This window comes from Staurois parvus, unplaced genomic scaffold, assembly GCF_062004578.1.
Source record: "Staurois parvus isolate SC_StPar_1 unplaced genomic scaffold, SC_StPar_1.0 ptg000371l, whole genome shotgun sequence".
Taxonomy (NCBI): Eukaryota; Metazoa; Chordata; class Amphibia; order Anura; family Ranidae; genus Staurois; species Staurois parvus.
Genome location: NW_028318167.1, coordinates 6886652 through 7030830, shown reverse-complemented (window position 1 = coordinate 7030830; position 144179 = coordinate 6886652). Strand labels below are relative to the sequence as shown.

The 144179-nt window shown below is 41.1% G+C and overlaps 1 protein-coding gene across 3 annotated transcripts; it reads right to left on the bottom strand.

Annotated features, from left to right (window-relative positions):
• Positions 1-25098: 25098 nt before the first annotated feature.
• Positions 25099-93713, bottom strand: LOC149456200 (NXPE family member 1-like). Of its 3 annotated transcripts, XM_089685343.1 has the most exons (7): positions 93655-93713; positions 74980-75074; positions 44663-45038; positions 40834-40898; positions 40692-40740; positions 35604-35819; positions 25099-27499 (listed from the first exon to the last, which is right to left on the bottom strand). In XM_089685343.1, the coding sequence occupies exons 1-7, from the start codon at positions 93665-93667 to the stop codon at positions 26964-26966; spliced, it is 1350 nt and encodes a 449-aa protein (XP_089541469.1). In that variant the 5' UTR covers positions 93668-93713; the 3' UTR covers positions 25099-26963. The 3 variants fall into 3 exon arrangements, with proteins under 3 accessions (XP_089541469.1, XP_089541466.1, XP_089541467.1); XM_089685340.1 differs by lacking the exon at positions 40692-40740 and having other exon boundaries at positions 44347-45038; XM_089685341.1 differs by lacking the exons at positions 40692-40740; positions 93655-93713 and adding an exon at positions 75162-75267 and having other exon boundaries at positions 44347-45038.
• Between the last annotated feature and the right edge of the window lie 50466 nt (positions 93714-144179).

Below are 144179 nucleotides of genomic sequence, written 5' to 3'. Positions count from 1 at the left end.
AGGTCGACAGAACATACTGTGTCTTGCTCCATGCCATGAGGCTAGCTGCAATGCATCTCTGGGAAGGAGGGAGGGCTATCTATACAACATTAGCTAAACTAAAGGAAAGGGAGGAGCAGAGACAAAACACTGAAAACATTTAAAGGCATATGACAGTCAATATGACAGTGATGTGAAATATGAAATATGACAGTTCTCTTTTATATTTGAAGGCTATGTATGTATTATTGTTACCAATCTGAAGTCTGTAAATAATTTAGGTTCAGTAGTTAGGTAAAAAAATGTAAAGAATTATGACAGTAAAATTCCTGGTATTATTCATCATTTATCCTTCTTCAAAGGTGACTCTTTAAATGATCAAATATCTGAGGCGTTGTCCTCAGTATCTTACACATCTTTTAATAAAGCACTGTTTAAAATTAGACTCCTAGAAAGGAACATTCTCTTAGCTAAAGTGGATATTATGTCTACATTTTGGTTACTCATGATTGACCTGCAGTCTTAGCACTTTGGATTTCTGTTTTGATGATATCTTTTTATTTGACAAATGTCTCCCTATGAGTTGCTCTTTGTCACGCTCATATTTTGAGGCATTCTCTACCTTTATTGAATGGGTAGTGTCTATAAAGTTACAGTAGGTTCCATTTCCTGATTCATTATTTGAATAGAAAATTAAAGAGTAGAATAGAAAAAAATAGAATAGAATGAAAATAGCCATCTTCCGAAATTTGAAAATAGAATAAAACAGAATAGAATTGAAAAGAATAGAGTAGAATAGAATAGAAAATAAAAGCATAGAATAGAAAATAGAAGATTAGAATAGAAAAAAATAAAGTAGAATAGAAAGCTCGGTACTTCAACGGCCCCCTGTAGGAGAACCACCTGTGAGGCAGGGAAGGAGCAGCCCAGCTAAAAGGCCTAGTAGCAGCCACCAACCCACCAGCAACACAGGAGAAGATTAGCAACCACCCGGGACTGTCTTACCTTTTAAAGTGAGAGGCACTGGATCCCCTGCTCAGGGATTCCTCCAGGCAGCTGGATAGAGAAATATCTAGGATCTGGGGTGGTACAATAGGAGATGCTGGCTAGCTCTCCACAAAGAGAATTTTTGTGTAAAGACTTGTACATAGTTCAGGAAGTTGTCCTTGGTTTCTCAGTTCCCTTGGGCATCCCATACTCTCCCTACCCCATCCAAGTTCTAAATCCCCTAATAAAACTTCAAACCAAGCTTAGGGACTGGTCAATGATTCCTGAATGCAAGAGGATGTGAAAATGCATGTTGCCTGGCTGTGCAGAACTATAGGGGGACCCAAAACTTCATCAGGTAGTGTTGTTAAAATTGTTTTTGATATTAGTTTGGGTTGATATATGGAGTAACAATTTTAAGGCTCCATGCACACTAGTGTTTTTTAAGCTCCTAGATGCTATTATGAGCATTTTTTCTGCTCCTAGCAGCTAATAACGTTATCCAATGTGTTCATGCACACCGTTTTATACTAAAAGTATTTGTTAAGCTTCAGCTGGCACAAAAATGCTGGTTTTAGCCTTTTTTCATCCAGCATTTTATCTAGCATTGTTTGAGCTTGTAAAAAACGCTAGTATGCATGGAGCCTAAACTTTTTAAAAAGATTTTATTTAGGACTGATAAAGTTTTTTTATTTGCAATTAATTGCTTAATTGTCACCAATTGTGTAGAGCTCACCCCTGTAGGAGCTGCTGAGTATTGAGTCCCCTTTTCCCGCAGCCAGGCAACATGTACTTGTTTTTGTTGTTCATTAGGGTATAAACAACTTGGATAGGGTTAGGGGTATATGGGATGCCAACTTGAGTTGTAGAAATCACTCTGAGGAAAAACTTCCTGATTATGTACAAAAGGGTAGATCCTGATCTTTCTACTCCAGCCAGAGTGGCATAGTCTCTTAATAAACCCATAATGATCTCTTTCTAGTTGAATTCTCTTCAGACCCCAGCTAGGAAACACCTATCCACTTGGCTGTCTTTTGAAGAGTACGCTGGAGCAAGAGATTCCAAGACAGGCATGCGGCACTATTCATGGAGAATCGGTTAAGTATTGCACCCAGCAGCCCTCTCTCCTATTGGTTCCAGGGGTATAGAGGTACTCACACTGTCCTTGGATCCTGTAGCTCTGGGTAAACTGCATTCAGGCCTCTCACTGAGCCAGTTTCTGTTGATTTAGTGAGGACTAAGTGTCCGGTGATTATCTGTTCCTGTCCTAATTAATCATGCTCTCTGTAGTGCGCGCACTTAAAGAAAACCCACACTGACACACACGAGTTCAGTTTGTGAATACTTCTAATTTATTATAATGAGAAAGTGAGCTTATATATGCAAGATGTTGCAAACATCACGTGAGAGCAGCATAAGCATTATATTAATCTTTGAATGGTCATTTTACACAGAAACAATCTCCTTTCAGAATATAGGCGTGATCCTCTTCTACATCTTATCTCTGAAAAGAAATATTCCTTTGTTCTCAAGTTCACTCGAAGGGAGGGGTTGCTGAGCAAACATTTCTTGAACAAGGATTTCTTAAAGTACCACAAAGCCCAGCAGGCAGAAAATATACACACAACACATGCAGTATATATATTTATACAAAACATTTAGAAAAATAAAAAAGTAAAAAAGTAGACACATACGAGTTCAGTTTGTGAATACTTCTAATTTATTAAATGAGAAAGTGAGCTTATATATGCAAGATGATGCAAACATCACGTGAGAGCAGCATAAGCATTATATTAGTCTTTGAATGGTCATTTTACACAGAAACAATCTCCTTTCAGAATATAGGCGTGATCCTCTTCTACGTCTTATCTCTGAAAATAAATATTCATTTGTTCTCAAGTTCACTCGAAGGGAGGGGTTGCTGAGCAAACATTTCTTGAGCAAGGATTTCTTAAAGTACCACAAAGCCCAGCAGGCAGAAAATATACACACAACACATACAGTATATATATTTATACAAAACATTTAGAAAAATAAAAAAGTATAAAAGTAGATATGTATAAAATGTATAGAAATATGTATATATTCAACAGGAAACCAAATAGGCATTTTACCATATCCATCACACTGTCCCCACTTGCAGGCTCTCCTTTGCTGATGGACTGTAAGGTAGTGGAGCTCCCTCTGTCCTGCAGCCTCCAGGCTGAAGGCAGACCCCCTCTTGGGTCCCCTTTCAGGTTACATAGGGGCAACAGCAGTAATCCATCTTCCACTTGACTCCAGACCCCAGCTGAGATAGCTTCTTTTATCCACACTACCAGGGCCTGCAACTTGGGATTTGTCAGACTCCCATGAATATGCAGATCCAGGTCTCCACCCATCCACCCACTGGCTTCTGGAAGGTTCCATGGACCTCCAGAATCTGGTGGAGGTGATAGAGGCCCAACCTGCTGAGATATCCAGCCTAATCTGGTCTGATCTCCACTGAGTAGTATGTCCATAGTGCCTGATTTTAATAATTTTGTAAAGTCTATTAACTATTTGCCACCAAATCATGTATATTTATGTGGTTGACATTAAGCAGTTATACCCGGGTTACGGCTGCAGCTGTCAGCCACAACCCTGGTATTGTTTTTTTTCTGTCGGCGAAGTGCGAAGTGTGCAGAACTAAAACATCACCAAAAATGAAAAGAATGCTTGGGGACCCAAGGGGGTCTAGGGAGGAAAAGGCCTAGGAAGTGCTTAAGTGTGTAAATGTGAACTCCAGGGGCGCAGCTGTCAGACGTCCGGGAGCCAGCACCGCGAGCGGAGTGGGTTATTTTTTTTATTTTGGGTAGCGGCAGCGAGCATCGTAATTGATGTTGGATCTACTTTGGGGGACATTTTTTTAACTTTTATTTTCAATAAAGTACTTGTCAAAGACTGTCTCCTGTTTTTTTTTCTCAAATACAATTTTATTTTTGGGAATGGGAAGCGATAGTGGGGGGCCAGGATCTCCCCACCTGCAAACCCCCACAACCGCAGACCAGGGTTGTGGGGAAGAAGCCCTTGTCCCCATCAACATGTGGACAAGGTTCTTTGTAGGGGAGCCCCTCCACCCCGAAGCACCCCCCCATGTTGAAGGCATATGGCCTGGTTTGGTTTGAGGGGAGGGGCACTCACTACTCCCCTCCCTTTCCTGACCTGCTTGGATAAGGGTCTGGTATGGATTTTTTGGGGGACCCCACGCCATTTTTATTTAAATTTTGTCTTAGAGGTTCCCCTCAAAATCCATACCAGATCCAAAGGCCTTGGTATGGATGGGAGGAGGGAACCCACGTTGCTTTTTTTTCAAATTTTAATTGTCGGGCAATGCCGACAATTCTTTTTACATTCAGCTGTCAGCAGGGGACCCGTTCCCTGGAGAAATGGTTAAAGTCCATTAAAAAAAGTTACATTATTGTCAGCTGATGGACTCCTGGAGGATTAAACATCCAGGAGAAAGAGACTATACGTTTTATTCACCAGTGCATATGATGTATTTAAGATTGGATTATATCATGATAGAACATAGACTATTGGAGTCATTCAATAACGTTGACATTGATGTGATAATATAATATAATATCAGATCATGCTCCTGTCACAATGAAGCTGCGTCTACAAGGGGAACGGAATAGGATAAATATGTGGAAGCTGAACAAAACATTCTTACAGGATCAAGAGATGGAAATTAGGTTAAAAAAAGAAATTGAGCAATATTTTCAGTCAAATAAAACTGAGGAGGTCTCGGTTGCTACTACCGTGGGGCTGAAAAGAAGAAAAGGAGAGAACAAGAACATTAATAGAAGAATTAAATGAATTAGAACAATTACATAAAAAAGAAGTTGGATGCTGACTTACATCAGAAGATAATTCTAAAAAGAGAAGAATTAAAGGATTTATTGGAGCAAGAAACGAAGAAGGTGTTTAACACTGTGGCAAAAGAAATATATCATTGGAGGAATAGACCAGGAAAATATTTAATGAGAAGATTAAGGAAACAGAAATCAGCAAACTATGTAGAGAGAATTAGAGATGAGACAGGTGAAATGGTATATTCAACCACCGCAATGGCCAATGTAGTTCAAAAATATTACAGCAGGTTATATGATGTAAAACCCAAGAATCGAAAAAAATAAAAAACAGAAAGAACAAGGAAAAGAAAGTTATTTTTAAAAGAAGCCAGATTACATAAATTTGAAGAAAGTTTTCTAGTTTTAAAAAAACTAATGTCACAGGAAGAAATTCAAACAGCCTTAAGAAACACAATGGCAGGGAAGAGCCCAGGATCGGATGGGTATACAATAAGATACTATAGGAAATTTAAGGAACAATTAATTCCGAAAATGTGCAAATATATGAACGCAATCGGAGAAGGGGTAGAGATGAGAAAGGAGTCATTAATGGCATACATTACAATTATCCAGAAAAAAGAAGGAAAACATGTATCTCAGTGCGCCAGTTATAGACTAATTTTGTTATTGAATACAGATACGAAATTAAATGCAAAAATATTAGTGACTAGGATGCAGGATTTAATGGTGGAGTGGATACACTTAGACCAGATGGGAAGAGAAGGAAGGGATAATGGCCTAAGATCATTGCTCCTGTTGCAGAAGAGTAAAAAAGAGCTATTCCTGGCGATAGAAGCTGAGAAATCCTCCTAGAGGGTAGACTGGGTACTTATGATGGATACATTAGAAGTAATAGGAATAGGACCTAGAATGATGCAGTGGATAAAAAATTGGTAAAGTTTCCCATCAGCAGTTGTAAACATTAGTGGCTCACTGTCATCAGTGTTTGAAATGTATAACGGAACTAGACAGGGATGCCCACTCTCACCCCTGCTATTTGTATTATCTTTAGAGCAGTTACTAGTGACAGTCCAAAACAGCACAGATATTAAAGGAATTCGGATTAGGGACGTGGAACACAAAGTCACAGCGTACGCAGACGATATGCTATTCTACGTGGTAAAGCATAGGTTAACATTACCAAATTTAATGAGAATACTGAAATATTATGGAGAGTTATCAAACTTAAAAGTGAATCTTTCAGATATATTAGATATTAGCATCTCAAAGTTAGAGAAAACAGTATTAGAAAATGAATTTCCTTTCACATGGAGAGAAAAAGAATTAAAATATTGAGGAATTAATTTCACCTCATCTCTTAAAAACATATATCAGGTAAATTACATCCCATTAATAAACGAGATAAAGAACAAGTTGAGGGGAAGTTCAAGAGGATCATTCTCCAGGGTAGGAAAAATAAACTTGGTGAAAATGGTGATAATACCAAAAATTTTGTATATATTTAGTACGCTCCCGTATGTATACTGATGACATACTTTGGGATCTTAAAACAAATAATATTAGGTGTATATGGGCAGATAAAAAAACAAGGTAAAATATGAAGTCCTGTGCAAAGATAAAATAGATGGAGGTTTAAATATGCCAGATTTTAAGAGATATTATTATTCGGTAATATTATCATGGGTAGTAGATTTGGTATATAATGCACAAGGGAAAAGATGGGTAAAAGTACAAAGTACAGTAAGTGAGGCACCGTTAGATAAAATTATTTGGATTCCACAAACGTTCCTGGTGTGTTCTGATAACACTAGCACATTAACACAGAATGTATTTAGAGTTTGGGATGTAATTCATGGACAAATGGGATGGGAGTATAATTCACCGTTAATTCCACTTGTAGGAACACATTTTTTTGCACTGGAGAAAGAGGATATATCATGAAAATGGATAAAAGATAGAAATGCACAGTTAAAGGATATTATGAAGAAGGGGGAAATATGTTCTTTTCAAGAACTGAAACACATAAGGGTTTGTTTTATGTATTAGATGAGTGGCAATATTTTCAATTAAGACACTTTGTAATGGCACTCCCACAACCAGTAAGAGTAGTAAAGGACCTGTATCCATTTTAACAGATGTTAATTTCGGGTATTACACAGAAACACAGTACTTCTCGTATATATAAAATATTTACTAAAATGGCCAGACATATCTCTCCACCATTTCTGGAGAAATGGGAGATGGAACTTAAAAATCAACTAAACAAACAGCAAAAAAGAAAAATATTTAATTTAGCACATGGGGCAGTGGATATGAAAACAGTAAAAAATAATTATAAATGCTTGGCAAGATGGTACATTACACCAAGTGTGGCACATAAACAACCAGAGAACTCATCATTTTGTTGAAGAGAATGTGGGATAAAGGGAACTATGGCACACATATGGTGGGAATGCCCTAGGATACAGGAGTTTTGGCAGGATATAGTACAACAAATACAAGAGATCTCAGGAGTTAAAATCTCAAAAAAGCCATGGCCTTGTTTATTTCATAATACCGAGGTAACGGTGAAACAGTACAAGTATACGATGACTTCTCATTTATTAAATATGGCAAAGGGATTGATACCAAAGTTTTGCTGGGCCCAAGAAATACCAAGAGTGAAGGATTGGATTTTTAGGGTAGAATATATCTATAGGATGGAGGAACTATACCATAGTGAAGAGGATAAAATGGAAAATTTTTCAAGAACTTGGAGGGGATGGTGTGCATTTAAAACCTCAAAAGGATATGCAGAACTGAAGGGAGTGTAAAATAGGTGGAAAGATCCAAATGAACCTGTGAGACGAGGTAGCGGAGGGAATAAGAACAGACGAACAAGAAGAGAGGAGAGAATATATGTAGCATAGAAAAACTGAAGAAGAGGAAGATAAGAGAGGGCAACGTGGGAGGGAAGGGGTTTGGAGGGAGAAGGGATTGTGGGGATAATGTATTGAAAAATTGTTGAATGGTATGATATTGTATAAGGTTTTTTTAAATATCTGTTTGTAAATGCAATTAATAAAAATATGATAAAAAAAAAAAGAATCATGACTAACAGGGGTTTGAGACGAACCAAGCCCATTGGCATTTTGTGGACCCAGTGAACATAGCAACTAATTACCAATAATGCACTGCCTGGCTTTGAAATTAGGTCAGATGTAGGGTTGCCACCTCATCCCTTTAAAGCCGAGCCCATATTAATTACACAGGTTCTGTGGCTGATTAAGGTGGTATTTAAACTCATTTAGTGCCTTATCTGCATTAAATTAGCCTCAGAACCTGTGTAATTAATATGAGTTCGGATTTAAAGGGATGAGGTGGCAACCCTAGTCAGATGGCTTAGAAGAGTCAATAAGGGGGCATTTAGATAAATTAATTCCATTACTGTAAAAGACGGGGCTCCAAACAGTCAAAAGGCAATGTGCTTAGCATAGGGAGAGCATAGGAAGTGCTTCTGATAAAGATAAAAGGAACCCTTACTGATTGTCCTGTAGGCTGCAAAATGCTGCTTTTCTCGGAAATTTTGCAATACAGTGATAATGGGCTGGGAGTGTTTTTTCACAGAGTATATTTCCTAATTGTTGCTGGCTGTGATTTTTTTTTTAAATGCCTTTATATGAAATTTTAGTAGCTGCGTTTACAAAATATGCTTGCAGGTTTTTTTTTTATTGCAGTGCTGGGGTTCATTTTTATATATACCCTACAGAGATTCATACCTAAAATCCTTTGTACCTATCTGCAACAACTGATTGATAGCTAGCTCTTCAATTGTCAACATATTTTATGTTTTTTATTGCACCATTTGAACAAGCAAAACCATATTTTGAACTTTGAAAAAAAAAAAAAAAGTAAGGGAAAAAAACAGCGTGTACCTAAAACACCTAACATTATATCATTCCCATTCACTGCTCCTCCCACCCGCATAGCCATAGATGAAATAAATTTTAGGCATGCAGTGGTTATCCCTATTATTCCTGATTTAAAAGATAAGTTCACATTAAAAAAAAAAAAGAATAATAAATGCACATATTTTTGAAGGTTAAAAATGTGCATTTTTTGATCTAAGTGTAGCTATTCCTGTTCATTAACACATTAAAACAGGAGTAGCTGGGTAGCTGAGCAACTTGAAGTTGCCTGTGATGGGATGCTGGATGGCACTGACTACTCGACTAGCTGTGCTCGCTGCTACAGAACTCAGGGGCCAGGGAGGTGAGTTTGAGGCTGAGGGAACAAGTGGTGATAGGACCTGGCAGTGGGTCAAATGGGCACAGTGGCTGGGGAGAAAATCACTGTTGTAGATAGCACATCACTGGAAGAGCACAAGCAGGATAATTTGAACAAGACAACAATTGTTATACAGGACCAAATACATGTTAGAGACACATTGTTGAAATTGCATATTTTATGTGGGCTGCATGTTACTAAAGCAGGCCATAGACGATGCCATTTTTTTCCCTTCTACCACAGGTGAAAGAAGGGAAAATTGCTTGATTCCCCCCATCAACACAGTCAGGCTACACCCTGCTTGCTTTGTATTCCTTATAAATCTGCTTAGCAGGTATCTGAAGCCAGATGTCAACAGTCAACAGCCTGATGTACTAAACCCTGAATTAGAAAACCCTGCAAAATTCCTGGATCAAGACAATTTGTTCCTGGGGTTCATAACAAGAAAGTTCCTGATAATGCCAGATTTGAAATCCAGGGATGTGGATGTCTTCTTTAAAAATGTTACAAACTTCTATGTAACAGTTTCCTACTATTTTTTTAAGTAGTTGCCATTACATTATCTAGTTCTCAGTCTTGAGGCTCCTAAACTTGATGGTCTAAATTGTTTTCAGTTGTGTAACAATAATCTTACTGCCTTTCTAAAAGCCTTCCCTATGGTTATTTCCTCAGAAGAAAATGATACATTAATATTTATAGTTTTTTTTCTACTGTTATCATTGTATGAGGGGCATTCAAGTCAAACTGGCAATGCTGGTCTTTTTCAGTAATGCTGATTCTTGTGGTAGGTTTTCAATTTCTTGGTATTATTCAAGGTGTTTATATCTCCTTTTAAATGCAAATGCTAATAAATATTTATTTAGTGATCTGATTATACTTTACTGCTTTTTCTACTGTTATCATTCAGTATATGCATATTCTCCTTACTAGGGGAGGTCTGTGGTGGCATATACAACAGTACTGTGTATTTTTGTACTGATATTTAATATTGATTTTTATTTTACTGTAGACTCCAATCTGTGATTTCCAGTGCGGCTATGCAGGGTGACTAGTTTTGGTTTTGTTTCGAACTCAATGCGACTTTACTCACAGAAGTTGCATCAACATTGGATAAAAAGCATTCTTGAGAGACTCTGATAAGACCAGTTATTTTTTTAACCCTCACCTCTCCTCCTAGGCCATCCTTGCAGCCTAAAAACTCCCTCTCTCAATTCCATTTACACCTGAGCATCGCGGAAAAGCTCTTTCCTGCTTGTTGTTTTTTTGTGTATTTTTCACGTGAAAACACATGTCCAGCATAGGGCAGCCCATTTATTGAATAGGCTTCCCTACGCACTACAAACGCCCCAAAGATGAAGAATCTTTTCAGTCATGGAGTGTTGCACGTTTGTTCAGTGTGCATTTTGGCACAATTGTAGAGCAGCAAAACACACGACTGCTAACCAGGATTGGGGTGACAATTAGACTAAATTCACATCTGCACGTTGTGGAAATGTGCTGCCAAACATACAAATCCTCTTGTATTGACAATATGGTTACGCAAACACAATCCGCGTTTCCGGAACCCATGGCAAAGCATGTGTTTTATGTGTGGGTTTCCATGCATTTAAAAACCAGCAGATGTGAATGCAGCCAAATTTTTAATGACATTCCAAAGCTGAAAATATTGTTTAATAACAAAAACAAAAAAAAACTACTATAAGGTAAAATATACAGTAAGCGCTCATCAATAGTGGCAGCAGCTGAACATAAAGGAAAATGCATATAAAGTCCCACAATTCATATATATAAAATGCAGCGCTTGAAAAAAAGTGATGATAAAACACAGTCCAGTGAAAAAAGTGCTCCGTATTTCCTAGTGCAAGTGGTAAAGATTAACACTAACCAGATAGCGTAAAAATATACGCATGTGTATATGTATCCTGTAGAGTCCCCTTCTCCACTCAGATCTGGTCAAATAAATAGCCGGAAAATGTACACATCCTACGCCCTCTTGTGGTAAAAGAGTGGTCCAGCAGATCAGAACGATACCAATCAGAGTAAGCCTCCCCCCTTCACAGGAGTTGACAAGGAGATCCCTTGGGGCTGTAAAAGTTGAGGAAGCTCCTTTCTTCCCAGAGATCTTCCCTTAGACCTTTTTTTTTTTTTTTTCTCCACTGATGTTGCTGTTAAAAACGCTGGATCTCGGCTCTTCCCCCAGGGAGGTGTGCGCTCCCGGCTTCCCCCAGGGGAGGAGGACGATGCCGGGTGGGCTCCTTGTCTTCCCTCCTCCGGCGCCTGTTGCACATTGAATCCTTCCGGCAGGCAGGTGGCGCTGCTGAGCGAGCGGAGGCTGTAGAGTGGACGGGCTGTGTAGTCGTCCATGCAGAGCGGAGCAGAGGCTGCAGACATAACAGTCACCCGGAGGGATTCAATGTGCAACAGGCGCCGGAGGAGGGAAGACAAGAAGCCCACCCGGCATCGTCCTCCTCCCCTGGGGGAAGCCGGGAGCGCACACCTCCCTGGGGGAAGAGCCGAGATCCAGCGTTTTTAACAGCAACATCAGTGGAGAAAAAAAAAAAAGGTCTAAGGGAAGATCTCTGGGAAGAAAGGAGCTTCCTCAACTTTTACAGCCCCAAGGGAACTCCTTGTCAACTCCTGTGAAGGGGGAAGGCTTACTCTGATTGGTATCGTTCTGATCTGCTGGACCACTCTTTTACCACAAGAGGGCGTAGGATGTCTACCTTTTCCGGCTATTTATTTGACCAGATCTGAGTGGAGAAGGGGACTCTACAGGATAAATATACACATGCGTATATTTTTACGCTATCTGGTTAGTGTTAATCTTTACCACTTGCACTAGGAAATACGGAGCACTTTTTTCACTGGACTGTGTTTTATCATCACTTTTTTTCAAGCGCTGCATTTTATATATATAAAAAAAAAACTACTATCTACACGTGCAGCAATGGCAGAAGGGGGTAAATATGTAGTGCTTTGTCGCACACTACAATATTGCTAAAAAACATAAACTTTGATTTGGCGAGGGGCAAGCAGCTTATATCCATAGGATTATACATTTAATTTTGCCACTGCCTGCCTTTCCTGCTATCCACAGGATTTCCCCCTCCATTTGCTCCTATCTGCTCTTTCCCATGTGTCATGTAAGAGCTTTTCATGACACATGGAAAGTTTTCCAATATTTCCATTCAACAGAAGTCAATCTATTGACTTTTGTCAAACAGGAATAGCTACACGTGGATCAAAAGTCAGCTAGTCCGTGCTAACCTGGCCAAATTTTGATCCATCTATTAGAAATGTGTTTCATTTCGGATTCATTCATTATGTTAGAATGATTAATTCTTTCACTGACCCACCACCAAAACAGTCATGCTGAATGATGTTACAGGCAGCATAACTTTGTCCACAGCTTCTCTAGACCATTTCACGTCTGTCACTTGTGCTCAGGGTGAACCTGCTCTCATCTGTGAAAAGCACAGGGCACAAGAGGAAGACCTGCCAATTCTGGTGTTTAATGGCAAATGCCAATCGAGCTCAATGGTCTCTTGAGGATGTCGGACTCTCAGGCCACCCTCTTTGCACTATGTGAGGCCTCCCCCCTAGCAGTAGTGTATTTAGGTTTTGTGCTGCCCTAGGCAAAACAAAAAGTGGCGCCCCCCGCAGAAAGAGCCTGACATTGACCAAGAGCACCTCAGCCCTCCACCAAACCTTCCACTACCACTGCCCCCCATACACCAGCCACCATCCCCCATGGCGAAAGAGAGAAAGACACTCACCTTCACAGCTCCAGACATCCCCAGGAACAAGAGTCAGTCTGTGTATACACCGTCATGAAACCCACAGCATCTCTCGGAACCCAAAAGGTCCCCATGCCGCGTATGTCCCTTCTCCCGTTCCTTCTTCCAAGGGGCAGTGCTGCCCCCCCCCTGAAAAATGCCACCCTAGGCATTGTGGTAAATACACCCCTTGTTTGCCTTGTGGTAAATACACCCCTGCCCCCCAGTATATTTGTTAATTGATAACCTCCCTTTTCCCCCTCTCTTTTTAATAGGATGCTCCATTTAGTTTTTTTAATAGGGATTTTTATATCACCCTCCTAGTCAAGGTTAATCTGTACTGTTCGGAAAATTTAGTTGGCTCACTGTATCCAGTGGAGCTGAGTTTGCTTATTTTTCTCTGGACTGTGTTCCAGAGGTTGCATGATTGTTTGCTTCTCCTTGTTCACCTGGAGGAGCTCTGGGTAATAGAGGCAGGAGCATATCAATCAGCAGCTTAATATTTATGTAGCCCCAGCCAATACCTGGGAGGCCTGGCCCAGAGGATTCTGGGAAAATATATACATATTCTGGAGTTGAGAGCAGATTTAACTTCTTCCAGGGGTATAGATCATCACTCAGGCGGTTTGTTTTGCCTTCCTTGGACACCACTGCTATGTGCTTGTCAAGTGTAGGCCCAGGCTGGGAGGCTGGAGGGCCTGGAGCTACTGTATGTTGCTGAAGGCTGGCTGAGAGACCATCGTCCAAGGATCTAGTCTGCTACCACTGGGAGAAGCTACCTGTAGAATACTGGTAGGAAGCCACCATTTTTCCAGAGGAATTCTGTGAGTACATGTGAGGAAATATTCTAGAGCAGGGGTGGACTAACAACTCATGGGGCCCCTGGGCAATAGGAGATCATGAGGCCCCTGTGTCCTCGCCCACACCCAAAAAAGCCTATGACAAAGCCAATGAAAAGTACCAAGGGCATCTCATGGGGGTCCCTACTGACCCCGGGTCAGTGCCCGTGTGCTCGAATGGTCAGTCCACCCCTTTTCTAGAGACTAAGTGCCACCCTTCTTGTGTGCTAAAAAGTCATTCCTGTGTTTGCTATGAAGTTTTTCTGTTGGAGCATAGTCATTCCATGCCTTGTGAAGTGGCTGTTGCTTGAACTGTTCACTGAGGAAAGCTCAACCTCCTCAATCCTGCTACACAGGGACAGTGTTTGGAGTTTCAAGAGTTCCAAGTCTGAAGAAAAAAGGTTAGTTTGTCTAGCAAGTCACTGGAGTATCCTACTTTCCCCAATCCCCATCCAAGTTCATCCCTTAATAAAACAACAAAATCAACAACCTTAGACTGTTTCTTGAGGCAAATGAGTGAAAGTGCATGTGTGCCTGGCTGTGGGGCAATAGCTGGAAAAGACCTTGGGACCTACAATCCGCTGGCCCCTACAGTGGTCCCACTACATTTGGGGGCTTGGTCCAGGATTTTCCTCTGAAATATCACAGTTGTTATCGGCAACATCTGGAGGAAACAATGTAAGACTGTTAGTGACATGAGTTACCAGGAAGATTGTAGGTAGGCAATCGGTATGGAGAGGTATGATGCTACAGTGGGAATGCCTGTGCTACAGCGAGAAGTTCTACGAGTGCAGGGACATTTTCAAGTGGTGGCAGAGAAGGAATTAACACAGGGCACGGGAGAGAGAACCTCAAAAGGGTCCACCCAGGGGGTGGAGAAACTGCCAACACACCAGCCTATCTAGAGAAGCAGGTGGGACTGCTGCCTGGCTTTGGCCAACCCAGAACTGTGGAAGGAACTGACACATTAATTCTGTGTGGCACCAGACAGAATGCAAAAGGGGTGCCCAGTCGGGGCGATTCCCAGGCATGTGAGAACTGATGGCACAAAGGTGAAGGAGCCATATGAGGTACCTGGTGAGGCAGGAGGCATGCAACTAAATCAAGTTCAGCAGGTGTCAGGACTGGCACTGACACTCCAGAGCAGTGCCAGTAGTGGCTGAGAAATGGCTGAGGTTGTCTCTTGTGACACTGAGATAAAGCTGGAAACTGAACACAAGCAGCAAGATGCTTTAACAAGACCCACTATTTGAGTTAACACTAATGCTCCTGGATGGGCCACATTGGAGACTACTGTTTTAATCGCTGAGTCAGCAGGGAGCTACAGTGGTGAAGAGGCAGTTGCTGCTGGGGGGTTAGCTGATCTGCTCTAGAGGTGTGGGCGGTTTATTGCTCAATGGAGATCTGAGAGCGAGAGGGCAGTTTGGAATTTTATTGCTGAAGACTTTAGAGCCCATGCTTTTGCGTGCAAGGTGGCTCAGGAGGAACTTATAAAAAGGGCATCAAATTCCTGTGTCCCACCAAGGACTGGTAACTCACAGGAATTGCCTGGGCTTTCACGGTTACAGTGTATTTTGCAGAAGAGAGTAGCCATTGAATATAGGTGTGAGTACCCTTATGTGCCCTACCATGTGATGGAAGAAGTTGAAATGCTGAGACAACAGTGGTGTGATGGATATATGTGGGAGCTTTTGCATGTGCCCAAGCCCTGTTGAAATCCTTAGTATCCTTCATTTTGGAAGAAGTTTCAGGAAATGAAGACCACCTGGAGTGAGGGGAGCTCTGTCTACTTGTATCATGTGGTGCTACTCTGTCTACTTGTATCATGTGGTGCTAAAAGAGAGAGGCCACGAGGATCAGTAGTGGTCATTTTGTGTGGAAGGATGATCCAAATCCTAAATCCAGAACTTTACAGCTGAATGTCCAGGCCTCAGCTGAAGCTTCTCAAGTCAAGTTTCAGAGTGCTGTTACTGTAACAAGTGGGTGACTGTTTACCAACTAAATCTGTGTTCAGAAGTGACTCTCTGCAAAAGTCTCCTCAGAGTTATTTTACAAGCTTCAAGTTTATTACTTTGAGCTGAGTGGTCATCCCATCAAAAGAAGAAGTTTACCAAAGGGAGCGGGAACCCTTATGAATTCTACCTAATGGTGTTTGTAAACTGAACTGTTTACATAAAGAGGGCAACCACCTAGATCTAAACCCTTTCCCTGCTTGCAACTTAGGGGGAGGGTGCTTTGGCCTACTGTTTAGGCATTGAGCTGAAGCTAAGTTTGGGTAGGTCATCATTTTAGCAGTGGGTGATTACCTGCCAATCAAGAAATGTGCTAAAAGAAGGCCTTTGTGAAGTTTGTTCTGCAGTTGCAGTGAGAACTGAACTATTTCCCGACATAGGGGAAATCTATTTTTTTTCTGTTTCCAGGAGGTTTGTTGCTGAGTTGTCACCCTTCCAAAGTTGAGGGGGGTGGCTCATCTTAAGAATTCCCAGCAAGTTTAAGTCCTACTCTGCATGGAGGGCAGAGTCCCTTTGTAACTCAGCTTTATGGATGTCATGCAAGTCCTTGTACATTTTGATCTGTAAAGCTTTACTTAACTGTTGCTTAGCTTAGGTGGCAACCTCTTCAAGTCACTTACATATGGGGCACTGAATGCTTTAGTGTTTATAAATAGTCTGCCTTTAGAAAAGCTTTCTTGCCCACTAGGGGCTTATTGGCAAATGTAGTTAGGTCGTAAGGTGGCATGGTATTAGGTTGTTAAGGTAGCCTATGCATATTATGCATATTAGTCAGGTGTTAGGATAAGTAAGTTTAGTTTAGGCCCATTGTAGTTAATGGGGTTAATCTGTTCTGTTAGGCAAATCTAGTTGGCTCACTGTATCCAGTGGAGATGGATATGAATATTTTGTTCTGGTCTGTGTCCCAGAGGCTGCATGATTGTTTGCCTCTCCCTGTTCACCTGGAGGAGCTCTGGGTAATAGAGGCAGGAGCATATCAATCAGCAGCTTAATATTTATGTAGCCCCAGTCAGTGGGAGGTTTGACCCAGAGGATTATCAGAGAATATATTTATATCCTGGAGTTGAGAGTAGATTTATCGTCTTCCAGGGGGATAGATCATCGATCAGGGGGCTAGTTTTGTCCTCCCTGGGCATCCCTGGGCATCACTGCCATGTGCTTGTTGAGTGGAGGTCCAGGCTGGGAGGCTAGCGGGCTTAGAGCCTCTGTATGTTGCTGAAGGCTGGCTGTATATTGCTGAAGGCTGGCTGAGGGGCCATGGTTCGAGGATCGAGTCTGGTACCCTAGGGAGAAGCAGCCTGCAGGATACAGGTAGGAGGCAACCACTTATTCAGAGGCATTCTGTGAGTACAGGTAAGGAATGATCCTAGAGAGTGCTGCCACCCCTCTTGTATGCTAGAAAGCCTGCCGTGTGTTTGCTAAGAAGAAGTTTGTCCAGAAGAGCATAGTCATTCCATTCCTTGTGAAAGGGCCGTTGCTTGGGCTGTTCACTGAGGAAGGTTTATCCTCCTCAATCCTGTACTGAAGAATCTGCCCACTATCTGCTACACAGAGACAATGTTTGAGTTTCAAGAGTTCAGAGTCTGAAGAAGCAGCTTTAGTGTCCTCAATTGCATAAGATCTATTGACACTTGTTTACTCAATATCAATTTTTTTAATAGAGTCTTGACCTCATAAATATTCGGGATTGCATACGTGCATAACATTTGAGATAGAGCTGCACATTTTTCAAATTGTTTGTCTACTTGAGTGTGTGAAATGCTTCCGAAATGATGGCTGGCTCTTTGCATGGGATTGAAGGTGTGGTTGCGCACTTGAGTTAATTATATCTGGATGTTTGTAAGTAAGTTTTCAATGCAATAAAGTGCCATTGGTTTTAGCAATTTACACTATGGAGTTTCTCCTTTTCCCTTGTATTGTTTATGAGTGATTATGTCTGCTGAGATACTTCTAAATCTGTGGAGATCTAATGCACAGATTGCCTGGTACCATCCATTGTCTGACCCAGTGCCATGCAAACCCTTATGACCACATAATGTTAGGGAGGTATGTACTGAAACTAGTGCATTCAAAACCTGGTGCAGTTGTACATGGTATCCAATCAGCATCTAACTTCAGCTTGTTAAATTAAACTTTGACAATAAAACCTGGAAGCTGATTGGTTTCTATGCAGAACTACACCAGACTGCACTCTCCAGTTGTAATAAATAACCCTTAACGTTTATAGCCCTTTGGTAGGAGGCTTTTTTGAATTATGGTGTGGATATTTGAACTATATTGAACACGAATGAAGATTTGGATCACTGTTTTGATTTGGGACTTTATATTTTCATCCATTATTGATTTTATCACAGTTTCATCATATTGTTTGTTTATATTGATTTTTTATTTAAAGAGAAGTGTCCAAATATATTAACTATGCAGGTTTAAATAACTAGTATTAGTGAACAGAGAATGGATTAGCCTTTTCTAAACTAAATTCAAATTCCATTTTGAGAATATATATATATACACACATATATATACACACACACACAGTACACACAAGGTTGTGCTCAAAAGTTTGCATACCCTGGCAGAAATCGTGAAATTTTGGTATTGTTATTGAAAATATGACTGACCATGCCAAAAAATGTCTTTTATTTAAGGATAGTGATCGTATGGAGCCATTTTTAATCACATACTTGGTTGGCTCCTTTTTAAATCATAATGATAACAGAAATCAGCCAAATGGCCCTTATCAAAAGTTTACATACACTGGAATGTTTGGCCTTGGTTCAGACACACAAGGTGACACACACAGGGTAAAATTACAATTAAAGGTTAATTTCCCACATCTGTGGCTTTTAAAATTGTAATTAGTGTCTGTGTATAAATAGTCAATGAGTTTGTTAGTTTTTACATGGATGCACTGAGCAGGCTAGATACTGAGCCATGGGGAGCAGAAAAGAACTGTCAAAAGACCTGCGTAACAAGGCAATGGAACTTTATAAAGATGGAAAAGGATATACAAAGATATCCAAAGCCTTGAATATGCCAGTCAGTACTGCTCAGTTACCTATTAAGAAATGGAAAATTGAGGGATCTCTTAATACCAAGCCAAGGACAGGTAGAGCAAGAAATATTGCAGCCACAACTGTCAGAAGAATTGTTCAGTATACAAAGGAAAACCAACAGGTAACCTCAGGAGAAATACAGGCTGCTCTGGAAAAAGGTGCTGTGGTTGTTTTGAAGGATCACAATACGATGATACTTGGACAAAAATGAACTGCATAGTCAGGTTGCCAGAAAAAAATCTTTACTGTGATGCCACAAAAAAGCCCAGTGGGGAGTGTCAAAGTGTTGTCGGGCATATTGTTTTAACAGTCTTTTTCTCATGACAACTGAGTTTCATTTAAGGTGGGACATAGAAATGCATGCTCCTGATGATGTTATCTTTGACAAAACTAGTAGGGCAGGGATGGAACACATACCACCACGCATACCTGATCCTGCTATGGCCATCTTGGATTCTGGAACATTATTATTATTATTATACAGGATTTATATAGCGCCAACAGTTTGCTCAGCGCTTTACAATTACAATTGGGTACAATTACAATACATTTCAGTACAGAAGAAATAGGAGGGCCCTGCTCGTGGAGCTTACAATCTAAAGGAACATGAGTTATTTATATGATATGAAGTGCCTGGTAGTCACCTTTTTATTGTAAGTGCCTTTACCACATTAAATTGGTGTTTTAATTGGGATTACACTATAGAGAGCGTGTCTTTTTTCTTTTTCATGGTACTATATCCAACTGAATATATTTGCACAACAATCTGATATAATGCACCAGTACCATCATTTGACATGTGGTTTGAGGAAAGCTGGATATATTAGATTGATACACAAGCGCTGGTTGACCACTCTTAATTGAGGGTCATGATTCTGGTAAGCCTCCCTCTGTTGTACACCGAGGTGCTGTGTGGTTTATCATTAAGAAGTTTGGTGGCATTTGGTATCCACATCTGTCATTTCCCTCATAATCGAGGAACCACTGAATTTACAGTTTGTGGCTTGCACTATTGTATTGCACATACATTTATTTATTAATTTATTTATTAATACATTATTTTATTATACACTATTATTTTATACATGAATTTATCTTAGCGCTGCACAATTGTTTTGTGATGTTTATTATACTATATATTATGGTATTGTGCTAACATCCAACAGAGCCCTAGCACTTTTTTTTTGTTGTTGTTCTTAACTATGTGATTATATTCTTAACTATGTGATAATAAATGGCTTCATATGATCACTATCCTTAAACAAATTTTCAATATCAATGCCAAAATGTCATGATTTCTGCTAGGGTATGAAAACTTTTGAGCACAACTGTATATAGACCATATTGCCAAAAATATTGGGACACCTGCCTTTACACGCACATGAACTTTAACCACTTGCCTACAGGGCACTTATATCCCCTTCCTGCCCAGGCCAGTTTTCAGCTTTCAGCGCTGTCACACTTTGAATGACAATTGCGCGGTCATGCAACACTTTACCCATGTGAAATTTTTATAATTTTTTTTTAGACAGATAGAGCTTTCTTTTGGTGGTATTTAATCACCTCTGGGTTTTTTATTTTTTGCTAAACAAACCAAAAACCACTGAAAATTTTGAAAAAAGAAAAGCATTTTTTTCTTAGTTTCTGTTATAAAATTTGGTAAATAAGTGATTTTTATCCTTCACTGATGTGTGCTAATGAGGCTGCAGTGATGGGCACTGATAGGCTGCACTGATGGGCACTGATGAGGAGGCAGTGATGGGCATTGACAGGCATCACTGATGGGCACTGAAAGACAGCACTCATATATGGCACTGATAGGCAGCACTGATAGGCAGCACTGACTGGCATTGATAGGTGGCACTGACAGGCACTGATAGGTGGCACTGAAAGGCAGCTCATACAGGCACTGGCAAGTGGCATTGATGAGCACTGACAGGTGACACTGCCAGGTGGCTCTGCTGAGGCTACACTGATCATCAGTGCCCTGATGATCAGTGTAGATGTCCCTTCTGAGGAATGCTGATTACCGGCTCTCCTCTCATCATGAGCTGTCAGTATGACAGCTCGTGATGAGAGAAATGCCGATAACTGGTATATACTTATTTACATGCTATCAGCAGTGATTGGACACAGCTGATCACATGACAGAGCCCACGTCTTCGGCTATTTCCGTTTATCAGTGATCCGCTGTGTCCAAGGCACATGCGGTTAGAGTGGAAGGACGTCATATGACGCCATCCCAGAACGAGAGAACTGCCTCGCGCCCGTCATTTCCTTATATGGTGGGTGGGAGGCGGTTAATGGCATCCCAGTCTTCGTCCGTAGGGGTTCAATATGGAGTTGGCCCACCCTTTGCAGCTACAACAGCTTCAACTCTTCTGAGAAGGCTGTCCGCAAGGTTTAGGAGTGTGTCTATGGGAATGTTTGACCATTCTTCCAGAAGCGCACTTGTGAGTTCAGGCACTGATGTTGGACAAGAAGGCCTCTTTCACAGTCTCTGCTCTAATTCATCCCAAAGGTGTTCTATCGGGTTGAAGTCAGGACTCTGTGCAGGCCAGTCAAGATCCTCCACCCCAAACGCACTCATCCATGTCTTTATGGACCTTGCTTTGTGCATTGGTGTGCAGTCATGTTGGAACAGGAAAGGGATATCCCCAAACTGTTCCTACAAAGTTGGGAGCATTACATTTTCCAAAATATCTTGGTATGCTCATGCCTTAAGAGTTTCCTTCACTGGAACTAAGAGGCCAAGCCCAACCCCTGAAAAGCAATCCTACACCATAATCCACCCTCCACCAAACGTTACGCTTGGCACAATGCAGTCAGGCAAGTATGGTTCTCCTGGCAACCACCAAACGCAGACATGTCCATTGGATTGTCAGACAGAGAAGTGTGATTCATCACACCAGAGAACACATCTCCACTGCTCTAGAGTCCAGTGGCAGCATGCTTTACACCACTGCATCCAACACTTTGCATTACACATGGTGATGTAAGGCTTGGATGCAGCTGCACGGCCATGGAAACCCATTCCATGAAGCTCTCTATGCACTGTTGTACTAATCTGAAGGCAATATGAAGTTTGGAGGTCTTTAGCTATTGACTCTGCAGACAGTTGGTGATGTTTGCACACTGTGTGCTTCAGCATGCGCTGACCCCTATCTGTCATTTTATATGGCCTACCGCTTCATGGCTGAGCTGCTGTTCCCAGTTGCTCCCACTTTGTTATAACACCACTAAACAGTTGATCGTGGAATAATTAGTAGCATGGAAATTTCATGAATGGACTTATTGCACAGGTGGAAACCTATTCCGATACCACGCTTGAATTCACTGAGTTCCTGAGAGCGAGCCATTCTTTCACAAATGTTTGTAGAAGCAGCCTGCATGCCTAGGTGCTTGATTTTATACATCTGTGGCCATGGAGGTGATTGGAACACCTGAATCCAATGATTTGGCAATATAGTGTATATACACTCACCAGCCACTTTATTAGGTACACCTGTTCAATTGTTTGATAACACAAATTGCTATTCAGCCAATCATATGGCAGCAACTCAATGCATTTAGGCATCTAGACATGGTGAAGACGACTTGCTGAAGTTCAAACAGAGCATCAGAATGGGGAAGAAAGGGGATTTAAGTGACTATGAACATGGCATGGTTTTTGGGGCCAGTCGGGCTCATCTGAGTATTTAAAAAACTGCTGATCTACTGGGATTTTCACGCACAATCATCTCTAGGCTTTACAGAGAATGGTCCGAAAAAGAGAAAATAATCCAGTGAGCAGCAGCCATGTGGACATAAATGCCTTGTTGATGTCAGAGGTCAGAGGAGAACGTTACAACCAAGGTATGCAGAATACCATCTCTATAAGCACAACACATTGAACCTTGAAGCAGATGGGCTACAACAGCAGAAGACCACATCCGGAGTCACTCCTGTCAGCTAACAACAGAAAACGGAGGCTACAATTTGCGCAGGCTAACCAAAATTGGACAATAAAAGACGGGAAAAACATTGCTTCGTCTGATGAGTCTCGATTTGAGCTGCGACATTCAGATGTCAGTCCAGAACTGTGGCGTAAACAGCATGAAAGCATGGATCAATCCTGTCTTGTATCAACGATTCATGGATGCGCAGCTGAAAAATCTGCAGCAACTGCATGAAGCTATTATGTCAATATGGACCAAAATCTCTGTGGAAAGTTTCCAACACCTTGTGAATCTATGCCATGAAGATTAAGGCAGTCTTGAAGGCAAAAGGGGATCCAACCAAGTACTAGCAAGGTGTACCTAATAAAGTGACCGGTGCGTGTGTGTGTATATATATACAGTTGCAAGAAAAAGTATGTGAACCCCTTGGGATTACGTGGAGTTTTGCATGAATTGGGCATAAAATGTGCTCTGAACGTCATCTAAGTCACAACAATAGAAGAACACAGTCTGCTGAACATAATACTACACAAACATTAGATGTTGCCATTGTTTAATTGCACATAACATGTAAACATTCACAGTGCAGGGAGGAAAAAGTATGTGAACCTTTGGACTTTATAACTGGTTGACCCTCCTTTGGCAGCAATAACCTCAACCAAATGTTTCCTGTAGTTGCAGATCAGACCTGCACAACGATCTGGAGTCATTTTGGACCACTCCTCTTCACAAAACTGTTTCAGTGTAGCAATATTCTTGGGATGTCTAGTGTGAATCGCTCTCTTAAGGTCATGCCACAGCATTTCAATCGGGTTGAGGTCAGGACTCTGACTGGGCCACTCCAGAAGGCGTATTCTGTGCTGTTGCAGCCATTGTTTTGTTGAATTACTTGTATGCTTTGGGTCATTGTCCTGTTGCATCACCCATCCTCTGCGGAGCTTCAGTTGGCGGACAGATGGTCGTACGTTTTCCTGCAAAATGTCTTGATAAACTCTGGAATTAATTTTCCCATCAATGACAACAATCCGTCCAGGCCCTGAGGCAGCAAAGCAGCCCCAAACCATGATGCTTCCTCCGCCATGTTTTACAGTTGGGATGAGGTTTTGATGTTGGTGTGCTGTGCCTTTTTTTCTCCACACATAGTGTTGTGTGTTGTTCCCAAACAACTCAATCTTGGTTTCATCTGTCCACAGTATATTTTGCCAGTAGTGCTGTGGAACATCCAGGTGCTCTTTTGCAAACTTCAAACGTGCTGCAATATTCTTTTTGGACAGCAATGGCTTCCTCCGTGGTGTCCTCCCATGTACTCCATTCTTGTTTAATGTTCTCCTTATTGTAGATGTGTCAACAAAAATGTTAGCATGTGCCAGAGATTTCTGTAGGTCTTTAGCTGACACTCTGGGATTCTTCTTTACCTCATGCAGCATTCTGCGCTGTGCTCTTGCAGTCATTTTTACAGGACGACCACGCCTAGGGAGAGTAGCAACAGTGCTAAACTTTCTCCATTTGTAGACAGTATGTCTTACCGTGGACACATGGACATCAAGGCTTTTGGAGATACTTTTGTAACCCTTTCCAGCTTCATGAAAGTCAACAATTCTTGATCGTAGGTCTTCTGAGAGCTCTTTTCTGCGAGGCATGGTTCACATCAGACAGTGCTTCTTGAAACCAGTAAACCCAAAACAGGTGTGTGTTTTTTAAGGGCAGGACAGCTGTCAACAACACATCCAATATCATCACACTGATTGGAGTCAAGGTTGGCTCACTCCTGGCTCCAAGTAGCTCTGGGAGAAGTCATTAAGCTAGGGCCTCACATACTTTTTCCTCCCTGCACTGTGAATGTTTACATGTTATGTGCAATTAAACCATGGCAACATCTAATGTTTGTGTAGTATTATGTTCAGCAGACTGTGTTCTTCTATTGTTGTGACTTAGATGACGTTCAGAGCACATGTTATGCCCAATTCATGCAAAATTCCACGTAATCCAAAGGGGTTCACATACTTTTTCTTACAACTGTATATATATATATATACACACACACACACACACACACATACATTGAAGCTTACTAGTGTTTGAATGTGTTGGCTACATGGTGATTAATTATTTTTTTTCTGTTATCTTCAAGTTGGGTGTTGGCCAGTAAAACACTTCTAGTCCTAGGATTACAACACTCACTCTCTCATCTTTATCAGGGCAAGAGAAATAAGATAGAGCTATTTCCATAACAGAGGGTTTGGTTTTGAAGTACAAAGAGAACAATGTAATTGAAAAAAGGTCAGTGCAGACAGAGAGCACAGGAGGAAATCCCTTCACAAGATATATGCCAAGAGAAACAGGTATTTTTTGAATGTGTTAAACAGATATAAAAAATGCTTTCAATGGTATATTGAACAGACCAAAAGATTCCAAAATAAGAAAGGTTTATTGTTAAGGTCTACATACATTTTAAATACAATAAAAAACAAAAGTTCAGCCTCCTGGCTAACCGCCACCTTCTTTGGGGTTGATTTAGAAATAATTTGCATAGTAACAGTGCATATTCCACAGTTGGCCACTAGATGGGCTAAGTGTCATAGGAATCTCCTATACCACTTAGCGCCATCCAGTGGACAAATGCTGCATTTTCTGTTTACAAAAAATTATTTTCTATTTAAAAAAATACAGAATACAGCCTGTTTACATTTGTTTTTGACCATTCATACAAAATTAATGCACATGCACTTTCACTGGATGAGTGTCTGTGCAAACTCTTTATAAATCAGCCCTTCTGGGTTTGTTACACTCTCAGCCTGTTCCATTATAGACTGAAACTCCTTCAGTTTCTCACTGCTACTCTTTATAAAGTATGATAGGGCTTATTAAGTTATTAATCCCCTGTCTACTCCAAAGCAGCCAGTTTGCAGGAAGTCAATCAGTCTACCTGATACAATTCTGGACAATAAATACACTTCATCCTGGACATATCAGCCAATAAATGTTCCACCCGGCTCATTTGACTTGTATATTCACATTTACGAAGCCATGTGGTGAGTGCAGGGCCATTCATGCCCCAAAATTCAGTGGATTCAGCAGGAATTAAACAGAACTTGAGTTGCACATTGGCAGCCTTATTCTGGCCATATCTCATTTCATTCTAATGCCTGGCACACGCTATCAGTTTTTTAATTCAATAAAAAAAAACTGTACTAACTATCCGAACTTAGTACAGCGATCCCCCTGCTGAACTATTGTGTTCTGACAGGGGGACAGCACTGACCGGATGCCGATCAAATGCTGGTTTTCCAGCATGCTCATTTGACAGAAGCCAGCCTTTTCTGTTGAACCGGCCACTACCAGTCATTATTGGGCCATTGTGTACGGGGCTTAAAGTGCATTTGGCTGCACAATAAGCCTTAAAAGCCCCAGCTTTATTATTGGAACTGCTGGAAGTTATTGCACAGCACTAACCACAGGATCTGAAGGGACCATAGTAGCACAGAAGAATACAGTACTTTGGTATTTTGTTTAAAGGTGAAGTTCAATGACATTAATGTCACTTCAGCAAACATAGCTAGATGGGGCAGAGCTGGATCCAATCGTGACTGCTGTGCCAGCCAATTACAGCAATCAAGTGATGCTGAAGCTGCCTCCACCTCCTGGTGCTAAAACCACTATAAAGGGCTGCTGGAAGGTGATGGGAAGGACAGCATCCTTATAGATCATTAAGTGTACAAAAACAAAGCTATTTTATGGCCCTAAGAACATATTATAGGCCTTATATAAGGCCCTTTGTGTATTTTAAGCTGACCACCATTGATATACAGTAGATACTACTTTTTCAGATATAACAACTGAAGTTCAAACACATTACTGTCTCTAATCTTGTTTTTCAAAATTTCATGAGGCTGATTTACTGAAGTTAAGAAGATTTGGGTAATAGATTGTATGAATATTAACATCAGTTATCCAATCATGTGAAAATAAAGTGCCTGTTTACTTATTATATCTCATTGTTAGGATAATTGAAATAAAAATTCACACTTTTTATTGGCAATCAGCCCAACTATGTGTTTCTTAAGGAAATTCTGTTCTCAATGGAAAGCAAAACTATAATTTCATGGCTGCAAGCTACAGGACAAGACTGCAGTGCACCCGCTGTATTACATTTTTAACTGTAATTTTTCATTTTAAAATACTTTGGTGGTGAAAATGCACATGACTGATTATCACATATAGAAGAAAAAACTAGAACTTTTTTAAATTAATCATAATGTCTTTTGTATAGTAACCTAACAAATGTAGGTCATCAACATTTGAACTTCATTCCCAATTACTGTATCTGAAGGGTGAATTGCATTGGAGTCAAATGCATTGGTCATATCCCATCCATTGACAAAACCCACATTTAGGTTAGTGAAAACTATTTCCATTATTGAATAATGAACAGAAGCATGAAAATCGCTCATGGTTTCAAAGTTTTTGTTCATCTCACCTGTATTCTCAGTCTTAATGATAACTTTAGTTTGTGGACTTCTTAGAAAGAGACGTTCAATAGCACGTCGTATATTAAGGAGCCGTTTAATGAAATAATAAGTGGGATATGCTCTAAAATGTACCCCTATATTTAGTATAATCACAGTACGCTGATCACCTCTAATTAAGTCAATTTCTCGAGTAATAGTGCGCTCCTCCTTCCAGGACTGATATGAGCTAGTGATGAATGGATAGGTGTGCCTTTTCCAGGATATCTTCATATTCCTTTTCAGGTCCAAATTTAAAAGCTGATGTGACCAATTGTCATCATAAAGGTAGAATTGTGCCAATGCTGAGGGAAAAAAAAAATAATTTGAATTGAGAACATGCATAGAATTAAGTTACCTTTGTATATCTTATTTAATTTCTTGGTTACCATAAAAAGAGTATTTATTTCTATTATACAGTTTATTACATATTAATATAGTTACATATTAACCCCTATAAAACAAACATACAAAACCAAGTCCACCCCCCCCCCCTTCCTAGACTGCTCTCTTAGCGATCCAGATTTCTATCTGCTTTCCCTACATTCTTACCCTCTAGTTCAGGGGTGCTCAACCTGTAGCCCTCTGAGCCCTCTGGTGTGGCCCTCAACCTCAAACCAGGGATGTACACTTCTAGTGTATCTTGCAGGTTTGGTACACGTTCTAAAAGCACACCAAAACTCCTGAATGCAGGAGTTTTGGTGTGCTTTCAGAAAGTGCACCATACTTGCAAGATATAATAAAATAAAAGTATGGCAAAGCACTCAAAGCATGGCTGGATCTAGGGGGGTGCTGGGGTGGGCTGTGCAACCCAGATTTCAGTTGTGCACCCCCCAGGCTGGGTATTAAAGTGATCAGTCCAGAGAGGAGAGAGCGGGGATGTAAGGGAATTCCCGTGAGACGGCTGGTGAATAGACGTGCGCCTGTGCACAAAAATGCACGATCACACGCACGCACGGTGAAGATTGGCGCCAGACGGACTAATTAAAAGGTGCCTCTGCCTGTGCTGAGTGCTGACTGGTCTTCAGCTGTTCCCCATTTCCTGCTCATTCCTGTGTGATTTCCTTGTTGCTGACCCAGCTTGTTCCTGACCTGACTCTGATTACTCTCCTGCTTGATACTTGTTCCTGACTTCGGCTTGCTTCTGATTTGGTACCTCGCTGTCTGCCCGTTGATGACCCCGGCTATTCCTATGACATTGCTCCTGTCTCCCATCCCTGCTTCCTGCCTTGCTCTGGTGCACACCTGGCCATCTACCATACCAGCTCTGCATATTACTACTGTGCCTGAATCGGAGGTTTATCAATCTTCCAAAGTCTCCAACTGCAAGAGCTGCAAACAACATCTACTGGCACTCTTGTCCCCCTGGTCCCTAGACACCCTCTGTTCAACTTCCAGTGGGGTCAGGGCTAGTGATACAAGTGAGGCCGACCTCATCATTTCAGTCTCCAATCAGGTACGTGACGGGAGGAGATGCGGGCTCTTTGTGATCTCCCCTCCTATCATAACAGCAGGTTACATAGGATCACTATTACATCCCAAGGTACACGGCTTCATTACACCCCCCCCCATCCACATATCCAAGAGTTGAGCAGTCTTTGGAGGAATTGAGGGGGGTAATGAAGCCGCGTACCATCAGATGTAATAGCGATCCTAAGTAACCTGCTATATATAACCTTTTTATATATATATGTTTTACTGAGGATTTTTACATGCGTTTATCCTGGATGTTCAGCTGCTGTTTCTTTGAGAGCGCTCACTGTGTGTCCTTTACCTATACAGCTAAGTAACCTGCTGTATGGAGGATCGCTGTTATGACAGGAGGGGAGATAACAGAGAGCCTGCATTTCCTCACTACTCCACTACTCCTGTTGTTTCCGCATGTAAGATTTGGGGAGGGGGAGCTCGTAGAGAATGGGTGGGGGGGGGTATTTGTGCTGGGAAGGGTAATTGGGGGTGGAAGATGTGTTAGGAGACAGGATTTGGTAAGATTTGTGCTAGGAGGGGGGAATTTGGGGGGGGGATTGTGCTAGGTGGGGGATTTGGGGGGGGTGGATTTGTGCTAGGTGGGGGATTTGGGGGGGGTGGATTTGTGCTAGGAGGGGGGAATTGGGGGGGATTAATGTTAGGTGGGGGGAATTGAGGGTGATATGTGCTACTAGAGTGATTTGGGTATGGGGGATTTGTGCTGGGAATAGGTAATATTTAAGCGGTTATGCTAGGATGAGGAATTTGGGTGGGGTTGTACTAGAAGGGGGGACGGACCAACCAAGAGTCCAGGATGCGGCTCACCTCATACTCCTCATGACCGTCAACCCAGATAGGATGAGAACGAGGACAAGGCCGAGGCGGAGAGGCAGTAAAGCGATTACAGACCAGAGGCTTCAACAGGGATACGTGGAAGACATTGTAGATACGCATCCCAGGAGGAAGAGCAAGGGCATAGGCAACCGGATTCACCCTGCGGAGGATGCGGAAAGGACAAACAAAACGGGGAGCCAGTTTCGGTGCGGGCACCCAAAGATTTAGGTTACGAGTGGACAACCACACCCAATCTCCAACCTGGTATGAAGGAGCGGGCAGCCATCTACGATCAGCCTGGAGCTTCTGGCACTGAGCTGAGTCCTTCAAGGACCTCTGGATCTGCCGCCACGAGGAACGCAGGGCAGCAAGATGGTTATCCACAGCCGGAATGTCCTGTGGCGAGAACAACTCAGGCAATACAGCGGGTTGGAACCCATAGTTGGCCATGAAGGGAGACATCCCGGACAGCCGAGTTCCTCGCAAACTCTGTCCATGGCAGGAGATCGACCCAATTGTCTTGATGGTCTGAGATAAAGGAATTGTTCCAGGGCCTGGTTGGAACGCTCCACAGCCCCATTGGACTGCGGGTGGTAGGCCGAAGAGAAGGAGAGCTTGATATCCAACTGAGAGCAGAAGGCTCGCCAGAACCTGGACACAAACTGGCTCCCACAGTCCGAGACAATCACCTTAGGTAACTCATGCAAGTGAAAGATCTCCCTGGTGAAAACCGTAGCCAGTTCTTGCGCAGTCGGCAATTTCTTCAACGGAACACAATGGCACATCTTGGAGAAACGATCAATGACCATAAGAATGACCGTATGGCCTCGAGACGCAGGGAGGTCTACAATAAAATCCATGCCCAGGTGTGACCAGGGACGCTCCCCATTGGGAATGGGTTGCAGAAGGTCCAATGGAAGATGCCGAGGAGATTTATTCTGGGCACAGACAGAACATGCCGCTACATATGAGGTGATGTTGGAACAGAGAGATGGCCACCAGAATAAACGAGAAACGACCCAGGACAACTGGTCCCTCCCTGGATGACCGGCAGTCTTAGAATTATGGTAGGTACGCAGTAAGCGGGTGAGCAATCCCTCAGGTACAAAACATCTACCAGCCGGTCTCTCAGAGGGAGCATCAGTTTGAGCTGACAAAATCTGCTCCCCAAGGGGAGAAGCCAGGCTTGTGCGAATGGCAGCCAGGATCTGATCCAGAGGTATGGCCTCGGATGACCACTCGTGAGGATTACTGCCCTTCTTGGTCAGATGTGAGAGAGGCTTGGCCAGCGTGGAGAAGTTCCTAATAAACTTCCGATAATAGTTGGCGAATCCCAAAAAGCGCTGAATGGACCGAAGACCACTGGGACGAGGCCACTGCAGAACCGCCAAAACCTTCTGAGGGTCCATGGAAAATCCCACAGCGGAAATGATGTAGCCCAAAAAGGCAACCTGGGATCGGTGAAATTCACACTTCTCGAGCCTACAGAAAAGCTCATTCTCACGTAACCGTTGCAGCACCCGCTTAACATCCTGGATATGAGACTCCATAGACGCAGAGTAAACCAGGATGTCGTCCAAGTAAACCACCACGCACTGCTGCAACAAATCATGAAAGACATCATTAATGAACTCCTGAAAGACCGCGGGCACGTTACACAACCTGAAGGGCATAACCAGGGATTCATAGTGGCCGGTTCTGGTGTTGAACGCGGTCTTCCACTCGTCGCCCTCCTTGATTCGTACGAGGTTGTACGCAGCCCTAAGGTCGAGTTTAGTAAAGACCGTTGCTCCCTTGAGGCGGTCAAACAACTCGGTAATTAACGGAATTGGGTAAGCATTCTTAATCGTGATTCGATTGAGACCCCTAAAATCAATGCAAGGCCTCAATTCACCACCCTTCTTTTCCACAAAGAAAAAGCCAGCTCCTGCTGGAGAAGCAGACTTGCGAATGTGCCCCCGGGAAAGCGCATCCGCAACGTACTCCTCCATGGTCTGATTCTCCGCAACCAAAAGAGGATACACCCTGCCACGTGGAGGAGTGGCACCGGGTTGTAAGGTTATGGTACAATCGTATGGACGATGAGGAGGCAGAGCACCAGCGTGCACCTTGTCAAACACGTCCAGGTACTCCCCATAGTCAGTAGGCAACACAGAGTCCGAGGAGGCACACAACACCTTAACAGGTCCATGGATGCAACCAGCCCCACAATGTGGAGACCACGAGAGAATCTCGGACGACCGCCAATCAAAGTCGGATTGTGCTTCTGAAGCCAGGGATATCCCAAAACCACGGAGCAGTGCGGGTAAGAAATTACCTGGAAACAGGCCAACTCCCGGTGAACAGCCCCAATAGCTACTTCAACCAGCAGGGTCTCGTCGGTAACCTGCGGCGGTTGCAGGGGCCTGCCATCTATCGCCTCGAGGACCAATGGAGTAACTCGAGCTTGCAGAGGAATGGAATACTGGGCAGCAAGCGAACTGTCCATAAACATTCCGCCAGCAGCAGAGTCTACCAACACCTGGGCCGTCACCGAGCCTTCCGCCAAAGAGAGGACAACGGTAATTAGCGGTTTATCTTTGCGGGGAAACCGGGGATGAGGAAACTCCACCCAAGATCTGCCCCCGACAGGATCTCAGGTGCGAGCGTTTCCCGGAAGGACCGGACAGGACTGGCGAAATTGCCCACCGAGACCACAGTACAGGCAGCGACCCTCCCGACGCCGAGAGGCCCACTCCCCCTCGGAAAGGTGAGCAAACCCCAGCTGCATGGACTCACTGCAAGACAAGCTATCCCCAGGAGGCGTGAGAGGAGAGGGAGGAATGGGTGGGACAGAAAACATAGGCGCCAATCGGTTAGGAGGCCTCCGCAGACGCTCCTTAAGTGAAGGCCTCTCCCTGTGCCTGGTGTCAATCAGGATTAGGAAGGAAATGAGTGCTTCGAGCTCCGCAGGCAGTTCTTTGGCTGCAATTTCGTCCTTCAACACATCTGAGAGACTATGAGAGAAAGCAGCCACCAGAGCCTCATTGTTCCAACCCACCTCTGCCGCCAGGGTATGAAATTCTATGGCGTACTCGGCAACGGTTCGTGAACCCTGATGCATGGACATGAGCAGCTTAGCAGCAGAGGCGGAGTGAGCAGGCACATCAAATACCATACGGAAGGAGGCAACAAAACCGGCAAACTCGTGAATCACAGGGTTATCGTTCCCCCATAAGGGATTTGCCCAGGCCAAGGCCTTGTCCGAGAGCAGCGAGATTAGGAAGCCCACCTTTGACCTCTCAGTAGGAAAAGCGAGGGGTATCAATTCAAAACATATGCCCAGTTGCTTAAGGAAACCCCGACACTGACTCGGCTCACAAACAAATAGCTGTGGAAGGGGGGCTGAACCAGTCATACCTCTGGGCACCAACAATAAAAGAGGGCGCAGCGCTAAGAGCAACAAAATACCTTAAACATACACAGATAAACATATGAATAACAAGCAATATATGAAGTAAAAATGGTGACTATGGTGTGTCACCCGCAGAGCCACCAGGGAAGGCAGCTGAGAGGTTTCATAGCCTATAAGCTCATGATCCATAGGGGAGCCAGAATGGACAGATGTGCCCAGATGGTGACCCTGAGATGCCATACCTATCCTTAAGATGACCTCATGAGAGCTGCATCTTAGCACTGGAGCACTTTGATTTTGATTTTAGCACCATGAGCATTTTATTACTTTGCTGCTGGACTTATCATATACTGTGGACTTATTTATTATTATTTATTTAAACATTCATTCTCAGATTGAACTATATTTATTATTTATTTGCATTAATAAATATAATTTTGAATCAGATTATATGTTTTGGACATTATCAGTTTTGCTTTTTCACATGGTGTTTCGGATTTATGTATTATGAAATATGTATGAATTGATTGTGCACATTATATTTTGATTACTTAAAAGAGACAAGCACACTCATTTTCTTAAATAAAATAGTAATTGGTCATACATATCCTCACCTATCATCAAGTTATAGTTGCAGAATTAACATTCCACCTAAACACTAACCACTGATGGGCCATACTCTAAAAGTGAACCTGAACTCAAAAAGTGGACTGGGCACTTTCACCCCCTTACAGCCCAGGCCAAGATTCAGCTTTCAACAGTCATGCAACACTGTACCCAAATTAATTTCTTTTATCATTTTTTAGAAAGATAGAGCTTTCTTTTGGTGCTTTTAATCACCGCTGTGTTTTTATTTTTTTTGCTACATAAATGAAAACAGATGTTTTTGAAAAACATTTTTTTTTTTAGTTTATGTTATAACATTTTGCAAACAAATAATCTTTCTTCATAAATTTAGGCCAAAATGTGTTCTGCTCCATCTATGGTAGAAAAACCCAAATCAGTGTATATTATTTAGTCTGGGTGACAGTTAAAGAGTCTACAAACTATGGTACAAACTATGGTATGGTTCTTGAGGCCCTAAAATGCCAGAGAGAGAGAGTACAAATACCCCCCGAATGACTCATTTTTGGAAAGTAGTCAGTCCAAAGTAATTAGTAAGAGGCATGGTGAGCTTTTTTTGTAATTTGTTGTATTTTTTGTCACAATTTTCTGGAAAATAAAATAAATAAAATTTGGTTTTTTTTCCACAAAAATTTCCATATTAACAAGTTATTTCTCACTCACAGCATAAGCATACCTAAAATTACACACCAAAATGCATTCTGCTATGCCTTCTGAGTGTGGGGACTCTACATATGTGAGACTTTTTCATAGTCTTAATGCATAGAGTGTCCCAAATCCCAGGTGCATCTTTGAGCTTCCAAGGAGCATAAATAATGCATCTAATTTCTGCCTACCTATCACATTTTGGAGGCCCTGGAGCACCAGGACAGTGGAAACACCCACAAAATGACCCCATTTTGGAAAGCAAACACACCTAGGTATATTTGAAAGGTATAATACGTTTTTTTAAAGTCATTTTTCGCCACAAGTTTTTGGAACATGCAGGAAAGAAAATAATTTTTTTTTTTTTACACAAAGTTATCAATTAATAAGATATTTCTAAAAAAACAGCATAGGCATACTTAAATTTATATCCCAAAACACACTCTGCTACTCCTCCTATGGCAATAGGAGGAGTATGGCAATACCACATATGGACGATTTTTTCACAGACTAGCCACACAGAGGAGCCCAAAATCAAAAGAGCACCTTCACGCTTTCTAGGAGCATGAATTATTCATCTAATTTGCTGACTAGCTATCACATTTTTGGAGGTCCTGGAACACCAGGACAGACACACCTACAAAATTACCATATTTTGAAGAAGAAACACTCCAATGTATTTTTGAGAGTAATCAGTCCATTTTCATGCATTTTTCTTCTATGTGTTTTTTTTTTAACTAAAAAAACTGATCAAAAACTGGTCAATGTGAAAGGGCCCTTATTGTGTTTGGATTGGATGAAGGTGGGCCATTTTCCAAGATCTGAATCGATTATAAAATAACGAATATACAAAATAAATCTGAATATACGATACAAATCTGAATATACAAAGCAAATTCCAAAAACGAATCATTCTAACATGACAAATATGACAAAACAAATGTATTAACTTATGGAATTAAATGTTTCCATTGTGCACATCTCTTCTCCTGCACAATCTTTGTGTTCATATATATATATATATATATATATATATATGGAGAGGGGGGAATTATTAGGATTAACAAAATCTGTTAGTTGTGAGACTAATTTACTTAATATTATGTAGAGCATGCTAGAAAACTGGTTTAAATAGAACTAAGGGCAAAACTTTTTTTCTATTTTGGATAAACACACACACACACATATTGAACTGGATTGACCAGTGTCAACCTTACCAACTATGTATTTATGGACAGAGTAAAGGAGGGTTATAGCACGTACAGTTTTTTTTATTGCCACCTGTGTCCCTGTTGGAGGATTTCCCTCTATTACTGTTATGGGCACAACCCAAAATTTGGTATTTTCTTTCACTTTTGGCAATAATAGTAAACAGGACAAATAGTGACAGGTGTCCTAATCTCCGCCGCAAGAAATTACTGCATTCTGTATTGTTTCAAACTTACCACTGATGTGATTCTTAAAATACATAATCCACTGTCTTAGAGTTGAATCGCCAAACAGGTAGATGAACTTCCATTGCAAGCATGTGCCCAGTTCTTCCAAACTGTCATATTTCATCATACTGCATGCCTTTGGATACCATACATTCTTCATGACATATCCACTGGGATATTCTAACTTCATACCAAGTGTGCATTTTTCTTTTACTTCAGTAACATCTATTAAAAATAAAATTACAAATAGTATTTGTTTCAAAATATGCTTTTGATATGCAAATATATTGATACATATGGTACTCAGGCACACAAAATTGAAATAAAAATCACTGCAGGTTACCAAAAGTAGTATAAAGTGCACCAATCTCTCTCTCATAAGACACTTAAAGGATAAGTTCAACTTTTGGACAAAAATAATAAATGCACATTTTTTTGCAGATAAAAGAATAGCATTTAATATTTTTGTCCAAAGGAGCCTGGAAAGCATTGCACCAGCGATCAGTAGATTTACAGTCAAGCAGATATTCTGACAGGAAGCTTGAATGAACTACAACGGTTCTCCACAGCGCAGTGGTAGTTCATTGAAAACTACAAGCCCACAGCCGCTAAGGCTGCCAGGACGTGAAGGCACTCGTTCACAGAACTTTGTGAATGAGTGAGGTGGCCATGTGGGCGGAGCCCTGCAAAGCAGCCGGCTGTTTTCAAATATGACAGATAGTACGGGGAAACTTCTCCCCGTACTATCTGTCAGAGGGGAGGGGGGGGCAGCGGGCACTGCTGCGGATATGGGAACATGTTACATGTTCCACCCTAAAAATGGGTGGAACATGTAACATGTTCCAAAGTTAAACTTATCCGTTAAAGCATATATAAATCCTAACAACATACTTCTGTCATTTTGTCCCTTTTAGTTTGTTATATACCAGAAGACCACCTTTACAACGAAACACGTAGGACAGAACCTCTTGCTGACGTCATTGCGTAGCAGAAGTGACCCAGAAAGTTACCACTGTGTGCTGACTATGGTGATCTATTAATGCACATTTACTGTTTTTATACATGTGAGCGCAATATCTTGAATAAAGGTGCCACACGATATTTAACACCATGGGAATCATTTTTATGTTTTCTTTCTTTTACTACATGCTGCTGATGACTAGAGGTGATGGGGCTTGTCAGTGGTTCTAATGCACAGAGGAATGGATGCCATTGGTGCCTGATTTCATGTATTGAGCTATTTATGACCACTCTTTAATTAGGGGGTCATCAATATTTGGTAATGTCAGGACTTGTGTCATCACCTGGGTCACTTGTTGGTGGCACTATGGTTCCCAGAGTCAAAAGGCGCAGTTCCGGTGGTCACCAGAAGGTGTTTCCCAGCAGCTGGGCTGTCCGAGTAATTAGGCTGCTGGGAGGTATATAAGTCCTCCCATAACTGAGGTTCAGTGCTTCAGTATTAATCCTGCAAGCCATGTCCCTGCCTGAGCCTGAGCCTGATCCTGAGCCGGAGCCTGAGCCTTGTTCCTGTTCCTGCACCTGAGACCTGTTTCTGTGACCTGCTCCCTGTACCTTGCATCCAGCTCTCCCTGTACCTTGCTCCCTGCTCCTCTTGTTTACTGTCTTAGTCCTGACCTTGCCCTGCTTGTGTGTGCTCTCTCCATTTGTATATAGTTAGCCAGGTTTTCATTTGGTTTGCTGCATTTACACATTTATTTTGTCACTTTAAATTGTTATGGTTGATTGGTGTTGGTGTTGTATAAGTAATATTTATGTTAATAAACTTCATTTAACCTTTCTCAGCCTGGTTCCTGATTTCCTAAGGTGCAGCCCATTGATCTGGTCATCCTTGCTGGACGCCTGTGGTATCCCTAACAGGTAAGCTTACATCTTACCACTATCCTGGTGACGGTTGGAGCTACCTGGCACTTTATTTTTGAAGAAAAGGAATATTCTTTCACATGTTCAAAAAAACCCTTTTTCTATAATTGGGTTTCTGGGAATTTTTGAGTCATTCCAACTTTTGCATGTATATTAGAATATCTGTATAAATTATTTAAGACACCGTTTTTATATTTATTTAATCACATTCTCATGTAATTTTTCAAATATGTATGAGTTTAATGTTCTTTTTATGGAATTATTGAGTAATTTATGAGTGGTGATATTTTCACAGCATTTGACATCACTTGGTCATCATTTAGCAGGGCAACACTTTATGTTTTTAAATATACCATTGAAAGTGCAAAAATACCTTGTCACACAGCCAAAAATCTAGTGATATCCTGTGTCTTCTGCACCCATCAGTGTTTTCTCAAATAATGTTATCAGGAAGTGTGTTAGTACTATTGAACCCCTCCTTTGTTATAGAGAGTGGAGAGAGGGGAAATGTTTGGTAGTTCTAAATACAGTGGTCTCTAAACTGTGGCCCTGGCCAGATGCAGCTCTTTGTTTGCCTTTATCTGGCCTTTGGGACACTTTTTCTCCCACTGAAGCAAGACTATTTTGCCAACTGAAAACAATAGGACCTCATTTCTCCCACTGGTACCAACAATGGGGCACTATTCCTCCCATGATACGAAATGTGGCAATGTTTACTCTCACAGGAGATATTCCAATCCCGCTGGCCCCCCCAAAGTCTGAAGGACAATAAACTGGCCCTTTGTTTAGAAAGTTGGGAGACCCCATTCTAGAACAATTTCAGTCCTAGTGAAATTACAGCTCTGATATTCCACTGATACAATACAATCACCATAAGACTGAAAGTATTTATGCTGGGAACACCAGGTATAAATTTGGGAAAATAAGCCTGAAAAAAGAAAACTAATGCAGCCACAACATCTAAGGACTTGTAAACTGCAATATAGTAAGTATTTGTTATTGGACTGAAATACACTATGTGTGGGGGCTTCACTCATGTATAGTGCTTCCATCAAATTCAGACCAGCCAGGGATGTACAATTAAGTGCTTTTGGCCCACTTTTATTTAAAAAGTAAGTAAAGTTCAATTTTAACACAGATAAAAGGGTTCCCCTCTAGGGGTGTTCAGCATGCCTCTTCAAACGCTACAGAACACAAATGCTTCATTCAGCCTCTTGGCTTACTTTTGTAATGCTGTTGCTCTGATCTTACATTTGTGGCCCTATATGATCCTCCAGACCGTCTCACAAAATTCAGACTTTGCATCTCAGCCTATCTTGCAGGTCCCTGCTGTATTGGCCAGCACTCTGACTTCTGGGCAGGGGACCTCCTGTCTACCAGATGGAGCCCTAAATTACTGCCAGTTCCTTGATTAAAATAGCTGTGCAGACTTGCATAAGCAAGCTGCTGGTCTCCAATAAGACATGGACACAGAGTTAGAGATTTCACCCCCTAGGACTCTTCAAGCCTCCAGGACTCATTACAATCCCATGCATTTACCAATGCTGGAGAAAGCCAGTTTTCTCCACCCTGGAGCCCCTCAATCTTTGTCAATGAAAGCCCCATGTAAAATTGAAGCCATCTAACACAGTAACAAGACACAGCACTGTTTCACAGAGCATAGGTTTGTGGTTTTCATATCAGCATGGTTTGTCAACTTTTCACTGTTTTCTCTTCATTCATCTAACCCAGTGGTGGGCAACATTTTTTTTCAACTGAGCCAAATCTCGCCAAAACCACGATTGAAATTTATTTTGAGAGCCACATTTTTAAAACTGAAAATACATCCCCCATATAGTAATTCATCCCCCATAGTAATTCATCCCCCATATAGTAATTCATCCCCCATAGTAATTCATCCCCCCTATAGTAATTCATCCCCCATATAGTAATTCATCCCCCATATAGTAATTCATCCCCCATAGTAATTCATCCCCCATAGTAATTCATCCCCCATATAGTAATTCATCCCCCATATAGTAATTCATCCCCCATAGTAATTCATCCCCCATATAGTAATTCATCCTCCATAGTAATTCATCCCCCATATAGTAATTCATCCCCCATATAGTAATTCATCCCCCATAGTAATTCATCCCCCATATAGTAATTCATCCCCCATATAGTATTTCATCCCCCATATAGTAATTAATCCCCCATAGTAATTAATCCCCCATATAGTAATTCATCCCCCATAGTAATTCATCCCCCATAGTAATTAATCCCCCATATAGTAATTCATCCCCAATAGTAATTCATCCCCCCTATAGTAATTCATCCCCCATAGTAATTCATCCCCCATATAGTAATTCATCCCCCCTATAGTAATTCATCCCCCCTATAGTAATTCATTCCCCATATTGTGTCAATTCACTTACCTTTGCTCCGCGCGTTCCTCTCGCCGTGTTCCCGCGCCGTTCCGGTCTTCAGGGCGGACTGTGAGAGGAGAGGAGTTCGTCACGCTGCCCCGCCTACATCTTGACAGCCAATGTTTGCCATGCTCCGCGGGCTGGATTAAAAGGTCCGCCGGGCCGTATGCGGGCCGTAGTTTGCCCATTGCTGGGCTAGCTGCAGAGTCCTGACTTTTGGGGCGGCCGCCTGAGAGGAGGGAGGGGAGCGGGCGCCCGGCACACAGAAGAGCCGCATTAATGTGTGTAAAGAGCCGCATGTGGCTCGCGAGCCGCGGCTTGCTGACCCCTGATCTAACCTGTAGCAGAGGGATGACTATATATCAATCCATTCAACACGTGACATGTATCTTATGTGTATTACCAAATCATTCTATCAAGGCAGAATTACATAGACGTGATGATGAAAGTGTATGGAAACCAGCTGGTTAGTGCCACTTTTATCCTACCACAATAATTCACTAGAAATATAAATACATAGAAATTTATAAAAATCATACATTTTTAATAGCAGCGCCCACTGATTACTACTATATTAAATTGTATTGTAATTGTACTGTCTGCCCTTATGTTGTAAAGCACAGAGTAAACTGTTGGTGCTATATAAATCCTATATTATAATAATAATAAAAGTTACAGATGTTCTCTTCATAGTCAGATCCAGAAATGTTGCAGACAGATTTGTGCAGTGATGGATACATTGTCAACTATAATAAAACAGTATCCAGTATTTATGCGCATAATACAGACAGTCCTAGAAATCTCTCACCTTCGCCATGTTTTCCTGGAGGCACTTTATGTAATACAGCCAGGTCGTACTTTTTCAGAAAAAGGAAAATTAGACATCAGATAAAGTGTTACTAGGGTATATAGAGTTGTATGTTCAATCGCCATAATTTTACAGTACTTACTGTTGCTGCAGGATAACACATTGATAGCTTGAAAGTCGTTTGGAATTTCAACTCTGATGTTAGACCTTAAAATCAACACCAAAAATAATTGGTAGATAAATTAACCATAAAACATTTAATTTGCATTAAATTTGGGTTCCATACTTTTAAAATGAGTTTAACTTAAACATGATCTCTAGGCTTCTGGTGCTTCTGAAGCAACGAACATCATAAGAAGATCAAATATATTGAAAATAATAATATTGTAGTGCTCTGCTTTTATTGTCTAGCCATCATACCTCAACTCCACAAAATATGTAAAAAAATATAAAAAATATTAATGCATAACTCTAATTCTTATTACATTTTTTATGTTTCTTTTTTATTTTAATTTTGTGTATTTGAGATATTAAGGGTAGACATTGAAAGGGCACTACTACACTATTATTATTTTGAATATTTTGGTTGATGTGGGAACACATTAAAGGTGTTAGCAGCAACCCACAACACTTATTGCACACTTTATTTCATTGATGAAATTTAAATTTTGTCAAGCTTTTCATGCTGAAGCTTCAATATATGACCAACATAAAAAAAAGTTTATCTCCAACCAACATTTTTTTTATATATTTTAGACAGTCTAATGAAAGTCTATGACCTCTGTCAGGTTGTTATTGTTTTCTGAGGCCTCCTTGGAAAAAGTTATCTACACCATCTGTTCAGGTGACATCACCAGAATGTAATTAAGGGTAAATATGCAACAGGGACACAGACAGCAATGCAAACCTACCAGGGTTCTCAGCTTTTCCCTACTGCAATGAACAAAAAGTGTTTTTATTGCCATATGTCTCCCTGTTAGAGATATTCCCTCACTTCCTGTCATTTTTACAACAATTCTTACAAGGATAAGTGAAGGGGAATCTCCCCAATGGAGTCAGTAACAGAAGTAAAAACCTGACAGAAGTTCTTACCCTTCCCCACTCTACAACTAAAAAAGAGAAAAAAACATAGCTTGAGATACACTTTAAAGTGGTTGTAAACCTCAGACATGAAACATGAACAAAGCATACCCCTCTATTGTGTACACTTGTCTCATTTATGAGCACTAAGTGTCATTTCTGTCTGCTGCTTCATTTCTCTGCTATCAGTATGAATCACTTCTGACAAGGTTTCCTGACACCTAGAGAAAAATGGTGATGGGGAGGGACTTCCAGCAGATTGACAGCCTCACCTCTGTTCCTGTGAGCTATGTGGAGGGGTGTGTGTCTCTTCCCTCCAATCAGCTTTCATAACGCATCTCACTGAGCTCTGCAGTGTTATTTCACCACTCCACCCCCTTTTTTCATAAACTCTCAGACCAGCTTTAAAAATTAATCACTGTGAATGGATGTAGAGAAGAGAAGACTGCAGCTAGACAGGTACAACTTATGTAGGAGGATTTGTTTCATCTCTGTGTATCACCTGAGGCCATTCACTTTACTGAGTATATGTAAGGGTTTACAACCACATTAACCTCCCTAGTGGTATTCCCGAGTGTAGCTCGGGGTAAAGTTTCTGTACCAAAAGCGGTAACCCCGAGCTACACTTGGGCTTACCATGCGGCGCTGCATAGGGAGTCCCTTCAGAGCTTACCTTGTCCTTCGCTCCTGCGATGTGTCCCCTGCAGCATCCCCGGCCATCTCCTCCAGCTGATGCCAGCATCCGGCTTCTGTGTTCCGATCCCTGTGATGCCGGGATGTACGGGCGCCGCTGGCGGCGGGAAATTTGAAAATTTTTTAAAAATGTCATTTTTTTCAAAACAAATTTTACATAGTAAAACCTTGCTGTTTCAAACCATTTCACATACATTTTGTCCCTAGTGTTTTGTCCTGTCCCCTGTTTGCATTTTGACTGTTCTTTCTGCCTGAAAACTTAGAAAAGTCCATGGCGTCCAAAAAGCACCCCTTTAGGTCAAAAGCGGGTTTAGATCAGCTAGAGAACAGCGACAGTAAATCAGAACCACTTGCAGAATTGAGTGATAATGATTCGTGGAGAAATTCGTCATCAGACACTGAAAACAATTTTGCGACTTTGCTCAGTGATGTGCGAACTTGGTGCAATATTTCAAATTTCAGTGTTTTTGATTTGATTATATTATTGAATTAAATGTATTATTATTGTATTATTATTTTTTATGATTATTTATTAAATTATAATTTATGATTTTGTGTTTCAAATTTTATCATACCCGGGATGTTTAATAGACTCTTGTTTCAGTGAGTTATTCCTAAATATTACAGCCGACAATATAAAAACTACATATTTCCATGCAAAATAATGGTACCGCTTTCAGCACCAAAAATCTGAAATAATCATACTGCCAGGGAGGTTAAGATAACAACAGAAATATTTACATATGTATTTACGAGTGGCGTCAAACCGGGTCAAAAAGAAAACATTTCAAGGAGTGGAAACTGCATTTATTTTTCAACATAATCCCCTGCTACAGCTTGCTTCACTTTGTCATTATTGTGTTCACCATTTCCACAGAAAGATTTGTTTCTTGTGCAGTTTCACGACAGACTATTATCAAGGATAAGGCAATCCACGCGAATGTTCACGGGAATGACTGCTGTGGGCTGGGAACCACCACGGCCGGGATGGTCACTGATGGACGTATGGCCATGTTTGAGTTGTTTATGGCCTGGGACATGTGCGCTGCCTATCAGTAATAGGACACACTTGCCTCTTACTACTGCGTGTAGTACCGCCATGATAGAATTCCTGTTTATACCTGAAAAAAGTCCCGGTTTTGACTTGAACGCCCCTTATAGATACAGTAAAATAACTTAAAGCAGAGGTCCAGTGAGTATTAAAAAAAATTTAAGTCAGCAGCTACAAAAACTCTAGCTGCTGTCATTTAAAAAAAGGACACTCACCTGTCCCTCGATCCTCAGACCGACCAGACCACAGTTTGTGGCTTCACAGCCAGGTGTCCACTGCACATACGCGAGTAGCGCTGCGCTTTGTGAATGGTCTCATAGTCTTCTGGGACCTGTCACGTGTCCCCGAAGACAACGGGGAGGGAGAGGGGACAACTTCAATTTCTGATCACCTAGGCGAGGGTGAGACCTTAAAGCGGAACTTCCCCTTTTGGGTGGAGCTCCACTTTAATTACAGTATGTGTGTTTCTCAAGTCCTTGCTGACCAAGATCACTCTTACTTAATTATACTACTTTTCTATGAAATTCATTCATCTCTTGCAGTTTCTACATAAATAAACTTTCTTCTTGTGACACTTTAGCCCGCAATAAGATGGTTTTCCAGATAAACCCCAAAATGTTTTGGGTGGATGTTACAGAAATAAAGGATAATATTTAGACGGATATCCAGGGCTTGGCATACCCTTTCATTCATCCTTTGCAAGCTATAAAAACTTGACAGGGATTCTAATATTATAAACTTTCCTACTCTAATCATGAATTGCAAAAAAAAAACGAATCATTTTGGCTAAACACAATTAAATGAACCAGTATAAGTTTATCATTCACTTACATGTCAAATAAACTAGACTCAAACTCAGTACATAGAGTCTTGTCATGTCTCCACCAGCTCTTCATATCAGTAAGAGAGTCACAGTCAAAATTGTTTGGTTTGACACAATAAAAATATTCTTCATCTCTCTGGTCTCCATATTCACAAAGCTCTTGTGTTTTGTTTAGCTCAAATCCACATACTACCTCTTGTACTTCTTGTTGTCTTGTAAACTTTCCCAAATGGTCTACATATCCATGCCATTGATTTCGAAAGCGCCAAAGAGCTGATGATGCTTCACTTGGGTGCATGATAAATATAGAAATAGTAACATTACCTTCCCAGAACAATATGAAATGGACATGATATGTCCCATTCTGAAAATCCTCAATTCTGCCAGAAGCTGCTGCTCCAAGCTCTGATGTAAACATTCTTGCCCTTAAATAGTCTCCTCCATATGTCTTCTTGCTTCCATTGTAGTCAAACATTTGAACTTGTACTGTTAAATGGTCTCCAACACAATAGCTGCTCTTTGGATTTCTTAGGAAGACTTTACTGTTTTTAGCACTGGTTGATTTTTCTTTAATTTTAACAGTAGTTTTAGGGAATTTTTGATTTATTTGATTTAAAATGCTGTTTATTTCCAGTTCAAGTTTTGAAGCTGGTGCCACTGTTGGTTCTGGTAATATGTCAGAGACATCTTGCTTCAACCACTTCAAACAAAATAGAAGAAACATATTAAAACCAGAATTCAACATTACCAATGTGTTATATTTATACAGTAGCTTGTACTTTAATTGGTATTAAGAATCATTAATCAGGAAGCTAACCTTTAAATAGGAGCAGCACCAAGTTTGCTAACAGCAAGCAATTGCCATGGAAGAGAACCAAGCCTCATTTATTTTAGTTCAGCCATACAAAAAATACGCTAGTAACAAAAAGAGTGAGGAGGAAGGCAGTTAATCTTCCTTTCCACAGGTTTAACAGTTAAGCGTATAGGCAGGAAAAGGAGCCATTTTATGGTCCTTCAGAATTTACAGGGGCTGGACTACAGTCAGTGGGAATAGAAAATGTCCTGACATCCAATGGGAGTAAACACTGCTCTATCTTTCACATCAGTGGGAAGACTAATGCCCCATCATTGGTGTCAGTGGGAGGAATAGTGCCCCATGGTTGGTGTCAACAGAAGGAATTCTGCCCCATCATTGAGGCAAGAGGGAGGAATGCTGCCCCATCCTTGATGTCAATGGAAGGAATTCTGCTCCATTGTTGGTGTCAGTGGGAGGAATAGTGCCCGAGCTTTGGTGCTCATGGGAGGAATTGTGCCCTTTCGTTGTTTTCAGTAGGAGGAATAGCGCCCCCTACGTTGGTGTCAGTGGAAGGAATAGTGCCCTACTGTTAGTGTCAGTGACTGAAATTATGCCCCATTGTTGGTGTTAGATGAAATAGTTCCCCAAGGGCCAGACAAAAGGTTAGCAAAGTGTCACATCCGGCCCCTGGGCCACAGTTTGGAGAACACTGGTTTAGATCCAGCAAGCCAGGTCCATTCTGGTGGGGCTCTGCAATAGGTTTCTATATTTAAACTGCTGCAAACTCTTTGTTAATTAGGCACAGGGCCATGCTAGTATTTATTTCACCCTAAAACTGGTGCCAGTGGTGCAGATAGATCTAAAACAGACACACACACACCATGCAATTGCTTCTTGTGCCATTGTAATGGTGCAGGAAACTTTGTTAAATACCCATTGAGTCTACATTTTTGGCAGATCTTGTAACAATGTATCTGACAATTGCATTTAACATATTGACTGCCAAGGACATATTATAAACATTATGGTTGCACCCCTTCTAGCTTAGTCAATGACATATCGAATATGGTATGGCAATCAAAGCAGTTGCAACAAACTTTCCACTGCAGTAACAATGATGGGTCTATTTTAGATATTACATTGGCCTGTCCACTGCATGTACAAATGATTCAGGAAGCTACTAGGCTAGCTAGCATTCTCTATACACAACTGTTTGGCCATGGGTTCAGCTCCTGTGCATTTGAAAGGATTGCTCCATTTTCATTTCACATATTTTGATGAACATGAACCTCACTTAGAGTGGTTGTCAGGCTCAGTTCACACTATTGTGGGCCGTGCAGCCTGTGTTTGAGTTTCCTTTACAAAAAAGGTGCATGCACCTTTTTAAAAATGAAACTGCAGGAAAACCTCATGGTCTTTTTGACCATGCAGTTTCCTTGTGGTTCCCGCACTCGCAAATGTGCTGCGGGCTGACATGTGTGAGGTTGGCATTCAGAATGAATGGCATCCACGTGCATCTCATAACAGTAGTGCGATTCGGCTGTGGTTGGTTGTAGGTGTGGGAATAGATGTGATTCCCACAATCAGCTCGCATAGTGTGAACACAAAAAGCTGAAGGTTTTTTTACCCTAATGCATTCTCTGCATTAAGGTAAAAAACCTTCTTCTTCCAGTTCCCCAGCCCTCCACCCCTTTTACTTACCTCAGCGTGATCTCCATCCAGGGTTAAGCATGAGAACAGCATCTCTCTTGGCTCTCTCCCTCCCCATAGGCTCAAAAAGAGCAGCGGAAACCATTCACTTGCTTTGGACATTATTACTGAAATTTTATAGATAGAGAACTCCTATCCTCATACTGATTAGTGGTTCCAAATGATTAAAAACTACTGCAGTAGGGAACAGACACAAAAAGATACTCTCAGCATCTTTCCAAATAACTGTTCTGTTTATTCAGTGCATTTGAAGTTTTTTCTATGATTACATAGGTATCACATTAATATTACAATTGTACTTTTATGGTAACAAGGTGCGTTACATAGGCAGGCTAATTTCTAATCAGGACTTATTCGTGCCGTGTGCACAATGAGTGCAGTGTACAATACATAGGCAAAGCACACAAAACAGAATACAAGTTTATACATAATTTACAAATTTCCTTTACAATCTCCCCTCTTTTGATCAATATTTTACATTTTGATCACAGACCACACCTCGGATCACCTTTAACCTGGAATCATCTTACATTTAGGTGGAACTAGTCCTGGCCTAGGAGGAAAACTCCACTGGGGAGAATCTAATAGAGAAGCTAATAGCTATATCAATATAAAATTACCTTTTATTGTAACTAAAGCATACATAAAAAACATGATTGATAAAAAAAATATTTACAGAATAATTGGCTGTACACTCAGCTCCTGTGGCCGGAGTGGCCTTGTATCTGAATTGTGGACATGCTGACTTACCAGCATAGTTAAAAACAGAGAATTCTACATAAAATGGAAGACATATAAAAGACAATATGACTTCAACATGGACGAACTACTTTTCAAATCACATTAAATATACATATATCCTTTATTAATATATTTATTTAAATATTTGAATAAATAGTACCCCAAACTCTGATTCCAAATTTAAACACAGAAATACTTTCATTTAGTAATTTTTGTAGTGTCTGGTGTGGATCCAGGCGACTTTTCCTGCAAGTTGTGTAAATTGGACATGAAATAGAAGCTGTATTGTGTCTCCAACCATTTCATATATACAGTGTGTGTGTGTGTGTATGTATGTGTATATATATATTTAGTTAGTTTGTCAAAAACCTTAAGAGATCAGCAATTTTCTCTGGGGTCCAAGTAGAGGACTTCAGCTGCTGAGAAAAATAGAAGCAAGTGACACTTCCAAACAAAATCTCATTGGGAGAGAGTCCACATATCTCCTTAGAGTATTATAAAATATGAAGACATTCAGGCCATAGTTTTCTAGTTTCTGACGTCCACTTAGTTACTCTACTTTCTCCATTACATAGTAGATGGTAGGGGCTGTAAAATAAAACCTCAAAGTTCTTGTAAGACCTCTCCTATAAAATGAGTTTCTCTGTTATTCTCTCTAGCTTCTGGGGCTCTTTACTTACAAACTACTTCTGACAAAACTCTTTACTTTGTCCTATCTAGTAGCATATGCCACTGGCCAAACTTCTGGCCATTCAGAAAACATGTCCATACAGACCAGTGCATACTTTTAAGATCCTGACTTGGACATCTGGATATATCCTTTTGTAATCTCTGGAAGGGATGTTCACTCTTTGATAAAACCTTTGGGAACAGGTAAAACAAGAAGCGGTATATTAAAAACCAACAGTGGTGAACCCTGGCGCTTTTAAATGCTCACTTACTAAGGCAGCCATAACTGCTTCTGACTGATGGCAAAGTCCAGGGCCCTGATTTACTAATGTATATAGACGGCGCCTAGGCACATTTCTGTGGGCTAACGTCTACTTTTTTCATTAGAATCCATCTACTTTTAGACAGCAAAGACATTTACTAAAGAAAGCGTCTAACAAATAGATGCAAAAGCAAATTTACTAACTTGGCACAATACAGGAATCCGTCTAAAAAAACAGACGTCCTAGAAGCACGTCTAACAAAACCACGTACCCCATACTCATTCACATGGGGGGGGCGGAATCTGGGGGCCCCTTGTTAAAGGGGGCTTCCAGATTCCGATAAGCCCCCCCACCCACAGACCCCCACAACCACCGGCCAGGGTTTGGTATGGATGGGAGGGGGGACCCCACGCCGTTTTTTTTCTTTTCTATAATTGCAGACCTTTATATTTAGATTCAGTTGTCAAAATATATATTATCTAGATCTTCGAAATATGTAAAACCATTACAGAAATCATTATAAAGATAAGAAACAAAAATAGGATCAATAGAACTAAGGAAATCAAATTAGAATTCATAAAGCTATGCCTAGCTACAAAGTGTACTTTTCGTCAAACACAGTAGATGGGCTCGAATGCCGTCTTGCAGAGGACTTCACACAGAGATTTACTATTAAACAGCGTCTAAGAAGAAAGCGCCGACAGCAGACGGCTAAATTGTGTCCTGAACAGGCGCATTTATATCCGTGCATAGACGTTGGAAAAGCATCTAGTTGTTGATTGTCATGAATTCCCTTAAACTATTTTTTACCCATCGAAAAATTTTTGTAAATGTAATATATTATTTAAAGTGAAATCCAGATATTTGGGAAAGCAAATTTCAATGTGAACATGTTTATACAGTGATTTTTCGTTTTGTTAAATGTGCTTCTAGCACATCTGTTTTTTAGACTGATTCCTGTATTGTGCCTATTAGTAAATTTGCTTTAGAATCTACTAGTTAGACTCTTTCTTTAGTAAATGTCTTTGCCATCTAAAAGTAGATGAATTTCAGTGAAAAGTAGACTTTAGCACACGGAAATGTGCCTAGACTCTGTCTAGGCACACTAGTAAATCAGGGCCTTTAGGTTAATTTAGAATTAAACTGCACATTTACACATGGCCATGTGTAATCACTGCAGCTTGCAATAGCGAAGAACACCATGCTGCAATTTTCATACTGACTTGCATTAACAAGGTAAAAATCATACCACCTGGAAAAAATGTTTACCTACGCTATCTGTAATTTTTTGTAGGCTTCCTTTTTCTTTGAATCATTGATTATGGCAAGAGCAAAAAAGCCAGCAATAGATGAATCAAATCAATCAATCAATCAATCTATGGGCAGGCTGGTTGTACTGAAGTCGATCCATCGATCAACTTCAATACAACCAGCCTGTTGGCAGGCAAGAGCAAAAAAGCCAGCAATAGATGAATCCATTTGATCCATCTATGGGCAGGCTGGTTATACTGAAGTTGATCCATTGGTCAATTTCAATACAACCAGCCTGTTACAATAGTGACTGACTGTGTTGATGGAGGAATCAAGCGATTTTCTTTCCTGCAACCCATGGTTGTTAGAAAGAAAATCACATCATCTATGGCTTGTTAGGGATCTCTACAATTGCTGCATATGCAGAACAATTTTAGTCTCAGCAATCACCCCTCCTATTCTTAACGCTGACACGGACTGTTCACTCAGATTCCTATACTCACAAAATAACCACCATCTTTGCAAATAATAGTAATTAGAGATGCACCAATACTGATACCAGTATCTGTGCCAATACTAAGTATTTTCATGAGTACTTGCATGGCATGGAAGCTATCAGCCTGTGGCACTGCTGAGGTGTTATGGAAGAGCAGGATGCTTTAATAGCAGCCTTCAGCTCTTCTGCATTGTTCGGTCTCATGTCTCTCATCTTTCTCTTGGCAATGCCCCATAGATTCTCTATGGGGTTCAGGTCAGGCAAATTTGCTGGCCAATCAAGCAAAGTAATCCCACGGTCATTGAACCAGGTTTTGGTGCTTTTGGCAGTGTGGGCAGGTGCCAAGTCCTGCTGGAAAATGAAGTCAGCATCCCCATAAAGCTCGTCTGCGGAAGGAAGCATGAAGCACTCCAAAATCTCCTGGTAGATGGCTGCATTGATCCTGGACTTAATGAACTACAGTGGACCAACACCAGCAGATGACATGGCTCCCCAAATCAACACAGACTGTGGAAACTTCACACTGGACTTCAAGCATCTTGCAGTGTGTGCCTCTCCATTCTTCCTGCATACTCTGGGTCGTTTGGTTTCCAAATGAGATGTAAAAGGTGCTCTCATCAGAAAAGAGGACTTTGAACCACTGAGAAACAGACCAGGTCTGTTTTTCTTTAGCCCAGGTAACACGCTTCTGACATTGTTTGTTGTTCAGGAGCTGCTTGACAAGAGGAATACGACATTTGAAGCCCATGTCCAGGATCCGTTTGTATGTGGTGGCTCTTGATGCACTGACTCCAGCCTCAGTCGACTCCTTGTGAAAGTCCCCAACACTTTTGAATGGCCTTTTCCTGACAATCCTCTCCAGGCTGCGGTCATCCCTGCTGCTTTTTCTTCCACACTTTTCCCTTCCACATAATTTTCTATTAATGTGCTTTGATACAGCACTTTGGGAACATCCAACTTCTTTTGCAATTACCTTTTGAGGCTTTCCCTCCTTATGGAGGGTGTCAATAATGGTTTTCTGTACAACTGTCAGGTCAGCAGTCTTTCCCATGATTGTGATTCCTACTGAACCAGACTGAGAGACCATTTAAAGGCTCAGGAACCCTTTGCAGGTGTTATGGCTTAATTAGCTGATTAGAGTGGGACACTTTGAGCCTAGAATATTGCACCTTTTCACAATATTCTAATTTTCTGAGATTGTGGATTTGGGGTTTTCACGAGCTATAAGCCATAATCATCACAATTATGACAAATCACGGCTTGAACTATCTTGCTTTGCATGTAATGAGTCTATCTCATATATTAGTTTCACCTTTTAAGTTGCATTACTGAAATAAATTAACTTTTGCACGATATTCTAATTTTTTGAGTTTCACCTGTATGTATGTATGTATGTATATATATATATATATATATATATATATATATATATATATATATATAGTGACTCTTCTCAGATTTATTATTCATTGCTCACATTGATTCTTTAGGATTTTTTCCACTTGCTACCCCAATATTCAATATCGATGATAGTAGAAGTCCTCCTGCGCTTGGATGAACCTGTGGCTAAAGCTGCTAGCACCTAACCATATACCAAAAAATAGTCAATCTAAAGTGTAAAATGTGGGGGGAGCATGCGCGGCCGGCTCCTGGATGGACGCGTGATAAGCACCGCTCCGTCCACCTGCCAGAGCTGACACGCCACACACCCGCACTGAGGGTCACCGCTACCACAGGGAGAGAGATAAGAGATGTACACACCTCAGCAACCATGCCTCGCCACCGCAAAACCCCTGGACCACCAGGGAAACTCACTCACTTTTTCCTTCCTGTCACGGCTGGAATCCAAGATGGCGCCGGCTACAGCACAGACGATCACAGCAGCCATGAGAGGGATCACACAGCTCAGCCCACAGATGCCAGGCTGTGATACCCACTATACCCTGGAGACCCTGGTGAGTCTTCTCCTCCTCTGTCCCCCACTACACGCAGCCCAGCCAAATCCAAGCCACGTTTGGACATAGACCCCGCAGCTGACTACCAGGCCCTCAGCCAGCCACCTCCTCACTTCAACACTGACATGCCAGTGATAGAATCATTCCCTGCATCAGACCAGCCTCTCACAGAAATATGCATGAAAAACATGCTACTATCGCTCAGACAGACCCTACATAGCGACCTAACGTCATCACTAGATCAGATTACGTCCGTGGTCCAAAAGCAAGAACATAGATTACACCATATTGAATCCAGAATGGAAGAAATAATTATAGCGCATAATGACCTGATTGAAGCACATACTGATCACACATCGGACATCGAACAAATAAATCTGAAACTAGCGGATCTAGAAGATAGATCACAACGCAACAACATCAAGTTCAGAGGTATCCCTGAAAATGTCCCTAATGAGGCGCTACTATCTTATATACAGCAGTATATAAAATATCTCATCCCATCTCTCTCAGATTTGGAATTAGCAATAGACAGAGCTCACCGACTACCTAAACCATCATTTCTGTCAGCAACAATCCCGAGAGATGTTCTGGCACGTATACATTTTTATCACATTAAAGAAAAAATTATGTCGGCAGCCAGAAATCCGCTTTCCCTCTCGCCATCGCACGCAAATATCCGGCTATTTGCTGACCTATCAAAGGCCACGGTCCTTAACCGTAAAAAGATGATTACTATCACCAAAGCTTTACGAAACCACAGTATAAGCTATCAATGGGGGTTCCCAACTAAACCTACCGTTAAGCAACACGGTAGAATTTTCACAATCAAAAACCTTGAAGCGGGCTTGGATTTACTAAAGGCATGGAACATACTGCCTGCAGATCCTCCACATTCCACCACTAACAATATCCAACAAATGAAGGTAGAATGACTGACTCAGCACTCCTTCTATATATTTCCAATGTTCCACCTCGGGTGCTATACCCCACTCTACTACTCTCTGGCAATCGGCCCTGTTTAGAAAATGTTTTTGTTACCAGAAAATGTTTGGCATGACCTTTTTTACGGTCAAAGCCTCTTCAAACCCCCCAATTTTGAAGTAGCTCATCTTGCTACTTGTGTCACTTGCGTCTTCCGCAAGTTTTTTTTATCTTCTTTTTCCTTCCTCCCCCCCCTCTTCCACTGACTTCTTCATCTGAAATCTACAAAACATCGTAGAATACTCATCCTGACTCATCGATTGAGCCAAGACCGCACCTCCAAGACATCAGAATTTGCCTCTTCACAGCTTCAACCATCCAACCACGCTTTTCTCAACCAACATCTCAACCTTTCTACTAACCAAACCTCAGATCTACATTATGATTAATATTACATCACTCAAAGTTCGTGGCTTAAATTCGCCCTTCAAGAGATCGATGCTTCAAAAGGAAAAGCGAACATTTCAAGCCGACATTCTCTTCTTACAAGAAACACATTTCGTAACAACCAAGACCCCCAAACTACAATTACACCTATTCTTACACATCTTTATGGCTACCAATTAAAGAAAAAAAACGGTGTCATCACAGCTATAAAGGACTCTGCTCAGTTCTGTTATATATCTGAAATAGCTGACCCACAAGGTCGATACCATATTTTAATTTGCCACATAAACGACATTCCCTACACTCTAGTGAATGTTTATGGCCCCAACAATAATCAGATGTAATTCTATCACAAGCTTTATGCCACCATTTCTGGTCAAAAACAAGGCAGACTTCTCATTGGTGGAGACTTCAACGTGATTGGCAACCCTCTTCTAGACTCGTCTTCCAACTAACGATCCCCCAAACAAATTTTCAATCGATTCCTAAACGACCATGACCTCTATGATATCTGGAGATGCCAACACAGCGACGGGAAAGATTACACCTACTTCTCCCCTTCTCACCTGTCCTACTCCAGGATTGACTTTTTTTATCACAGATAAATGGACACTACAACTTGTAATGTCATCCAAAATCGGAACCATAACCTGGTCAGACCACGCTCCAATCAACATAACCTTAAATGACAATTAACACTCTGCAATTCCTCCCATCTGGAGACTGAACTCTACAATTCTAAAGAACCCAGAAAACCAAAAATACCTACTAGAAGCCCACAACCTCTTCTTCGATTGTAATGATACACTGGACATATCTATAACCACTCTATGGCCCGCTTACAAAGCTTACATGAGAGGTATCCTCATACAACTAAATTCCCGAATCAATAAACAACGATCCCAACAAATTGACCAACTTCTAAACTCCATAAAAATAAATGAAGAAATTAACAAAAAAAACCCAAATGCCTTCACTTCTAAATGCCTAACAGCAGATAGAAATAAACTCTGACTACTATTACTCCACAAATATCACCTCAACCTTCAAAAGACAAAATCACAATTCTATTCCCTGGGTAATAAAGCAAATTCACTTCTCACAAAAATAATTAAACAAAGACGGCTCAAATCCAAGATCACTCTAATTCAACACCCTACCACTCAAACTTCAATTACAAATTATTATCAAACCCTATATAATTTTAAAGATGATCCGGACACAACCCAACCGACAACCACATCCATACTTAAGTTCCTAGCAACCGTTAATCTTCCCCAACTCACTCCTACACAACTCACATCTATATCTGCACCGATATCTCCTGCAGAAATAGAGAAAACCATAAAAACATTACCTCTTAATAAATCTCCGGGAAATGATGGTTTCATGGACGAGTACTATAAAATATTCGCTCCCAATCTTGCACCACGTTTATCCGTTCTTTTCAACCAAGCCCCCTCCACAGGGCAATTCCCCAATGAAATGCTACAATCTATAACAACTATCCCCAAACCCGGTAAAAACCCCCAAGTGGTCCAGAATTACAGACCAATTTCACTACTGAACACAGACATCAAACTCTACGCCAAAATAATTGCCCAGAGATTGCTTACCCACCTCCCTACATTAATCCATCCAGACCAAGTGGGATTTATCCCTGGTAGACAAGCACCAGATGCATCCAGAAGACATATCACTTCTACATAAACTTGAAACCACTAGACAACCCTCCTTACTCCTATCTCTAGATGCTGAAAAAGCATTCGACCGAATACATTGGCAATTCATGAAACTCACACTTCAAAAATTTGGTATCACAGACTGGATGCTATCGGAAATTCTATCCCTTTACTCCAACCCTTCAGCCAGAGTACTAACTAACGGCACACTCTCCCAAACCTTCCATATATCCAATGGCACTAGACAAGGCTGCCCCCTATCTCCCATCATCTTTACTTTACTCATCGAACCCCTAGCATCCAAACTCAGAGATGACCCAACATTTACAGGCATTACACACCTCAAAAAAGAACACAAAATTAGCCTTTTTGCGGACATCATTCTGATGAGTACCAATCCCTACAAATCACTCCAAACGATTCGTACACATCTACACAACTACTCAGAAGTCTCATATTATAAACTCAACGAGCCCAAATCCTCTATACTAAATCTCTACACATCAGAGAAGACCCAAAAACTACTAACCAAACATTTCCCTTTCTCCTGGGAACACCATAGCATCCTTTACTTGGGGATCAAACTCACCACTACAACTGACCAACTATACGCCTCTAACCATAAAATACTACTTGAATCCATCCCACAGGAACTCAAAATTCTTCGCTCATCAACTCTATCGACATTGGGGAGAGTGGAAACTTTAAAAATGTGCATATTACCCAAGATCCTCTACATATTCTGCACTCTTCCCATCCCAGTCCTCAATATCTTCTTCTCCAAATTACAAGAATTCTTGCCAAATTCATGTGGAACTCAAAAAAACCCAAATGCACTACAAACCTATTAATACGCCCAACCTATAAAGGAGGAGCAGGCCTCCCTAATTTAAAATCATACTATAATGCCTCGCTTTTAGATCAGATTTATTTCTGGTGGCACCCAACTACTGAAAAAACATGGACTACCATGGAAACTCTCCCACATCTTCCGCCTACACCCGATAAAATTCTGTTCCTTCCACAAGCCTCTCAACACCAACTCATACCCAACCATCCATGTATACAAGCCTCCCTCCAAGCCTGGTATGATCTTTTAATCTTTTAACATTCAACCAGATACCAAACTAATTCCTACCCCAATTACACTTCATTATTCCCTCCTTAAACCTACTACAATGGGAAAAACAAGGCATCTCACACATTCGAGACATCTATACAAACAATAAATTGGACTCCTTCTCAACCCTCCAAGAAAAATTTTATCTCCCTAGCATGGAATCCTTCACTTACATGCGAATAGCGCACTCCCTACAAAAAATGAACATTTTGCATACATTGGCAATACCTACTATTACACTCAACTTCCTACAAAAACCATATTACCCAAAGAAAGGAATTCAACCTTTTATTTACTCATAGCCAATGCTCAGTTCACTCTAAAAACTACTTCTCTATCCAACTGGGAAATAACTCTCACACTACCGATACAACCACACACATGGGAAAGAACCTTCACTATCACCCACAAAGCCTCCAGATGCAGTTCCCACTGGGAATCATATATGAAAATTTTACACCAATGGTACCTAACACCTCCTAAACTCTGTTTATACTACTCTTAACATTCTCCCAACTGTTGGAGACAATGCAGAGAAATAGGATCAACTTTCCACATAATGTGGACATGTAAATCTCTCAAATCTTACTGGAACAAAGTTTTCCAATTGCTTTCTTCAATCACTGGAACCCCAGTGACCCCAAACCCAGCTCTCGCACTCCTACACATAGGAATTGACAAATTCCCTGCAGACTACCGCACCATCATCATCCATACATTAGCAGCTGCCAAAACCAACATCGCTAAATTGTGGAAATCATCCAAAACTCCTTCTCTCTCAGCTCTCCTTACTGACCTTAACTTCCAATGCGAGATGGAAAAAGGTCAGCCTTTCACAATTCCTCCTATCAAAAATTCAAATACCAATGGTCTCGATGGTTACAGAACCCCAACTGTACTATAAATTCATATCCATATAACCATATCATTCTAAAACCTATGCAATTGACGGTGTCTAGTTTCCCCCCCCTCCCCCTTCCCTTCTCCTGTCCCTTACCCACTTTATATACAATATTTTACCTAACCCTGGTTCACATCACACCAAGCATACCTCTCAGGTAAACAAAACCTACGTTTATGCTGTCCCTAGCCAATTGGTGGGGAATCTACTATGTATATACCTTGTTGTACTTAATGTGAACCACACTAACGTACCATATCTTGTTCTGTTGAAAATTTTTCAATAAAAATATTTAAATATAAAGTGTAAAATGTGGTGCTGCACTAATATGTGCAACATCCGGCGTCTTGGCGCAACTTCTGGTGTGGACGCCATCTGGGAACTCCTATCCAGATCAATGTAAAGTACACCCACAGCATGTGGGTATGTACAAAAGGCTTGTTATTTTAGAAAAAATGTGAGTGGGATTTGTAAATCTTCTATCTATTGAGTCATTAAAACGTTAATACACCATGGGAGCATTTTGTATTCTCTTTTTGGTCGAATGAGGAGCTATCACTTCTAGGACCACTGTGAGGAGGTTACATGCGGGACCTTGACCACCACTGAGGGAACTGACACAGCGGTGGACCTGACATCCGTTTGGAGAGATTCCGGGTTCCAGACCGGAGGTGTTTGATTATTATAAGGTATTTTGACCCTGCGGGGTCACCGCATGGAGGTGAGGGGCCATTGCACCTAGAGTGGGATTTATAGTATCCTGTTGCACATTTATGGTGATTACAGGACTATAGAACACCTCCACCGTTTGGATGGTTCTGGATATTTTCTATGAATTGGATATTTATTTCACCTTTGTGACTATTTAGGACACAATATTAATTTTGTGTTTCTGATTTTTTGTTCATGTTGGTTGGTTGATTAGCCACGGTTTATTTATATTTGTGGATATATGGAGTGTGAGGCACTGTTTGGCGTCACTTATTTCCATGCTTCTTTAGAACCCCCATTTGGGGTTATTGATCACCTCATTATTTATAGGCACTACAGCCTATTTTTTTTTTTTTTTTTGTTCACTTATCCCCGGTAAGGGGGTCACAATTTTGTGTATTTAGTGATTGTTAGTGATTTACAGGTGGGGAGCCTGATTCCTCTTTTTTTCACATTTACCATAATTTGTGGTTTCACAGATTCACTTTGTTTTATATCCCTCAGTGGGATCACTTTTAATGTTTTTATTCACCAGTTGACCTTGGGCATGTAGGTTATACATTTGTTTACATACTGATTCCTCTTTCCTTTTTCTTATGTTTAGCACAATTAGTGGATTCACTTCGTGTCTTATCCCTTAGTGGGATCACTGTCATTTCTCTTAATCAGTTGGTCTTAGGCATGTAAGATATACATGCATTTATGTCACTACATGGTATCTATTTACTGGTGTTGTTTAGTAGGTGCTTATTTAACCCATTTAGGAGAAGTGTTGCAGGTGTTTATTTTTGGATTTATTTCACTTATGGTGTTGATTTAATTTAATGAGTCAATATAATATTCATTTATAGGGGGGTATTGTTCACTCTTTTATATATATTGTTCAACACTTTATTCACATTGTGATCACTGTATAGTTTATTTATTAGCGCAGCACCACATTTTACACATTCAGTATTGATGATTTCATGAGGGAAGTGCAAAGAAGTATCCATCTAAAGTTATGTCACTATTGGAAAACAGCAAAGAATTGAAATTGTGAAGATAGAATCACTCAGGATACTATGAAAGTGGACGCTCCATACATCACTATCTTCCATATATGAAGAATACTTCTTATCAAAATAACAGTTTCCCAGCCATTCATTAAATCAACATGATGCAGCTAAGTGTGCAGGACGTTTTGTTCTTTGTTTTTATATTCACTGTTTTTATTTTTTTTATTGACTGTGTGTTCACCATGTATAATGCCCATCTTTTCAAAAGATCTTTTTGATCAAAATAAAGTAATTATTTGCAGCTATTATTGATGTTTATTGTTTACTCTGCATTGGATTTAAATATACCGCTCTTTTTTTGCAGTTTGCTCTAGTCAGCTGCTAACCTTTTTCTCTTATTGCTCTTTACACAACATTGCGCACTCTGACTTACTGTACATAGTCAGATACAAAAACAGTCTCTGGTAGGGCTGGGACAAGGGGTGGACGAGAGGGATGGCTGCCCTGGGCACAATAGTTTACTGTAGGGATGGGGGCGCCTTCCTTCTTTTACAAGGCTGACAGAAATAGTGATATCGGCAGTGATTTTGACAAGCGAGTGACTCCTGGGTGTAGGGATCCTATGGCCAGCAGTCATTTGCCTGTAACATTTGGACATAAGATCCTAAGCTTGCCCATCAGGAATGAGGGAGGTGCAGTTTAACATCTTTGCCCTGGGCGCTAGATGATCTTGTCCTAGCATTGGCTTGAATGCAAAATAACCTGTTTTTTCTTATGTGCTGTATTTCTTCAATGTGAGTGGCTTGCTGTCATTCAGTTGCAGATATATAAAGTCACCATTTAAACATGCAATCATAAAAAAGAAGAATGTTTATCTCACAGTTTCAGTTTGTAGTTTGCAGATCTCTGTTTCTGTGTCACACATGTGGGACGGGGGGCTGTTGGTGGTGAATGTTCCTCATGACTGTAAGCCCACCAGGTTTTTCTGGGCTATGATAGACACTGTGGGTGGGGTCACTCGCCGTCTACCTTTGCTGTTTTGTGCTCATCAATGCTCTGAGACAAGGTAGAGACCACTTTCAGGGAAAGTCAACCTTAAGGCAGTCCTCCAACTTAGAGATGGGCCGTATACTGTGTTCATTGAGTGAATAAGCCGGATTCCAACTAACGTCCTGGTCCCGTGTCAATGCACACCTTGACTGTAAATGTTGGCATTTAGGAGAGACATACTGAGCCTATGCCCACTCCACCTATCCAATGTATCTCTGTCACCTCACTCCCAGTGACAGAATAGGATCCCGCCTTGCACCTAGCGTGGACCTCGTGTGTGCACTTTGTTCTTCATACTCTCCAGTGCCTGATGGCTAGGATGTGCCCTCCATTTTGATAGTGTGGGGGGTGGCCTAAGCAAAACCCCTGTATTAGCCCTTCTAAAACTGCTGGCCCTGGATAAATCTGCACATAAATTTGCCAGGATCATGAATCTTAATCTACAGGACTGACCTCTAACCCATAGTAGTTTAATGTAACCTCATTACCACCAGTAAAGAAAGAATATATACAAAGTCACTTTGCCTTTACTTTATTGTAACTCTTGATTGTCAGTGATTTTTTTTAAATGTATGTAATTCTTTATTTAATATTTGAAGTATGTGGGGATGTACTGAAAAGACAAAGCGGGAAGATTGCTCAAGTCAATAGACACTTGCATCACATAGACCTTCAGGGTCGCACATGAAGAAGATTCCACATATACAGGATAAAAGATAGCTCAAGATTAGAAACTGGTGAAGTTGTGGCTCAATGTCTATGCAGAAACTCAGAAGTAGAAGTGAAGATTATGTGGAGAAAGTTAAAACACACAGAAAGGGGGAGATACAGTGGGGGAGGGGGAAAAGGGTAAAAAGAAAAGAAGGTAAGTGGGGAGTTGAAAAGGAAAAGAAAAGGGAGAGGGGGAATTGAGGGGCTGGGAGTGGACATGATTAGGGTTTGGAAGGAGAGATCCACTACACCACCCAACAAAAAAGAGAAAAAGGAGGATAGGGGGGCCAATAAGAAGTTAAGCAGAAGGTTGACGTGATTTAAGGGGTTTAGAGGGCCTGGTCAGACAGTAATGTCAGGTATTCAGACATGAAGATATACTCTTAAAAGGTAAATTCATGTTTTCCTGAATCATTCTCCCCTGTTTTGCAACAGGGTTGGATCTTTTTTTTCTTTTCTTTACTAGGGTCAACCATAGAGGTATATAGAGGTAACAAGATTTGGGGAGAGTGGAATTACCTTCATGGAGAAGGTGGATTAATAATTATTTCCTATATCTATGGAAATGTCCTGACAATAACTATTTATACACCGAGTTCCAAATTATTATGCAAATGATATTTTTCTAATTTACCTAAATAATTCATGTAAATAACAGTCAGCATAATTCTCATGTTATCAACTATTAAGAGTACAATTCAGATTTTATTGAACAAACCTCCTAATGATAACAGTATTTTTTTTAAACATAAAAAACTTACAGTGCACTGTTCCAAATTATTACGCACAGTAAGTTTCAAAACACTTTAGAGGTTGTAAAGAACTGAAAATTGTCATTTGTTGTGTTTGCAGCATATTTACTAAAATCAAAAGCTATTTCAATCAAACTTTTAACAACATTTTAACTCTTTAAACATTTTAACAGGTCACGTTACATTTTAACATAGGACCCTTTATTTGATAGCAGCTTCACAAGTCTTGCATCCATTGAACTTGTGAGTTTTTGGACAGTTTCTGCTTGAATTTGTTTGCAAGATGTCAGAATAGCCTCCCAGAGCTGCTGTTTGGATGTAAACTTCCTCCCACCCTCATAGATCTTTTGCTTGAGGATGCTCCAAAGGTTCTCAATAGGATTGAGGTCAGGGGAGGATGGAGGCCACACCATGACTTTCTCTCCTTTTATCCCCATAACAGCCATTGATGCAGAGGTATAATTTGCAGCATGAGATGGTGCATTATCATGCATGAAGATGATTTTATTACGGAAAGAATAGTTCTTCCTTCTGTACCAGGGAAGAAAGTGGTCAGTCATAAACTCCACATACTTTGCAGAGGTCATCTTTACACCTTCGGGGACCCTAAAGAGGCCGACCAACTCTGTTCCCATGATTCTGGCCCAAAACATGACTCCACCACCGTCTTGCTGACGTCGCAGCCTTGTTGGAACAGGGTGGCCGTCCACCAACCATCCACTACTCTATCCATCTGGACCATCCAGGGTTGCACGGCACTCATCAGTGAACAGGACTGTTTGAAAATTAGTCTTCATGTATTTTTCTGCCCAATGCAGCTGTTTCTGCTTGTGAGCATTGGTTAGTGGTGGCCGAATAGAAGGTTTATGCACAGTTGCAAGACTCTGGAGGACTCTACACCTTGATGTCCGTGGGACTCCAGAGGCACCAGCAGCTTCAAATATCTGTTTGTTGCTATGTAATGGTATTTTAGCAGCTGCTCTCTTGATCCGATGCATGGATCTGGCAGAAATCTTCCTCCATGTGCCTTTATCTGCACGAACCCGTCTGTGCTCTGAATCAGCCACAAATCTCTTAATAGTGCGATGATCATGCTTACGTTTTTGTGAAATATCTAATGTTTTTACACCTCGTCCAAGGCATTGAACTATTTCACTCTTTTCGGCAGCAGAGAGATCCTTTTTCTTCCGCATATTGCTTGAAAATGGTGCTCTGCTTAATAATGTGGAACACCGTCCTTTAGTAGTTTTTCCTTAAATTGGGCTCACCGGCCAATCTAATTATTACAGGTGCTCGAGATTGTTTTCAGTGATCAAAAGAGCCCTGACACACAATGCCATCCATGAGTTAAACTGAAAAACAAAATTTTTCATCTTTGTCTTTAAATAGAATTTGCATAATAATTTGGAACGCGGTGTAGAAGTCTTGACCTAGGTCTATATCTGTGAGTTTAAGAATTATGTCATGGACTTTATTCCAGAAGGAAAAGTGAACAACATACTGTATATAATGCAGTTCTCTCTCCTGTTATTCAGTAACTATTAAATTGCTCAATAAAAGAGATGGAGGCACCCTCCTAATACAAATCATACACAGTGTTGTGTTACAATCCAAATTTCAAATCCTCAAACTTCAAAAAATAATTTACCAAAATAAAGAATAACAATATATTAGTGATGGTGACACTCCCTCACAGTATGCGTGACTTTCCCAAAATATAATAACACTATACTGACGTAGTTGCAATATATGAGTGATGGTGACACCCCCTCACAAAGTAGAACAAATTTCTTCTTGTATTAAGAATCTAAAACCAGTGCTTAAAGAGGAGCTCCAGGGGGGTGAGGAAGAGGTCCGAACGTAGCTGAGGCAAACTGACTTGAAGGGGGCACGGGTACCTGTGAAAACCAGGTACCGGCTCCTTCATCCTCCCCAAAAAGTGCCAAATGTGGCAGTGGAGGGGAGGATGCAAACAACAAAACTTCCCCTTTTAGGTGAAGTTCTGGTTTAAGTCCACATAAATAATGATGGGATCCTCCAAATGTTTTTTAAGCAAAAAACGTTTTTCAAGTTTAACAAAACACATAGCAGTGGTACATCTTGGAGCAGTAAGGACAAAAATACAAAAGCATACTGACTTCGCAGTACAAAATGGTCAGGATACACAAAGTACATTGGAACAGCACCTTCTTCGCACATTCAAGAGATGGACAGTAACTCTGTTCCTATCCCAGTCCAAACAGCAAGTGATAGGCTCAGGGGGGATAACCCACATATAAATAATGATACAAGGAGTGAAAGAGAGAGAGAGAGAGAGAGAGAGAGAGAGAGAGGAAGGCAGGGGAATGGATAGAGGGAAGGGTGGGAAAAACCTTTAAGGGAGAGGGGAGAGGAAAAAAAAGGGATGGGGAGGGGAGAGGAGGACAAGGGGTAGAGGACCAGAGGAGGAGGAGAGAAAACGAAGGTGGGAGAAGGAGGAAAAGGAGTAGGGCACCCATAGACCGGAAGCGAGTGTTGGATTTACTGGTGGCAGAAAATACCTCATAAAAGACAGGTAAGCAGTAACCCTACAGAGATAGCTGTCTCGCCTTCACCAAAGCCACCTTTATCTTATTGAACTTATTGGGATAATTCCCAATGTGGCCCAGGTATGTCAGTTTTTACAAGGGCAGGGCAGCATTTCCATTGTTAAACACTTGGTGATTAGGCTTTTTCCATTGGAGTAAGATCGCCTTCCTAGCATATAACGCTGTGTAGAAGATAAGAGAAGCATTTAGGGCAAAGAGGCACCCTAGAATAATTTATTCTCAATAAGCAGACGGGTGAGTAATAAGCTTTGTGTAAAAACTTAAGTTGAATGAATCTATCCCATGCCAAGATCACCAATGGCAGATATTGTTGTATACCCTCTTCCCAATCATCATCAGCCAATGTAGGGATATCAGTTTGCCACAGGGAGTAAAGCTGTGATACTTTGGAGGTATCTAATTCTGCCAAAAGAGAGTATACGTCCGAGAGGAGTTTTTCGCTATCCCCTGACCTTAAAATGTCTTCTAAAGCAGAAACCTCGAGGAAACTGGGCCCCAAAGGCATGTGTCAGTTGAAGGAACCTAAAAAACATCCAATTAGGAAGGCCATATCTATGCTTGAGGTTATTGAAAGTAAGCAAATGTCCCAGGGAGACTATACCACCCAATGTTTTAATATCGTATCAAGCCCACACTATAGGGTCTGGAATGGAATGGAAGCGTGGTAAGGGGATCCTCCAATTTTACATGCAAATTCCAAAATGCGCATAAAGAGTCAACTTAACAGTACAATCTTCAGTCCTATGTGCAGTGAATCACCACATACTGTCCTCCACCATATGCGCCAACTGCTTATTATTATTATACAATATTTATAAAGCGCCAATAGTTCGCTCAGCGCTGTACATTACAAAGGGGGACAGAACATGTGACAGAACAATAACAATACAATGCAAAACATGAGGGGAGCGAGGGCCCTGCTCTTTTGAGCTTACAATCTAGGAGGGAGGGGATGGTGGCACAGGAGGAGATAGCTGTAGGGGATGGAGTGGTAGGAAGAGTGGAGGAGGTCGGCAAGTTAGCAGGGGGTGGAGTAGGCTTCCCTGAAGAGATGGGTTTTCAGGGTGCGCCTAAAGGAGAGGAGAGTAGGTGATAATCTGATGGGTTGGGGCAAGGAGTTCCAGAGGATGGGTGACACCCTGGAGAAGTCCTGGAGGCGGGCATGGGAGGAGGAGACCAGGAAACTAGAGAGAAGGAGGTCTTGTGAGGAGCGGAGTGTGCGTGCTGGGTGGTACTTGGATATTAGGTCAGTGATGTAGTTCGGGGCAGTGTGGTGGACGGCTTTGTACGTCAGTGTTAGGATTTTGAATTTGATCCGTTGCGCAATTGGAAGCCAGTTGAGGGATTGGCAGAGGGGGGTGGCAGAAATGGAGCCGTTGGAAAGGTGAATGAGTCTGGCAGCCATGTTCAGGATCAACTGAAGCGGGGATAGCCAGCGGCGAGGCAGGCCAGTGAAGAGGGAGTTGCAGTAATCGAGTCGTGATATGATGAGGGAGTGGATGAGCTGTTTAGTGGTTTCTGGGGTTAGGAACGTGCGGATTTTGGCGATGTTGCGGAGGTGGAGTCTGCACAAGCTTGTTAAAGATTGGACTTGGGGCTGGAAGGATAGGTTGGAGTCCAGATCGTAATGTATTGATCTATATATTGAATAAATTTAAAGCGCTTTATCCCTTTAAATGGAATCAATTCCTCCAGTAATCAGCTATCCTCCCAATGTGCCCAATTGGATCCATCTCATCAAGTGCTGAATTCAATTGAGCACCAGCGCTCAAACAAAGCAAGGCCATCATTGTGCTTATTGTTAAAAACTACTACATTTATTAAAAAGCTTTAAAAGTTTACATCCCCCATATGCTCAGTCTCCACTCAGCATGAGAGACTATCATGGAGGTTTCCCACACCGCTCCTGTGTGAACTCAGGCTATGGCAAGCCTGGATTCACACAGGAGCAGTGGGGAAACCGTATATTATTTTGACAGATATTGCATTCCTGTTCAAATTGCATGCTATTCTTGTGGTATTGAAGCAAATAGCACTGCAAAGTATTGGTTTTCCGGTATCGGGAGCATTTTCACGAGTACAAGTACTCGTGAAAATACTTGGTATTGGCACAGATACTGCTATCAGTATTGGTGCATCTCTAATTACTATTATTTGCAAAGATGGTGGTTATTTTGTGAGTATAAGAATCTAAGTGAACAGTCTGTGTCAGTGTTATGGATAGGAGGGGTGATTGCTAATACTACAATTGTTCTGTGTATGTGCATGTGGGAGTAAAGCATCAAGAGAGCGGTGCAGCAACTGTACCGATCCCTAAGGGTGTGTGCTGACATCTAAATAATTATAATCTGAAGAAGCAAGCGAGCACTTAAAACGAATTTAAGCTGCTAAACACCAAAAGGTACCATATAAAACCTCCAAATAGGTAATAAAAGCAGGGTGTAGAGCTAAAATCTGTACTTATATCAAATAATATAGATGCATAAAATAAAGTGACTTAGTGATGTAAAACGTGTCAATAATAAATGCATGCATGCACCATAAAAACGCATACAAACAACTCATATTAAATAAATTAGCATAAAGTGCGACATGAAGTGATGGCTGTGTTACTAAATGGTGACAAATCAGGTGCAAAGTTCCGGACTGGTAAATCAAACAATAGTCCACAATTAACGTGCGCAGGAGATCCTGATGATCTTCAAAAATCCAGTGGTCTGATCTGGTATTGTGGTGATTTGAATGACAAGACTGCGCACTCATCAGATACGCAATCGAACTGCGCATTTAGAAATACCAATTCCAGAGGACTGGAGATCCCTCTATGGTCTGGTCTGGTCAGGTGCCCCTCACTGCCTGGTAACCACTGCCACACATGATACGGCCGCTCTGTGGGTATTAGTAGCTTGCAAGGAGCTCCAAAAAAAGAGGCCAGATAGTGTAATACCTTCTAAACAGGTGATGTTTATTCAAGTGCAGCACAAACAATGGGTGTGAGGAAAACAAAACACTGACCATATGATGATGTTCAAGATGGCCGCTGGGGCCCAGAGGGTTCCCAGACGGGTACGATTAAAAAATATATGTCCCAGGGGAATGTGACTCCAGAAAGGTCTCATGGTGCAAGTGGAAAAGGGGAAATGGAAATCAGCCTGGAAAACAGCCCTAGATTATCGTTGGGCCTGAATAGTAGTAGTAGCCAACAAAGGTCAGAAAACATAGAGAGGAAGGACCTGGAAAATGACTTACAAGTGCCGAATAAGAGAGAAATGGCAGAAATGTTTAAAAACCTGGAAAAAGTCCTAAAGCAAGAAATGACAACTATACGACAGGATTTGGGGCATCTGTTATTGAGAGTGGAAGAAACGGAGGAAAAAGTTAAAAATCATACCCAAAACATGTCAGAGTTAGGAAAAAGGATTGCTACTATTGGGAACACTCAGAAAAATTGCTGTATAAGATGGAAGTTCAAGAAAATAGAGATAGGAAAAACAATCTTAGGATACGAGGAGTCCCAGAAATCTTTAAAGGAGAAGAATTGAGAGAAACAGTTTGTAAAATTTTTAACTCCATTCTGGATAGACCTGAAACAGAGTTAGTCAAGTTGGAGGGAGCCTATAGATCAGGAAAGTTTCATCAAGGAAAGGAGAAGGAAAAACCAAGAGATACAATTGCTCACCTGCACAAGTATGGGGAAAAGGAGGAGATTTGGAGAAGGGTCAAAGGAAAAACAATTATTAAGTATGGAGAAATGAACATTCAGATCTTTGCGGATTTATCACCTGAGACTTTGTGGAGAAGGAGATCTTTTAAACCCCTGCTTGAGCAGATGAGAGAACGGAATGTACACTATAGATGGGGTAAACCAGAGTGTTTAATCAGGTGGAAGAATGGTGTTACAGCATATCTGAGATTTCCAGAGGACCTGAGAGACTTTTGCGATAGACTGGAATTACATAGAACAATTATTAGTGGGTGGAAAGAAGAGGGAGAAATGGATGTTAGGGGAAAGGGGGTTTGGCAGACTTTTAGAACAGGGAAATGAGGAGAGGTAGAGAGGTGTGGGGTTTTTTTTTTCATCCCCTCACCACTTTTTCCTCCCGATGACGTTTCCTCTAGATGATGACTCATTAGGGCTTTGTGGGGGGGTTTTTTTTGTTTTTTTTCTCTTCACGCACTGTGGAAAATAAAGCTATTAGAAATAAACGGATAGATGGAGGGTAACTGGGGTGGTTGGAAGGAGGGAGTGGCGTTCATGAGTGGAGTTTAGCCCCAAGGTTCAATCAAGGGTGGGTATAGACCCACAAATGATTAATAGGCAAATTAGAGGCCTAAAAATGGGAGTAGAGGAGGGGGGAGGGGTATTGGGGAGTAACAGGGGAGGGTGGGTAGGAGGGAATGGGGAAGGGGTATTAAAATTAACACTCTGCATAAGGAAGGGAAGTACAAGGGAATTAAGGGTGGAAAATAGAAAATTGAGGAGAAAAAAAGAGATACAAGAAATATGGAAGAGTTACGGTTTATAACATATAATGTATATAGGCTGAATTGTCCCGGGAAAAGATTTAAGCTATTCAAGGAGTTGCAACATAGAGAAGCTTCTGTGGTCTTTCTGCAGGAGACACATCTCGAGATTAAGTCAAACATTAAGTTGAATTCTAGAAACTACCCAACATGGTTTTATGCAGATTCCCCAATTAAGAAAGCAAAGGGAGTAGCAATAGGGCTTGCAAAAAACATAAGATTTGAGCTGGAGGAAAGAGTAATAGATACAGAGGGGAGATTTCTGTTTTTGAGAGGTAGGTTACAAGAAATGGAATGTACAATTGCGAATATTTATTGTCCAAATAAGAGACCAGAGTTATATTTGAAAGGTGTTTTGAGAAAATTGATGGCCTTCAAAAAGGGGTGCTTGATAGTGGCAGGGGACTTGAATTTTTGTATGGATCCAAAAATGGATATGACCTCTCCGGTGCATCGAGAGGGAGGTAGGTCTCTGAGAATGTTAAAGAAGGTGATGCATGAGTGCCAACTGGTGGATATTTGGAGAATAATACATGGAAAAGAGAGAGACTATACCTTCTTCTCTAATGCACACGAGATGTACTCGAGATTGGACTATATATTGGTGGATCATCAACTTATCGAGATGGTGGCTAAAGTAGAGATAGAGGCAATGTCTCTTTCAGACCATGCCCCTGTTGCATTGAAATTAGGGTGGGGGAGGCGGCGGACAGGGGGTATTGGATGGAAGTTGAATGAGGCTCTTCTCCTGGATCAGGAGATTGATCAGAAGATTAGAGAAGAGATTGAAAGATTTTTTCAGGAGAATGAGACAGCGTTAGTGTCGGTGGCCACAGTATGGGAGTCCCACAAGGCCTACATAAGAGGTATACTGATTGCGTCAGGGGCAAAAAAGAAGAGGGAAAGAAGAGAGAAACTTGCTGGGCTGTTAAAAGAAATATTTGACATGGAGCAGATACATAAAAATAGAATAACAAAAGAGATAAGACAGAAGATAACAAAAAAGAAAGAAAAACTAGAGATTCTGATGGAAGAGGAGAGGAGAAGAGTTTTTAATAAAGTGGCAAGTGAGAGGTATAGATGAGACGATAGACCAGGAAAATATTTAATGAGAGCCTTGAGGAAAAAGAAAAACAGGAATTATATAGAAAAAATAAGAAACCCCAAGGCAGTAACAGTTCATTCTACTAAAGAGATTGCCAATGTGTTTATGGAATATTATAGCAAGCTGTATAATATCACTTCCCAGGATTCAATTAATAAAAGTGGAAATGTGAGTAGAGAAAAAAGAAGGATATATTTAAAAAATGCTGGACTATCGAAGTTAAGTGAAGATCAACTGATTTCCCTTGATTTAGAAATTATGCAGGAGGAAATAAAAATAGCATTAAAAAGTACTATGACGGGAAAAAGCCCAGGCCCAGATGGTTATACTGTGAGGTACTATAAAAAATATAGTGATTTGTTGATACCGAAATTGAAGAAATATATGAACGCTTTAGGTGGGGAGATGGAGATGAGGTGAGAATCTTTACAGGCCCATGTGGTGCTTATTCAAAAGGAAGGGAAGGATGCTTCTCAGTGCTCTAGCTATAGACCTATCTCACTTTTGAACATAGACACTAAGTTATATGCAAAGGTTTTAGCAAATAGGTTGAAAGATTTAATGCCAGCTTGGATCCAGGGGGACCAGGTGGGATTTGTACCAGGGAGGGAGGGTAGAGACAATGGGTTGAGAACTTTGTTGCTTATCCAAAAAGCCAGGAAGGGGAAAACTCCGGCGGTGGTGCTCTCAGCCGATGCTGAAAAGGCATTTGATAGAGTAGATTGGAGTTTTATGATGGACACTCTGGAGATTCTAGGATTGGGAGTTAGAATGAGAGAGTGGATAGGAAAATTGTATAGAGAGCCCTCCGTGGTTATTTTGGTTAACGGAGAGAGGTCGGAACTTATAGGGATGTCAAATGGAACAAGACAGGGATGCCCACTGTCCCCATTGTTGTATGTATTATCATTGGAACCTTTACTGGCAACAATTAGAAAAAATATGGACATAAAAGGAATTGAACATAAAGTGGCTGCTTTTGCGGACGATCTGTTGTTCTATGTGGGAAATCCTAGGATAACACTCCCAAATTTAATGAAGAGTTTAAAAGATTATGGGGAGTTATCAAATTTGAAAATTAACCCAACAAAAACTGAGATCTTAAATGTAAATCTTCCAAATAGTGAAAAAGAAAAGATACAAAAAGAATTCCCTTTTATATGGAAAGATAGAGAGATAAAATATCTAGGGGTTAAACTCACTGCTTCACATACGAACTTGTATAAGTTAAATTACATCTCACTTTTAAATAAGATTAACGAGGAACTGAAGAAATTAGGAGGAGGTAACCCGTCTTGGATAGGGCGCATAAATCTGATAAAAATGGTAATTGTACCTAAAATCCTATATAAATTCCAGATGATCCCAATTAGGCTTCCAGAGGTTTTTTTTTAAGGTAATTAAAAAGATGTTAACAAGATACATATGGAAAAATAAAAAACCTAGAATATCTTATGATTTGCTGAGTAGAAATAAAGAGAAGGGAGGATTGGGAGTGGCAGATATCAAGAGGTATTATAGAGCAGCAGTTCTTGCAAGAATTTATGACTGGACACACAATCCAGAGGGGAAAAGGTGGGTTAAAATTGAAAATGAATTAAGTGGAGTTAACTTGAGTAAAATCATATGGGCACCAGCACAATATAGAGGATTAAAAGATACCACGAGTGTTTATACATTAAATGTTTTAAGGGTTTGGGATAAATTGCACAAGCTTAGGAAGTGGGATTTTAATTCACAATTAATGTCACTGAGGAACACAGAGTATTTCCCCCCAGGTAGGGAGGAGAGCACAGGAAAATGGTTTATAAAGGATATTCAACTGAGGGATATTATGGAAGGGCAGGAATTGAGAACACTTAAGGAATTGAAAAGGGACAAAAGGGAACTTTTTTATTAAGATAGATGAGTGGAGATATCACCAATTAAAACACTTTGTTGGGAGTCTTCTGAAACCTTTGAGAGTAAAAAAGGATTGGAATATGTTTGAGATGGGAAACGGGGCACGGCAAAAGTTTATAAGATTCTCACTGAGTTAGACACACACACAAAGCCAATGTATATAACAAAATGGGAAAGGGACATGGGAATAGAGATAGACAAAGATAAACAGAGGAAAATATATAGATTAACACACGAGAACGTAAGTATGAGAGAGGTGGAGGTAAATTATAAGTGTTAAACAAGATGGCACATTTCACCGAACGTAGAATAAAAGATGAGTGGGGAGAATACACCAGAGTGTTGGAGGGGGTGTGGAAAGATAGGTATGTTATACCACATATGGTGGGAGTGCCCAAAGATTCAAGGTTTTTGGGAGACAATGGTTCGCTTAATTGGGATAATCTCTGGGATAAAGAAAGGATTGGATCCAGAGTTGTGCTTGTTACATGGTACAGAGTTATCAGTGAACAAATACAAAGATTCGGGCATATGGTATTATCTAAATGTGGCAAAGGGTCTGATACCTAAGTTTTGGCATAGCTCAGAGGTGCCGAAAGAAGAGGATTGGGCAGAAAGAGTGAATCAGATATGTAGAATGGAGAAACTGTATTATATGCAAGAAGACAAGATGGATGTATATTATAGGAGGTGGGGAAATGGGAAGATTTTGAGCCCAAGGTGAAATACATGAAGCAGTAGAGTGGGATATGTGAAAGTAACCCTTATTTAGGAAAAGATGTAATGGAGAGATGCAGAGTGGGTGGATTTATTATTTTTTTATTTATTTATTTATTTTTTCTTTGGGGGGGTAGGTTTCAGGGTGGGTGGGGATGGGTGGAGGGGGGTAATGGGAATAATGATAGCAGGGGATATAACGGATGGTAGTCTATGTTATATTGAGAGTAATGATGGAACATGTATTTTATATGTAAAACTAAAAAAAATTTAAATAAAAAAAAAAAAACTAGTCTCAATTTCCAGATATTGTAGGATCGAAGAGCAGACTTTAGCAAGCCATAGCTGATACAGGTTGCAGGAAAGAAAATCACTTGATCCCTCCATCAACACAGTCAATCACTACTGAGTTCTGACAGGCAGGAACCTGCCAACAGGCTGGTTGTATTGAAATTGATCGATGGATCGACTTCAGTACAACCAGCCTGCCCATAGATTGATTGATTCGATTCATCTATTGCTGGATTTTTTGCTCTAGCCATAATCAATGATTCAAAGAAAAAGGAAGCCTACAAAAAATTCCAGATAGAGCAAGTAAACATTTTATCCAGGTGGTATGCTTTTTACCTTGTTAATGTAAGTCAGTACGAAAACTGCAGCATGGTGTTCTTCGCTATTGCAAGCTGCAGTGAAACATGGCCATGTGTAAATGGGCAGTTTAATTCTAAATTGACCTAAAATGTCCAGAACATGGTACATTTATACTTATATTTAAACACAGCATCAAATCACCCTATAGTGACCCAGAAAAAGTTATCCACCTCCACCCTTGAAGGTTAATTAAACAAGATAATGAAACTTTTCCCTAAAACAACTAAATAACAAAGAAATAAACAAAAAATTAAAATTAAAATAAAATAAACCCACATAAAGCTATAAAACCATAAACAAATTGTTCCAAATGTCCAAAAATTCAAAAAGTACAAAAATAATAAATAATCCAAAAAAATAATAATCCAAAAAAATATGAATCCAAAAAAATATCAATCCAAAAAAATATATATATAATAATCCCCACAGGTGTAAATAATACTTTTCTGTCTTCTTTCATCTAACACTCCTTCTCAATATCCGCAAATCCTGATGACAGTACACCTCAAAAAAAAAAAAAACTTGACATAGTGTCATACCTTTTGCATAATACAACACAAGTGCCACACAGCATGCAAAATCCTTTATAAATGTGTATACTCTATACACATGCAAATATTTTATAGTGAATATAGATATAAGTGAAACACACTCATATAAAAAAGTGTCAAAACAACATGTGTAAAAACAACTCCCAATTAACACTGCAAGTGTGTATCTCAGTGATCACCTGAACCCAAAACAACACTCTCCAACTCATATGCTGATGGGTAATTACCCTATATCAAAAACATCAAGGCAGGACACCACTCTGGGTTAATTTCTCCTCAGGACGATTTTATCCAATGTTAGGGTTTTTTCTTCCACATTCAAGAAAATCCACAGTCACAGATAGTCTATAACATATCCTCCTTTATTAGTAACTCACATAGAATCTGGGTGAAAACAGCTCCTCCTCACAGGGATACAAGTGTGGACAGATTCAGGGAAACATTGGCCACATGTTCCCACTTCCAAGATGGCCACGATCGCACTTATGGTCAACGTCGATACGTCTGACGTCACGTGTCACTGACGCGTTTCGTCACTTCCTATGACTTTTTCAGAAGGGTAAGGACGTCTGCGCATCGACTCCTTATGTACCACCCTTCATACACTAACGGCACCTCTAAACGCCATCTTGGAAGCTGGAAAACGCTGCCCTCACTTATCTGCATAATGCCTTACTATTACAAATGATCTAAAGGCTATTCACATCTTATCCCAAACCCTGTGGAGCTATTTAGAACATAGAGAATGCAATTCAATATACAACATCGATTAAATTAAAAACGTCAGCATACATATATAAACATTTCAGTCAATTCTGTACATGTATATACTCCATGATATCATCCAACTGTATATGCTCCAAATAGATCTACCTCACCCCTTGAGCCAACCATACACAATAAGATCTAATACCATTCTAAAAATCCATAGAAACAAATCTATTCCCATTCATATATACATATTCATATATTGCACATACCACATGCCCCCTCTACTGGTCAAAATTTAAAACAGCCCTTATACTAAGTTACTTCCTTAATTTTGTTATACAACCCCCCATTAAATTATACAAATTCATAAATATCATCATATACCATATTAATATCAATATATACCTCTATCAATTGTTCATATATTCAGACACATATCCTAACACCTAATAAAATAAAATATATATTTTATTCTATTTTATACTAATACACTATAATTAAATACACATCTTCATATAATTCATGAATTTAAAACCACCCTTCTCTTACTTTTATAGATTTCAATCTTATATTATATTACCTCCATGGGTCATTTATAGGCAACTTGATACTGAGCATTTCATCTGACTTGAAGAAAAACGAAGACCACGCTTATAACTAGAGAAACTCTTTGAAAGCTTAATAGACAAAAGTATTATTAATCTCATAACGTTACCTTATTTTTTCGATAGTATATCGTGCTTGATAGGCAACACAAAACAGCAGTCACTATTAGAAGACGCTTGAATGTTAGTAGGAAAGCCATTCTACCTACAGGAGACAAAACAAAGATTAATTAGTTTGAAATTCTACATATGTATTTCTACATCAAAAAAGAAAGCTACAGAGAGCACTTACTATGCTGCTGATTTCAGCATTTCATTATGTTCAGTGTGAAATTTTTAGTGCAGAGCAAAGTTTTTAGTTCCATTTGTAACAGGTTGAACTGGATAGAATAATGACACAATTCAACCTTAGTTACTGTCTATATATAGGTAACTATGGGAGTGTACTAAACAATCTGATGAGCCCATGCCACTAAACTAACAATAGGCAACAAAGCAGGAAACAGTATTGCCTGTTGTTTTGCTTGTTTGGAAAGCCATAAAATAGCTTCTGGCGGTTTAGTATGGACTGGTTACTATTGGGAGAGTGCAATCTAGGAGATAAGAGAAGATATGGGGTTGAGAGAGAAAACAGGCACACAATATAGAAAATGGTAAGTGAGACTTAGCAGCAGTTAACAGGTGGGATAAGCAAGACAATTGATAAGAAAGATGATTAAAGCCCCATGCACACAATAAGAATATCAGATGAATGATCTTCCGGTTTTTTTTTTTGCATGCTAGTCTCATATTGAAAGTGAAGAGGTCATTAAAGTTTCGAAAATTTTTGTACGACAGAAGAAACATTCAAGAGTGATGTAATGTATTGTATTTGTTTGGATTTTGGGATGAAAACTAGACTGATTAAACAAAAATCGTACAATCTGGTATCGTACGGGAAACATTTGTATGCATGTCCCCTCGAATAATTTAGGGCGAAAGATGTGTACTAATTAGAGATGAGCGAATTATTCAAAAATTCGATTCGACTGATTCGGCGAATTCGTGAAAAAATTTCGATTCGAGTCGAATATATTCGCTGCGAATTTAACTTATAAAAGGGTGTTTCTAGGCTTCAGAGAGCCTTTATATTAGTGCAGAACACTGTACCTTTAATTTAAATGCCCTTGGAGTCTGCTGGGGAAGAGAAATAATACTGACAGTCAGTATGACATGCAGATGAGTGCCGTCGATCTTAGAATCACCGCACACTTCACTCATTTGGGCAGTCACGGGGCCAAAACCAGAGTGTGGAGCCACAGTGTGGCGATGGAGACAGCAACAATGGGAGGCCGTACAGGGACCCATGACACACTCTGGACCTGGCAGCAGCATGAGGAGGCGGTACAGGGGCCCATGACAGATTACGGGCCTGGCAGCAGCATGAGGAGTTGGTACGGGGGCCCATGGCAGATTACGGGCCTGGCAGCAGCAATGGGAGGCCGTACAGGGACCCATGACACACTCTGGACCTGGCAGCAGCATGAGGAGGCGGTACAGGGGCCCATGACAGATTACGGGCCTGGCAGCAGCATGAGGAGTCGGTACGGGGGCCCATGACACACTCTGGACCTGGCAGCAGCATGAGGAGGCGGTACAGGGGCGCATGACAGATTACGAGCCTGGCAGCAGCAACTTGGACAGGAGGACGTTCAGCTTCTGCACCGTCGGGTGCGTGCTCGCAAACTGTTGTCTCTTGGAAACGGATTCCAAGAAAGACTGCTGACGGAATCCGTGAAGAGGAGTAGCAGGAGAAGGAGCATCTGAACGAGCGGAATATGCCAACAAGCGACAACAGGGGCCCATGACAGATTACGGGCCTGGCAGCAGCAATGGGAGGCCCGTAATCTGCCAGCACCCTATGACAAAAAATGGAACACACCAGCAGTGTGTGAGGAGACCTGAAAGTGGCACATGGCAGAGTGTGGCGATGGAGACAGCAGCAATGGGAGGCCGTACAGGGACCCATGAGAGACTCTGCACCTGGCAGCAGCATGAGGAGGCGGTATAGGGGCCCATGGCAGATTAGGGGCCTGGCAGCAGCTATGGGAGGCCCGTAATCTGCCAGCACCCTATGACAAAAAATGTAACACACCAGCAGTGTGAGGAGACCTGAAAGTGGCACATGGCAGAGTGTGGCGATGGAGACAGCAGCAATGGGAGGCCGTACAGGAACCCATGAGAGACTCTGGACCTGGCAGCAGCATGAGGAGGCGGTATAGGGGCCCATGGCAGATTAGGGGCCTGGCAGCAGCTATGGGAGGCCCGTAATCTGCCAGCACCCTATGACAAAAAATGGAACACACCAGCAGTGTGAGGAGACCTGAAAGTGGCACATGTTTGGGGCATGATTCATGGCGGATTTGGTCAGTTGTGTCAGGAACTGGTGGTTTGAAATCCAGACTAATCCACGCCTGATTCATTTTCACAAACGTGAGTCTCTCCACACTTTGGGTGGACAGTCGTGTCCTCCGCGGAGTTACAATACCTCCTGCCGCACTAAACACGCGCTCCGATGCCACGCTACTGGCCGGGCATGACAGTCTTTCAAGGGCAAATTCAGCTAGTTGGGGCCAAAGGTCAAGTTTCGTTGCCCAGTAGTCAAGGGGATTGTCTACCTCGGTTGGCAGGGTGCTGTCCAAGTAGGCCCAAGCCTGTTGTTTGAGGTCCTGCTCCAGGTCCACCTGATGCTGCTGCTGCTGCTGCGGCTGGTTAGTAGTTTCCTCACTGCGCTGGTGAAGAAAGCTACTCATCATCGACTGCAGACTGAGGCAGCCGCTGCTGGTGGAGCTGCCACTGCTCCTACCACCCCACCCCTCCCCTGCTGCCATGGCAGCGGAACGCGAGCGCACAGGGCCCACAGTGTCTGAGGATGGACGTTGGCGCAGAAAGGCAGAGACCAACTGACTACATAGGTGGTTTTTATAGTACGTTATTTTGGCCTCCCTCTCAGCAGGTGTGAAAAAGGCCACCATCTTTGAACGGTAGCGAGGGTCCAACAAGGTGGACAGCCAAAAGTCATCCCTCTGTCTGATGGTTATTATTCGGCTGTCGCTACGCAAGCAACCGAGCATGCTATGGGCCATTTGTGCCAAGGAATGCGAGGGACTCCCTGCCTCCATCTCCACAGCATACTGCCACGGTGCGTCTGGGTCCTCTGTCTCCTCCTCCTCCTCCTCTACCAGATGCTCCTGCTCCTCCACTCCTGTCCACTGAGTGGAAAAACCACCCATTTCACTCAATAATTCCTGAGCACAAATGTCCTCCTCTACCTCCTCCTCTTCTTCCTGTCCTGCCCCCACAGGGGTCATGTGGCGTTGAGATCTGTGCGCCACGTCTACCGCACCCTGACCAGCCATTGTTAACAGCATTTGTTCCAGGACGTGCAACAGAGGAATGACGTCGTTCATCCCATAGTCCTGCCGACTCACGAATAGCGTGGCCTCCTCAAAGGGCCTGAGCAAGCGGCAGGTGTCACGCATGAGCTGCCAATGGCTGACATCGAAGTTACACAGGGGAGTACCTTTATCCGCTTGTAACATCAGGAAATCGGTGATGGCCTTTCGCTGTTCGTAAAGGCGGTCTAACATGTGTAGGGTTGAATTCCACCTTGTTGCAACGTCGCAGATCAGGCGATGCTGTGGAATTCCGTTCTGCCGCTGCAGCTCAAGGAGGGTGTGCTTTGCGGTGTAGGAATGGCTGAAATGCATGCAAAGTTTACGTGACATTTTAAGGATGTCTTGCAGTGGGATGGTGGATTTTAGGAACCGCTTGACAACCAGATTGAACACGTGAGCCATGCATGGCGCATGGCACAACCTTCCTTGACGCAGAGCAGACACCATGTTCTTTCCGTTGTCGGTCAACATGGTTCCGATTTTCAGTTTGCGCGGAGACAGCCATCTGTCGATTTCTCTGTTCATTACACTCAGAAGTTCCTCCCCTGTGTGACTACGTTCGCCAAGGCATACCAGGTGCAGCACAGCGTGACACCGTTGCGCCCTGCACATGTGATATGCCGGTCGGGTAATGGGACTTGGCACGGGGATGGCGGCTGAGGACACGGCGGAAGAAGAGGTGGTAGAGGCGGACATCTTTGCCGGACCAAGGACGTGCAAACGTGGAGGCAAAAGCGGCGTGACCTGTCCAAGTTGCTGGTGCGGCTGTGACGGCACCACGTTCACCCAGTGGGCCGTAAATGACATGTACTGTCCCTGACCGTAGTTACAGCTCCACACGTCGGCGCTGCCGTGCACTTTGGCAGAGACCGACATGCTCAAAGACTGGCCCACCATCTCTTCTACATGTGAATGCAGGGCTGGCACTGCCTTTTTGGCGAAGAAATGACAGCTTGGCACTCTCCACCGCGGCGCGGCACAAGCCATCATTTCTCGGAAAGGTGCTGAGTCCACCACTTGGAAAGGGAGGGACTGCAGCACCAGCAACTTGGACAGGAGGACGTTCAGCTTTTGCACTGTCGGGTGCGTGCTCGCAAACTGTTGTCTCTTGGAAACGGATTCCAAGAAAGACTGCTGACGGAATCCGTGAAGAGGAGTAGCAGGAGAAGGAGCATCAGAACGAGCGGAAGATGCCAACGAGCGACAACTCCCCTCAGCAGAGGTGTTGGAGCCTTGACTGGCTGATAGAGGGCGATTGACGTCGGGTGACGGAGCAAGTAACGGAGCGGGTGATGGAGCGGGGGCTGGGGCAGGCAGAACCGCCGTATCTTTATCACGGTTTTCCCAGGCCACCAAATGGCGACGCTGCATATGCTGACGCAACGCTGTAGTCCCAACATGGGCCCCCTGGCCACGCTTGACTTTCTGGCCACATAGTCGACATACGGCTACGTTTACTTCCTCGGGCGGCTTGACAAAAAATTGCCACACCGCCGAGTAGGAAACTTTGCCCCCGATACTCCTCACTGGCTGACTGCTGCTTCCTCCGTGCACACCGGCACCACTACTGGCCGTGGTGGTAGGCTGCAGTGGAGCTGGTGCTCTACTCCGTGGCCGTTTGCCTCCACTGACACTGCTGCGACCCTGCTGCCTCCTGGGCAACCCACCGACTGTTTTGCTCGCTGCCAAGCTGCCACCCTCTTCTCCTGATGATGCGGAAGCAATAGCCTGATGACGACGAGGCTGCCAAGTGCGATCAGCCTCATCATCATCAATTAGGGTCTCCTCCTCACTACTAGCCCCCTCGGCTGCGTGTGGGTCAGGAGACAGACCTGTCTCTAGACCGGCTACCGAGCCACTCTCCTCGCCACTACTTCTTCGCCTGGCTGCTGAAGAGGCGGATGTCTCCCCCCGTTCCTGACCGCCCTCTGTTAGCTCTTCCTCACTGTACAGTGGGGCTGAGCCCACAGCATACGATACTTCGCTTGGTGAGGGAACACCAAAGGACAGTGGGCTTGCTCCCGGGCCATGCCAACTAACGGTTGTGTCTGACGTACCCACCGACCGTTGGCTGTAGGTGTCAGAGGTGACCTGGGAAGAGGAAGACGACCGAGCCAACCAATTGATGACGGCAGGGTTGCCGGTGGAGACACGACCGCTGGATGACACCGGGAGCACTGGCCTCTGGCTGCGTCTAGTGCTGCCTCGACCCCTTCCTCTGCTGCCACGTCTGCTTGCTCCTAAAACATTGCCTCCTCTGCCACTCCTATGCATGTTGTCTGACATACTCTTTAATTAAACGATTCTGTGTCCCTGAGTAACAATTCTGTGTCTGTCCCTGAGTAACAATTCTGTGTCCCTGAGTAACAATTCTGTGTCCCTCAGTAACAATTCTGTGTCCCTCAGTAACAATTCTGTGTCCCTCAGTAAAAATTCTGTGTCCCTGAGTAACAATTCTGTGTCCCTCAGTAACAATTCTGTGTCCCTCAGTAACAATTCTGTGTCTGTCCCTGAGTAACAATTCTGTGTCTGTCGCTGAGTAACAATTCTGTGTCCCTCAGTAACAATTCTGTGTCCCTCAGTAACAATTCTGTGTTTGTCCCGGAGTAACAATTCTGTGTCTGTCCCTGAGTACCAATTCTGTGTCCCTCAGTAACAATTCTGTGTCCCTCAGTAACAATTCTGTGTCCCTGAGTAACAATTCTGTGTCCCTCAGTAACAATTCTGTGTCCCTCAGTAACAATTCTGTGTCTGTCCCTGAGTAACAATTCTGTGTCTGTCCCTGAGTAACAATTCTGTGTCTGTCGCTGAGTAACAATTCTGTGTCTCTGAGTAACAATTCTGTGTCCCTCAGTAACAATTCTGTGTCCCTCAGTAACAATTCTGTGTCTGTCCCTGAGTAACAATTCTGTGTCCCTCAGTAACAATTCTGTGTCCCTCAGTAACAATTCTGTGTCCCTCAGTAACAATTCTGTGTCCCTGAGTAACAATTCTGTGTCCCTCAGTAACAATTCTGTGTCCCTCAGTAACAATTCTGTGTCTGTCCCTGAGTAACAATTCTGTGTCTGTCCCTGAGTAACAATTCTGTGTCCCTAAGTAACGTTTCTGTGGCCCTAAGTAACGGTTCTGTGGCCCTCAGTAACAAATCTGTGTCCCTCAGTAACAATTCTGTGTCCCTCAGTAACAATTCTGTGTCTGTCCCTGAGTAACAATTCTGTGTCTGTCCCTGAGTAACAATTCTGTGTCTGTCCCTGAGTAACAATTCTGTGTCCCTCAGTAACAATTCTGTGTCTGTCCCTGAGTAACAATTCTGTGTCTGTCCCTGAGTAACAATTCTGTGTCTGTCCCTGAGTAACAATTCTGTGTCCCTCAGTAACAATTCTGTGTCTGTCCCTGAGTAACAATTCTGTGTCTGTCCCTGAGTAACAATTCTGTGTCCCTCAGTAACAATTCTGTGTCCCTCAGTAACAATTCTGTGTCCCTGAGTAACAATTCTGTGTCCCTCAGTAACAATTTTGTGTCCCTCAGTAACAATTCTGTGTCCCTCAGTAACAATTCTGTGTCTGTCCCTGAGTAACAATTCTGTGTCTGTCCCTGAGTAACAATTCTGTGTCTGTCGCTGAGTAACAATTCTGTGTCTCTGAGTAACAATTCTGTGTCCCTCAGTAACAATTCTGTGTCCCTCAGTAACAATTCTGTGTCTGTCCCTGAGTAACAATTCTGTGTCCCTCAGTAACAATTCTGTGTCCCTCAGTAACAATTCTGTGTCCCTGAGTAACAATTCTGTGTCCCTCAGTAACAATTCTGTGTCCCTCAGTAACAATTCTGTGTCTGTCCCTGAGTAACAATTCTGTGTCTGTCCCTGAGTAACAATTCTGTGTCCCTAAGTAACGTTTCTGTGGCCCTAAGTAACGGTTCTGTGGCCCTCAGTAACAAATCTGTGTCCCTCAGTAACAATTCTGTGTCCCTCAGTAACAATTCTGTGTCCCTCAGTAACAATTCTGTGTCTGTCCCTGAGTAACAATTCTGTGTCTGTCCCTGAGTAACAATTCTGTGTCTGTCCCTGAGTAACAATTCTGTGTCCCTCAGTAACAATTCTGTGTCTGTCCCTGAGTAACAATTCTGTGTCTGTCCCTGAGTAACAATTCTGTGTCTGTCCCTGAGTAACAATTCTGTGTCCCTCAGTAACAATTCTGTGTCTGTCCCTGAGTAACAATTCTGTGTCTGTCCCTGAGTAACAATTCTGTGTCCCACAGTAACAATTCTGTGTCCCTCAGTAACAATTCTGTGTCCCTCAGTAACAATTCTGTGTCCCTCAGTAACAATTCTGTGTCTGTCCCTGAGTAACAATTCTGTGTCTGTCGCTGAGTAACAATTCTGTGTCCCTCAGTAACAATTCTGTGTCCCTCAGTAACAATTCTGTGTCTATCCCTGAGTAACAATTCTGTGTCTGTCCCTGAGTAACAATTCTGTGTCCCTGAGTAACAATTCTGTGTCCCTCAGTAACAATTCTGTGTCTGTCCCTGAGTAACAATTCTGTGTCTGTCGCTGAGTAACAATTCTGTGTCCCTCAGTAACAATTCTGTGTCCCTCAGTAACAATTCTGTGTCTGTCCCTGAGTAACAATTCTGTGTCTGTCCCTGAGTAACAATTCTGTGTCCCTCAGTAACAATTCTATGTCCCTCAGTAACAATTCTGTGTCCCTGAGTAACAATTCTGTGTCTCTCAGTAACAATTCTGTGTCCCTGAGTAACAATTCTGTGTCTGTCCCTGAGTAACAATTCTGTGTCCCTAAGTAACGTTTCTGTGGCCCTAAGTAACGGTTCTGTGGCCCTCAGTAACAAATCTGTGTCCCTCAGTAACAATTCTGTGTCTGTCCCTAAGTAACAATTCTGTGGCACTAAGTAACATTTCTGTGGCCCTAAGTAAAGTTTCTGTGGCCCTAAGTAACGATTCTGTGGCCCTAAGTAACGTTTCTGTAGTCCTAAGTAACGTTTCTGTGGCCCTAAGTAACGTTTCTGTGGCCCTAAGTAACGGTTCTGTGTCCCTCAGTAACAATTCTGTATCCCTCAGTAACAATTCTGTGTCTGTCCCTGAGTAACAATTCTGTGTCCCTAAGTAACAATTCTGTGTCTGTCCCTGAGTAACAATTCTGTGTCCCTAAGTAACGTTTCTGTGGCCCTAAGTAACGGTTCTGTGGCCCTCAGTAACAAATCTGTGTCCCTCAGTAACAATTCTGTGTCTGTCCCTAAGTAACAATTCTGTGGCACTAAGTAACGTTTCTGTGGCCCTAAGTAAAGTTTCTGTGGCCCTAAGTAACAATTCTGTGGCCCTAAGTAACGTTTCTGTAGCCCTAAGTAACGTTTCTGTGGCCCTAAGTAACGTTTCTGTGGCCCTAAGTAACGGTTCTGTGTCCCTCAGTAACAATTCTGTATCCCTCAGTAACAATTCTGCGTCTGTCCCTGAGTAACAATTCTGTGTCCCTAAGTAACAATTCTGTGTCTGTCCCTGAGTAACAATTCTGTGTCCCTAAGTAACGTTTCTGTGGCCCTAAGTAACGATTCTGTGGCCCTAAGTAACGTTTCTGTGGCCCTAAGTAACGTTTCTGTGGCCCTAAGTAACAGTTCTGTGGCCCTCAGTAACAATTTTGTGTCCCTCAGTAACAATTCTGCGTCTGTCCCTGAGTAACAATTCTGTGTCCCTAAGCAACGTTTCTGTGGCCCTAAGTAACGGTTCTGTGGCCCTCAGTAACAAATCTGTGTCCCTCAGTAACAATTCTGTGTCTGTCCCTAAGTAACAATTCTGTGGCCCTAAGTAACGTTTCTGTGGCCCTAAGTAACGATTCTGTGGCCCTAAGTAACGATTCTGTGGCCCTAAGTAATGTTTCTGTAGCCCTAAGTAACGTTTCTGTGGCCCTAAGTAACGTTTCTGTGGCCCTAAGTAACGTTTCTGTGGCCCTAAGTAACAGTTCTGTGGCCCTCAGTAACAATTCTGTGTCCCTCAGTAACAATTCTGTGTCTGTCCCTGAGTAACAATTCTGTGTCCCTAAGTAACCTTTCTGTGGCCCTAAGTAACGGTTCTGTGGCCCTCAGTAACAAATCTGTGTCCCTCAGTAACAATTCTGTGTCTGTCCCTAAGTAACAATTCTGTGGCCCTAAGTAACGTTTCTGTGGCCCTAAGTAACGATTCTGTGGCCCTAAGTAACGATTCTGTGGCCCTAAGTAATGTTTCTGTAGCCCTAAGTAACGTTTCTGTGGCCCTAAGTAACGTTTCTGTGGCCCTAAGTAACAGTTCTGTGGCCCTCAGTAACAATTCTGTGTCCCTCAGTAACAATTCTGTGTCTGTCCCTGAGTAACAATTCTGTGTCCCTAAGTAACGTTTCTGTGGCCCTAAGTAACGGTTCTGTGGCCCTCAGTAACAATTCTGTGTCTGTCCCTAAGTAACAATTCTGTGGCCCTAAGTAACGTTTCTGTGGCCCTAAGTAACGTTTCTGTGGCCCTAAGTAACGATTCTGTGTCCCTCAGTAACAATTCTGTGTCTGTCCCTAAGTAACAATTCTGTGTCTGTCCCTGAGTAACAATTCTGTGTCCCTAAGTAACGTTTCTGTGGCCCTAAGTAACAGTTCTGTGGCCCTCAGTAACAATTCTGTGTCCCTCAGTAACAATTCTGTGTCTGTCCCTAAGTAACAATTCTGTGGCCCTAAGTAACGTTTCTGTGGCCCTAAGTAACAGTTCTGTGGCCCTCAGTAACAATTCTGTGTCCCTCAGTAACAATTCTGTGTCTGTCCCTAAGTAACAATTCTGTGGCCCTAAGTAACGTTTCTGTGGCCCTAAGTAACGATTCTGTGTCCCTCAGTAACAATTCTGTGTCTGTCCCTAAGTAACAATTCTGTGTCTGTCCCTGAGTAACAATTCTGTGTCCCTAAGTAACGTTTCTGTGGCCCTAAGTAACAGTTCTGTGGCCCTCAGTAACAATTCTGTGTCCCTCAGTAACAATTCTGTGTTTGTCCCTAAGTAACAATTCTGTGGCCTTAAGTAACGTTTCTGTGGCCCTAAGTAACAGTTCTGTGGCCCTCAGTAACAATTCTGTGTCCCTCAGTAACAATTCTGTGTCTGTCCCTAAGTAACAATTCTGTGGCCCTAAGTAACGTTTCTGTGGCCCTAAGTAACGTTTCTGTGGCCCTAAGTAACGATTCTGTGGCCCTAAGTAACGATTCTGTGGCCCTAAGTAACGTTTCTGTGGCCCTAAGTAATGTTTCTGTGGCCCTAAGTAACAATTCTGTGGCCCTAAGTAACGTTTCTGTGTCCCTAAGTAACGTTTCTGTGTCCCTAAGTAAAGTTTCTGTGGCCCTAAGTAACGTTTCTGTGTCCCTAAGTAACGTTTCTGTGTCCCTAACTAACGTTTCTATGTCCCTAAGTAACGTTTCTGTGTCCCTAACTCTCTCCCTGAATACAGCCAGGTCTGCCTCTGTTGAATGACTGGAGGCAAATGGAGAATTCTAAAATGGCCGCCATTTATAGCTCGACCATTACACAGTGCTGGCTGGCTGGCTGCTGATTGGCTAATGCGATCACATGTCATGAATGAATGCATTATGGGTCAGCGCGCCTTGTCTGCGCGCCTTCCCAGACATCCCCGCTCCGTCGCCGCACATGTCGCCGCCATTTTAGGAAAAATTTCGATTCGCGCATCCGAAGTCTGCTTATTTTCGGATTCGGCCCTAAGTAACGTTTCTGTGGCCCTAAGTAACGATTCTGTGTCCCTCAGTAACAATTCTGTGTCTGTCCCTAAGTAACAATTCTGTGTCTGTCCCTGAGTAACAATTCTGTGTCCCTAAGTAACGTTTCTGTGGCCCTAAGTAACAGTTCTGTGGCCCTCAGTAACAATTCTGTGTCCCTCAGTAACAATTCTGTGTTTGTCCCTAAGTAACAATTCTGTGGCCTTAAGTAACATTTCTGTGGCCCTAAGTAACAGTTCTGTGGCCCTCAGTAACAATTCTGTGTCCCTCAGTAACAATTCTGTGTCTGTCCCTAAGTAACAATTCTGTGGCCCTAAGTAACGTTTCTGTGGCCCTAAGTAACGTTTCTGTGGCCCTAAGTAACGATTCTGTGGCCCTAAGTAACGATTCTGTGGCCCTAAGTAACGTTTCTGTGGCCCTAAGTAACGTTTCTGTGGCCCTAAGTAACAATTCTGTGGCCCTAAGTAACGTTTCTGTGTCCCTAAGTAACGTTTCTGTGTCCCTAAGTAAAGTTTCTGTGGCCCTAAGTAACGTTTCTGTGTCCCTAAGTAACGTTTCTGTGTCCCTAACTAACGTTTCTATGTCCCTAAGTAACGTTTCTGTGTCCCTAACTCTCTCCCTGAATACAGCCAGGTCTGCCTCTGTTGAATGACTGGAGGCAAATGGAGAATTCTAAAATGGCCGCCATTTATAGCTCGACCATTACACAGTGCTGGCTGGCTGGCTGCTGATTGGCTAATGCGATCACATGTCATGAATGAATGCATTATGGGTCAGCGCGCCTTGTCTGCGCGCCTTCCCAGACATCCCCGCTCCGTCGCCGCACATGTCACCGCCATTTTAGGAAAAATTTCGATTCGCGCATCCGAAGTCTGCTTATTTTCGGATTCGGCCCTAAGTAACGTTTCTGTGGCCCTAAGTAACGATTCTGTGTCCCTCAGTAACAATTCTGTGTCTGTCCCTAAGTAACAATTCTGTGTCTGTCCCTGAGTAACAATTCTGTGTCCCTAAGTAACGTTTCTGTGGCCCTAAGTAACAGTTCTGTGGCCCTCAGTAACAATTCTGTGTCCCTCAGTAACAATTCTGTGTTTGTCCCTAAGTAACAATTCTGTGGCCTTAAGTAACGTTTCTGTGGCCCTAAGTAACAGTTCTGTGGCCCTCAGTAACAATTCTGTGTCCCTCAGTAACAATTCTGTGTCTGTCCCTAAGTAACAATTCTGTGGCCCTAAGTAACGTTTCTGTGGCCCTAAGTAACGTTTCTGTGGCCCTAAGTAACAATTCTGTGGCCCTAAGTAACGATTCTGTGGCCCTAAGTAACGTTTCTGTGGCCCTAAGTAACATTTCTGTGGCCCTAAGTAACAATTCTGTGGCCCTAAGTAACGTTTCTGTGTCCCTAAGTAACGTTTCTGTGTCCCTAAGTAAAGTTTCTGTGGCCCTAAGTAACGTTTCTGTGTCCCTAAGTAACGTTTCTGTGTCCCTAACTAACGTTTCTATGTCCCTAAGTAACGTTTCTGTGTCCCTAACTCTCTCCCTGAATACAGCCAGGTCTGCCTCTGTTGAATGACTGGAGGCAAATGGAGAATTCTAAAATGGCCGCCATTTATAGCTCGACCATTACACAGTGCTGGCTGGCTGGCTGCTGATTGGCTAATGCGATCACATGTCATGAATGAATGCATTATGGGTCAGCGCGCCTTGTCTGCGCGCCTTCCCAGACATCCCCGCTCCGTCGCCGCACATGTCGCCGCCATTTTAGGAAAAATTTCGATTCGCGCATCCGAAGTCTGCTTATTTTCGGATTCGGCGCGAATCGAAATTTTTCTAATATTCGAAACGAATTCCACTTCGCCTACTTCGATTCGCTCATCTCTAGTACTAATGATCAGATTATCATAGGATTGCTTCGAAAGTGGTATTTTCCACACATATTTCTGAATGTGTGTACTAAGCTGAAAACTACATGTGCTGCTGAATATGTGGCATACAGAACAAAGTGGAAAATTAATTGTACAGTACTGGCTGCACAGTTATGGATAGTGTCTATGTGTCACTTAGTTTTCTCACCTAATCATGATGAGGGCTTTGTGATTTGTATCCATTATAAAGAAGACAAATGTTTTGTTTTCTCATACCTTAAACATTTGTATAGCAGCCGATAATACTTCATTACCAGGCCATTTTTAGTTTTCAGAGCTGTAACAGTTTGACCCTCAATTACTCGCTCATGCCACACTGTACCTAAAATATTTTTATATTATTTTTTGAGTCAGATTGAGCTTTCTTTTGTTGGTATTTAATAACTACTGGGTGTGTTTTATTTTTTATAAAAAGGAAAAAACAAAACATTTTGAAAAATAAACTGTTTTCCTGTGCTTTATATTAAAATAAAAATGCCAGGACAGGAGGAAAACACTTAAAATTACCTCTTTTTTAGCAATTGGACACCCCACAGTAATCTAATTTTTTGCCACAATTTTCTGGAAATGGAAAACAATTATGGTATTGAGAGGGGGTTAAAAACAGAGCTTGGAAAGGGTGCACTAGATATAGTAACCTCCCTAGCGGTCTGATTATGTCAGTATTGCTGTGCTCAAAGCGGTACATTTTTTTGCATGGAAATATGTAGTTTTTTATTGTAGGCCTGTAATTTTTAGGAATAACTCATTGAAATCTGTCCAAACAAGAGTCTAGTAAACATTCCGGGTATGTTAAAATTTGAAACACGAAATCATAAATTATAATTTAATAAAAAAAATCATAAAAAATAATAATAAATTTAATTCAATAATATAATCAAACCAAAAACACTTAAATTTGAAATAGAGCGCCAAGTTCGTACATCATTGAGCTTAGTCACAAAATTGTTTTCAGTGTCTGATGAGGAATTTCCCCACGAATCATTATCACTCAATTCTGCAAGTGGTTCTAATTTACTATTGCTGTTCTCTAGCTGGTCTAAAACCGATTTTAACCTAAAGGGACGCTTTTTGGACACCATGGACATTTTTCAGTTTCAAGGCAGAAAGAACATTCAAAATGCAGGCAGGGCACAGGACAAAGCACTAGAGACAAAATGTATGTCAAATGCTTTGATACAGTAATGTTTTACTGTGTGATTTTAGTGTAGTTAGTGAATGTCACTTTTTTACATTTTTAAATTTCCCGCCAGTTCCCTTCCCCGTACGTCCTGACGTCGCAGGGAACGGAATCTGGAAGACAGATGCCTGCATCGGACGGAGGACATTGCCGGGGATGCTGCAGGGGGACATCACGGGAGCGCAGAACAAGGTAAGTGAAGAAGAGATCCCGGAGCAACGCTGCAAGGTATTCCCGAGTGTAGCTCGGGGTTACCGCTTGTGGTGCTGAAACTTTACCCCGAGTTACACTCAGGAATACCTCCAGGGAGGTTAAAGGATACGTTAACCTTTACAAAGCAAATAATAAATGCATACATTTTTGCAGGTAGAGAAAGTGTGCATTTATTATTTTTTTACATAGGAGCCTGCAAAGTATTGCACATGCGATCAGTGGAGTGCAATGCCAGGCTCCTACACACTTTCCTTCCAGGTTTCTGCCTGTACCTCTGTACAGGTTTTCAGTCTGAAAGCTGGAGGGGCTGTGAATGGGTTATGAGCATAGTGATTAGAGTTTCAATGCACTGCAAGTGTGCTAATCTGCCACCACCACAAACGGGACTTGTAGTTTATTCATTCACCGATCACTGTGAATGAATGACGCAAGCGTGCAGGCAGATTTTAAATGTGACAGCGACTGTGGGGTCCAGAGTCCAGACCTTATAAAGCTTGTCTGAGATTTCAGAAAATGGGGCAGGGAGTTGAAGCTATACTCTGCAGAGCTCAGTGAGGAGAGCTCTGAGAGCTGATTGAAGGGAAGGGACACATCCCCGTTCACACAACACACAGGAACAAAGCTGAGGGTGTCAACTACAAGCTGTGTGCTGGACAGCCCTCCCCTGTCATCTGTTTTCTCTTGGTGTCAGGAAAACGTGTCAGAAGTGACTCATGAAGATAGCAGAGAAACAAAGCACAAGGCAAAAATGACACTTAGTGCTGGTAATTGAGACAAGTACACATTATAGAGGGATATGCTTTGTTCACAATTCATGCCTTAGGTTTACAACCACTGTAATGTTGATGTGTAGTATAAGGAAGGTGAGGGGTTAATACTCAGGTCACTTGACATAGCATGCAGATAATATGAGCAGGCCAGAAGAGGACATGTAAGGGTTAAAAAACCCTTTCCCTGGGCCAGTGAAACAAATTGAAAGGGGAAAAGGGGGGATGCCGGTTTCAAGATCCCCTCTCCCCCATGGGACTGTGTAAGCAGCAGGAATTCCCAGGCTCTCAACACATGCACCTGTAAGGGAAGACATGTGAGGAAAAGGTCAAGTGACCTTACTATAGTTGGAAAATGGTCAGGTGTCCTCTTAGAATGTTCTAGAGGTATATGTGACAAAATGGGGAACAGATCTAGCCAAGACACTGGATAAGGCAGCTTGGAACTTTATCTGGCTGACCTCCTCAAAGTGTTCTAAAAATATCCTTGCCCAAGAAAATCTGTTCAAATTGCTCTCTTGTTGGTACATGGTACCCAACGTCTATCCCACTTTGTCCTCTGTGCATCTCCCATGTGCTTTTGGGGCTGCAGAGAATGCAGAACCTTATTCCACATCTGGTGGACCTGACCCAAGGCTATTTACTTCTGGACCCAGGTGTACAGCTGTACAGAGATTAGAGCTGTACTGAGTGTCTCCTTGGTCCACAATCCATGGCAGGCCCTACTACACAAACCTATCACGACCCTATCCAGGACCCAGAGGAGGTGGGTGGTCTTCATATTCCTGGTGGCTTGCCAGACACTGGCCAGGGCATGATGGACATTCATTCTATTATATATACATGAGTTTTATGACAGCATATTAGGAGATGTTGGCTAGCTCTCCACAAAGAGGATTTTTGTGTAAAGACTTGTACATAGTTCAGGAAATTGTCCTCGGTTTTTCTTGGGTATCCCTTACTCCCCCTAACCCATCCAAGTTCTAAATCCTCTAATAAAACTTCAAACCAAGCTCAGGGACTGGTCAATGACTGCTGAATGCAAGTGGATGTGAAAATGCATGTTGCCTGAATGTGCAGGACTATAGGGGGACCCAAAACTTCATCAGGTAGTGCTACAAAATATAGTGTTGTTAAAATTGTTTTTCATATTAGTTTCACTTGAAATATGGGGTAACAATTTTAAGGCTCCATGCACACTAGTGTTTTTTAAGCTCCTAGAAGCTATTATGAGCATTTCTGCTCCTAGCAGCTAATAAAGTTATCCTATGTGTTCATGCACACCATTTTATGCTAAAAGTATTTTGCAAGCTTCAGCCTGCACAAAAACGCTGGTATTAGCCTTTTTTCATCCAGCATTTTATCTAGCATTGTTTGAGCTTGTAAAAAATGCTAGTATGCATAGAGCCTAAACTTTTGAAAAATATTTTATTTAGCACTGATAAAAAAGTTTTCTTATTTGCAATTAATTGCTTAATTGTCACCAGCGTAGAGCTCAACCCTGAAGGATACTGCTGAGTATTGAGTCCCCTTTTTCCGCAGCCAGGCAACATGTTTTTCAGACTTTAACTCAGAGTCAGAAACAAGCCCATGAACTTGTTTTTGTTGTTCATTAGGGGATAAACAATTTGGATAGGGTTAGGGGTATATGGGATGCCAACTTGAGTTGTAGAAATCACTCTGAGGACAAAACTTCCTGATTATGTACAAAATGGTAGATTCTGATCTTTCTACTGCAGTCGGAGTGGCACAGTCTCTTAATAAATCCATAATGATCTCTATCTAGGTGAATTCTCTTTAGACCCCAGCTAGGAAACACCTATCCACCTGGCTGTCTTTTGAAGAGTACCCTGGAGCAAGAGATTCCAAGACAGGCATGTAGCACTATCTCATGGAGAACTGGTTAAGTATTGCACCCAGCAACCCTCTCTCCTATTGGTACCAGGGGTATAGAGGTACTCACATTGTCCATGGATCCTGTAGCTCTGGGTAAACTGCATTCAGGCCTCTCACTGAGCCAGTTTCTGTCCCCACTTGCAGGCTGTCCTTTGCTGGTGGACTGTAAGGTAGTAGAGCTCCCTCTGTCCTGCAGCCTCCAGCCTGAAGGCAGAGCCCCTCTTGGGTCCCCTCCCAGGTTACACAGCAGCAACAGCAGTAATCCATCTTCCACTTGACTCCAGACCTCTGATGAAATAGTTTCTTATATCCAGTGAACGTTTGACACACTACCGGGGCCTGCAACTTGGGATTTGTCAGACTCCCATGAATATGCAGATCCAGGTCTCCACCCCTCCACCTACTGGCTTCTGGAAGGTTCCATGGACCTCCAGAACCTGGTGGAGGTGACAGAGGCCCAACCTGCTGAGATATCCAGCCTAATCTGGTCTGATCTCTATTGAGTAGTATGTCCACAGTGCCTGATTTTGATATATTTTTGTAGAGTCTATTAACTATTTTCTACTAAGTCATGTATACTTACACGGTTGACTTTAAGCAGTTATACCCGGGTTACGGCTGCAGCTGTCAGCCACAACCCTAATATTGTTTCACCAAAAATGAAAAGAATGATCTGGGACTCAAGGGGGTCTAGGGAGGAAAAGGCATAGGAAGTGATTAAGTGGTTAAATGTGAACTCCAGGGGCGCAGCTGTCAGATGGCCGGGAGCCAGCGCCGCGAGCGCTGTGGGTTTTTTTTTCTTTTTTTGGGTAGCGGCAGCGGGAATCGTAATTGATGTTGGATCTACTTTGGAGGACATTGTTTTTACTTTTATTTTTAATAAAGGAGTTGTCAAAGACTGTCTCCTGTTTTTTTTCAAATACAATTTTTTTTTTGTGAATGGGTAATGATAGTGGGGGGCCAGGATCTGGGGGTCTCCTTGTTAAAGGGGGCTTCCAGATTCTGATAATCTCCCCACCTGCAGAGCCCCACAACCACAGCCCAGGGTTGTGGGAAAGAGGGCCTTGTCGTCACCAACATGTGGACAAGGTGCTTTGGGGGGGGGAGCCCCTCCACCCCAAAGCACCCCCCAAGTTGAAGGCATATGGCCTGGTATGGTTTTAGGGGAGGAGCACTCGCTGGTCCCCTCCCTTTCTTGACCTGCTAGGATAAGGATCTGGCATGGATTTTGGGGGGGGACCCCTACACCAGTATAGGGTAGGTACAAAGGGATGCCTGGTGTAGTTCCCCTTTTGGCCACCAGGTATCACCATAGTTAGCTTGGTGATTAGGCTCGGAGGCCTTTGTAGTGATGAGGTAGTGAAGGATCCTAAATAGCTGCTAGAGGCCCTCAGAGTAGTAGCGCGTTCTGACCTTAGAGAGTGAGGTATTGACAGCTCTGCCCAAGTCAGTGTGAGGAATCTTAGAAAGGGGGGTTATAATATAAATAAACTAGCAGGAAACTGCATGGGGACATTATGGGAAGGGTCTGTAAAACCAAACTACATCATAATGTAGGCTGGAAAGCTTAATCTCATGGAGCTTACCCTCAGGGGAGAAGCATGTAAGTAAAGGTGCAGGACTATTTGAACTACTCACATTTCGTTTGCATGGGATGCCCAGCAGATGCAGATTGCTTGACTCTTCTTCTCTTGGTATTGCTCTCATTCTACTGTTTCAACTCAAGGAATATGATATCACCTTTGTGAGCGTGTAAATATGTAGATCAACTGGTTTAGGTATTTTTAGTAAGAAGTATGCAGTTAGAAAATTTTTCCAGACAATGCTGGTCTTGTTTGGTTGGTTCGGTTGGTTTCCTGGAAATGCTGATTACTGTGGGAGGTTTTTGAACTGTTGGTATTATATGAGGTGTTTTATCTTTTTTAAAATACAAATACTAATAAATATTTATTTAAGGGGCATGGTTCTACTTTATTGTTTTTTTCTACTGTTATCATTGTATGAGGGGCATTCAAGTCAAACTGGCAATGCTGGTCTTTTTCAGTAATGCTGATTCTTGTGGGAGGTTTTCAAACTGTTGGTATTATTCGAAGTGTTTATATCTCCTTTTAAATGCAAATGCTAATACATTTTAATTTAGTGACATGGTTATATTTTATTGCTTTTTCTACTGTTATCATTGTATCATTCAGTATATGCATATTCTCCTTACTAGGGGAGGTCTGTGGTGGCATATACAACAGTACTGTGTATTTTTGTACTGATATTTTAAATTGATATTTATTTTACTGTAGACTCCAGACTATATGCTTGAAGCACTGCCACTTTTTGTAAATTCTTTATTTAAGAAGAGAATTCAGAATTTACATAGAAACAAAAATTCAACCTTTAGAATCACTTTAAGGATATGTAGGAATGTAATGAGATATGGTACATTCATATGTGTGGGAGTGTCAATAAATAAATGGATCACAATTTGCATAGTGTAATAAGATTTTATAGGGTTAGTTGGGGAAATTAATTATATGTATGCTATGCTTATGTTATTTATGAGTAACTCTTTTTTTTCATTGGATTCAAAAAGTTGGATAGGAAACCTCCTATCAGGTTCGGTTCACACTGCTGCAACCTGTGATTTCCAGTGCGACTATGCAGGGTGACTAGTTGTGGTTCTGATCCGAACTCAATGCGACTTTACTCACAGAAGTTGCATCAGCATTGGATACAAAGCATTTCTGAGAGACTCTGATAAGACCAGTGATTTTTTTTTAACTCTCACCTCTCCTCCTTGCAGCCTAAAATCTCCATTTCTCAATTCCATTTACACCTGAGCATCGTGGAAATGCTCGTTCCTGCTTGTTGTTTTTTTTGTGTATTTTTCACGTGAAAACACATGTCCAGCATAGGGCAGCCCATTCATTTGAATAGGCTTCCCTATGCACTACAAACGCCCAAAAGTAGCTGAAGAATCTTTTCGTTCATGGAGTGTTGCACGTTTGTTCAGTGTGCGTTTTGGCACAATTGTGGAGCAGCAAAACACACAACTGTTAACCAGGATTGGGGTGACAATTAGATTAAATTCACATCTGCACATTGTGGAAATGTGCTGCAATACATACAATCCCCTTGCATTGCATTATGGTTACGAAAACACGATCCGTGTTTCCGGAACCCATGGCAAAGCATGCATTTTATGTGTGGGTTTCCGTGTGTTTAAAAACTTGCAGATGTAAATGCATCCAAATTTTTAATGACACTCCAAAGCTGAAAATAATGTTTAATAATAAAAACAAAAACAAAAAAAAAATACTATCTACACGTACAGCAATGGCAGTAGGGGGTAAATATGTAGTGCTTTGTTGCACACTACAATATTGCTGAAAAACATAAACCTTGATTTGGGGAGGGGCAAGCAGCTTATATCCATAGGATTCCTTGATTTGGGGAGGGGCAAGCAGCTTATATCCATAGGATTATACATTTAATTTTGCCACTGCCTGCCTTTCTTGCTGCCCACAGGATTTCCCCCTCCATTTGCTCCTATCTGCCCTTTCCCATGTGTCATGTAAGAGCTTTTCATGACACGTGGAAAGTTTTCCAATATTCCTGTTCAATAGAAGTCGATCTAACTATTGACTTTTGTCAAACAGGAATAGCTACACGTGGATCAAAAGTCAGCCAGTCTGTGCTAACCTGGCCAAATTTTGCTCCATCTATTAGAAATGTGTTTAATTTCAGATTCATTCATTATGTTAGAATGATTCATTTTCAGAATTAATTTCATATATTTGGATATGTTTCATATATTGGTTGTTCCAAATCAATTCGTATTTTCATAAGTTATTACAGAAGATTTTGATTCATTCATTATGTCTTTATGTTGTTTCCATGACTTTTACTTGACTTTGGTTTTGGCCAATCATAACAATGGTTAACAGGTAAAAGCAGCCTCAGCTCAATTCATCCAAGCAATGCCCCTAACATGTTTTGCCCTGCCCCCTCTATAAATAAGCCCTGGGGGTAGGGAAAAACATGTTGGGGGCATTGCTTGGATGAATCATACTGAAGCTCGTTTTACCTGCTAACCACTTTGGCTAGGTGAGGTATGCGGCAGTCGGGATTTCTTTTCCTATTTCTACAGCATGCTTTGGGTCTGGATGAACCTTTTCTCAGTCTGCACCCTCACTAGTCAGCAGCATCCAATTTATTGGACCTTGTCAGCCTGAGAAGGGGCCACTAAGCATTTATTGTGGGTCCCAATACAGAGTGGGACATATATTATTGAACTTACGAAACAAATTAAACAAATTAATACAAATGAATTTGATGTTTTCCTTATACTTAATTTTGAATCGTTTAAATTAATTGTGATTCGGAGATTTGGATACATAAAGAAAATTTAATGAAACAAGTCGCTCATGTCTACCATCTATGGCCATTTTAAAGGCAAAATTGTGGATGATAGTGATGATATGTTTGTGAGTGTACTTTGAGACTGATTCATTGGAAAATATTTTTTTTGTTGCAGAGCTGATCAATTTGAGGTTTCCTATGATGGGATGGTGGATGGCACAGACTACTTCACTAGCTGTACTCGCTGCTACAAAATCCAGGGGCCAGGGAGATGAGTTTGAGGCTGAGGGAACAAGTGGTGGTACAGTAGAACCTGGCAGTGGACTTAATGAGCACAGTGGCTGGGGAGAAAAGCACTGTTGTAGGCAGCACAGCACTGGAAGAGCAGAAGCTGGCTAGCAGGACAATCCAAACAAGACAGCAATTTTTATACAGGACCAAATAAATAGAGGGGACACAGTGTTGGATTTACATATTTTTATGTGTTGCATGTGACTAAAGCAGGCCATAGTTTATGCAATTTTCTTTTTTTTCTAGCATGGATGGAAGGAAAGAAAATTGGTTGATTCTCCCATCAACACAGTCAGTGCTGATGGGGAGTGCCCTCCCATAGCGCTTTTGTGTTCTTCCAGCTGGGAGCCTTCCCTTCCTGGAGAACACAATGATTAGTGTTGTCAGCTATAGCCAGCAGCAGTAATCATTCAGGAAAACCCTGACAGGCTGGTTGTACACAAGTCGCAGGATAGATTAACTTCTGTACAACCAGAGTGGCCATACATGGATCCAAATTTGACACGTCCCTGCTGAACAGGCCAATTTTGATCCATGTATGACTGGTTGATGGCTGTGCTGTTTTGATGTAATAAAGAGGGAACACCTGGAAGATAAGAAAACCTGTGGTTCTGATGCTTCTGACTGATATTCATCATCATTGTCAGCAATCATACAATCAAGTCAAGAAAAGGGAAGAAATACATTTGTTGTTAAGTATGCTGCCCATCATCAGTAATACACTGACATCACACTGCAAATGTGCTCTCACTAATATTTTGAGAAGTTTGCCCCTTATTCTTTCTCTGTTTGGAAGTAATAATGTGTATGGTGAAAAACATTTCTTTTTCTAATGTATCATATTTTCAGGACAATGATGTTCTTTGGAGAAATTGTGTGATCTTCTAAGTAGACAATGCAATTGTTATAATGGAAAGACATAATGGCCTAAAGAAGTTAGTTAATAACCACAAGCATATCTATATCCAGGGCTGCTTGTAACTTCTTCTCCACTTGAAGCATTGACAAAAGACCCTCTATGTTGCGTGTGGATGCAGAATGTCATTACACACAGAGGCCAGCAGATCGGAGCCATTTGAAATTAGCAGTACCTATTTATGTACTATAGTGAGTGTGCACATTTTATCTTTAATTTTAATAAGCTGTTCGTATTCAAATACAGTACTGCACTATGGAGGTTGCTTCATTTCTTGTTTTATCTTTTTGCCATAATATATTTTCCTGAGAGGAGTGAAGGCTACTCCTATTTCCTGGGTGCCAGATGCATACACCTATCTTAGCTTTTTTGACCCGTCACTAACTCAGTTTTCTCTGATAAGCAGGTTTGCTGAATGTTTGGAGTGGGATCACACCATGGCTGAATGTTTCTTGTTGGATACACTGGATACACCAGGATAGACCAGCTTCTTAGGCTAAGTGTGTTACACTGCACTGTTTTTAGTGCATTCATCATCACACTTGCAAAATGATAGTGAATGGGCAATTGTACATGTTCAGCGCAATTATTCACATTTTGTGTAATTATTTAGATTTTTGAAGTGTGAGTGTCACACAGTATGATAGTTCTTTCATTGTCACATATGATTGTTTCAGTTTTTATTGTGAGCAATTGTTCACAATTCTAGCAATTTTTGTGCAATTTTTCATGTTTCATGTTACTACACTGCTCAAAAAAAATTAAAGGAACACATTGAAAACACATCCGATCTCAATGGGGAAAAATATCATGCTGGATATCTACACTAATATGGACTGGGTAATGTGCAAGGAATGTAAGGATGCCCCATCATTTGATAGAAATGAAAATGATCAGCACCTACAGCGAGCTAAATTCAAAGACTCCCCAAAAAGTGAAAAAATGATGCATCAGGCTAGTCCATTTTGCTGGAATTCCATTTCAACAACTCAAAATGGTATCAGTAGTTTGTATGGCCCCCACGTGCTTGTATAAATGCCTGACAACATCGGGGTATGCTCCTAATGAGATGACAGATAGAGTCCTGGGGTATTGCCTCCCAGATCTGGACCAGGGCATCACTGAGATCCTGGACAGTTTGAGGTGCAACTATGAAGCGTCGGATGGACCAAAACATGATATCCCAGAGGTGTTCTATTGGATTTATGTCAGGCGAGCTTGAGAGCCATTCAATGGTATCAATTCCTTCATCCTCCAGAAAGTGCCTGCATACTCTTGCCACATCAGGCTGGGCATTGTCATGCACCAGGAGGAACCCAGGACCCACTACACCAGCATAGGGTCTGACAATGGGTCCAAGGATTTCATCCCGATACCTAACAGCAGTCAGGGTGCCATTGTCTAGCCTGTAGAGGTCTGTGTGTCCCTTCATGGATATGTGCCTCCCCAAACTATCACTGACCCACCACCAAAACGGTCATTCTGAATGATGTTACAGGGAGCATAGCTTTCTCCACAGCTTCTCCAGACCATTTCACGTCTGTCTTTCTAAGAAATCCAAAGAGCAGCTATTGTGTTGGAGACCATTTAACAGTACAAGTTCAAATGTTTGACTACAATGGAAGCAAGAAGACATATGGAGGAGACTATTTAAAGGCAAGAATGTTTACATCAGAGCTTGGCGCAGGAGCTTCTGGCAGAATTGAGGATTTTCAGAATGGGAAATATCATGTCCATTTCATATTCTTCTGGGAAGGTAATGTTACTATTTCTATATTTATCATGCACCCAAGTGAAGCATCATCAGCTCTTTGGCACTTTTAAAATCAATGGCATGGATATGTCAGGCGACATATCCCCCCCCCCCCCCAGAGCGCCAAACCATCACCAGCCGCAACCTTCGCAACCTGAACCCGGCCCCCCTCCACTCAGCTGCCGACCGCCTACACGACAGAATCCTTCCACTGTCTTGTCCTGACCTAGCCACTAACACGTACAACGACTCACTATCAGCTACCCTAGACTCTCTGGCACCCCTAACCACACGCTACATCAAACCCAGACCGCTCCAACCATGGCAGAACGACCACACTAAATGCCTCAAACGTCGCAGTCGTGCGCTGGAGAGACTATGGCGCAAAACCAGGTCCCCCCGTTCATTCTCCCTCTACAAATCTGCCTTCCTCACTTACACCTCCTCCCTCCACGCCGCCAAGCAGGCTTACTTCGTAAACCTGATTAACACCCTCTCCTCCTGCCCTCGCCGACTCTTCTCCACCTTCAACTCCCTGCTCTCTCCCCCCCCTCCTCCACTCAGTACCTCACTCACCGCCCACGAGATTGCCACTCATTTCCACAATAAAATTGATGCTATCCGTCAGGACATAGTCAACTCGCAATCTACCTCCCCACCTAGCCTCCCCCCCCCTATCTCCCCCTCATCTCTTCCCTCCTCTGACCTCGCAACCGCACTGCCCCCCTCCACACCCAAGACCCCGCTTACCGTAACCCCACCAGCTCTGCACTCCTTCAGCCCCGCTACCACTGAGGAAGTCACCAGGGTCTTCTCTGAAGCCCGCCTCACTACCTGCCCCCTAGACCCTATCCCCTCTCGACTCCTCCAGTCACCCCCCTCTTCCCTCATCTGCTCCCTCACCCACATCTTCAATCTCTCCCTCTCTACCGGCGTATTCCCCTCCCCCCTAAAGCATGCGCACATCACCCCCATACTCAAAAAGCCCTCCCTGGACCCCTCTGACCCAAACAACCTCAGACCCATCTCCCTGCTGCCACTCACTTCCAAACTCCTGGAGCGCTTAGTCTACAACCGCCTAAGCGCCCACCTAACTGACAACAACCTCCTTGATCCACTACAGTCCGGCTTCCGTCCCCTACACTCCACCGAAACCGCCCTCCTCAAAATCACCAACGACCTACTTACCGCCAAAGCCAAAGGCGACTACTCTGTCCTCCTCCTCCTGGACCTCTCCGCGGCCTTCAACACAGTTGACCACCCCCTCCTCCTTAATAAACTATTCTCCCTTGGCGTCAGAGACACCGCTCTCTCCTGGTTCTCCTCTTACCTATCCCGACGCTCCTTCAGCGTTTCCTACAATGGTGCCACCTCCCCTTCCCTCCCCCTCTCTGTTGGGGTCCCCCAGGGCTCTGTCCTTGGACCCCTTCTCTTCTCCATCTACACCTCCTCCCTTGGCAAACTCATACACTCCCACGGCTTCAACTACCATCTCTATGCTGATGACACTCAAATTTACCTCTCCACCCCTCACCTCACCTCCACTTTCTCCGCCCGCATCACTCACCTCCTAAACGACATCTCTGACTGGATGTCGCTCCATTTCCTCAAACTCAACCTCTCCAAAACCGAGCTTCTCGTCTTCCCTCCTGCCCGCGCCCCCCCCCCCCCATCCTATCCATCACTACTAACATCACCACCATCAATCCCGCCCCGCAAGCCAAAGTCCTTGGGGTCATTCTGGACTCTAACCTCTCCTTCCAACCTCATGTCAAATCACTGACAAACACATGCAGGCTCCACCTCCGCAATATCGCCAAAATACGCACCTTCCTTACCCCAGACACCGCTAAACTACTTGTGCACTCCCTGATTATCTCACGCCTTGACTACTGCAACTCCCTCCTCACCGGCCTATCCCAGTGCAAACTCTCCCCGCTTCAGACCATCCTGAACTCAGCTGCCAGACTCATCCACCTCACCAGCCGCTCCACCTCTGCCACCCCCCTCTGCCTCTCCCTCCACTGGCTCCCTATCGCCCAACGCATCAAATTCAAACTACTCACTCTGACCTACAAAGCCATTCACAACACTGCCCCTAACTACCTCACCGACCTGATTCCCAAGTACCACCCTACCCGTACCCTTCGCTCTTCACAGGACCTCCTTCTATCTTGCTCCCTGGTCTCCTCCTGACACGCACGTCTGCAAGACTTCTCCAGGTCCTCCCCCATCCTCTGGAACTCACTACCCCAATCCATCAGACTGTCACCTTCCCTCCTCACCTTCAGGCGCTCCCTGAAAACCCACCTCTTCAGGAAAGCCTACCCCACCCTCACCTAACTGCTGCTCTCCTTCATTCCTCCTACCACTCCATCCCCCACAGCCACTTCCTCCTGTACCACTACCCCCTCCCTCCCAGATTGTAAGCTCGAAAGAGTAGGGCCCTCTTACCCCTCGTGTGCTGTTCGTAGCTGCTGTAATGTTTCATGTATTGTCCCCCCCTCTATTGTACAGCGCTGAGCAAACCCTTTGGCGCTATATAAACTCAATGTAATGTAATGTAATGTAATAATATGTAGACCATTTGGGAGAGTTTACAAGACAACAAGAAGTACAAGAGGTAGTATGCGGATTTGATCTAAACAAAACACAAGAGCTTTGTGAATATGGAGACCAGAGAGATGAAGAATATTTTTACTGTGTCAAACCAAAACATTTTGACTGTAACTCTCTTACTGACATGAAGAGCTGGAGGAGACATGACAAGACTCTATGTACTGAGTTTGAGTCTAGTTTATTTGACATGTAAGTGAATGATGCACCTATACTGGTTCATTTAATTGTGTTTAGCCAAAATGTTTTTTTTTGTAATTCATGATTAGAGTAGGGAAGATTAGAATATTATAATCCCTGTCAAGTTTTTATAGCTTGCAAAGGATGAAAGAAAGGCTATGCCAAGCCCTGGATATCAGTCTAAATATTATGCTTTGTTTCTGTAACATCCACCCAAAACATTTTGGGGTTTATCTGGAAAACCACGTTATTATGGGTTAAAGTGTCACAAGAAGAAAGTTTATTTATATAGAAACTGCAAGAGATGTATGAATTTCATAGAAAAGTAGTATAATTAAGTAAGAGTGATCTTGGTCAGCAAGGACTTCAGAAACACACATACTGTAATTAAAGTGGAGCTCTACCCAAAAGGGAAGTTGCACTTTAAGGCTTCTCCCGCGCCTAGGCTATCAGAAGGGGAAGTTGTCCCCCCTCCCTCTCTGTAGTCTTCTGGGACACATGACAGGTCCCAGAAGACTACGGGACCATTCACAAAGCGCAGCACTACTCACGTGTGTGCGGTGGGCACCTGACTGTGAAGCCAAAAAAGGTCACAGCCAGATGTCAAAACTGAAGATGCCAGCGCCAGGGAGACAGGACAGTTGGTGAACCCGACCGGTATGAGGACACTGCGGGATTGAGGGACAGGTGAGTAAAGTGAATGGCCTCAGGTGATACACAGAGATGAAAAAAATTCTCCTACATAAGTTGTACCTGTCTATCTGCATTCTTCTCTTCTCCACATCCGTTCACAGTGCTGATATTATAAAGCTGGAGTTTAGAAAAAAGGGGGCGGAGTGGTGAAATAAAACACTGCAGAGCTCAGTGAGATGAGTTCTGAAAGCTGATCGAAGGGAAGAGACACACCCCCCTCCACACAGCTCACAGGAACAGAGGTGAGGCTGTCAATCTGCTGGAAGTCCCTCCCTGTCACCATTTTTCTCTTGGTGTCAGAAAACCTTGTCGGAAGTGATTCATACTGATAGCAGAAAAAAGAAGTAGCAGACAGAAATGACACTTAGTGCTCGTAAATGAAGTGCACACTATAGAGGGGTATTCTTTCTTCATGTTTCATGTCTTAGGTTTACAACCACTTTAAAGTGTATCTCAAGCTATGTTTTTTTTTCTTTTTTAGTTGTAGAGTGGGGAAGGGTAAGAACTTCTGTCAGGTTTTTACTTCTGTTACAGACTTCATTGGGCAGATTCCCCTTCACTTGTCTTTGTAAGAATTGTTGTAAAATGACAGGAAGTGAGGGAATAGCTCTAACAGGGAGACATATGGCAATAAAAACACTTTTTGCTCATTACAGTACGGGAAAGCTGAAAACCCTAGCAGGTTTGCATTGCTGTCTGTGTCCCTTTGCATATTTACCTTAATGATCAGATGGTGTGAATAACGTTTCCCAAGGAGGCCTCAGAAAACAATAGAAACCTGACAGAGGTCATAGACTTTCCTTAGTCTGTCTAAAATGTAAAAAAAATGTTGGCTGGAGATAAACTTTTTTTTTTCTTTGCTTCCTTTTTTTATGTTGGTCGTACACAGGGGCGGACTGACAACTTATGGGGCCCCCGGGCAATAGGGGATCATGGGGCCCCTGTTTCCTCGCTCACACTCAAACCACACCCAAAAAAGCCTATGAAAGGTACCAGGGTCATGTCATAGGGCCCCTTACTGACCCCAGTCCCTCGGGCGGTGCCCGAGTTTCCGAATGGTCAGTCCGCCCCGGTAATACATTGAAGCTGCAGCATGAAAAGCTTGACAAAATTTCAATTTCATCACTGAAATAAAGTGTGCGGTAAGTGTTGTGGGTTGCTGCTAACACCTTTTAAAGTGTTCCCACATCAACCAAAATATTCAAAACAATAGTGTAGCACTACCCTTTTAATGTCTACCCATCCTCTCTCAAATACACAAAATTTGAAAAGAAAGAAACATAAATTTTTTTTATAAGAAATATAATTATACATTATTATTTTTATGTTTTATATTTTGTTTACATGGAGTGGAGTTGAGGTATGATGGGTAGACAATGAAAGCGTAGCAGTAGAATATTATTATTTTGAATATATTTGCTCTTCTTATGATGTTCGTTGATTCAGAAGCCTAGAGATCATGTTTAAGTTAAACACATTTTAAAAGTATGGAACTCTAATTTAATGCAAATTAAATGTTTTATGGTTAATTTATCTGCCAATTTTTTTTTGGTGTTGATTTTAAGGTCTAACATTAGAGTTGAAATTCAAAACAACTTTCAAGCTATCAATGTGTTATCCTGCAGCAACAGTAAGTATTTACAACATGTTTTTATTCTCTTTGTGATAGTTGCTATGATGCTGCAAAGGGGAAGCCCCACTTATTTGGTATACCGTGTTGTTGAAGTGCCTGTAGGTGGGGTTTCAAAGCCCTGCGCTTGGTAATAGTCGTGGGGCACAGATCTTGGAATAGTTGGTAGGTGTGACCTTGGAACTCCAGAGATTCTGTAGTACGAGCTGCTTGTAGGAGTTGCTCCTTAGTGCGGAAAAAGTGGAGCTTGGCTATAATGTCACGTGGTGGACCTTCCGTGCGTCGTGAGGCTAGCGCCCTGTGAACTCTATCCATTTCTAGCTCTTGGAATAGAGCTGTTACAGTTGATTGGACGTCGACGATCGTTTCCGGAAGGCCACGGATACACAAATTCGAGCGCCTTGCTCGGGTTTCAAAGTCCTCCAGTCACGTTAGTAGTGTTGCGTTTTCGTCATGCAGGAGGTCAAGGTCTTCCGCTTGTGTCTGAAGCGAGGCGTCAAGACCGTCCACTCTCTGTTCTAGGTCAGCAGTGCGTTGTCCTAGTTCATGGATTTCCCTAGATAGTGTGGCGGTGATGCGGTCAGAAGTTTGCTTCAGAGCTTTGTGCAGCATTTTTTCAAAGCGTGCCAATAGGTCAGGGGGCATAAGGTCAGATGTCAAAGCATGTGCAGGGGTGTCCGTTTCAATGTCAGACTCACCCTCAGATGTGCAGGGATGGCTGGGCTGCGAATACTGTAGAGCTGTGTATGTCACTGCAGCCTGCTTGCTTCCACGTGCTGGGGCGGTGGCCATCCTTGTTGAGGCCTTTGCTAGGGCCTCCTTAATTGTTTTAGTTGGAGGGGGGCCTGGTGTCGGGATGCCCCTTTAACCATGATGCCACTTGCCGGGGGGGGCTGTCATCAACACCTCAGCCCCCATTCCTTTCTCTGCCTCCGTGCAGGCTCCGGTGGGCGGGCCTGTATTCGGCTCGCTATGGGGACAGAGCCCCTGTCAGATTCCTAAGCCCCGCAGCTACAGATCAGCTGCTAATTGGGGCGGTTCAGGTCAGGGGGGGCCCACTTGGGGATCAGGTCCCTCTGCGATGTGTCGCGGGCCGGGATCCGCTGCTCTGCGGCTATGTCACCCGACGGGGAGACGGAGCTCTATCGGGGCATGTCCGTCCCGCCGGCCGCGCATGCGCACTCCCTCTGCCAAGGACATATTCTAAACATTATGGTTGTACCTCTTCTAGCTTAGTCAATGACTTATCAAATATGGTATGGCAATCAAAGCGGTTACAACAAACTTTCCACTGCAGTAACAATGATGGGTCTATTTTAATTATTATACTGGCCTCTCCACTGAATGTAGAAGTGATTCAGGCAGCTACTAGGCTAGCTAGCATTCTCTATATACCACAGTTTGGCCATGGGTTCAACTTCAGTTCCTGTACCTTGAAAGGATTGCTCCATTTTCATTTCAAATATTTTAATGAACATGAACCTCACTTAAAGTGGTTGTAAGGCTCGGTTCACACTATTGTGGGCTGTGCAGCCTGTGTTTGAGTTTCCCATACAAAAAAGGTGCATGCACCTTTTTAAAAACACGGCTGCAGGAAAACCGCATGGTCTTTTTGACCATGCAGTTTCCTTGTGGTTCCCACACTCACAAATGTGCTGCGGGCTGAGATGTGTGAGGTTGGCATTCAGAATGAATGGCATCCATGTGCATCTCATAACAGCAGTGCTATTCGGCTGTGGTTGGTTGTGGGTGCGGGAATAAAATGAGTTTCCCACAACCAGCTGACATAGTGTGAACACAAAAAGCTGAAGAGTTTTTTTTACCCTAATGCATTCTCTGCACTATGGTAAAAAAAAAACCTTTTTCCAGTTCCCCCCCAGCCCTCCACCCCTTTTACTTACCTCAGCATGATCTCAATCCAGGGTTAAGCTTGAGAACAGCATCTCTCTTGGCTCTCTCCCTCCCCATAGGCTCAAAAACAGCAGCGGAAACCATTGGCTTGCTCTGGACATTATTACTGAAATTTTATAGATAGGCAACTCCTATCCTCATGAATGCAGTGTACAATACATAGGCAAAGCACACAAAACAGAATACAATTTTATACAGAATTTACAAATTTCCTTTACAATCTCCCCTCTTTTGATAAATATTTTATATTTTTACATCACAGACCACACCTACAATCACCTTTAACCTGGAACGTCCTTACATTTATGCGGAACTAGTCCTGGCCTAGAGGGCAAACTCCACTGGGGAGAATCTAATAGAGAAGCTAATAGCTATATCGTTACAAAATTACCTTTTATTGTAACTAAAACTTACATTAAAAACATGATTGATAAAAATATTTACAGAGTAACTGGCTGTACACTCAGAGCCTGTGGCCGGAGTGGCCTTGTATCTGAATTGTGGACATGCTGACTTACCAGCATAGTTAAACACAGACAATTCTACATAAAATGGAAGACATATAAAAGACAATATGACTTCAACATGGCTGAACTACTTTTCAAATCACATATATCCCCATATTAATATATTTATTAAAGTATATGAATAAATAGTACCCCAGACTGTGATTCCAAATTAAAACACAGAAATACTTTCATTTAGTAATTTTTCAGTGTGTATGCAGTGTGGATCCAGTTGACATTTCCTGCAAGTTTTGTAAACTGTACATGAAATAGAAGCTGTATTGTGTCTCCAACCATTTCATACATACTGTATATACACCCTGTTCCAAATTATTATGCAAATGATATTTTTCTCAATTACCTAAATAATTGATTTAAATAACAGTCAGCATAATTCTCATGTTATCAACTATTAAGAGTACAATTCAAATTTTATTGAACAAACCTCCGAATGATAACAGTATTTTTTTTAAACATAAAAAACTTACAATGCACTGTTCCAAATTATTATGCACAGTAAGTTTCAAAACACTTTAGAGGTTGTAAAGAACTGAAAATTGTCATTTGTTGTATTTGCAGCATATTTACTGAAATCAAAAGCTATTTCAATCAAACGTTTAACAACATTTTAACTTTTTAAACATTTTAACAGGTCACGTTACATTTTAACATAGGACCCTTTATTTGATAGCAGCTTCACAAGTCTTGCATCCATTGAACTTATGAGTTTTTGGACAGTTTCTGCTTAAATTTGTTTGCAAGATGTCAGAATAGCCTCCCAGAGCTGCTGTTTGGATGTAAACTGCCTCCCACCCTCATAGATCTTTTGCTTGAGGATGCTCCAAAGGTTCTCAATAGGATTGAGGTCAGGGGAGGATGGAGGCCACACCATGACTTTCTCTCCTTTTATCCCCATAGCTGCCATTGATGCAGAGGTATCCTTCGAAGCATGAGATGGTGCATTGTCATGCATGAAGATGATTTTATTACGGAAAGCATTGTTCTTCCTTCTGTACCAGGAAAGAAAGTGGTCAGTCATAAACTCCACATACTTTGCAGAGGTCATCTTTACACCTTCGGGGACCCTAAAGGGGCTGACCAGTTCTGTTCCCATGATTCCGGCCCAAAACATGACTCCGCCACCGCCTTGCTGACGTCGCAGCCTTGTTGGAACAGGGTGGCCATCCACCAACCATCCACTACTCTATCTATCTGGACCATCCAGGGTTGCACGGCACTCATCAGTGAACAGGACTGTTTGAAAATTAGTCTTCATGTATTTTTCTGCCCAATGCAGCCGTTTCTGCTTGTGAGCATTGGTTAGTGGTGGCCGAATAGAAGGTTTATGCACAGTTGCAAGACTCTGGAGGACTCTACACCTTGATGTCCGTGGGACTCCAGAGGCACCAGCAGCTTCAAATATCTGTTTGCTGCTATGTAATGGTATTTTAGCAGCTGCTCTCTTGACCCGATGCATGGATCTGGCAGAAATCTTCCTCAATGTGCCTTTATCTGCACGAACCCATCTGTGCTCTGAATCAGCCACAAATCTCTTAATAGTGCGATGATCACGCTTACGTTTTCGTGAAATATCTAATGTTTTCATACCTCGTCCAAGGCATTGAACTATTTCACTCTTTTCGGCAGCAGAGAGATCCTTTTTCTTTCCCATATAGCGTGAAAATGGTGCTCTGCTTAATAATGTGGAACACCCTCCTTTAGTAGTTTTTCCCTAAATTGGGCTCACAGGCCAATCCAATCATCACAGGTGTCCGAGATTGTTTTCAGTGATCAAAAGAGCCCTGACACACAATGCCATCCATGAGTTAAACTGAAAAACAAAATATTTCATCTTTGTAACACTTAAATAGAATTTGCATAATAATTTGGAACGGGGTGTATATATATATATATATATATATATATATATATATATTTTTTTTTTTTTTTTTTTTTTTTTTTTTTATTTGTCAAAAACCTTAAGAGATCAGCAGCATTCAAGTAGAGGACTTCAGCTACTGAGAAAAATATAAGCAAGTGACACTTCCAAACAAAATCTCATTGGGAGTCCACATATCCCCTTAAGGGGTTAAAAAATATGAAGACATTCAGGCCATAGTTTTCTAGTTTCTGACATCTGCTTACTCTACTTCCTCCATTACATAGTAGATGGCAGGGCTTGTAAAATAAAACCTCAAACTTCTTGTATGAACTCTCCTATAAAATTAGTTCCTCTGTTATTCTCTCTAGCTTCTGGGGCTCTTTACTTACAAACAACTTCTGACAACACTCTTCAGTTTGGCCTTTGCAGTAGCATATGCCATTGGCCAAACTTCTGGCCATTCAGAATTTAGAATTTTCTAGCTGTGGTGCCTGACCCTAAATTCATCCCACAACTTAACAACAAAATTTCCTCTGATGTCTAATGATACATTGGCCATCACCCTTCATTCATATTATTCAAACAGAACTGTTCCTCTAGCGGTTTAATCTGCATAACTCTTGGTCCCTGTGGACTTGGTAACCCCAGGGGCGGACTGACCATTTGGAAACTGGGGCACTGCCTGAGGGCCCGGGGTCAGTAGGGGGCCCCATGAGATGCTCCTGGTACCTTTTTCATAGGTTTTTTTGAGCTTGGGCAAGGACACAGGGGACCTATGATCCCCTATTGCCCGGGGGCCCTATGACTTGTCAGTCCGCCCCTGAGTAACCCTGTTACCCATTGTGGATCCCTGTCCACTTTTTTCTAGGGACTCAATATAGGTGGAACCGTACCTTCAATTCATGTATTCTCTAGTGATCCTCTTGTGCTGGGCATTTTCTGAGGGTACCTTCTTACCCTTCAATCCCTTACTTACTTTAATGCCCATAATGACTGGCTAGTCTTCTATTTGCTTCTCTACATGTGCCGATATCCTCTTGCCTCTAGATCTACTATTAGACCCCATGTATGCTAGCAGCTCCTAAACTCGAGTTTAGGAGCTTTTGGCATTTTTTTGCCAATGCTCCTAAACTCAACTCTATAAAAGCTTATGTGTCCATGTACACATAGGTTTATAGCAGAGTTTAGGTGAGGTTAAACCTCCCTCCCCTGAACACAGAAGAATCGCGTTCAGGATAGGAACATCTTGACTGCCGACTGTGGGAAAATGCAAAACGCGGCATAACCACGGCAAAATCGCAGTACCATGGTTGCCGTGGTTTTGCGTTTTTCCGAGGCTGGCGGTCAGAGTAGGCTCGTATACATGGATCCTTAGAGCAGATGTCTGATATTACAGCACATGTGTGACAACAGACATTACAATTGTACTTTTATGGTAACAAGGGGCGTTACATAGGCAGGCTAATTTCTAGTCATGACTTGAAGGAATGCAAACATAATCAAAACATTATTAGTGTCGAGTGCACAGTAAGTGCAGTGCACAATACATAGGCAAAGCATATAAAACAGAATACAATTCTAGACAGAATTTACTAATTTCCTTGACAGGCTCCCGCTGCTGTTAATTGGGTGCAGCGTTGCATGACCGCGCAATTGTCAGTTAAAGTAACGCATCGCTGTAACGTAAAACATGGCCTGGTTAGGAAGGGGGATGAATCCTCAGGAGGGCAAGTGGTTAAGGATTCAGTGGCACTGGGAGCTGAAAAAGGGGATGGAGGACTTTGTTATTCCAATCCTCTTTTCTAGTACACATTGAAGACATTGGGAGTTCATTAAAATATTAGCACTATCTTTTTTCTGTAGATCCTACAATTTCAAGAGCAAATTGTTTGTAAACCTTCTAGGATGTAATGAACAAAGTAGCAAAACTGGTTCAGCAACCTAAACTGCTCAGTAGCATGAAGGTTAAACATTTTAAAATGGGAGTTAAAAGTTACAGTATATTATAGTTATTACATAATGTATCTACATTTTTAATATTTTAACTTATCTATAAAATGTCAATGTATTGTACAAACAATGTGTATGTATATATTCATACAATAGTATTTGACTGGGATATTCTATGGGCCAGCTCCCTGAGGACCATGTCTGATAGGCTTGAAAACTTTTTCCATAAATGTATTTTTTTATAAGGTCAGTTGACAGGTCTTTCTGCAAACTTCCCTAATTGCTTGGACTTTGGACCAGCATGCAGATTGTGATAGCACATACTGTACACATGCATAGCCAATTTGTACACACAGTTTAGACATGTGTCAATTAACCAAAAAGCATGCCTTTAGAATGCAGAAGGAAAGTTAAGTACCCGGAGGACACACACCCATACAAAGACGGGGAGAAACCCCAGCAAACAAATATTTAGTTTGTTTCTTTAAAAAAAAAAAAATTAAAGCAGACAATCTTTCAAAACTAATTTCAGCACAATAGCAGAACATATACATTCACACATAGTATACATACACACACAGTATATATATACACACATAGAGTTGTGCTCAAACGTTTGCATACTCTGGTAGAAATTGTGACATTTTTGCATTTATATTAAAAATATGACTGATCGTGCAGAACTGATCATCTGAGGCTTTTTAAATTATAATTAGTGTCTGTGTATAAATAGTCAATGGAGTTTGTTAGCTCTCACGTGGATGCACTGAGTAGGCTAAATACTGAGCCATGGGGAGCAGAAAAGAACTGTTAAAAAGACCTGCATAAAAAGGTAATGTAACTTTATAAAGATGGAAAAGGATTAAAAAAGATATCCAAAGCTCTGAGTATGCCAGTCAGTACTGTTCAATCACTTATTAAGAAGTGGAAAATTCAGGGATCTCTTGATACCAAGCTTTTTTTTGTGGCATTGGCACAGTAAAGGCTTCTTTCTGGCAACTCATTTTTTGTTCAAGTAACATCGTCTTGTCTACCTTTAAAACAACCACACCACCTTTTCCAGAGAAGCCTGTATTTCTCCTGAGGTTACCTGTGCATTTTTCTTTGCATCCTGAACAATTCTTCTGGCAGTTGTGACTGCAGTCTTTCTTGGTCTACCTGACCTTGGCATGGCATCAAGAGATCTCCGAATTTTCCACTTCTTAATAAGTGATTGAACAGTACTGACTGGCATATTCAAGGCTCTGGATATCTTTTTATATCCTTTTCCATCTTTACAAAGTTCAATTACCTTTTTATGCAGGTCTTTTGACGTTTCTGCTCCCATGGATCAGTATCTAGCCTGCTCAGTGCACCCACATAGAGCTAAAAAAAAACTCTTTCACTATTTGACTACTAGACACAAATTTCAATTTAAGAAACCACAGATGTAGGAAATTAACCCTTAATTGTCATTTTAACCTATGTGTGTCACCTTGTGTCTGTACCAAGGCCAAACATTCCAGGGTATGTAATCTTTTGATCAGGGCCATTTAAGTGATTTCGGTTATCATTATAATTTAAAAAGGAGTCAAACAACTATGTGATAAAAAATGGCTCCATACACATTACTATTCCTAAAAAATAGACAGTTTTTCTGGCATGGTCAGTCATATTTTCAGTATCAATGCCAAAATTGCATGATTTCTGCCAGAGTATGCAAACTTTTGAGCACAACTGTACACATAAAACATTTTTCTTATTAGTATTGCCTAATCTATGTTTATATGAGCCCACAATCATGTAAACATCAGATTTTAAACGTGACAGCGACTGTGGAGGAAAGGAACCCCTGCCCACTGCTACAAGGAAGAAGGGGTTAGGGGGTGCTGAACGTACATGTTACATCCTAAATATGAATGTATCATGTTAAAAAGGCAAACTTATCCTTTAATGTACAGGCCATACATAGAGGGAGGAAGGAGGGACATACATTGGCAGGATGTAGATGAAGGGGTTAAAGTGGTTGTAAGCCTTTACATATAACCAGTAAAGTGACTGGCCTGAAGTGATACACAGAGATGAAACAAATCTTCCTACATAAGTTGTACCTGTTTATCTGAAGTCTTCTCTTCTCTACATCTATTCAGAGTCCAGACCTTATAAAGCTTGTCTGAGATTTCAGAAAACAGGGGGCAGGGAGTTGAAGCTATAATCTGCAGAGCTCAGTGAGGAGAGCTCTGAGAGCTGATTGAAGGGAAGGGACACATCCCCGTTCACACAACACACAGGAACAGAGCTGAGGCTGTCAACCACAAGCTGTGTGCTGGAGAGCCCTCCCCTGTCATCTGTTTTCTCTTGGTGTCAGGAAAACTTGTCAGAAGTGACTCATGAAAATAGCAGAGAAACAAAGCACAAGACAAAAATGACACTTAGTGCTGGTAATTCATGCCTTAGGTTTACAACCACTGTAATGTTGATGTGTAGGATAAGGAAGGTGAGGGGTTAATACTCAGGTCACTTGAAATGGCATGCAGATAATATGTGCAGGTCAGAAGGGGATATGAAAGGGTTAAAAAAAATCCTTTCCCTGGGTCAGTGAAACAGAATGAAAGGGGAAAAGGGGGGATGACGGTTTCAAGATCCCCTCTCCCCCATGGGACTGTGTAAGCAGCAGGAATTTCCAGGCTCAACACATGCACCTGTAAGGGAAGACATGTGAGGAAAAGGTCAAGTAACCTTCCTATAGTTGGAGAATGGTCAGGTGTCCTCTTAGAATGTTCTAGAGGTATATGTGACAAAATGGGCAACAGATCTAGCCAAGACACTGGATCAGGCAGCTTGGAACTTTATCTGGCTGACCTCCTCGAAGTGTACTCAGAATATCCTTGCCCAAGAAAATCTGTTCAAATTGCTCTCTTGTTGGTACATGGTCCCCAACATCTATCCCACTTTGTCCCAGGTGCATCTCCCATGTGCTTTTGGGGCTGCAGAGAATGCAGAACCTTACTCCACATCTGGTGGACGTGACCCAAGGCGATCTACTTCTGGACCCAGGTGTACACTATGATTAGAGGTGTACTGAGTGTCTCCTTGGCCCGCAATCCATGGCAGGCCTTACTACACAAACCTATCATGACCCTATCCAGGACCCAGAGGAGGTGGGTGGTCTTCATATTCCTGGCAGCTCGCCATCATATGATGTCTTTGGAGTGAAGTGCCTGCAGGCTTCATCTCGGTGTCAAAATTTACAGCCAGAGTTTCCCTGTTAAACAGAAGTGATTGGAGTGGCTGGACAGCCACTCGACCACTTCTGTGGTTGATGGAAGGGGCCACCCTCTCAATACTGAGCCAGGTTCTGGTCCAGGGATCTGGATGGATCACGACTTTAATGTGGGGATCTTTCCCCAGCCTGGACCTGCTGAGTGATATCAGGAAACAGTGGACCTTAGCCTGCTGTCAGCTGAAAACGGGTCACAGGAGTGCAGAACAAGCATTGGCTGTGTTTCTCCTTTAAAGCATCATTTATAGAGATGTTTTAGGTACCATAGTTTGGTGCCATTCCACAGGTGTTAGGTATCTATTTACTCAGTGTAACATCATCTTTTATATTTTACCACAAAGTTGGGTATTATATAGTGTTTGTGTGCAATAAAATTCATTAAAGTGTATTTTTTCCAAAACGAAAAAACTTTAGAGGTATTTTTTTGGTTTTTCTATAATAAATCATTCAAGCAGAAATTGGCCGAGCACCACAATTTAAAGCGGCATGCTAAAAATGTGGTTTTACGGCTTAACTTATTTCTGCCTCAAATACCATCTAGTCTAAAGCAACATGATACCTCTACTTTAACCCCAGCTTCTAGTTACAAAAAAGGCATTTGCTTTTACTTTAATGATAGCCAATGCAAATGGCCTAATACGTTTACAGTAGGTATAGACACGAACATGTTTTTTGCTCAGAATCACACCCAGTTTTTAAGTGTTTACAAAAATGGCTTTAGCTAATCAGCAGCAAGGGAGGGAGCTTTATCTTAAAAGCCCCATCCCCGGAGAGGCTGGAAACAATGTTGCCATGGCTCCTGGGGTATCCAGACAGCTGCGAGTTTAAGGTTCTTTTTTATATTTGAACGCTATGTCTGTATTATTGTTACCAATCTGAAGTCTGAAAACAGCTTAGGTTCAGTAGTTAGGGAAAAAATGTAAAGAATTATGATGATAAAAATATTATTATTATACAGGATTTATATAGCGACAACAGTTTGCTCAGCGCTTTACAATATAAAAAATTGCTGGTATTATTCATCATTTATGCTTCTTCAAAGGTGACTCTTTAAATGATCAAGTATCTGAGGCGTTGTCCTCAGTGTCTTACACATCTTTTGATGAAGCGCTGTTTAAAATTAGACTCCTAGGAAGGAACATTCTTTTAGCTAAAGTGGATATTACGTCTACATTTTGGTTACTCACGATTGATCTGCAGTCTTAGCGCTTTGGATTTCTGTTTTGATGATATCTTTTTATTTGACAAATGTCTCCCTATGAGTTGCTCTTTGTCCTGCTCTTATTTTGAGGCATTCTCTACCTTTATTGAATGGGTAGTGTTAATGAAGTCAGGTTCCAATTTCCTGATTCATTATTTGAACAACTTTCTTTTCATGGGCTCAGCTGTTTCCAAAGGCTGTTGGGCATGCAAAGTTTGTTTTGTTCAGAATCAAAATTCAGATAAAATATTTGTTATTCGTAGATTTAGATGTATCCAAAATAATAATTTTGAAAAGAATAAAACACAAGAGAAAAGAAAAGATATAAAAGAATAGAATAGAAAAGAATAGAATAGAAAACAATAGAATAGAAAATAGAAAATAAAAGAGTAGAATAGAAAAAATTAGAATAGAATAAATATAGCCATCTTCCAAAATTTGAAAATAGAACAGAATAGAATAGAAAAGAATAGAGTAAAACAGAATAGAATAGAGAATAAAGGAATAGAATAGAAAATAAAAGATTAGAATAGAACAAATAGAATAGAAAGCATGCAGCAGTCTTCCGAAATTCGACTAGAATAGAATAAAATCCATCCAAGTTCTAAATCCCCTAATAAAACTTCAAATCAAGCTCAGGGACTGGTTACTGACTCCTGAATGCAAGAGGATGTGAAACTGCATGTTGCCTGGCTGTGCAGGACTATAGGGGGACCCAAAACTTCATCAGGTAGTGCTACAAAATAGTGTTAAAATTGTTTTTGATATTAGTTTCCCTTGAAATATGGGGTAACAATTTTAAGGCTCCACGCACACTAGTGTTTATTAGAAGCTATTATGAGCATTTTTTTCTGCTCCTAGCAGCTAATAAAGTTATCCTATGTGTTCATGCACACTATTTTATGCTAAAAGTATTTTGCAAGCTTCAGCCTGCACAAAAACGCTGATATTAGCTCTTTTTCAACCAGCATTATCTAGCATTGTTTGAGCTTGTAAAAAACGCTAGTATGCATGGAGCCTAAACTTTTTAAAAAGATTTTATATAGGACTGATAAAAGGTTTTCTTATTTGCAATTAATTGCTTAATTGTCACCAGTGTAGAGCTCACACCCGAAGGAGCTGCTGAGTATTGAGTCCCCGTTTTCTGCAGCCAGGCAACATGTATTTTCAGACTTTCACTCAGAGTCAGAAACCAGTCCATGAACTTGTTTGTGTTGTTCATTAGGGGATAAACAACTTGGATAGGGTTAGGGGTATATGGGATACCAACTTGAGTTGTAGAAATCACTCTGAGGACAAAACTTCCTGATTATGTACAAAAGGGTAGATTCTGATCTTTCTACTCCCGCCGGAGTGGCACAGTTTCTTAATAAATCCATAATGATCTCTTTCTATTCTCTTCAGACCCCAGCTAGGAAACACCTATCCACCTGGCTGTCTTTTGAAGAGTACCCTGGAGCAAGAGATTCCAAGACAGGCATGTAGCACTCTCTCATGGAGAACTGGTTAAGTATTGTACCCAGCATCCCTCTCTCCTATTGGTACTCACACTGTGCTTGGATCCTGTAGCTCTGGGTAAACTGCATTCAGGCCTCTCACTGAGCCAGTTTCTGTCCCCACTTGCAGGCTGCCCTTTGCTGGCGGACTGTAAGGTAGTGGAGCTCCCTCTGTCCTGCAGCCTCGAGCCTGAAGGCAGACTCCCTCTTGGGTCCCCTCCCAGGTTACACAGCAACAACAGCAGTAATCCATCTTCCACTTGACTCCAGACCCCTGCTGAGATAGTTTCTTATACCCAGTGAAGGTTTGCCACACTACCAGGGCCTTCAACTTGGGATTTGTCAGACTCCCATAAATATGCAGATCCAGGTCTCCACCCCTCCACCTACTGGCTTCTGGAAGGTTCCATGGACCTCCAGATCCTGGTGGAGGTGATAGAGGCCCAACCTGCTGAGATATCCAACCTAATCTGGTCTGATCTCCACTGAGTAGTATGTCCATAGTGCCTGATTTTAATATTTTTGTAGAGTCTATTAACTATTTGCCACCAAATCATGTATATTTATGTGACTGATTTTAAGCAGTTATACCCGGGTTATGGCTGCAGCTGTTAGCCGCAACCCTGGTATTGTTTTTTTTCTGAAGTGCAAAGTGTGCAGAACTAAGACATCACCAAAAATGAAAAGAATGCTCTGGGACTAAAGGGGGTCTAGGGAGGAAAAGGCCTAGAAAGTGACTAAGTGGTTAAATGTGAACTCCAGGGGTGCAGCTGTCAGACGGCCGGGAGCGAGCAGAGTGGGGTTTTTTTCCCCATTTTTTTGGTAGCGGCAGCGGGCATCATAATTGATGTTGGATCTACTTTGGGGTACATTTTTTTTACTTTTATTTTTAATAAAGGACTTGTCAAAGACTGTCTCCTGTTTTTTTTTTCAAATGCAATTTTTTTTGTGAATGGGTAGTGATAGTTTTAATTGTCGCGCAATTAAAACTATCACTAGTTTTTTTTACTTTCAGATGTCAGCGGGGGACCCACTCCCTGGAGAAATGGTTAAAGTCCATTAAAAAAATGTTACATCATTGTCAGCTGATGGACTCCTGGAGGATTAAACATTCAGGAGAAAGACTATACGTTTTATTCACCAGTGCATAAGATGTATTTAAGATTGGATTATATAATGAAAAAACATAGACTATTAGAGCCATTAGTTAAGGTTGACATTGATGTGATATCAATATCAGATCATGCTCCTGTCACAATGAAGCTGCGTCTATAAGGGGAACGGAATAGGATAAATATGTGGAAGCTGAACAAAACACTTACAGGATCAAGAGACGGAAATGAGGTTAAAAAAATAAATTGAACAATATTTTCAGTCAAATGAGACTGAGGAGGTCTCGGTTGCTACAATATGGGGAGCACATAAGGTTTATAAAAAAGAGGTATTCTGATCTCCCATGGGGCTGCAAAGAAGAAAATGAGAGAATAAGAACATTAATAGAAGAATTATATGAATTAGAACAATGACATAAAAAGAAGTTAGACGCTGACTTACATCAGAAGATAATTCTAAAAAGAGAAGAATTAAAGGATTTATTGGAGCAAGAAAACGAAGAAGGTGTTTAACACTGTGGCAAAAGAAAGATATCAATGGGGAAATAGACCAGGAAAATATTTAATGAGAAGATTAAGGAAACAGAAATCAGCAAACAGCAAACTATATAGAGAGAATTAGAGATGAGACAGGTCACCCCCAACAGACAGGTGAAATTGTATATTCAACCACCGCAATGGCCAATGTAGTTCAAAAATATTACAGCAGGTTAAATGATGCAAAACCCAAGAATGTAAAAAGAAAAAAAAAAGTAGAAGGAACAAGGAAAAGGAAGTAATGTTTAAAAGAAGCCAGAATACATAAATTAAAAGAAAGTTCACTAGTTTTAAAAAAAAATAATATCACAGGAAGAGATTCAAACAGCCTGAAGAAACACAATGGCAGGGAAGAGCCCATGATCGGATGGGTATACAATAAGATACTATAGGAAATTTAAGGAACAATTATTCCAAAAATGTGCGCATATATTAACGCAATCAGAGAAGGGGTGGAGATGAGAAAGGAGTCGTCAATGGCATACATTACAATTATCCCTAAAGAAGGAAAACGTGTCTCAGTGCGCTAGTTATAGACTAATTTTGTTATTGAATACAGATACGAAATTAAATACAAATATATTAGCGACTAGGATGAAGGATTTAATGGTGGAGTGGATACACTTAGACCAGGTGGGAAGAGAAGGAAGGAATAATGGCCTAAGATCATTGCTCCTCTTGCAGAAGAGTAAAAAAGAGACGTCCCCAGTGCTATTCATGGCAATAGATGCTGAGAAATACTCCTAGAGGGTAGACTGGGGATTTATGATGAATACATTACAAGTAATAGGAATAGGACCTAGAATGATGCAGTGGATAAAAAATTTGTTAAGTTACCCATCAGCAGGTGTAAACATCAGTGGCTCACTGTCATCAGTGTTTGAAATGTATAACGGAACTAGGCAGGGATGCCCACTCTTACCCCTTTATCTCACCCCTTATCTTTAGAGCCGTTACTAGCGACAGTCCAAAACAGCACAGATATTAAAGGAATTCGGATTAGGGAAGTGGAACACAAAGTTGCAGCGTACGCAGACGATATGCTTTTTTTACGTGGTAAAGCATAGGTTAACATTACCAAATTTAATGAGAATATTGAAATATTATGGAGAGTTATCAAACTTAAAAGTGAATCTTTCAGATATATTAAATATTAGCATCTCAAAGTTAGAGAAAACCATATTACAAAATGAATTTCACGTGGGGGGAAAAAGAATTAAAATATATAGGAATAAAGCTGACCTCGTCTCTTAAAAACATATATCAGGTAAATTACATCCCATTAATAAACGAGATAAAGAACGAGTTGAGGGGAAGTTCAAGAAGATCATTCTCCGGGGTAGGAAAAATAAACTGGTGAAAATGGTGATAATACCAAAAATTTGTTTATATTGAATACGCTCCCAATATATGTATACTGATGACATACTTTGGGATCTTAAAACAAATAATATTAATGTATATATGGGCAGAGAAAAAACTGAGGTAAAATAGGAAGTCCTGTGCAAAGATAAACTAGATGGAGGTTTAAATATGCCAGATTTTAAGAGATATTATTATTCGGTAATATTATCATGGGTAGTAGATTTGATACATAATGCACGAGGGAAAAGTTGGGTAAAAATACAAAGTACAGTAAGTGAGGCACCGTTAAATCACATTATTTGGATTCCACAAAAGTTCTGGGTGTTTTCTGATAACACTAGCATATTAACACGGAATGTATTTAAAGTTTGGGACGTAATTCACGGACAAATGGGATGGGAGTATAATTCACCATTAATTCCACTTGTAGGAACACTTTTTTGCACTGGGGAAAGAGGATAAATCAGGAAAATGGATAAAAGTTAGAAATGCACAGTTAAAGGATATTATGAAGGAGGAGGGAATATGCTCTTTTCAAGAATTGAAACAAATAAGGGTTTGTTTTATGTATTAGATGAGTGGCGATATTTTCAATTAAGACACTTTGTAATGGCACTCCCACAACCAGTAAGAGTAGTAAAGGACCTGTATCCATTTGAACAGATGTTGAGTTCAGGTATTACACAGAAACACAGTACTTCTTGTATATATAAAATATTTACTAAAATGGTCAGACATATCTCTCCACCATTTCTGGAGAAATGGGAGATGGAACTTAGAAATCAACTAAACAAACAGCAAAAAAGGAAAATATTTAATTTAGCACATGGGGCGGTGGATATGAAAATAGTAAAAAATAATTATAAATGCTTGGCAAGATGGTACATTACACTAAGTTTGGCACATAGACAACCAGAGAACTCACCATATTGTTGAAGGGAATGTGGGATAAAGGGAACTATGGCACACATATGGTGGAAATGCCCTAGAATACAGGAGTTTTGGAAGGATATAGAACATACATAAGGATATACAACAAATACAAGAGATCTCAGGAGTTAAAATCTCAAAAGAGCCATGGCCTTGTTTATTTCATAATACCGAGGTAACAGTGAAACAGTACAAGAATACGATGACATTTCATTTATTAAATGTGGCAAAGGGATTGATCCCAAAGTTTTGTTGGGCCCAGGATATACCAAGAGTAAAGGATTGGATTTTTAAGGTAGAATATATCTTTACGATGGAAGAACTTTACCATAGTGAAGAGGATAAAATAGAAAATGTTTCAAGAACTTGGAGGGGATGGTGTAAATTTAAAACCTCAAAAAGATATGCAGAACTGATGGGAGTGTAAAATAAGGGGAAGATAACCTGTGAGACGAGGTAGCGGAAGGAATAGGAAATGACGAATAAGAAGAGAGGAGAGAGAATATATGTAGCACAGAAGAACTGAAGGAGAAGAGGAAGATAAGAGAAGGCAATGTGGGAGGGGGAGGAGAGGGGCTTGGAGGGAGAAGGGATCGTGGGGATAATGTATTGAAAAATTGTTGAACGGTATGATATTGTGTAACTAATAATGAATAATGATATTGTGTAACTAATAACTAATAATAAACTAATAAAAATATGATAAACAAAAAAAAGAATCATGACTAACAGGGGTTTGAGGCGAACCAAGCCCATTGGCATTTTTTGGACCCAGTGAACATAGCAACCAATTACCAATAATGCACTGCCTGGCTTTGAAATTAGGTCAGATGTAGGGTTGCCACCTCATTCCTTTAAACCCAAGCCCATATTAATTACACAGGTTCTGTGGCTGATTAAGGTGGCACTCATTTAGTGCCTTATCTGCATTAAATTAGCCTCAGAACCTGTGTAATTAATATGAGTTTGGATTTAAAGAGATGAGGTGGCAACCCTAGTCAGATGGCTTAGAAGAGTCAATAAAGGGGCATTTAGATAAATTAGTTCCCTTACTGTAAAAGATGGGGTTCCAAGCAGTCAAAAGGCAATGTGCGTAGCTTAGGGAGAGTATAGGAAGTGCTTCTGATAAAGACCATAGGAACAGATGCAAACCCTTACTGATTGTCCTGTAGGCTGCAAAATGCTGCCTTTCTGGGAAATTTGGTAGTAACGGGTTTTCCAGCCTGTCCCTGTCCACTTGTAATACAGTGATAACGGGCTGGGAGTGTTTTTTCACAGATAATATTTCCTAATTGTTGCTGGCTGTGATTTTTTTTTTTCAAATGCCTTTGTATGAAATTTTAGTAGCTTACAAAATATGCTTGCAGGTTTTTTTTTTTATTGCAGTACTGGGGTTCGTTTTTAAATATGCCCTTCACATATTCATACAGCTAAAATACTTTGTACCTATCTGCAACAACTGATTGATAGCTAGCTCTTCGATTGTCAACATATTTTTCCTTTTTTTTATTGCATCATTTGAACAAGCAAAAACATTTTTTGAACTTTGAAAAAAAAAGTAAGTGAAAAAACAGTGTGCACCTAAAACACCTAACATTATATCATTCCCATTCACTTCTCCCCCCACCCCATATCCATAGATGAAATACATTTTAGGCATGCAGTGGTTATCCCTATTATTCCTGATTTAAAGGATAAGTTCACATTAAAAAAAAGAATAATAAATGCACATATTTTTGCAGGTTAAAAATGTGCATTTTTTATCTAAGTGTAGCTATTCCTGTTCATTAACACATTAAAGCAGGAGTAGCTGGGTATCTGAGCAACTTGAAGTTGCCTGTGATGGGATGGTGGATGGCACTGACTACTCGACTAGCTGTGCTCGCTGCTACAGAACTCAGGGGCCAGGGAGGTGAGTTTGAGGCTGAGGGAACAAGTGGTGATAGTACCTGGTAGTGGGTCCAATGGGCACAGCGGCTGGGGAGAAAATCACTGTTGTAGATAGCACAGCACTGGAAGAGCACAAGCTGGCTAGCAGGATAATTTGAACAAGACAACAATTGTTATACAGGACCAAATACATGTTAGAGACATACTGTTGGAATTGCATATTTTATGTGGGCTGCATGCGACTAAAGCAGGCCATAGTTGCAATTTTCTTTTTTTTCTAGCATGGGTGGAAGAAAAGAAATTTGGTTGATTCTCCCATCAACGCAGTTAGTGTTGATAGGGAATGCCTCCCATAGCACTTTTGTGTTCTTCCAGCTGGGAGCCTTCCCTGCCAGCAGAACACAATGATTAGTCTTCCCTGCCAGCTATAGTCGGCAGCAGTAATCATTCATTTCTTTGCTATAAACAAGCATTTAACTAAATTAATTCCATTCATTCAGGTTTTTTTGTTGTGATTAGCTATGATTGGCCCCAGATAATCACATAACACAGATGGGCTGTGATTGGCCCAGCCTGTGCATGTGATCACTGTGATCATTCACAGGTAGACACACTTGTATACAATGGATGGCATGAAAGGAAGTCATCCTTTGTATACAACTGTCATGTGACCTGTTGTGATTGGTCACAGCAGGTCAGATGGTACTGGCAATGGGGCCGGCACACAGATCTGTCATCGGCCGTGCCTGAGGTACACAGATGGTGACAGATCTCTTCATAGCGCAGCCGTGTGGGTATGCGCAAAGCGTGATCCAGAAAGTATGTCATATGACGCCCTACCAGGGAGACGAGAGGCTCACCCGGCCGTCATTTTACTATAGGCTGGGCAGGAAGTAGTTAATTCATGAAACTTGAATGGTGCTTGGGAAACAGAGTCTAGGAGAAAATGTACTTGCTCAGTTCCTGGATTTTATTTAGCTTTTCCATCTCTGGTGTGAGGGCTAGCTCAAGTGGGGATCACCTTCCCAAGGAAAAAAATCAGGTCTTTTCTTAAAAGTCTGACTTGTAGCCAGTTTTATTTGCATAGAAAACAAACAAATCAAAACAGAAAATAAATCCTTGCCACCCAGGCACTAACTAAACATTACAGGTTCCTACCTCACAGGTGAAGGGCTTCTCCCACACACCAACAAAAATAAACATTATGCAAACCTTTTCATTTCTCTTACAAAGCAAAATTTCACATCTATAGCTTCTTGAGTCCCAGATTAGAACAACCTCTTGCACCAGTCCTGCTTTAATTATACCACCTGCTGGTGGTCACCAGTGAAACTCAATGTCCAGTTCAGAACCAACCCTGCCAAGGTGGCCCTGAAAACCCAGACCGTATTCCATCTTAGTTTTCTACTTATGAACGCATACTAGGTGACACATAGGGGTTTATTTACTAAAGCTGGAGAGTCCAAAATCAGACTCCCTTCTGCATAGAAACCAATCAGCTTCCAGGTTTCATTGCCAAAGCTTCATTGAACAAGCTGAGGTTAGAAGCTGATTGGTTTCTATGCAGAAGGGAGTCTGATTTTGGACTCTCCAGCTTTAGTAAATAAACCCCATACTGTTCATCAATCACCTCACCTTTCCCACTGTCACACTAGGTAGAACATTATAATTTGTCCTTCCAGAACCATTAATCAGGATATCATTGTGGTGCTGATTTAAGTGTTAATGGCAAAATGATTACTCCAGGACTTAATCCGTTTTTTTCTCCAGGAAAAACCCAATAAAGCTCAAATGTCCCCTTTAACAGAGTGGGAAGTAGGCCTGCCATTCTGGAAGGTTCAGAGAAATACCATCACCAAATCAAGTTGGCTGTACTGAAATCAGGTGCCATATGTGAAGGTCCATAAGGGGAAATTTGGGTGCAATCACCAGCAGGAAGATATTTCACTCACTTAGAGTTTTTGAAGAATTATATTTATTATTTATGTTTCATCATCTTTTGGGACTATTAGTCACGTTTTTGTCTGTATATTCATATTCATTGTCTTTTGTTAGCAACGCAACACTTCTATCCTTTTCATTACATAAACATAGCTGTTAGTCACTCTATAATAGGCTGTCCTAGTGTAAGCAATCTCAAGATTAATTCATGGCACACATGGAACATACCCAAGTGTTACTTTTGAAGAAATTAAAAAAGTGCATGTCCAGCCAAAACATTTTTCTTAGTTTAGGATGTGGGTGAAGGTTCTCCTTTATCTAGATCATGGTATATTGAGTAGTAGCTTGTTACAATCAACTGGACCTGCTCTATGTTGGTTTTTCAACTTATCCAAGACTCTTTTTCAGTTTTTGTGAGTGTCAGGAAAATATAGCCAGTATTTATAGCCACATAGGTAATTCAGTTACATTAGTGCAATCACCATAGGATTTGTCAAGGCAGCTGTCCAAAAGCTGGTAGAAGGTGTGAAACTTTGTGAAATCATATCATTCTACAACTTAATTACGTAAATAAATCCCAAATCAATCCTGTGGTGTCAGAAAGTCCACAAGGGTGGTAACCCTACTATTTACATGGCTAAAGCTGTAAATTATTTTAAAGTGGCATTATACTAAGTGTGCCAGATGATGTTGAAGGCCCCACGCCTGTTTAGTATTGGATATTTCATTTTTACATAGTTTACCAATTTCACACCTCTTGCAAACCATCTGGGGAAGACTAAAACCCCTGGAATATTTTCATTTTTGCCTGTGCCCCTGTTTCAGATTTCCCTTACTTCCTGTCTGATGAAAACATTGCCATCAGAGCCCTGAATGGCAGTAATAAAATACAGGCGATTCCAATAATTGCTACTCTATCCAAACCAAACAAAAAAAGTTTTTGACTGGACACTTTTGAGGAATGGGGTGCCACTAAATTGATGACATATACAAGGTTATATCTTAAAGCATATCTAAACCCAAAAACAAAATATGTATTGCAGCTTATCGGTCTTTAAATGCAGTGACTGTATTATTTTTCCAAGCTTCCTCCTTTATTTTCACCAGGAATCCTGGAAGTATTGTAACCCCTTTTTTGTCCCTTCATGCACTGCTTTTTTCTCCATTGTATTTTTATAGAATGATTAGTTGGCTGAATGATCAGACAGAGAATAATAGTAACTTGCAGTTTACTATACAGTTGCAAATGAAGGAAAAATTCAAAAACAGGTTCAGAATGGCAAAAGATGTGCATAAACTACAGAATAATAAAAGCTGCTAAAATATATAGAAAAGCAGCACAAACATGAACTTTGGCAGCAGTTTCTCCTTGACTCAATCAGGCTAACATGTGGCTGCATAGCATAGTCTCTATAAGACTATAACAGAGAGTCAAGCTGATAATGAAAACTTTAGTAAAATAACACAGATACTACTTGAGAATATTCCCTCGCAGTGATGTCCTGGGTAGGTCTGGTAACACAGGTAAACAACTGGATAGATCTAAGGCCAAAGGACGACATGCCAACACACTGGAACTGAAGTATTGCCCCAGTATCTAAGTCGTCTAGAGAAGCTGCATGCTATTAGGATCCTGCCCAGCTGCTCGCAGCTTCTCCTGGCTGCAAAGAACTTGTCCAGCTACCTCTGCCTCATCAGGTATGGCTTTTTTGAGCTGCTAGTAGAGAGAAGATGAGAAACATATTTTCCCTGGGTGCATTCAGGAACCCAGGGGGTTGCGAAAAAGAGTTAGAGACCTGTGTCTGCATCTGAGCATTGTATGTAAATGGGAACATATTCATGGGGACAGACATGGTTGTCAAGCAGTTTTTAACCTGAGAAATTAAACCTAATTCAGCTACCACATCTAAGAACTGGTAAACAACAATAGATTACATTTTTGTTTCTGGGGTTATATATGCTTAACCATCTTCATAGATTTTTTTTTCAGATCGAATCAAAAGCAACTGCTAAAATTGTAGGATAAAAAATGTTTCTCAATGCCACAAAAAAGAATAGAAATGTTTTGATATAAAGGCACTTACTGTTGTTGCACAGTAACACTTTAATAGTATCAAAGTCTTTCAGAATTGTTACCTCATATTGGACTTTGAAATTATTAAAAAAAAAACAGTTTAATCAATAAACCAATATTATTTAATCTAAAATATTAAAAGTATCTTGCGAGCCAGAAAGCAGAAAAAAACTCCTTATTACACACTTTGTAGTCGGATCGCAAACCTCTAGCACATAACTACCAATGTGAAAAAATGTGAATAAAATCATATAGTGTTGCGCTCCCAAAACTCCAATTGATATATTTAAATCTCTTAATCTCTGTCCTTAAAATCATATACAGAAAATATGTAAATAGTAGAAATATATAGAAAATGTCATCCAAAAATATTAAATTAAATTAATAAAAAAACATCTATAATTAATACTAAAAATGATATCTGTGATTGAACATAAATAATAATATACTTATATCAATTCAAATAATCCATGTGCATAAATAAATAAAAACAATAGTGTAAATAAAGTCCCATATAATGAAAGTGACTTTGTGCTGAAAAATCAATCTTCAATCTGTATTGCATATAAATCCGTGACTGATTGTGAATCCTCCCATTAGTGCAGATGTACGCTCACCTCCTTATAAGCCTGCAATTAGGCTATATATGCTTTCGGTTCTCCTCCTTTGGAACCTACTTGATTGGAACTCTTTCTTTGAGATAATAGATATCCGTAATTAACGATATGTGCTATGGGATAAACCCCTTCTCCAGAGGATACAACTCCTCTATATTCTCATCTCCATGCGACTCTCCACATAGAAAAAAGATCTCGACATGGTGTTTTATCTTTTATAAAGATCGGCTTTAATGGCTCAGAGTATAACACTCACATGTGTTATATAAGGACAATGGTAACTCAATATGAACCGAGTCCTCCGCTGACTGTCGGAGCCATGCACCCGTAGTCCGGCAAACGAACTGACTCCCTCCGAGTGACGTTACAGTCCCACCCCTACGCGTTACGCCACTGGTCACGTGGCTTCATCAGGGGGATTTGATTGGTCCGTCACTCTCTCATTGCCGGCTTATAAAGCACGGCTCCGCCATTTTGTTGACTATCTACAGGGGGCAGCCATTTTCCTGGGGGCAAATCTATTCTTAAGATGATATCTTCTATTGCTACATGTGTTGATAGTAACACATTAATCATCTCGGAGGGATGCATAGTAGCATAATTCCGCAGTCAGCGTGGGTATATCCAATCTATCCAATTGCATAAATTTACAATATATTGCAATACTAGCTCACCCATATGCGGGATAAGCAAAAATATACAATTAACAGATTCCAACTTAATTAATCATGATAAAATACATCAATTATTACAATATTTTAATCCATAATATAAACAATAAAAAATATATGTTTAAAATAATAAAAATAATGAATGCTAAAAATAAAAATAAAAATAAAAATAAAAATGAAAATAAAAAATAAAAATTAAAAATATATATACACACTAATCTAACAACATAGTGTGTAAATATACTAATGAATGATACATATATCTCTAATACCAACCTGACATTGATAACACTAGGATATGCCCTACTATAATCTGGCTTAATGAGGTATATAGGGAATGTGTGGTAGGAGCCAATCAGAACAGAGTACCGGCCTAGTCCTATTTCCGATATACCCCCACCACATTTCAACAGACCTCTACAGAATCCCAAAAGACATAAAGGACCACATATACCAATAGCAGGTCTGTCATGTGTTATCATAATCTAAGTATCACTGATAAAACATGACAAATCAAAATCCTTATTCAAACCTCCTGGCGCTAAACTGCCTAACTCATAAATCCAAAAAGATTCCTTTTTGCTTATTTCACGTACTAAATTATCCCCCCTCCAGTGTGAATTATGTTTAGTGATACCCCAAAATTCTATTTTTTCTATATCTTGATTGTGGTGAATTTTAAAATGTACTGATAAATGATGATATTTGAACCCAATATCTATATTATGTACGTGTTCTTGTATACGTTCTTTGAGACTTCTCTTTGTGCGGCCTATGTATAGATAATTACATGGACATTTTAAGGCATACACTACACCTCTACTGTCACAAGAAATGAATTGGTCTATTTTATATTGTTTTCCATTCCTCGGATTTGTAAATGACTCTCTACATCTTGGATTCAAGTGTGTTTTTCTACAACTGTAGCACCGACCACATTTATAAAACCCAGTTCCACTGAAGAAACTTATGGTGTTTTTCAAAGTTTGGGGGGGTTCTAACACATTTTTAACTACTCGATCTCGAATGCTTGGTGCCCTTTTATAAATTAACCTAGGTTGTTCTTTAACGATATTCTTCAAAGTTTTATCTAGTTGGAGTATATTCCAATGTTTATTTATAATTTTCTGAACATCTCTATATTGTCTATTATACGGTAATATTATTGATAATTCTTGTTCTCTGACCTTATGTTGTTTCTTTTTTTCTCCTAACAATGTTGTTCTATCTATAAATTCTATTCTTTTTCTTTCATCCAATATAGTTTCTCTCTTATAACCCTTATCCACAAACCTCTGAACGAGTATTTGGCTTTGCTCTCTATAATCTTCAATATTAGTACAATTGCGTCTCAACCTGAGAAATTGTCCCCTTGGTACATTTTTGATCCATGGTCTATAATGACAGCTATTAACGGGGATATATGAATTACGATCAGTTTTTTTGAAATAATTTTTAGTTATTATACCTTCACCTGTATTCACTAATTGAAGATCTAGAAAATTTATTTCTTTATCATTGATGTTCCAACTCAATACAATATTTTTGATGTTTAAATTCAAATTTTGGTAGTAATCAATCAATGACAATGTGTCACCTTTCCACAATAATATGATATCATCGATAAATCTACCATATACAGCTATATAGTGGTTTATATTAGTGAATACTACTTCCTCCTCCCATTTTGCCATGTATAAGTTAGCAATACTAGGTGCAAAACGGGCGCCCATGGAAACACCCCTCACCTGCAAATAGTACTCACCCTTATACCAAAAATAATTATGGCTGAGACAAAATCTAATGCATTTGATCAAAAATTTAATTTGCTTTTTAGAGAGAGAAGAATATTTATTCAAGGCCCAAGTTGCTGCATCTATTGCTCCAGTGTGATCAATTATAGTATACAATGAAGAGACGTCTGCTGTACTTAAAATTAGATTACTCCTCTTCTCCACTGTTTGAACAATTTTAATCACATGTGTAGTGTCTTTAATATATGCTTTTGTTTTCTCTACTAAGGGTTGAAGAAATTGATCTATATACTGTCCAATCCTGGATGTTAACCCATCTATACCATTAACTATTGGTCTCATAGGGGGATCCTCTAAACTTTTATGTATTTTCGGTATTGAGTATAGAATAGGTATCTTACTCACCGAAGGCACCAAGTATTTTGCTTCCTTTTCATCCAAAATGTTTCTTTGTTTTCCATATAGTATTAATTTACTCAATTCTGTTTTATATGTCTTTGTGGGATTACTGGTCAATTTACAATAAGTATCAGTATCTTCTAACATTTTACTCATAGAGATTTCATATGAGTCCTTAGATAATATTACTATTCCCCCCCCCCTTATCGGCTGGTCTCACTACTATGTTATTTCTATCTTGCAGAGACTTGATTCCTCTATTAATATCAAGTTCTCCTTTAAACGTTTTGATCTTGAGTTCTTCTATATCTTCCATCACCATTTTCTTAAAGTTATTTATATATAGATTATCTTGATTTTTGGGATTGAATAGAGACTTATTTTTCAACGTGCTATGTTGTGTATTACCAATACTCTGACTGTTAATTTCAATGGGATTCTGTAAAAAATATTTTTTTAAATTTAATTTTCTCACAAATTTTTGCACACTTACATATGTTTCAAATTTATTCAATTTGTTAGTTGGCGCAAACTTCAAACCTCTATCCAATGTTTTAATCTCATCACTAGTTAATGGTATACCACTCAAATTGTATATGCCTTCACCTATGGGTCTCTTCTCCTTTTCTTGTTTCCTTTTTCTTCCTCCTCTTTTTCCCCTTTTTCTGGTCTTTCTATATTGTGTGTGGGATTGTAATCCCACCCTAAAAAAGGGTTAGGGATGGAGTTGTCCTGTTGTTGTTGCTCTAATGGTGTATAACTATTGTGAACTGGAACATTGTACATTTGATTATATGGTGGGGGGTATCCTTGTGGTTTGTGGCCTGGGAATTTATAATAATTGGGTCTATATCCTTGTGTGTATCTGGGTGGGTGTCCATATGGTCTCCTATAACCTCCTCCTCTATATCCTGGATTATAATAAGGTCTAAAACCTGGATGAGGGAATCTCTGGGGTTCCCTATTTTGAGGTTTTAAACATATATTTTTTATTGTTTATATTATGGATTAAAATATTGTAATAATTGATGTATTTTATCATGATTAATTAAGTTGGAATCTGTTAATTGTATATTTTTGCTTATCCCGCATATGGGTGAGCTAGTATTGCAATATATTGTAAATTTATGCAATTGGATAGATTGGATATACCCACGCTGACTGCGGAATTATGCTACTATGCATCCCTCCGAGATGATTAATGTGTTACTATCAACACATGAAGCAATAGAAAATATCGTCTTAAGAATAGATTTGCCCCCAGGAAAATGGCTGCCCCCTGTAGATAGTCAACAAAATGGCGGAGCCGTGCTTTATAAGCCGGCAATGAGAGAGTGACGGACCAATCAAATCCCCCTGATGAAGCCACGTGACCAGTGGCGTAACGCGTAGGGGTGGGACTGTAACGTCACTCGGAGGGAGTCAGTTCGTTTGCCGGACTACGGGTGCATGGCTCCGACAGTCAGCGGAGGACTCGGTTCATATTGAGTTACCATTGTCCTTATATAACACATGTGAGTGTTATATAAGGACAATTAAAGCCGATCTTTATAAAAGATAAAACACCATGTCGAGATCTTTTTTCTATGTGGAGAGTCGCATGGAGATGAGAATATAGAGGAGTTGTATCCTCTGGAGAAGGGGTTTATCCCATAGCACATATCGTTAATTACGGATATCTATTATCTCAAAGAAAGAGTTCCAATCAAGTAGGTTCCAAAGGAGGAGAACCGAAAGCATATATAGCCTAATTGCAGGCTTATAAGGAGGTGAGCGTACATCTGCACTAATGGGAGGATTCACAATCAGTCACAGATTTATATGCAATACAGATTGAAGATTGATTTTTCAGCACAAAGTCACTTTCATTATATGGGACTTTATTTACACTATTGTTTTTATTTATTTATGCACATGAATTATTTGAATTGATATAAGTATATTATTATTTATGTTCAATCACAGATATCATTTTTAGTATTAATTATAGATGTTTTTTTATTAATTTAATTTAATATTTTTGGATGACATTTTCTATATATTTCTACTATTTACATATTTTCTGTATATGATTTTAAGGACAGAGATTAAGAGATTTAAATATATCAATTGGAGTTTTGGGAGCGCAACACTATATGATTTTATTAATATTATTTAATCATTTACAGTATGTGCCATATATGTGTACATATATAATGCTAGGTTTCTTGTACTGTTCATAATGAACAGTCACCAAAGTTTCTGAGCATTTAACAGCACTGGACACACCTAGAAGATCCTATTTATCTTTATACCAATGATGGTGTTGCCATTACATAGTAAGTAAGGGCATCAAATGTTTATCTTTTAGAAGCTTAGTGACACAGTAACCATATCTGGGTGTTCCATTTCTTCACAAGGAAATATAAAGAACATTATTTATAGGCATTTATTGTGCTGTACTTATTCCAATCTGCTACCTGCAATAAGATATTTATCAAAAGAAAAGGTCCTCGGTGCACATTCAAACTCCCGGCTTTTATTACCTTGAGCAATGCTCAAACACACCCAACAAACCATCTCTGAGGAAGTAACATAAAGTAACAAAGGCTAGATGAGTAAATGAGCTGAAAATGTGCAATAGAGCTGTGCCATCAGAATGACAAAAAAAATGAATTAATACAGACAAAAACATAAACAAGAACAAATCTCCCAGAGGTAAAACTCAAACTAAACTTAGGCAACTTATTCTGGATACACATGTAGAGTTTGTTTTTTTTTTCGTTCAATCCAGTGGGCCGAATGAAAAAAACCTGAGAGGTCGCTGTATCAGGAGACGTTAATGCGGAGATCTCCACCACTGAGCTATTGTGTTCTGACAGGAGGACTGCCCAAACCCCCCCACTACCAGAACAAACATATCAGAGTTCACAGTCATTAGCTGCCAGTGCTGATTGGATGTTGGTTTTCCAGTATACTTGTTTGACAGAATCCAGTAGTGAGACCGGATAAATTTGGACAGTAAGCTGTACACACAGGCCAAAAGTTGGCCAGTTCCTATTTTCAGACAGTTTTCAACCTGTGTGTACCGAGCTTAAGACTGACTGATCCTTAGGCAGTCTTCTCCTGCCCCTAAGGAGATAAAAGAAGGGAAGGGAGAGAGGGGCACCACAAGGCCATAGAGTGTAGTATGCCTGTCAACCAGATGGAATCCTGCTGCTGGAATGGAGGAGATGCCAGCCAAGCCAGCTTCTGAATGGTGTCTTACACCACTCTGATACTCCTCATGTACTGGAGCAAAATATCATGGGAAACACATTTTGGGACACTACCACACCCCCTTCATCAGTATTGACAGCAGCTTAGCTCATCCACCCATGGCCAGAACTGGTCTTATGACTGGCCATATGACATGCTCCATTGTCTCCCCCATTTATGAGTACATTTTATCACCTTTGTTTTTATTACCAATAAAAGGCTTACTACACTATATGGTCTTGGTGTGTCCCTCTCTCCCTTCCCTTTGATAAGACATTTGTCTCTCCACATTTTTGAAACACATCTCAGTCAAATGGGGATAATTACTTTTGAATCCTTTCACTGCAGTAGATAAAGAAAATAAAGTACTTTATGCACAAAGCAATGGTGTCTGCTACATAGCAGCCCATAGATTGTGCAATTTTCCTTCCTTCCACCATAGGTGGAAGGAAAGAAATTTGATTGTTTTCCACATCAACACAGTCCCTCCCATGCGCTATTGTGCTCTACTGGGGGGGGGGGGGACTTCCCTGCCGGCAGTACACAATGGTCCATGCTGGTGGCTATAGCCACGGACAGTGAGAGCATGAAAAAATCTGACAGGCTGGCTGTACTGAAGTCAATTACTTGATCGACTACAGTACAACCAGAATGCCCATAGATGGATCGGACCTCAGCCAGTCCCTGCTGAACAGCCTGATATTTGATCCATCTATGGGCGTGGGCATCTATGTTGATGGGCATGTGTTTGCTTCAGCACTGCTTCTCTCCCCAAGTCTATAGGAATGCAAAAATGACTTAAAGCAGGGCTAATGCAGGTCAGATGGAGGTCAACTGTGGGTCAAATGCATCCGCCTATATGTTTACTATTGGCCTGTTTATTCACTGTTTTCACTTAAGATAACAATGTAATACATATATAGTTTTTTTGTGGGACAAACAAGGCTTTCGTTTCTGATATTGTCTTGTGAAAATTATTATATTTTCTATGCCATCTATAGACAAAAAAAAGTAAGAAAAGCATTAACAAAAAGAAGTAAAAATATAATTCTTTTTCTGTTGGTTCATAATAACACTTAACACAGGCCAACACACATTTTGTTGCCTCGAATGTTAGACCTGTTCCTGGGTATGTTTGACTCGCTGATTCTAAAAATGGCATGGATTTTTCCCTAACTGCACTAGGTTTTGAGATATGCATAAAAGCCCCATGCCACTCTTCGCTCTGGTCAAAAATCAGGATATTTTAATGTAGTGGCTTATTTAAGCTCTGCAGCATGAAAGAAACACATAAAAAAGTAGCCATAACTTCTACAGTGATCGATCTGTAAAAATGACACACCTTCTACACAATCATAGCTATAATACAGTTAATAACTTACACTTTGGAATTCAATGATTACATAAGTAAGTATGAAGTACGTATACACTCTCACTATACCTGCTAACTTCTACACAAAAACGCAAACTAAGTAACAGAAGAACAAGTTGATCAGCAAGATCTTTTCAAAACTGACAAACATTATTTAAATTTGACCATATCTAAGAAGCTAGAGCTGATGCAGTCTAGCTAATGCTATTTTCTGAATCAGCTCCCTAAATAACCCCAAGAACAGGTCTAAAAAGCAAGGCACCAGGAATTTATTTTGGGGTTGTGCTATCATTCTGGTACATAGCATCACAAAATATTTGCAAATTAAATAATGGCATTATTTCAGTTTTTGTGGAGCTTGTGTTATCATTTGGCACATAACATTACAAAATTATTTACAAATTAAATAATGGCATTTTATTTCAGTTTTGCACATTTAATGTGGCATTGGAAAAAAAACATGAAAAACTGTTTACATATGTGTTTAAAAAAAGATATAAAAAAGCAGAAAATAATAATCACTAAGGAGAGAATGGAAGAAAGAAGTTAATTAGGCCTGATTAGGATTGACTACAGCTAAATATTGGGTTACACAGAAACAATGTTAGAAAAAAAACTTTTTTTTATTTTTCCTTGTAAGGTTAATGGATTTTAACTGAAAGATAGCCCCTTTTCTCTGAATATCAAATGAACTAAATACAATGTAACAGCATTGTTGTTAGTGCCGGTTCACATATATGCGGATTGGATCTGCATGACATGAAAAAACATTGCTTCCTATGGTGCCTGTTCACTTATGTCCAGTGCGGTCTGAAAAAGAGTCATGTAGGATTTCTGAGCAGTGTAGATTTCAGACTATTGCCTTCTATAGGAACAATTTCTAAACCGTATATGTGTGAACAGGATAAAATCCAAAGCTAATCCTATCCTGAACCTGATGTAAACCTGACATGAACCGCTGAACAACTACTGTGTCAGTTAGCTGTGAAACGTGAGCTTCAATCCGTATCGCACATGTGTGAATAAGCTCTTACATTTATATTGTATATCTTAACCTTCTGAACACTGTTTGGAAACTTTCCATATATGCTGCATAGTACATATCAAATCCTGGCTCGATTTGACAATCGGGATTGGCAGGTATTTTAAGTGTATGGCCTGTGTACTCTGATAGACTTTTTAGGTTGTAAGCTGTACACCAATAGTCTGCAGTTGGTTATTAATTTATAATATATACATAATATCATTTACTTGAACTAGTGTTCAATTCTGTGAGTAGAGTCCTATCATTTCTCCACCAGCTCTTCACATCAGTAAGAACTTCACAACTAGAATGCAGAGGTATGATGCAATACAAATATTGGTCATCTCACCGACCTCAAATATTTCATATTTATTGTTAAGCTAAAATCCACAGTTGACCTTTTCTACTCTTTGATGATTTGTGAACCTGTCCATATGGTCCATCCATTCACGCCATTTGTATCTGTAGGTCCAAAGGGCTGATGATCCTTTTCTTGGGTGCATGAAAAATACATAAATATTAACTTTACCTTCCCAGAATAATGAAAAATGGACATGTTAAATCCCATTATGAAAGTCTTCAATTCTGTTGTAAGATCCAGCTCCAAGGTGTGATGTATGATGCTCTCAAATAGTACCCTTGATATGTCTTCCTATTTTCCTGGTATTCAAACTTTCAACGTGTGCTGTAAATGGTATGCCTCACAATAGCTGCTCTTTGGATTTCTTAAATTAGAGCTTTAGGCAAAACTTTTTTTTCCTTTTAGAAAAAGTAAAGGAAGGTCATAAGCTCTGTAAGTTTATTTTTGCTGTTTGGATCCCATTGGGGAGAATTCCCATCACTTCCTGTCCCATAGTCAAAACAGAAAGTAAGAAAAAACCAATGCAAATTAAGGAATGCCTAGGGGACCCCCAGGTCACCAGAGCTAGAGTCCCCATTGGAATATTTTATGTCTACTACTTTTCTGGGTCAGCCCAAAAGTTCGGATTTTTCTTTACTTTCACTTTCAATGATAGTGGTAAACAGGACAAATAGAGAGGATGAATCTCCCTAATGGGGGCACAGACAGATGACTTTGCTGTCTTTAGCACTGGTTGCTTTTGCTTTCATTTTATTATCAGTCCTGAGGATTGTCTTATCTATTTGATTGAATATTGTATTTATTTTTATTTGAAGTTCTGATATTTGTGCCACTGTGCCACTGTCTTGAATCCAACATTTTAAGCAAAAGAAAAAAACCTGTTAGTGCCAGAGTTTATCTGCATTCGCATTACTCATCTTGTATCTTAATTTCTACAAATGATAGTTTAGAGATTAATTTTTGTTTACTAAAGTAAATACATGCTTATACATTAATTATTACTACTACTTCTACTTTTTGTTTATATACTGCAAACCTATACCTGTACCTGAGCAATTGCAAATGTGTAAAAATTACAAATATATATATATATATATATATATATACACACACACACACGCAGTAAAACATACAGTACATACATATATTAACATAATTTAACAAACAACATAAAGAAAAGTAGTTGAGCCCTGGCCACGTGAGTATACAATGTACTTCTAGCCATAGACGCAAGATCACAGTGATCTAATAACTCTCAAGCATTTGTATCTGCACCCAGTATATGAACAGCGACAGATGGATGCCTGAGTTACTGAAAAACTGTGCTTCTGCATAGACAAAGCATGCAAAGTTACCTGTCACCAGCCTGGAACCTGGGAAATAGATAGCAGTCAGACAGGTGTTTTTAACCTTTCCATTCATTCCTCTGATAAGTTGTGAACAGCAGTGTCTGATGGTGCAACAAATACATTACATGACTGCCCAATGCAGCTAAAAATAACTGAATTCAGAGACTGTTATTTTATTTATCTACAGACAATTTAAGGTAAATTTGGTTAAACATGTACTGCAAATGTTTATAAATACAAAAGGCAGGCTCAGCTAATTCACCCATTTAATTAGTGAAATTAATTAGTGAGTAGATACTAGTGAATTGATTTTACCTCAAATTTACACTATGTAGATTTTTTAAATTTCAACCAAATTAATTTCCAATTCCACCACATTTTCTGCTTAGTCAAAATGTCCTTCAATAAAATATAAACCTTTAAGAAAATATTTATATGTTGCCATGCAAAGTACAGCTATTATAACTCTTTACTTCTGGATGTCCTGGCAGGGATTTTGCAAATACCATTGGAAATCCTGCAGGGATTCTATGAGTACCATTGGAAGTCCTGGTAGGGATTCTAAGAGCAGGAGTTTTTTGGTCAGGTGCCTGTGCTGCGGGGAACAGGTCCTTGTTGCATCGGAGGTCTGATGGGACATACCACATAGGAGGGAGGTAGGGTAATCCATTTATGGTTTTTCATTGGTAAGTGAACTTTAACCATTTAATTTCTGAAGCAGTTTTTACATTTTTCACAAACATGTCAAAATGTTTGCTAGAATATTTCTTAGAAACCTCATACGATTGTATATTCTCTGAAAACAGATGCCTTGTACAATAAAAGGATGGCAGTTGCATTTTTTGTCACCTGATATTTGCACAAATGTTTATCAATTGCACATTTTCAGGAAATAATGCACTAAAATGAATTTCAGTGCATGCAAACACAACATGTTACCCAAACTTTTTTTTGTAATATAAAAGATGGGGTTGCGTCAAGTAAATACAGTTGCAAGAAAAAGTATGTGAACCCCTTGGGATTACGTAGAGTTTTGCATGAATTGGGCATAAAATGTGCTCTGAACATCATCTAAGTCACAACAATAGAAGAACACAGTCTGCTGAACATAATAGTACACAAACATTAGATGTTGCCATGGTTTAATTGCACATAACATGTAAACATTCACAGTGCAGGAAGGAAAAAGTATGTGAGGCCCTAGCTTAATGACTTCTCCCAGAGCTAATTGAAGCCAGGACTGAGCCAACCTTGACTCCAATCAGTGTGATGATATTGGATGTGTTCCTGACAGCTGTCCTGCCCTTAAAAGACACACACCTGTTTTGGGTTTACTGGTTTCAAGAAGCACTATCTGATGTGAACCATGCCTTGCAGAAAAGAGCTCTCAGAAGACCTACGATCAAGAATTGTTGACTTGCATGAAGCTGGAAAGGGTTACAAAAGTATCTCCAAAAGCCTTGATGTTCATGTGTCCACGGTAAGAAAGACTGTCTACAAATGGAGAAAGTTTAGCACTGTTGCTACTCTCCCTAGGCACGGTCGTCCTGTAAAAATGACTGCAAGAGCACAGCGCAGAATGCTGCATGAGGTAAAGAAGAATCCCAGAGTGTCAGCTAAAGACCTACAGAAATCTCTGGCACATGCTAACATTTTTGTTGACACATCTACAATAACGAAAACATTAAACAAGAATGGAGTACATGGGAGGACACCACGGAGGAAGCCATTGCTGTCCAAAAAGAATATTGGAGCATATATACAGTTGCAAGAAAAAGTATGTGAACCCCTTGGGATTCCGTGGAGTTTTGCATGAATTGGGCATAAAATGTGCTCTGAACGTCATCTAAGTCACAACAATAGAAGAACACAGTCTGCTGAACATAATACTACACACACATTAGATGTTGCCATGGTTTAATTGCACATAACATGTAAACATTCACAGTGCAGGGAGGAAAAAGTATGTGAACCTTTGGATTTAATAACTGGTTGACCCTCCTTTGGCAGCAATAACCTCAACCAAACGTTTGCTGTAGTTGCAGATCAGACCTGCACAACGATCTGGAGTAATTTTGGACCACTCCTCTTCACAAAACTGTTTCAGTGTAGCAATATTCTTGGGATGTCTGGTGTGAATCGCTCTCTTAAGGTCATGCCACAGCATTTCAATGGGGTTGAGGTCAGGACTCTGACTGGGCCACTCCAGAAGGTGTATTCTGTGCTGTTGCAGCCATTGTTTTGTTGAATGACTTGTATGCTTTGGGTCATTGTCCTGTTGCATCACCCATCCTCTGCGGAGCTTCAGTTGGCGGACAGATGGTCATACGTTTTCCTGCAAAATGTCTTGATAAACTCTGGAATTTATTTTCCCATCAATGACAACAATCCGTCCAGGCCCTGAGGCAGCAAAGCAGCCCCAAACCATGATGCTCCCTCCGCCATGTTTCACAGTGGGGATGAGGTTTTGATGTTGGTGTGCTGGGCCTTTTTTTCTCCACACATAGTGTTGTGTGTTCTTCCCAAACAACTCAATCTTGGTTTCATCTGTCCACAGTATATTTTGCCAGTAGTGCTGTGGAACATCCAGGTGCTCTTTTGCAAACTTCAAACGTGCTGCAATATTCTTTTTGGACAGCAATGGCTTCCTCCGTGGTGTCCTCCCATGTACTCCATTCTTGTTTCATGTTTTCCTTATTGTAGATGTGTCAACAAAAATGTTAGCATGTGCCAGAGATTTCTGTAGGTCTTTAGCTGACACTCTGGGATTCTTCTTTACCTCATGCAGCATTCTGCGCTGTGCTCTTGCAGTCATTTTTACAGGACGACCACGCCTAGGGAGAGTAGCAACAGTGCTAAACTTTCTCCATTTGTAGACAGTCTGTCTTACCGTGGACACATGAACATCAAGGCTTTTGGAGATACTTTGTAACCCTTTCCAGCTTCATGCAAGGCAACAATTCTTGATGGTAGGTCTTCTGAGAGCTCTTTTCTGCGAGGCATGGTTCACATCAGACAGTGCTTCTTGAAACCAGTAAACCCAAAACAGGTGTGTGTTTTTTAAGGGCAGGACAGCTGTCAGCAACACATCCAATATCATCACACTGATTGGAGTCAAGGTTAGCTCACTCCTGGCTCCAATTAGCTCTGGGAGAAGTCATTAAGCTAGGGCCTCACATACTTTTTCCTCCCTGCACTGTGAATGTTTACATGTTATGTGCAATTAAACCATGGCAACATCTAATGTTTGTGTAGTATTATGTTCAGCAGACTGTGTTCTTCTATTGTTGTGACTTAGATGACGTTCAGAGCACATTTTATGCCCAATTCATGCAAAACTCCACGTAATCCCAAGGGGTTCACATACTTTTTCTTGCAACTGTATATATGTTTTAACAAGTGGAAGGCACATATGCAAACTGTTGTAATTCCTACACCGTTCACCTGATTTGGATGTAAATACCCTCAAATTAAAGCTGACAGTCTGCAGTTAAAGCACATCTTGTTTGTTTCATTTCAAATCCATTGTGGTGGTGTATAGAGCCAAAAATGTTAGAATTGTGTCAATGTCCCAATATTTATGGACCTGACTGTAGGTTCACACCAGGGGTGGACTGAACATTTGGAAACTCGGGCACTGCCCGAGGGCCCGGGGTCAGTAGGGGGCCCCATGAGATGCCCCTGGTACCTTTCATATGCTTTTTTGGGTGTGGTTTGAGTGTGGGTGAGGATACAGGGGCCCCATGATCCCCTATTGCCCGGGGGCCCCATGAGTTGTCAATCCGCCCCTGGTTCACACATCATGTTTGTGTTTGGCCTTTAACCTTACAAGGTTGTAATGTAATAATCCCAATCGTTACTCTTACAAGCTATATATCACTTGTTAATGTTATTACAGGGTCAACAATTAAAATAATATTTGACAATAAAATACTGATAAATATATACAAGCAAATTTTTTAAAATGGCCACCATGATGCTTCCAGTTTGCGTCTGACATCACTTCCTTCTGACGCATTTTATCACATAGACTTCCTTAAAGGTTCACTGCCTATGCGGAAATCCATGTGATGAAATGTGTCAGTAGGAAGTGATGTCAGAAGCAAGCCGGAAGCAAGGTGGCCATTTTAGAGAAGGTGTTTCAGTATTGGAATTCATGTAGGCATATACTGTTCAATAAAGGAGCGTTTTTATTGTACTACTGCGCTATGCATATTTATTTTTTAATACACGTTATGAGCATGGAAGTTATAAGAAGTGGAAGAGGAGGATTTCACTGAGGTACGGACTATTAAGAAGGCGTATTTGTAATACAGAGAGGGTAAGGTGCATGACCTGATGGGGTATGGTGAAGCACTGTTGGGGGTGTGATATTCATGGTCAGGGACACATGGTGGAATAATGGAGCAGACACTGGTATAGAGGTTCTGCATGATAGTTATGGAGGAGGGTAAGAGTATATATTATTGATGGTGACTGGGAAGAGCACAATATTCAGAATACATCATATTTTGAGAGTTTGAGCACATTTCACATCTGTAGGACATACTACGCTATATGTGTTTTTTTCACAAGCAGAAGAGTAAACAGAAGAGGATTGGAGGAGAGGAGGATTTATTTGATACAACCCTTGATTATCAGATGAATCTGGTGAGAGCATAAGATTAGATGTCTTGGAATGATTTTGAGAACTGATATTGCGCTGATTTGATAGTGACTGTGCTTCTGCCCAGGGGGGCAATTATATTTCTAGCAGCAAAATTGGCGTTTGACCCTTGGCACTTAGTGGCATATAGAGCTGTCAGAATATCTGCTTGCCATATGGGATGTACAGTCAAGCAGATATTCTGACAGGAAGCTTCAATGAACTACCATGGCGCTCCACAGTGCCGTGGTAGTTCACTGAAAACTGAAATTCTGTGAATGAATGAAGCAGCCGTGTGGGCAGAGCCCCGCATGGCCCGCTGTTTTTAAATTTGACTGATAGTACGGGGAGACTTCTCTCCGTATCATCTCTCAGAGGGAGGGGGGGTGCAGGCGGGAGGTGCAGCTATGGGAACATGTTACATGTTCCACCCTAAAAATGGGTGGAACATGTAACATGTTCCTAAAGGTGAACTTATCCTTTAAAGACAGCCCTACACTGATGACTAGAAGGTGAAAAATGGATGATTTACATAACTGGGCCACTTACCCATAGGCAGAAACTGAGGTTCTTGTCTTTTGGTTTTGTCCTGGAAGTGAGGACATGTAAATACCTTCTGTTACAAGAAAGCAATGCTGTGTCTCACAGTACTTTAGAGGTGGGGCCTTTGATTTCTTTTATACCACCTACTATGACCTTAATGTTCTCTTGTATATGCAGCTGAAAAATGTACATAAATCTGTTTTGATAAAGGCCTCTTAAAATTGGCTGGTGTTTTACTATGCTGTCCATCCACTCTTTTGTTTTTTCTTCTTATCTTTTATAACGTCTCTTTATGAAAATAATATCAAATTTGGCACTAGTTTTTTGTAATATATAGTTTTTTTTCATATATATATATATACTGTATGTTGAAATGCGTTTTATATATATGAAAAATATTTTTAAAAATACATTTCAAATATACTGTATGTCTTTAAAAATACAAATCTACATTTCTGGAATGCGTTTACAAATATATGTAAAAATATATGTTAAAATTACTTTTTATATGTTAAAACAAATCTGAAGAATATATTTTAAAAAATATATTTAAAAAAATATTGTTCATATAATTTGTAATATATAAAAACACATTTCAACATGCAGTATATATATATATATATATATATATAATTATTTATTGAGATATATTTTTAAATATATTGAATATGGCCAAAATTTTAGTATTTCAAGTATATGTCAATATATTTGGGAAGAACATTTTTAAAATATATTTCAAATATATTTTTCTTCTTCCATGTGGGTATTGTCTTCAGATACAGAATGAAAATAGATCTAAACCATTTCTCCTGAATCTTTGTTATAGACAAGTGTGGTATTTACAGGCAGATGGGTTTTACAGTGGGGTCAAATAACAGTGTATGCTCCAACATAAGGAAATATTCTTTGCAACTTGTCTGTATAGTGAATCTATAGGATGTTGGAAGAGAACAATGTAACCAGATGGTTTCAATACTTACATTATCTGGCTCTAGTATATCAAACAGCCAGCATCAGCAGTCATTTTATGGCTCTGCAGAGACTGTTATTTAAACATTAATGACTATCTGGGAAATAGATAGGAAATACCTTAATAAGGATCCTGATAAATGCCTGCTAGTGCTCTGATTGTTACATTGTACTGAATCTGAATCTGTCAAATCGAAAGCAAGGTCTCGGTTTGTACAGTAGATAGAAACAATGCTATATTTAAGAAAAAAATTCTGTTGGGATTGCCCCCTGTAAAGTGATTTTGGCAAGAAATTTTTGATTTGTACTGTAAACTGATGGCGACCTCTATTCAAGCTTTTCCCTAAGTAGTTCTCCTATCCATGCTTCCTGGACCCTTCAAATCCGAGAAAAGAGACATCCTATGGTGCTTCTTGGCTATTCTAAGGCAGTGGAAATCGACCACAATGCTTTCCTTGAGGAATGTGCCAACAAGGTGGACTCTACAGTATAAGAGACCTAGACCAACTGGTAGCACAGGAAGCAGGAAAGGGGGAACAGTTTTCTCACACCTGGACCACATGGTCCATGTGCAGCTACTCATCTGGGTTTCTATTGTGGGCTAAGTGTGATTTCGATTCCATCCCTATTCAGTTTTGACAGAGTGTCCCCGCCCCCCTTGTCCTTACCATGCCTGCCTTATCCTTTCCTGCCCTTCTACCTTCTTTTTAATCTATGGTATTCTTTTATCTGA

Coding starts and splice junctions, on each gene's coding strand:
- LOC149456200 (XM_089685340.1), bottom strand. Junction 45,039..74,979: donor TATACTATCGAAAAAATAAG/GTAACGTTATGA, acceptor TTTTGTTTGAAG/TGGTTGAAGCAAGATGTCTC. Junction 40,899..44,346: donor GAGTCTAGTTTATTTGACAT/GTAAGTGAATGA, acceptor GTTGATTTTAAG/GTCTAACATCAGAGTTGAAA.